The following is a 105,501-nucleotide window of genomic DNA, read 5'->3' as shown; positions in this document are numbered from 1 at the left end:
GAACCTAATTTACTAAAACTCAACTTTTTCCGTTTATACATGTTAAATACACCTTAATAAACAATCCCTAACACCATTTCGATAAAAAATATTATTATTTATCAATTTAATGCATTATTTAAAATCTGCCTCAATAGAACAATAAATTACCATAAATTTCTATTGCTGGCCTATCCCTTTGGCACGATTTTCTTTATTCTTTCAAAATATGTTTATTACATCATTACGAACTAGAAAACATGTCGCTTATGTTAGCCCACTCCTTTATAGTTGAGATAGGCCATTTTGATTGTAGCTGGTGTGACCTCGGTTCCATAAGAACCTAATTTACTAAAACTCAACTTTTTCCGTTTATACATGTTAGTTACACCTTAATAAACAATACCTAACACCATTTCGATAAAAAATATTATTATTTATCAATTTAATGCATTATTTAAAATCTGCCTCAATAGAACAATAAATTACCATAAATTTCTATTGCTGGCCTATCCCTTTGGCACGATTTTCTTTATTCTTTCAAAATATGTTTATTACATCATTACGAACTAGAAAACACGTCGCCTAGGTTAGCCCACTCCTTTATAGCTGAGATAGGCCATTTTGATTGTAGCTGGTGTGACCTCGGTTCCATAAGAACCTAATTTACTAAAACTCAACTTTTTCCGTTTATACATGTTAATTACACCTTAATAAACAATCCCTAACACTATTTCGAAAAAAAATATTATTATTTATCAATTTATTGCATTATTTAAAATCTGCCTCAATAGAACAATAAATTACCATAAATTTCTATTGCTGGCCTATCCCTTTGGCACGATTTTCTTTATTCTTTCAAAATATGTTTATTACATCATTACGAACTAGAAAACACGTCGCCTAGGTTAGCCCACTCCTTTATAGTTGAGATAGGCCATTTTGATTGTAGCTGGTGTGACCTCGGTTCCATAAGAACCTAATTTACTAAAACTCAACTTTTTCCGTTTATACATGTTAGTTACACCTTAATGAACAATACCTAACACCATTTCGATAAAAAATATTATTATTTATCAATTTAATGCATTATTTAAAATCTGCCTCAATAGAACAATAAATTACCATAAATTTCTATTGCTGGCCTATCCCTTTGGCACGATTTTCTTTATTCTTTCAAAATATGTTTATTACATCATTACGAACTAGAAAACACGTCGCTTATGTTAGCCCACTCCTTTATAGTTGAGATAGGCCATTTTGATTGTAGCTGGTGTGACCTCGGTTCCATAAGAACCTAATTTACTAAAACTCAACTTTTTCCGTTTATACATGTTAGTTACACCTTAATGAACAATATCTAACACCATTTCGATAAAAAATATTATTATTTATCAATTTAATGCATTATTTAAAATCTGCCTCAATAGAACAATAAATTACCATAAATTTCTATTGCTGGCCTATCCCTTTGGCACGATTTTCTTTATTCTTTCAAAATATGTTTATTACATCATTACGAACTAGAAAACACGTCGCTTATGTTAGCCCACTCCTTTATAGTTGAGATAGACCATTTTGATTGTAGCTGGTGTAGCCTGGAATTGACCTCATGTGACCTCGGTTGCACGACGACGCTATTACACAACTTAAATGTTTTATATGTCTTTTTACATTATTTAGCTGGTATTGAACAATAGTAGGCACCTTTTAGCTTATTGAAGAAGAAACTACCTCGATTTTAATCCAAAATTAAAAAATTACCTAAAACTACTAACTGGCTACCACAAAAACCTATTGCTGGCATCTCCTGTTAACTTTTTTTCTAATTTTTCTTTTGATATGTGTTAAACACATGGTTATGAACAAAAAATGACGTAGTATAGGTTAGCTCACTCTTTAGTAGTGTAGCCAAACAGCCTGGAATGGACCTCATTTGACCTCGGTTGCACGACGATGCTATTACTCAAATTCTTGTTTTATATGTCTATTTACATTATTTAGAGGGTAATGAACAATACTAAGCAGTTTTTAGCTAATTAAAGTGGTAACCACCCTGATTTTAACCTAAATTGAAAAATTAACTAAAATTACTAACTGATTACCATAAAAACCTATTGCTGGCATCTCCTCTTAAATTTTTTTCTTGTTTTTCTTTTGATATGTGTTAAACACATTGTTATGAACATAAAATGACGTGTTATAGGTTAGCCCACTTTTTAGTAGTGTTGCTATGCAGCCTGGAATGGACCTCATGTGACCTCGGTTGCACGACGACGCTATGACACAAATTAATGTTTTATATGTCTATTTTCATTATTTAGAGGGTAATGATTAATACTTAGCAGTTTTTAGCTAATTAAAGTAGTAACAACCTTGATTTTTACCTTAATTGAAAAATTGCTTAAAATACTAACTGACTACCATAAAAACCTATTGCTGGCATCTCCTCTTAAATTTTTTTCTCGTTTTTCTTTTGATATGTGTTAAACACATTGTTATGAACAAAAAATGACGTAGTATAGGTTAGCCCACTTTTTAGTAGTGTTGCTATGCAGCCTGGAATGGACCTCATGAGACCTCGGATGCACGACGACGCTATTACACAAATTAATGTTTTATATGTATATTATTTACATTATTTAGATGGTATTGATCAATACAAGGCACTTTTAAGGTTATTAAAGTAGAAACCACCTTGATTGTAATCCAAATGAAAAAATACCTAAAATTAATAACTTGCTGGCATTTCCCCTTAATTTTTTCTTCAGTTATTTTTATATGCGTTTAACACATGGTTATGAACAAAAAAATGCCTATTCTAGGGTAGCCCACTCTTTAATAGTGTAGCTATGTATCCTGGAAGAACCTCATGTGACCTTGTTAGTAAAATTACCTAAAATTACTAACTGACTACTATAAAAACCTATTGGGTACCGGTACCTAAAATCTAGTTAAACCAAACCAACTTTATTAACCAACTTTTATTAAGTAACTTTGGTGTGGTTTGAAACTAGTTGTTAAGTTACTTTGGTTTGGTTTTACATAGATTTTAAGTTACTTTGGTGTGGTTTGAGACTAGTTCTTAAGTTACTTTGGTTTGGTTTTACATAGATTTTAAGTTACTTTGGTGTGGTTTGAGACTAGTTGTTAAGTTAATTTGGTTTGGTTTTACATAGATTTTAAGTTACTTTGGTGTGGTTTGAGACTAGTTGTTAAGTTAATTTGGTTTGGTTTGAACTAGATTTTAAGTTACTTTGGTGTGGTTTGAAACTAGTTGTTAAGTTAATTTGGTTTAGTTTGAACTATAGATATTAAGATACTTTGGTGTGGTTTGAAACTAGTTGTTAAGTTACATACTTTGGTTGGTTTGGTTTAACTAGATTTTAGGTACCGGTACCCAATAGGTTTTTATAGTAGTCAGTTAGTAATTTTAGGTAATTTTACTAACAAGGTCACATGAGGTTCTTCCAGGATACATAGCTACACTATTAAAGAGTGGGCTACCCTAGAATAGGCATTTTTTTGTTCATAACCATGTGTTAAACGCATATAAAAATAACTGAAGAAAAAATTAAGGGGAAATGCCAGCAAGTTATTAATTTTAGGTATTTTTTCATTTGGATTACAATCAAGGTGGTTTCTACTTTAATAACCTTAAAAGTGCCTTGTATTGATCAATACCATCTAAATAATGTAAATAATATACATATAAAACATTAATTTGTGTAATAGCGTCGTCGTGCATCCGAGGTCTCATGAGGTCCATTCCAGGCTGCATAGCAACACTACTAAAAAGTGGGCTAACCTATACTACGTCATTTTTTGTTCATAACAATGTGTTTAACACATATCAAAAGAAAAACGAGAAAAAAATTTAAGAGGAGATGCCAGCAATAGGTTTTTATGGTAGTCAGTTAGTATTTTAAGCAATTTTTCAATTAAGGTAAAAATCAAGGTTGTTACTACTTTAATTAGCTAAAAACTGCTAAGTATTAATCATTACCCTCTAAATAATGAAAATAGACATATAAAACATTAATTTGTGTCATAGCGTCGTCGTGCATCCGAGGTCACATGAGGTCAATTCCAGGCTACACCAGCTACAATAAAAATGGTCTATCTCAACTATAAAGGAGTGGGCTAACATAAGCGACGTGTTTTCTAGTTCGTAATGATGTAATAAACATATTTTGAAAGAATAAAGAAAATCGTGCCAAAGGGATAGGCCAGCAATAGAAATTTATGGTAATTTATTGTTCTATTGAGACAGATTTTAAATAATGCATTAAATTGATAAATAATAATATTTTTTATCGAAATGGTGTTAGGTATTGTTTATTAAGGTGTAACTAACATGTATAAACGAAAAAAGTTGATTTTTAGTAAGTTAGGCTCATATGGAACCGAGGTCACACCAGTTTAATTCAAAGTTACCTATCTCAACTATAAATGAGTGTACGAACCTAGGCGACGTGTTTTCTAGTTCGTAATGATGTAATAAACATATTTTGAAAGAATAAAGAAAATCGTGCCAAAGGGATAGGCCAGCAATAGAAATTTATGGTAATTTATTGTTCTATTGAGGCAGATTTTAAAAAATGCATTAAATTGATAAATAATAATATTTTTTATCGAAATGGTGTTAGGGATTGTTTATTTAGGTGTAACTATCATGTATAAACGAAAAAGTTGGTTTTCAGTAAATTAGGTTCTTATGGAACCGAGGTCACACCAGCTACAATCAAAATGGCCTATCTCAACTATAAAGGAGTGGGCTAACCTAGGCGACGTGTTTTCTAGTTCGTAATGATGTAATAAACATATTTTGAAAGAATAAAGAAAATCGTGCCAAAGGGATAGGCCAGCAATAGAAATTTATGGTAATTTATTGTTCTATTGAGGCAGAATTTAAATAATGCATTAAATTGATAAATAATAATATTTTTTATCGAAATGGTGTTAGGGATTGTTTATTAAGGTGTAACTAACATGTATAAACGAAAAAGTTGATTTTTAGTAAATTAGATTCTTATGGAACCGAGGTCACACCAGTTTAATTCAAAGTTACCTATCTCAACTATAAAGGAGTGGGCTAACCTAGGCGACGTGTTTTCTAGTTCGTAATGATGTAATAAACATATTTTGAAAGAATAAAGAAAATCGTACCAAAGGGATAGGCCAGCAATAGAAATTTATGGTAATTTATTATTCTATTATGAGGTCCATTCCAGGCTGCATAGCTACACTACTAAAAAGTGGGCTAACCTATACTACGTCATTTTATGTTCATAACAATGTGTTTAACACATATCAAAAGAAAAACGAGAAAAAAATTTAAGAGGAGATGCCAGCAATAGGTTTTTTACTATATTTAGTTAGTAATTTTAGGTAGTTTATTAGTTTGTATTAATATCAAGGTGATTTCTACATTAATAAGCTTAAAAGTGCCCAGTATTGTTCAATACCAGATAAATAATGTAAATAGACATTTAGAACATACATTTTTGTAATAGCATCGGCGTGCAACCGAGGTCACACGAAGTGCATTCCAGGATACATAGCTACACTATTAAAGAGTGGGCTAACCTAGAAGAGGTAATTTTTTGTTCATAACCATGTGTTTAACGCGTATCAAAAGAAAAACTGAAGAAAAATTTAAGGGGAATTGCCAGCAATAGGTTTTTATGGTAGTCAAATAGTAATTTTAGATTTGGATTCAAATCGATGCGGTAACTACTTAATTAGCTAAAAAGTGCTTGGTGTTGTGCAATATGCTCTACATAATGTAAATAGACATATAAAACATGAATTTTAGTAATAGCGTCGTCGTGCAATCAAGGTCACATGAAGTGCATTCCAGGCTGAATAGCTACACTAGTAAAGAGTGGGCTAACCTTGAATACGTCATTTTTTGTTCATAACCATGTGTTTAACATATATCAAAAGAAAAACGAGAGAAAAACTTAAGGGGAGATGCCAGCAATAGGTTTTTATGGTAGTCAGCTAATAATTTTATCATTTGGAAAAAATTGGAGGTGGTTACTACTTAAAATAACCTCAAACGTCTTTAATATTGTTCTTTATTCTCTAAATAATGAAATAGTAGTTTAATTTCATTCAACGTATTGTACAGTTTTATACATATATATTACTTAACCTTCATAATCAACGCTGTGCGTGTACCGCCAAACGCCATCTTGGCCGTGTTTCGCAAAAAAAAAATTCCCGCCACTTGATATTTTGGAGGTTATGTCAGCTGCTTTGTGACGAATCCTACTGTGACGCCATCATTGTTGTGACGTTTTACTGTGACGTATATTCGTCGGAGGGGCGGTAGGAGAAGTGGAATGGGTTATTGCTGTCCTATTGCCAGTTTCACGCTGATCTACATTTATAGGTGATTCAATTTATTTTTGACAAGAAACATTACTTGAAATAAGTGAATAACTTAAACAGCCTTAAGATGGGTGATGACTCCCCTGCTCAAATCCTCATGAAAAAGGGAAGAAGGGGTGCTGCAGCACATGTACACGCTGATTGTGCAAATAATACGTCATCTGGTGTATTAGGTGAAATTTTAGATATTCTTTTAAACCCTTCAAAAAATATTGATGAGTGGGAGACACTTGATTGGATCAAATGGCTTATGGCTGGTGGGAGAACACCTGATGAATTTTCCTCTATAGGTAAGCTTAGACTCCTCAATCATTGCTAAGTCACTCTTTAATAACTTATGTAGGCTAACAGTCTATAACTTAGTACCGGGTAGGCCTAACTTTGGATAAGTTATCAATAAACTTAGGCCCACTTAAGTAAAGTCAATCATCAATGTTCACCACTGATGGTGAGGCTAGTTACACCGTCGGTATCAACCATTGATGTAACTCACTGATAACATTGTTGCAATAAGTCATAAGTCGTTTATTCAGCAAAATTAACATAAAATGCATTAGGCCTAGTTACGTCAACAAATCAAAATAAAATACAATATTTACATACCTAACAAAATCCTGTTCGGTCTTTAGGGAAGGAGGAAGGTTATTGAAAAGCTTGATGGCATTGTATTGAAAATTCTTTTGGAAGAATGACGTTGAGTGTTTAGGAATTGCAAGACCGGAAGAATACGAAATGGATTTCTATTGTTGAGCTGTGAACAAAAAGAAGATATTTCTGGTGAAGGATAATGTTTCAAAAATGTATATGGATGGAAAGGTTAAAATTCTGAATTTTTTTAAATGTCTTTAAGTAGGACTGACGTTTGGGTAGGGAAAATACAATGCGGATGGCTTTCAATTGTTGTCGGAAAAGAAACTTCGTCTTTTCACTTTCACTACCCCAGACAGGGACAGCATAGGATAAATATGGATATACAAGACCAATAAGCAGACAGGAGGACTTCTGAATTTACTGTTTGGCTAAGCATACGAAGCATGGAAATACCACAACTGATATTTTTGTTGTGACATGTTTGATATGTTTGTGGTACCGGTAGTTAAGATTTTCATCAAGGACCACACCAAGGAACTTAACCTCTTGACAGGGATGGATCTCATTTTCACCCAACAGTAAGCTAAATGTTCCTTGGTTTTTTTGTTTGATGATTTGAAATGCTAAATTGGAGAAGTTGGGTTTGTTTTGCATTTAGGACAAGATGATTATCCTCACACCATTGGAGCAGGCAATTAGATTCAAGAAAAAACGATTGTTCAAGTGTTTCTGTGGAATGACTGGATACAGTAAGAGATGTATCATCGGCAAACAGACAAATGTTTGCCTTGTTTGCGCAAGTGGGCAAGTTGATTATAAATAGAAGGAATAAGGATGGTCCGAGGACGGAACCCTGGGGCACACCTCTCGTGACTGAGGCGTCAGCAGAACAATGATACTTTAGAAGACCTGTTTCATCGATGGTAGGGATTGCTAAATAGGTACTGCTTTCTTCCTTCAGGGTATGATGCGAACCAATCAAGAGCAATGCCTCTAATGCCAGCATCATGCATTTTTCCTAGAAGTAGACCATGGTCAACTAAGTCAAAAGAACGACTCAAGTCAATGAAGGCCAGCCACAGACTGTCCCGAATCAATATATTTGACTACTTTATTTATGAGGCTGAGTATGGCCTTTGTTGTGGAACTGTTCTTTACAAAGCCGTACTGTTTTCCAACTAATATATTGTGTTTCTCTAGGAAATCGCACAGCCTACTAATTACTGCTTTCTCAAAAACCTTCGAGAACGTCGAAACTAGACTTACAGGCCTGTAGTTATGGCAAGAACTTCTATCTCCGCTCTTAAAGATTGGCCTTACCAAAGACAATTTTAGCTGGCTAGGAAACTTTCCCTCAGAAAACGAGCTATTTATTATAGGGGTTAGTTGTTTACCATTCGATACTAAAGAAACTAAACCACACATGACGACGTGAAAGAAAAATCTTAATTACAATAACTTATACAACAATTCGATTTTTAAAAGCAAACGTACTTTGATGCTGTTTAGAAAATACAGTAACTCAATTACGATACATAAACGATTAGCGTTTAACTTAATCACATCAACATTATAAGTTAGGCCTTATTAATAAAAAATGGTAATTATTCACATAAAATACAAGTTAGGCTAATAGAGGCTTTGCCACTGCCACTTCAATAATTACATGATCGTCCTCATTTCAACTCTCAACGTCTTCTTTGTTTGAAGTTCATTGTTGGTGATGGTGAGTTAATGTTGTTCAAAGGTTTATTGCGGACATTTTCCATCACGAATGTAAAAAAACAATACACAACGTTTCGGGATCTGGAATCTGATCCCGTCTTCACACTGTTGTCATGTACGGGATTATATGTATAATAAGGAAACCCCAATAATAAGAGATTCCATGCTTAGTAACAATATTTGTTTAGCTCTAAGGTTAAACGTCATTCCATTTTATGACAGAAAATACATGAGAGGAAGATAAGTCGGACTTTATGCGGTTCGTAACTGAATTAAGTCCTTTGAAGATAGGTTAGCTTAGGTAAGTTAAAGTTTAGGTTATAAGTTAATGAACCGACTCATTAATTTACGTTACCTCCAGACTGTGTTTGCACAATTGAAATAGTGGGTGAAACCCAATGAAATAACATAGCAAAAATGCTTGCAAAGTGCTTGAATCTATCCGACAAAAACTTGTTGCATTTATGGACTCAGCGTGAAAAAACTGATACATCAATGATTTAATTTAAGATGCAGACACCACTAGTAAATTAGACATCTTAAAATTACATCATATCCCAATGTAGACATACTAACTTAAATAATTGCCGTTACAGTAGCCTATTCATTCCCTTAATAGTTACGGTAGGCCTATCTCACTCTCGCTGGCTACCGGTACTATCGTTAAGACACGAGTAGGAGTAGAAAATTAGGTTAGTCCAGTTTATTTTTTTTTATTTGATTTCATCGGCCTTTCAATGGAATAGGCTAGATGCTAAAATTCAAGATTGGTTATTGTTCAACGTCAACCATCAGTTTATCATTAAGTTACGGTAGTTTAATAAGCTTTTACTCTCTAACCTGTTGAGTTGTATCTAAGTTTTAGCTGTTGTTAATAAACACATGACCGCTTCAAAATAAGATTATTTTGCAAACTGATTCAGATAACTTAGAACTAGTGGTTCCCAAACTTTGGGTTGCGACCCACAGAGCATTTTCGTTAGGTTGCGGGAAGGGATAAACATAAAACATTTTTTTTTATCCAGACTCATAATTTTTCACTAGGTACTCATACAGTCGGGTGAGTCGGAATAGTACCTAGCAGGTACCGTAGCTTAATACTTTAATACTTTTCGATGAAATGGCGACCATACAAAATAGGTACAGGCTATTTTAAGCCAAGTATGAATGGAGATGAGTGTAGGATGAGTGGCGCGATCTTGTAGTCTTGTTAGTGACTAAGGCCGACACAGCTGTTAATTAATAGCCCATACAGCTTGGGACGGGACAGCACATAAAAATGTTTTGAGTAGCCTACTATATTAACAATTCAGTGTGATTTAATGATTTTTATCTTTTAATTAGGGATGTCCAAATACCGAATGTTTGGGAAATCGTTTATGGTTTTTTTTCTGTGAATGTGAATAATGCTCTAATATCTTGATAGCGGCAAATGCACCCGCGCAAAGTTTTGTAACAAAAATGTATACGTAGACTATTAACGCAATTGGCAAGAAGTTTCTTTTTTCAAACGATAAACCCAGCCCATGTGTCAACCAATCAAAAACGATTACGCCCAACTAACTTACTACTTAAAAAATTACTTTGGTCCCTGAGGTCCCGGGTTCAAATCTTGCCAATCACCAATGATTTTATCGTATATAATGGCACAACCCCTAGGTCTAGCCTGAAGTAGGCTAATGTGAAAAACAGTTAACTGCACTAGAGCCTAGTGTAGAGTCGTTCTAAAACAAAGAAAACAAACATAAATAACTCATTCTTAATTCACGTCATAATAATTGTGTTGGTTTGTTTAAACAATAACCAATAATAACAGTTTAGGCCTACAAGGAAATGTAAATAATCTTTTCCTTTCTATGGAAGTAGTCTTCCTGTTTTTTTATATGTAGGTAAGTATGAAACATAAATCAATCATGGTAAAATATTTTCTTCTAAACATCTATATAAACAAACAGTATGATATCTAACTTATCAGCAAGCCAAACTTTCTCATAATTTATCCCATAACTTTGCAAAAAAACCCTTACAATGGATATGGGGAAGATATAACTTGAGAGAAATTTGTACGAAAATAATAGTTCAGATTTAAAAAAGATGAAATCACAAAAATGGCAATAACTTTTTAACCGTAATTTTTAAGCATTAGGGGTTATACTGTTTTATTTTTATTTTAAAGGACCTTAACATACTAAATTTTAATCAAAATTGATGGAGCTGTTTTTGTGAAAATCAAAAATCTAAATTTCCCCCCCCAAAAAAAACACCTGAATATACCATGAGTTAGTAGGCCAACCCACAATCCAAATTCACCGAAATTGTATCACAGGTGTGGTCTGTATCTCTGTACTCTTCAATCATAAAGACATACACAGACATATCGCTTAAAAATCACTTTTAGGAGGGACCAAAACAAACATTCGTTTTGATCACTTACACAGTAGGCTTTTGATCCTTAGCAATGATCTGATAAAAATAATTGGCTAAGTAATCTTGATAAGCCTATTAGACAAATTAGTAGGCCTAGTAAAAAATCTTCAAAGAGTGGAAGACTAATAATTATAAAAATGTATTCAGAGGTAAATGTTTGAAAATTTGAAAAATACGCAATGTGTTGGACTTAACTTATAGATATTTTAAATCTCCTTGAAGCACTATAGTATTTTTCTAATCTTCATAATACATTATTTTTGTTTAAAATCAAATCTTAATTGACATTGAGTGTAAAGTTAGATGTTGAAGTTTTTTCTTTATGTTGTTTGCTTTGAAATTATACAAGCAGACTCTCAAACCAGTCTAGGTGGCTGGTTAGCTGTCACTTTATGGCCAAATTAGTCGTTTGAGTTGGCAGTTTGGCCAAACAGTTGGCCACCCTGTCATGTTGGATTCACTCCATTTGGCTTCTCTTTTGAGTCAATAAGAACAATGCTCAAGCTTGAACTACACACTGCTTCCTCATATTTTTATAGTTTCCTTTTAAAATCTCTCTTCAATAAACATATTCAGTACCATGCTTTTTAAGACCTCAGATGTAACTGTACTGTTTCAACTGTGAATTGTTTTTTTTTGTACATTTTTTGACTGCTAGTTTTGTTAAATGACCTAAATAATTAACATTTTATTTTGCATCGTAAACTAGATATTACCAGAATGCTTGATATAATTACTGGAGTTAAACAACAAATGATAACTTAAATCATGTCATATTAGGACTAAACTTCACCTAACAAATCCATGAACTCTATTAATAAAATTCCCTTCTTTCACATCTAACTCAACCGTAATTTGATAAAAACCAAAATATTATTTGTTAACTATAATAAAATATAACTAAGTTAATAGATCTAGCATTTTAACTTTTAGTTTATCTTGCAAGTAAAGCCAGATGTATTTTTGCAGAAAGATTATATAATTGCATTTGAAATCCATCAAACATTCATAGAATAGGGTACAAACGCACTCTATTATTTTGAATAAGTAGGCATACAGTCAAAGAAAAAATGCTTTGTCGTAGCTTATGTCCTTTGTTTTATGTATTCTTCATTTTACAACCATTCATTCAATCTTCTAAGCGAAGACCCAAACTGCAATTTGCTTTATATCTAATGTCTACTTTTTGGTCAGCATAACTAGTCTACTTACACTAGTTATTGTATCCCAAAGACCAAAAACTACATCCCAATGCAAGTAAGCTTCTGTATTTTTTCCTAGGACGCTAAGCTAGGATTGTTTTTTTACATTACCTCAGGCAAGACTTAGGGGTTGCAGCATTTTAACTTAGATAAAATTGGTGATTTGAACCTGGGACCTCAGGGACCAAAGTCCCTTGCTCTACCACTAGACTAACTCACTCCCCAATGCAAGCTCTGTATTGGAAATTTGTAAGCAGCAGAAAATAAAAGCAATATTTTCCTATTGTGAACTTATTATTTGACCAAGTGTACCATCTCTGTTGCTCACAAGACTTTGTTGTACAGTGAGGAGGTACGACAACGCCACTACCTGTGGATTGGTATGGACAGCCAACTTTGTCGCCTACAGATGTCGCACGTGTGGAATCTCGCCTTGCATGTCACTCTGCGCGGAGTGTTTCCAGAAGGGTGATCATGACGGTCACGACTTCAACATGTTCCGCAGTCAGGCGGGCGGTGCTTGCGACTGCGGCGACACTTCTGTCATGAAGGAGACCGGGTGAGTTTTCATAAAAATCTTAATTAATTAGGCCCATTGAAATTTGCCACAGTGATAGAGAACAAGTTGTATTTTGCGGGTGTTACATCACTTTGACGTTTTGATAATTTGTCAGTGAATTAAACAAGGCGTTATTGCTTTTTTGCCTCTTTTGATCAATTACTCCTACCTTTGGACATATTCTGCCTTTATTGTGAGTTTAATTTTGTTTTGCAACTACCAATTTGTTACTGGTACTACTAGGGACTGATTAAGGACCTAGGCTGTCTTATAGCTGAAAGAAATTTTAAAAAAAAATTGTTTAATAGACTTGATACACACCTTTGCCTAAACTGGATGGCTAAAATGTTTCTAGGTACAAAAATTTATTTGTTCGATTTAGTAATTTTATAAAATAAAATGTTTTTGCCCTGTTCACCTAAATTTATTTACGTTTTCCGTTTTGGTAATTTCTAAAGGAACACTGAACACTAATCAAGTCAATCAAAAAGGTAGCCCATTATAAACATTTCTTATAAGAATTCTTATAGATTTGATTCTTGAAGAGATAAAAATTGACTGAAGGTTTTTAAACATACGTTAAAGCCCTGTTTTATTTTGTTAAGTTTTTAATTTATACATTTTTTATGAAGGGGCAATCTGGCACATTCAGTAGTATTCATCTGTTTTAACTATCCATTTCGATATCATGATTGTGAAATAAAACCTACAGCAGTGTGCTAGTCTATCAAAATTATTGTTGATAAGAGAAATCAATTAATAGCTCTCTATCCCTTCTAGTGATTACTAACCAAAACTAACTCAACAAGCAGTAAATACAGTTTTAAGAACATGAAAAATCAATGAATAATTTTAGGCCTACATATTAAAACTTCTTTTTGTTGATTTTGTTAATTTTTATTACAAACTAGCTGACCCGGCGAACTTCGTATCGCCTAAGTTGTAGGTTTCCCCTAAGACAGACCGATGGAAAGAAAGTACCGTTACGTTTAATTTTCAAGATGATCTCGTTCGCATCGCTCAATCACGTCCTGGTTGAAGTTCGTTCGCTACGCTCACTCACCTTTGGGTTGGAGCTCGTTCGCTACGCTCACTCACCTTTAGGTTGGAGCTCGTTCGCTGCGCTCACTTGCCTTCAGGTTAGCTCGTTCGCTACGCTAACTCGCCTCCAGGTTGAAGTTCGTTCGCTACGCTCACTCACCTTTTGGTTGCAAATTAGCTGTTGTCATAAATGTAAAAGAAATAATAGTGCTGCACCCTGTTGGTAATCCTTGTAACTTTAATGCTATTGAACATCATAGAACAGAACCAACTTGTTTAATTGAAACAGCTGTTAAGATTCATTAATTCCATTTCTCATAAGGTTAACATGGGAAACTCCAGAGCCACTGGGGCGGAGCCCTTTTAAGAATTTCGAAACGGGAAATAGTTTACGTCCGATTCGCATACCTACAGAATTTACACACCAAATTTCATAACGATCGGTGAAGTCGTTCCGGAGGAGTTTGCAGACAAACACTGTGACACGAGAATTTTATATATTAGATAGAACAAAGCTATCTTTTTGTAGCCAAAATAAACACTTTATTTTTTAGACATTGTTTTAAATTAATTTTTCCTTCACACTGTAGTACAGTAGAACCTCAATTACTCGAACCTCAATATCTCGAATTCCTCAATATCTCGATTTTTTTTAAATCCCCTTGAAATCCACATTAATCATAATGTTAAAAGTACCTTTATAAGTCGAAGTTTCTAAATATTTAACCTCAATAAGTCGAATTTTAACAACTTTTGAACAGTAACATTCTACCTCTATAACTCGAATTTTCCCGTCATCGAGCCTCAGTAACTCGAAGTTTACCTTTATAAGTCGAAGTTCGCATGAATGTGCCTCAATAATTCGAAGTTTTGCCATAACAGTGCAAGTCAGTTGTGATTCCTGTCGAGACGTGAAAATCAAACTTCCTGTGTTTGCTTCCCGTGTCTGTTTGGCTAGGCACTGTAGTCAGTGTAGTTTACCCGTTTTGCCAAAGTAGATTCAGTACTTAACTACATTACGATGCATTTTGTTTATTATTTTAATCACACTAGAATTTTCCCTTTAAATATTACTCTCTACAGTCTACATACTTTTTGTATGTACAGTATTGTACCTATTCAGTATTTTTGTTGTTACAGTACCTAGCTTGTTTTTACAGTACATATAAAGAGGTTAACTAACGTTTGCTTTAATCAAACATTATACACAGTAAATGTAGTTCCGTGTATGGATGATATATACTGTATTATTGTTTTGTACAGTATTTAAACTATTTTTTTTGTCATTTAACATGTTTTTTATGTACTTTATCAAACTTATTGCCAAATAATAAATACAGTACTTTATGTGCATTCAAATTGTTTTATTTTGCTTCCAAAGTTACTCTTCAGTAAGTTACGTATAAATACAGTTTGAGTTCGATTATTAAGGTTTAACATGTATAAGTCGAGTTATAAAGGCCATGACATAACATCACTGTCAGACCCCAACACCTCAGTATCTCGAACTTTTTCATATGGAACCTTCATAACTCGAACCTCACTAACTTGAAAAACTTGATAACTCAAATTTTTATCATAACCCCTTCAGATTCGAGATATTGAGGTCCTACTGTAATACATGGACTATTTTTAGCATTTGATGGGTTAACCGAAAAATCGGTTATCCGAAATGGCTCTCCCCCCTTTATTTCGGTTAATCGGGGTTCTACTGCACTCTAAAATATAAATGAAACTCCTGACACTGATATTTAAACATGAGTACCTATTAGATTTAAACACTTAATGACTAATATTTATTGGAGTTTAGGAAATACCTATGTAACTGTATTGTACATTGATCTAGCATTAGTGATACCTGAATTTCAGTTCAGAATATAAGTTTCATCAATGTTTGTGGTGATCCGTTTGCTTCATTGCGGTTAGCTTGTGTTTAAATTGTGTTATAAACAATAATAATGACGTCGAAAATCTCAGCAGTTCAAAATCAATTTGCCAAAACCTTTGAATCTCAAAACTAGCCGATTGAATCTCAAAACCGAAACTTTTGATAGCTTTGATGGTTTTGAGATTTGAGATTCGGTTTTGACACATCACTTTCTCTTCTTCTCTTCTTTCTCTTCTAAGAATGACAAATACAAACTCTATGGTTGTTGCAGATTCTGTGATAGACACGGGCCCCAGGCCCAAGTCAACAAGCCCTGTGTGCCATCCGACCTCATGTGCACTTCTGAAGCCATCATGCCTCGGCTGATTCTGCGACTGATACAGCATCTGCGCGAGAACAGGTTAGTGGCATTCAGTTGATAGGATTGATGTCTGTTTTCGGTTTCTCTGGATGATTTGTTGTATTTACTGTATTTGTTGTTTGTTCGTAATTTATGTAACTATCACACAAAAATACACACTTTCTTGATATTGAGCTTTTGACAAGGTGTTATTTCCAAAAAAAAATTTACAGTATATGAAACATATGAACGGTGTTTTTTACCATTATTGACAATCATCCTTTCAAATTGAGATTAGGCATGTTCCTTGATTGTCGGGGATTGATCCCTTCACCTCCCTTCCTTGCTGTGTGTAGGTGTGTTAGAATAACTTGCATCATCCAGTACTTAGCCTACACACAGCAAGAGATAGGAATTGGTCCAAAAACACCGTTAAATCAGGTTGAACGGGTATAAACAAAAGCTCTTTGGTTAGATTTTTTTGGACTGTGGATGTTAAAAGAGTTGTAATCCACTTGATTTTTAAGCATTTTAATTTATTTGGATTATTTTTTAGAAGTGGTATGTAATGTTATAAAATGTCTTTGGGAACAGAAAATTGCTCTTATTCACGTCAGTGAAAAGGATTTTTTGGAATATATGACTGATTTGGACCGTCCAAATTAGCTCTTACCTCTAATTTGGCGGTAAGAGTTTTAGCTTCTGTTTTTGAAGAAATTTAATATTGTAGACCTTCCCTGCTGGGATACATAACGAATGACTCCCTTGTTTTTTTCTTTTGTTCAATGTCAAGTTTTGAGTCTTGATATTACTTTAACTTATTTTTGGCAAACTTATTGCGTATTAAACATGATAAATGATACGAGGGTGCATTCCTCACAAAATTGAAGTCTTCAACTAAGGTTTTTGTGGTACTTGCAGTATTTAACTATTTCATTTACCTTAACTTTAAGGTAAATCTCTTTCTTTTCTACTCGTTTCTCTTTTTGAAAAATTTCAATTAAGGTCAGTTTTTAACATTTTGTTTTGATATAAGTATATTTATGATAAATCAGTTGCACATTTGTTGCGTTGCAGTAAGTCAGCTCTACATGATGCCCACATAGTAGCCATCATGGAGGCTGATAACTTCCTGACAATGCTGCACGAGTTCAGTGCGATGGGAGCTGCCATGAGGAGAGTTATGACGGCTGCTCTCACAAACCCTCAGGTAACAGAACACTGTGTTCTTCTACATCGGTAGTTTCGTTGGGAAGTAAGGTACAGAGAAAACTTGCTTATACAAACCCTCAGGTAACAGAACACTGTGTTCTTCTACATCGGTTAGTTTCGTTGAGAAGTAAGGTACAGAGAAAACTTGCATATGGGACAACCGTGCGATTGTTGGAAATATACTTGTGCCGCAGAAATACTTGTGTCTTTAAATATTCTATTTTAAAGACTGTTTTGACAAGTTCCTTGCCCAGTCACTTTTAAACGTTTGTGTCCCGTCAAAGTAGTTTACGCATCTCGTAAAGATAGTCATTACGACACAACCAGAAATTTAAGGCACAAGCTTTGGCCTTCTACGAGTGTTGTAAAGGGTTATTAAACAAGTTGCTTTCACTACTTTACTTAACACCATTCACAACTGTTGGTTAGAAAATCTTAGATCAAAAATTGAATTGGCCATTACCAAGTGATAAGTTAGTGTTCCAAGCATCACTATTTTACTTCTTTTCTCTCAATCCTTGAACTCCTCTGGTCTGTCGCTTTACCACACTAGTGTTGTCAAGTGAATCTTTTTGATTCTAAAAACTGAATTGAAAAGTTTAGTTTTAAAACGGTTGTAGGTAAAGGTGTTATCGTAACGAGAAGGCTGGACCAACCTTTTAAAAAGTTAGTTGCATATTGATGGTTTCAAACAAGACCCAGCTGTCCTTGGTCATTGGGCTTTTAGGAAATTACCTTGGTTATAAAAAAAGCTGATCTTGGTCAGTAATGTAGTTATCTATAGGCCTACACATGGATGGATGGATCCAATAGGAATGGATGGATTGATGAATGGACGTATTGAACACATGAATACATCCATTCACTTATTTTCACCTTGAAATGCGCACACTTTTACTTTAAAAAAATCTAATACTAATCTAATGGAATTGAATGTTTTTATTTGGGTAAAAATGTTAGATAAATAACCAGAAATAAATAGAAAAAATTGAATTCCCTCTCCGTATAGAAAACAGTGTTAGATTTTGAGTAGACCTAGAATTGTGTATTGAAATGACAAGTCACATTTTTCATCGATCGTGACCAAGCAACAAATCATGATAAACAAAATTAAGGCTATCGGGACATTAAATTTAGATTAGAGTCCAGTTTAATCCTTCCAACACAAAATCTCCAAACTACAGTTAAATAATTTTCCCAAGCACTGTTTGAATCCACACATTTTCTTTATATATATATTTTTATTTTTCTTCTTTCTTCCAAGTAATTGTCTACTAATAGCTCTACTGAACGATTTCTTTTTTAAATTTTTAATTTTTTTAATCCTCTGTCAATAGAATAGATTATTTGGTAATACAATTCCTATTCAAAGTAAATCTTTATCGAAAACTTTCTGAGGTATCAAAATACAAACAAGGAAAAATTGAATCTAATCAATACAAACATGTGTTTGAATCTTCTTATACAGCTATTGATTACAGCTGAGAGTTGACTGAATTGATTGGAACCGGGGTTGTTTTAGGTTATCTCGTTGTTTGGATAATCAACCAGCAAAATTATTTTTTCTTTTAATATCTACCTAGGAATACTTTCAAATGTCATAATTTCGTATGGAACATAAACACAATCAATTTTACCTTCTTAACCGTATTATCACAAGTAACAAATAAATAAAACAGGATGCCAATTTACTTTTTTTAGGGCAGTTTTAAAACAATAACAAGTAAGAAGATAGAATTATTTACATTTCTTCCAACTATAAAATTGTAAATGGACTACACTCTTTACTAATTTTTTTTATACTTTGGAAGTGTATTATTTTTGTTCAGTTGATGTTTTGTCAATTGTTGTCAGCAATATTTTAGTTACAAAGATTAAATACATACATGTACATTTGGTTTTCGTTTAAGCTAAATCTAACAATTAAAAATATAACACAATAATTCTTTAATGTCTATGTATTAAATTCATCCTTTGAAAAAAAGTATCAACACACTTTCCGCTAATATTAATTTTATTTGATTATAACAGTTTTAGCGATATATTACTAAAATTATTTTTACCATTAATCATGTTTTCTAAAATACCTATGGTGATAACATATATTGGTAACCAAATTCCCTCTTGTAATTAAAATATTGAATATTTTAAACAATTTTATTAAATATTAATACATTATATCGGAGATGCTAGTCCAGCTATTAGTTCATCAGGTGTTGGATAATCGATGCTGAAGGCCTGTCCATTGTTTAGATGTTAATGATAGCCTGTTTGGCTGAACGCTGGGTTTGGGCAAGTCCAAGGTCCAGGTCAATGACCCCTGGCTCACCTTGCATACTTTACCTTATACCTCATCTGTGGCTCTGGCTCTCTCGCTTCCTTGTTTATTAATTATTGCGCTTATCTCACCCACAGCTGTGTTTTGAACAACACTGTTGCTTATAATTTACCTGTCATACAAAATTAGTGGCAAATTAAATTGGCTTGATGGTTATTTAAATGGTAGAGTTTATCTTTTGGAGTAACAATTTGTTATATGAAGTTTTAGCTTGGAATAAGATATTTGAATTTTTCCCCGTTTTATTTTAATTAAAAATCCTCCTCTTGAAAAAATATTAGTTGGGATAGAATACGGAAAATTGAGATAGTTTCTTGTCGGAGTAAACAGTAAACATTCAAAGCTTAAACAAAATAAAATATTGTTACTATATAGATAAGAAATATTGATTTTCACAAATGTTTTTCACAAATAAATGCTTTATTGGATTTTATTAGGCTATACACTTAATACAGTATGAAAGTACATTTTGTGCCCAACCAGGTAAAATTCTATGTTTTACCCCATTGATGAATTAAATAGTTGCATTTAAGATTGTTGACGTGTTTCTGTGCTAAACTGAAGGTTGATGGGGTACAAAACTACATATCATTGAGGCATTGAAAAAGAATAGGCTACTGTAAATGTCATACCTACAAGAAAACTTCATCTAACCAAAATTAAGGAGCAAAGCCGTTTTGGATAACCTACTGTATCTTTAAAGTTATATAATGGTTGGAATATAAGGGTATTTCGGTACATCAGTGGTTTTTATGTTATTTCCGTTCCTGTCATCTTAAGATCTACAACTGTTCACAAAATATATTTCCTTAAATAATCAACAGATCAAATCATTAATAGATAACGGATGTAAATATTAAATTGGGTCAATAAATATTTACACCTGTTTCAAACGTTAGCATGACAATTAACTTATAGTGAAAGTTCTTGATACTTTGCTCTTAAAACAAAAGTCCAAAAGTTTATCAATCATATGTTTTGAAATTCCCACGCTTACACATACAGTTTTCATTAAAATTAACCTCTGGTGTTGCAGCTGTACAAACACCTCACCGAGTGTTGTGAGAACGCCTACATGACGGACAGTCAGCGGATATACAAGGACGCTCTCGACTCACTGCCCAATCCCGAACCTCATCCGCAATATCTGGGTAAATACATACTAGAGTTATAAGTCTATTTTGCCCCACTACACAGTAACCTGGTTACGGGTCTCTTTATATACCAGAAAGCTGTTGTTTACAGAAAGAATCTGAAAACTCAGCTGGAGACCGGTAAATTTACTGAGCACTTTCACTAACTGCACATAGTTGAGTCTTGGTAGTAACTCAACGAAGTTACCCATTAAAATTCTATTTAAATAAACAAAAAAATATTAAGTTTATGGATAGACCTACCGGTACATGTTGATCAAATTTTGCAAGTTAATTTATTTCGGGCTACTAAAGTTTATTGAACTACTAACATTTGGCAAAAAACCCTTTTTACTTTGCCAGTAGCAGCAAACCTAGGTGACCCGTTAAATCTAATGTTATTTAAATGGAGAGCGAGCTGGTCTAGTAGTAGGACTTTGGTCCCCGAGGGCCCAGGTTAAAAGTCCGCCAATCACCAATGGATTTTATGTGATAATGCCGCAACCCTCTAAGTCTAGTCTGAAGTAATGTGCAAGACATTTCCAGACTAGAACTAGCATCCTAGATTTAAATGGGCAATAATTATGACTTTTTATGGGAATCTATCTATCTATATATATAATACATGAAGCCGTTTTTTGTTAACGCAACTCCTCCCTTATTTGTGGACCAATTTCAACGTTTGAGGTGTCAAAAGATTCGTCTCAATATGTAATTTTGCAATAAGGTATTAGAATTCTAAAATTCCTGCCCTTAAGAGCAAGAGGCCCACTCAAAGGTCGGGTTTTCCCCATAAGAAATACATAGAACAAATTTAAAACAAAAACACAGCTGTTTATAAGAAGCTGTAGCTTTTTGGGAGTAAATATTGATGTTTGTAATTTAGTAGGTTAAGACCAAGTTAAACAGTTCAAATCAGTTTTGTTGGAAGATCAGAAAATGCCTCAAGTTCAAAGAAGAAATATTGAACACGGTAGTAGGACACAATTAATAATAAGATATTTTGTGCGTATGAGGAGAGTAGAAAAAGAGAGACCTGGTCTAACAGATACCCATCCAGATACTCATTCACTTTGTGAGATGAATAATATTTGCCAGTTCTGCTATGCAACTTACTTTGGAAGTGAAAAAATATACGAAGCTCAGAGTGTTGTCACGGTGGGAAAGTAAACTTGCCTAAATGTCAGATCAAATGAATGCATGCATATGTTTACTTCAGACACTGACAGATCGAGATATTTCAAAACATTTTGTTAAAATTACGTTAACCAACTTTCAATGGTGTTGCTGCTTTAGCCTATTCAAAGCAGGCTGTCCAGTTGGTAACCCCGAGTTTGTGGGTAAAAAATGGAGCACGTGAAATGGTTGACATCACCCCACTTTTCAGGTTACTCTACGGAGAAAATTTGTTTGATCGGGGGATGTCTCAAATCAAAGGAATAAAATGGCCCAACTTTAATTACTTAAGAAAGGTTATCAGTACAGTAACAGTTCTGTTCAATAATTCTCAATGCTGGAAAAACTTTGTTGCGACATATTAACTCGAATTGAGGCAGATCGTTTAGGATTCATTAGAAGTTATCAGTTAAAATCAAGAGCAGAAATGATGTAGGTGAACCTTGGTGACGCCATTAGAGATATTTAAAATTAGTTTCTATCAAGTTTTCAAATAACTCTAAGATGTAACTAAAGTTACTAGAATTTAAGCATAAGGTTTTTCTCGGCGTTATGTTTCATACTAGGCGGCTCATTAAGCCGCACGGGTTCCCTAGTATTTTATTAAAAATCCAATCATTCAAATTGAAATCTTAATAGTCAGCTGTTTGCTGTGGCAGAGATGTTAACAACTATCGCTAATTAGCTTTTGTTAATTTAGCCTATATGTTAAAAATCTTCAATTTTAAATCAGTGCACACTTTTATCCTTTAGTTTTGATTATACTCTTATTAATTTGCCTCGGTAATCTATGTAATAAACGAGTTATAAATTTGTCAATTTCTTGTTTTGTTTCAGATTGTCCTGCATTGTCCCAAACCTTGGTACATAAAACGTTTCTGGAGGAACTTGTGTTCTGGACTGTCAAGTTTGAGTTTCCTCAGAAAGTTGTGTGTCTTCTACTCAACATGTTGCCTGACCCTGACTACAAGGTGAGTTGATTCACACTGTCAAAAAATGAAAATATCTAATCGGAGTATTTCTGACGAGATTGGCTTGTAATTTAAAATCGCTGTCTGAAAAAGATAGCCTAATAAAAAATCCTATCAGTTTGGTGGGCTACTAAATTCAATTTTTACACAATCGAGTGATTCCTAGTTTCGTTGAGTATCAAATTGAGTTTTATTGACTATCAAAACAATTTCAATAAAAAAGTTATTTAAAAAAAAATGTTTTGTTTAAAGTTATAATAGAGAAGCCTTAAATGTTCATGTTTTGGTTCTTCTGGATAATACTTATGATGCAAAACATGTCTGGGTTGGTGTGAATGACGGGGTTAACTGCCCAAAACTTTGCTCTATAAATTTGCAAAATACTTACGCTACCTAAAAGTGAATTCACTGATAATTTACTTACATAATCCCTGTAGACAGATAACACTCATAACAAAGGATTCTTTATGATTAAGATTTAAAAAAAAACATGAAGAAATAATATTTTGAAATGGAGGAAGTTTCAAATACTGTTTGTACTGTAGTTTTCTTTAGGGGATTCTGGGCCAGTCCCCAGTCTTTTTTTATTTTGAAACTAGTCAGGTAAAACGTTTTTGCCGTTAGTCCAAAATCATGTTGTTTGGAAAGTATAGTAAAAAAAATATTTATTTTTGGTGTCTTCTGCGGTCCAAGCAAAATCAAGGACATCTTCTACAGACACAGTGAAATTGCGAACATCTTCCGTTGCAACTAATTCGATCGTGAAAATAAAAGCTCGCTGGTATTGACCGTACCCTAGCTTGATTAAAACATTTTTTCTGGCATTCAGACTTATTAACTTGTAAAATGACCAGCTATCACAAATATTTTAAGTAACTATCAGTAACAGGTGAACAGTGTTAGCATGTGCTTTTTCACAATTCCCGTGTGTCATGTCAACAGGAAGCGCTGACACAAGCGTTTGTGCTGCACTACAGTCGGATCTCAATGATGCTTGAGTGCTCGAGTGACCCGGATACGCTCAGTAATCGAGTGGTGCACGTGAGTGTGCAACTGTTCAGCAACGAGGCGCTTGCTCTGCGGATGGTGGACAAACTGAACTTGCTACATGTAATGGTGACCAGCCTCAAATACATGATGAGCAAGATCCTCATACCCAACACACTGCATTGTGAGTTATCAGAAATATTGTTTTTGTCTTGTTTTGCCCTAGGACGCTAGGCACGAGCCCGGGATTGTTTTCACATTACTTCAGGCTAGACTTAGGGGTTGCGGCAATATCCCTTATACATTGGTGATTTGGCGGGATTTGAACCCGGGACCGAAGTCCTGCTCCCCATATTGCAGTAGTGATGAAAGTGATATGTACCTCTCAACCTTGGTCTGCGTGTTTTAATTTCATTAGAATTGTAGGCTACAACATGATTTGTAATTTCAGCAAATTTCAGATTTGAAGGCAACCTGAGAATGTTGAGGTTGGAAAGTTAGTAGATAAACAAAAAGAAGAAATAATTTCAGGACATCTTGTACGCTTAAAAACACTATAGAATCCAAAGGCCAATAGATACACGATGAAATGTCAAATAACATTTAACACTGTTTCTGCATCCTAATATTGGATACCTAAATCAACAACTTGGTTTTCCTTTGAAATAGACTTATAAAAAGGTTACACAACATATAGATAATACATCTTAGCATAGGTTTTATTTAAAGAGAATTGATGAATTTAAATATTTGTTAATTGTCATTGTGGCCAACTGTAGTTACTATTAGTCCAGGAGCTGAGGGGGGTTGAGCATGCATGAAAGTAGTACGCAATGTTATTGCTGATTATTGTAATATGGACTGTGGTGATCAAAATTACGTATGTCGCCTATTTCAAAAGTGGTCGATAAGGTGGGGGGGAGGGGGCAAACATGGCAGTTTGCGCTATGCGTTAAAACGCTGATAGTTCGAAAACGGTAAAAGATAGAACATCGGTTAAAACGTCGTTGTAATCCTAAAAATGTGGACAACAATAATGGTTATTGGGTCCGAGGTGGTATCTCTATAAATAAACAAGTTATTGTATAAAATATGTAAAAATGGACTTTTCGTGTAGTTTTTTTACCGAAAGTAGAATTAATTTGTGAGTGTCGCAAAGAAGTAATATCAAATATCTTTGCTGATAGTTGTAATATGGACTGTGGTGATACAAAATACGCATGTCGCCTACTTTTCAGGTGGTCGAGAACTTGGGGGGAGGGGGGCAAAGATGGCGGAACGCGCTATACATCGAAATGACTGTAGCTCGAGAACGGTACGAGATAGGACATCGGTTAAAACGTAGTTTTAATCCAAAAAATATTACCAATAGAAAAGGTCATTGGGTAAAAAGTCGTATCTTAACTAATAAAAAAGTTATAACAATAATAAGTTTAACAAAATCTACATCGTACAGCTATTTTTTTCGAAAATCGTATGGGTTGTTGATAAATAATAGTGTAATTACTTAATTACTCGGCTAAATATTAACTAGATGCATTTTCTTATAAGAAAAAAATATATTATTACGAATACATATGGTTTAAAATGTAAAACACGGCCTCCAAACGCCTAGGGGTTCGTCCGTTAGGTTGCGTTATAATTGCTGCTGTTTTTAAAATAATGATTGCTTGTATTTTGTATTTCATTATACACTGAGTATATAAATGAAATAATGATAAATAAATAATCAAACAAATAAGATAATAATTAAATATGAAATATAATATATAGTAGTTTAATTCCATTGTAAATATAAACACAATAAACTTTAAATTTCTTGACCACTCTCATGCATTAATTATACAGGGTGACAAAAAAGTCTGGAAACGGTTTAATATCTTTTTAACTAAATTCGTTAGAAAATTCAAACCTTTCACCTCAACTTACATGTTTGAAAACTACTTTTTCCAAGCATTGTCATTTTTTTACCTCTACCAGGGGACGACCCATGAGGAGTAGGTACATAATCTTTAATGTAAGCGTAGGTTGATATGCACATCATTTTAAAGGTCTAGTCAAGTGGAGTTCATTGCCGGAAACCGCGTCAAAAAAGGTTCATCCGTTACCAAATGGCGGCAGTTCAAAGTACTTGTGGAATATACCTGCAGAGGCCTTAGTATTGGTAAATACTAATAGTCAACATTAGCAGGGAAATCTGAAACCCAGTTAAATTTGTTTTGAAGATTGAATACTAGTAGTCTATGAGCTAGTTGACTTTAAAATACAGTTTAAGCTCTCAAGCTAATGTTTAATACGAGTATTTGCCTATACTAAGGCCTGTGCAGGTATATTTTACAAGAACTTTGGACAGCTGCCATTTTGTAACGGATGAACTTTGTTGGACGCGGTTTCCGGCAATGAACTCCACTTGACTAACCCTTTAAAATGATGTGCATATCAACCTATGCTTACATTAAAGATTATGTACCTACTCCTCATGGGTCGTCCCCTGGTAGAGGTAAAAAAATGACAATGCTTGGAAAAAGTAGTTTTCATACGTGTAAGTTGATGTGAAAGGTTTGAATTTTCTAAAAGATTTAGTTAAAAAGATATTAAACCGTTTCCAGACTTTTTTGTCACCCTGTATATAGATGTATATACATTTGTATCAAAGAAAATATTTACAATTTTTTATTTGTATTACAGGTGCTAAGAGAAATTAAAAAGGTACCTAGCCTATTTAAATTCAACAAATAATATGAACAACCAGTGTAATTGTTATGGATAGAATGAAGAGATTTGCCGTATTTTTTATTATAAGGTATTTACTTTTGTAGTAATGTTTTTTATTTCATATAACTGTATTAAATAAGAATCTGTTACATAATCATATTGTAATAACCTACAACATTATAATAATTAAAATTGGATTTGTAGTGGTAGTCTGTATTATGCATTTGATTGCGGCGAAACCCCAAGTATTATATGTAGTTTGGAGGCCGTGTTTTACATTTTAAACCAAATGTATTCGTAATAATATATTTTTTTCTTATAAGAAAATGCATCTAGTTAATATTTAGCCGAGTAATTAAGTAATTACACTATTATTTATCAACAATCCATACGATTTTCGAAAAAAATAGCTGTACGATGTAGATTTTGTTAAACTTATTATTGTTATAACTTTTTTATTAGTTAAGATACGACTTTTTACCCAATGACCTTTTCTATTGGTAATATTTTTTGGATTAAAACTACGTTTTAACCGATGTCCTATCTCGTACCGTTCTCGAGCTACAGTCATTTCGATGTATAGCGCGTTCCGCCATCTTTGCCCCCCTCCCCCCAAGTTCTCGACCACCTGAGAAGTAGGCGACATGCGTATTTTGTATCTCCACAGTCCATATTACAACTATCAGCAAAGATATTTGATATTACTTCTTTGCGGCACTCACAAATTAATTCTACTTTCGGTAAAAAATCTACACGAAAAGTCCATTTTTACATATTTTATACAATAACTTGTTTATTTATATAGAGATACGACCTCGGACCCAATGACCATTATTGTTGTCCACATTTTTAGGATTACAACGACGTATTAAACGATGTTCTATCTTTTACCGTTTTCGAACTATCAGCGTTTTAACGCATAGCGCAAACCGCCATGTTTGCCCCCTCCCCCCCACCTTATCGACCACTTTTGAAATAGGCGACATACGTAATTTTGATCACCACAGTCCATATTACAATAATCAGCAATAACATTGCGTACTACTTTCATGCATGCTCAACCCCCCTCAGCTCCTGGACTATATTGTAATAGAAATAATGTCTTGAAACTAATCCTATTGAATCATGATTTTTTTTAATTACTGTATTTTCTTATCCAGGCCAAAAATTTAAACAAGTGGGAAGGTTTAGTTTTTACTAAAAATTATTGTTAGACAGATTTCTGGAGTCAGTTATGTCTTGGTAAAATGATTCTCAAATTCTCAATAGAGAAGTATAACATTTGGTCTTTAGAGATGGATTGGTGCCTTTTCAGAATAAGTCGACTTCTTATTTACTGTTCTGTTTTGATTTCCTCTTACTACAAAAAGAGATTGATTAGTGGAAGCGAGGTGACAAAGACAAATCAACGTCTAACTGTATTTTCAGCATGGATAGCTACGGTATTCTAGATTCAAATTAGGCTACCTTTTTCATGAAGTTTATGCTACCCAAAAAGTATTCGAAAGGCATCGAGATAGTTAAGAGAAAATAAAATCCAAATTTGACTGACCCGTTTTAACTTGTGTTTGAACAGGTCCAGAAAAGAACTTTCACCTGGTGGTGGACTGTGGCCTGCAGGTGATGAAGGAACATTGCTATTGGCCGCTGGTGTCAGATCTAAACAACGTACTGTCACACCGTCCTGTTGCCGTCAGGTTCATGAGTGACAACTCGCTGCTTGAGATGTGGTTTGACTTCCTCTCCATGTTTCAAGGTAAATAAATAAACTTGGATTGAAATAAATGGTCAAATGTTTGCTGCTAGGCCTACAGTTTTGCATTAACCCTTCAAGACGGTTTGACTAGCTTTCCTCGTTAGGTGTTAAAAACGTTGCTCGTCATCTGCCTGAACCCAATAGGTGGGGGCATTTGTCAAGGAATCTGTGAACTGTTTCAAATTAGGACTTAACACAGCACATTGTTTATTAGCTGCTCAATCCTTTACAGCGCGAGCTATTACCGATTGTAGTGAGTGTGGCTAAAGCAAATGTGTTGTTTTTAAACAGGAAAAGTATGAAAGGTTGATTGTACAAAGGAAGGTTACGGGCCCTTTAGAGAACCATTTAGTTGTGGAAGTGGTCCTAAAATTACACTTGATACCCCCAAGGTATTTATAAATATTAAATTTTAATGATTTAATGCAAGGGATGGTTTGGAACGATTTGGAAAAAAACTATTGCAGCAGGGTCCGCCCGGCATTAAAAAATCCTGTCTTGTTTTAGTTAAGTATGTAATCTTTAGGTACCTAGTAAGTAGTATAGTAGTTATTTTAAAACTGAAGTTCGCCTGAAAGTTCACTGACAATACTCATTAATGTTTGTCTAAGCCAATAATAACTCTTCAGTGACACATGTGAACGAGTGTCAATCTCAAGTTTATCCAAACATATTTCACATTGGCTTGACTTAAATATTCTGGTATTTTTTCAGGTATGAACGTCAACCAGCGAGAGCTAGTGCAGCACGTAGAGTTTGAGCCCAACACGTACTATGCTGCGTTTTCCGCTGAGCTGGAGGCGAGCGCGTACCCCATGTGGGCGTTGTTGAGTCATCTGCGCGACACGTCCACACTTGAACTCACCAAGAGGGTGCTGGCTAGTTGTCTGTCCGCACTGCGCGACTGGCTCGAGGCCATTAACATGACACAGCCCGATATTGTAAGTATAATTGATGGTTTGTAAGACAACTATAGATAACAATAGATTTTTGTAGGGATGGACGAGATTGGACTATACTTCGAGACGAGGCGAGATTTTTTATTTTTCACAAAATTTTGAGACGAGATCACATAACGGGAAATGCACGTTTGACATTTTTAGCTGATTTCGTAAAATTGTTAGATGGCTGTTTAAATACAAAAAATATAATAATAGGCAAGGATATTTAAAATATTTTATCAAAAAACATCAGTATAAAAAATGTATATGAATTACGCCTAACCTTTCCCATCTATATGGACCAACTGTAGCCATTTTTTTATTAAAAAAGAATGAAGTTGTGTGAGCCAGTCACAGAATGCTCTAGTGTCTAAAATTCTATTTTATACCTTATTTTTTGTTGCTGACCAGGTTGATGGGTCAACTCATCATAAGTCGTTCCCTAAGTTTGACTTGGGTAAAAAGATTGTGTATTCAGCAGAAGTTAGTAATTTAGATCAGCGCAATCTGTAGGTGGCTCACATCAACTACGACGATTTTTATAAAAAAGCTGGCCACAAATTTAACATGGCGATGGAATGTCTAGGCCTAATTTATTAAAAATAACGCTTACGCTTAGGAAACATGGTGATATCAGTTAGGATAGAGTTAAACTTATCCTAAAATAAAATAAACTATAAAATAAAAGAAGTATTAATTTGTTTAAAATACTTACTTGTTTTGGCTATGTTTACAGTATTAAAACATGCCGCACACTGCTTACACTTATGTAACAAAACTTCTCAAATGATAAAAACAATTAAAGTAATATTTACTTGTAAAGAATTAATTAAACAAGAACGCCTTCGCAAAGGAAACGCAACTACAACACGCTCATATATTGCGGGTATTGCAATGATTTTCTGCAGGCGTTTTTAATTTTTTTTTTCTCGTCAAGAAAAAATCTTGATGAAAAAATCTTTTCTGTCTTGTAGAACAAGATTTAAAATTTCCCAAAATTTTGAAACTTGTCTATTCATAGATTTTTCCACTTTTTACACACAGTTTCTCCTACTGTTATTAGTATTAAACACACCCAGAACTTTTACTCAATGTTAAACCCAGCTATAAAAAAGCAAATGAATGTGAAACATTTAACAGAATTTTGTATTAGTCAGCTTAAAAAAATTATTATACTACTATTTATTTAGGATGTTTTGTGGTGATAGCAGGCTTACCTAGATGGAAAAGTCTCCAAACTGGCACAAGAAACAGAAAACTTTACACTATACATAAAATATTAGAATATTTCAGTGTAATTGACAGCATTTTAAACCGAGGAAGAGAGGGGTTTTTTCAGGCCTTAGAGGAAAAGACAGTAAACAGACTAAAACAGTAGCTCTAAGACCATCAGTCAACAGCCCTAAGAGTCCACGAAACCTAGACGTTTTAACTCATAAAATAGTTTTAAAAACTACAAAGAAAATTTCTAATCCCACAGTGCTCTAGATAATTAAATTACAATCACTCTTGGTGTTTGAAACATATTTTTACATGGTAAATAACTCTTCAGCGGCTGTTTGAAATTAACGAAATTAACATTGCTCTTATGCCGAGCACACACGAGATGGCCATAAGCTTCCATGGACTAACCTTAGACTCCCTTGGAAAACAATTCAAAACTACAAAGACAATTAATATTCTCACAGTGTCACTTTGGTCGGTGTTTGAAAAACAATTTTTGGATGGTAAATAAATAACTCTTAGCAGCGGTTTGAAACGATCCAAGATTGCTGCTAGCCTCCAAGGACTCTTAATCCCAAATCCTCTGTCACCCTTTATAGTTTAAGTTTAGTCACTTCACTCTCTCTTGCTTTGTCTAATACACATTTTGGTGATTTTATTTTCTTAGGCTATTTCGGGTTTCAGTATTTTGGTTATTAGTGGTTTGGTTGATGGAATTTTTACCTTTGATTAATGATAGAACTAGTCATTCCAACAAAAAAAAAAGAAAGTTGTTGCCAGTTAAGTCAAAATGGACATAGTTAAAGTGAACCACTGACAGATTGTAAATTACTATATATTCTGACTTTTTTACCAAGCTAAATTGATGGCAAAATTTTTTTGGAAGTTATAGTATTGTTTATGTCACGTCAAATATCTCACTAACATAATAAGGTATAGTAAAAATATCATTTTAGACAAAAGCGAAAACTGTGACTGATTTGAACAGGATTATGTTATTGTTGACTCATTGAATAATAAATAGGCGACAGCTGGTCCTTATATACAGAACTCTACCTCAGTATCCTAAAGTGAGTGGTTCTACTGTACACCACAACACGACATGACCAGTATGCTGATGTACTGTTACTGTTTCAGCCGGACAGCAACCAGGTGTCGTTCCACCTACCTCTACACAGGTACCTGTCGGTGTTCATGTGTCAGGCCATCAATGTACAAGGGGTGAGTCTACAGGAGGTGCTGCCTCCCCAGGACATGCTGCAGCTGATCATGATGCATCCGCTGAGAGTACAGGTAGGCACTCGTCTATCTATTCATGTATGGATACGACTCATACCGCAAATAACCCACTGGTAACTTATTTAAAGCTTACTGACGTTTTTGACCCACCGGTTTGCCATTTTGCTTCTGGTAACTTATCCAAAGCCCACTGAGGCTTTTGACCCACCGGTTTGCCATTTTGCCTCTGCTAACTTATTCAAAGCCCACTGACGTTTTAGACCTGCCGGTTTACCATTTTGCCTCTGGTAACTCATTCAAAGCCCACTAACGTTTTTGACCCACCAGTTTGTCGTTGTCTCACTGGTAACTCATTCAAAGCCCACTGGCGTTTTGACTCACCGGTTTGCGAATGTGCCTCTAGAAAACGGCATCAAAGGTTTCATTCAAAGGTTACTGACTTACTTACTCATTTAAAACCCACTGACGTTTTTGACCCACCAGTTTGCCATTCTACCAATGGTAACTTATTCAGTCACTATGCGCACTGACGTTTGTAGCTTGTGGTTGTGACGAGGGTGGCTTGTCTAACCGCTATACAACTTAGGTTCCTGTAAATCAGCTTGGAGGAACTGTCGAGACCGAGCCCTCAGTTTGAATACCACTCATTTTTATGACCCACTGCAATAACAGGATTTTAAATTGTAGAATAAAGGAGGATATAGCAGCTAGCTTTAGAAGTACAGGTAGCCCATAGAATTCACAGAAAAATACTGTTTATTTGATGTATCTTATGGCCTACCCTACCTGTACTTCTTCCAAGGTAAGCTACTATCTACTATCCCCCTTTATTCTACAATTCAGAATCTGGCCTAGAGCCTTACCATAGACAAAACCACTGCAATAACAGTTTTTTTTGCTACAAGGATGAAATTAAGAACGTCTACTGTGATTGCGGAGAGATATCCTACACCTCCTGTGTTCATGGAAGTCTGTTGCAGATGTAGTATAATTGTGAATATCCTTTACCAAAAAAACATTGTACAAATGTTTATGGCCTCCTCCAAACGTCGCCCATTCCTTACACACATAACGCCTAAAAATTTATCTCCGTTCATGTTTGTCAACTGGTAATGGAATTCAATTGGTTTTTGCTTCCATGAGTTTTTAGGAGGGTCTCTGGCCTGAGACCAGAGAATCTAATCAAAGAACATAACTCATGCCAGGGGAGTGTTGATTATCCCTCAAATGGTTATCGTCTACTATGACAGGGCTTATCGTCTCGTAAGAGAGCGACTCAACTATAATAGTAGTGGATGAAGTAAAGAACACGGTGCTGGTTACGAACTTGAACTAGCTCATTTGGCCGGTTACGTGATCATGTCTGAGACTTTTACTATTACGAAAAAGCCGAACTTACGGACAACCCTCATACTAACAGGGCTGCTACAGTTATGATTTTTGCTGAGTCGTATCCGGCATGTGACCTATCAACTTATGCATGGCATGATTGTGTAAGATGTACTATAAGCATGTATGGTGATGTGGAAAACAAGCAATAGTTGTACAGTAGACTCCCTCTTATCCGGACTCCTTGGGACCGAGGCCCCTGCGGATAACGGATTTTCCGCTTAAACCGTCGTCCCCAAAATCTCGTTAAAACGGACCGTTTAAATGCATACTCTATAGAGTATTTGACTTCAATTTAGGAGAGCATTGTATTTAGACACGTAATTACTGCTGGTCTCAAATCTTTACCACGAGAACAGTTGTTTCAGTACCGCCCACTTCCTGCCAATCTAGTCAGGTTAAATCGATGTGCTGATAAAAAATATCCGGATAAAGAGATGTCACTTCTACTGAGTCAGAGTGTAGTCCGGTTAAACCGATGTCCAGTTAAAAGGTGTCCGGATAAGAGGGAGTCTACTGTATGTGGTTGAAAAACTTTCCAAATGCTTAAAGTGTAGAAAGGACGTTGTTTTTAAAATGTGGTGGATAAAACTACGATTAGGATGCTCTTCAAAACTTCTTTAGCTCAATTGGAGGAATCTGATGAGTTAATGAGTAGCAACGGTCAGTTATACCTATGATACTTCGCATTCAATCCACTCAACATACGTACAATGATCTGTCAATTGATCAGTATTTGTGAATGCAATTTAAAAAAACACTCAATAAATAATAAAAGTAACAACCGGCGCTTCTGCAATTCGTCTCTTACGCGTGTATTGGTAGCCGTCATTGTCAAAATGTCCCCGCAAATAGGCCCTGTCCGGTTGGTATTGAACTAGTTGTACTGTACTCACATTTTAACAATGACGAGCTGTTGGCCCGTTCTACATACGGGAATCGAGTAGTCTATTAAAACTGTATGTAGTGTGTTTATTACAAATTCAAGCATAGTTTAAAGCAGTTCAAAATTTATAGTAAAGGAAAAGCTGCCAAGAAGAATTAAAACATGTGATCATTGTTATTTTCCCAACCTTTCCTAAAAAAAAAAAAGTTTTTTTTTAAGGTTTGTGAGCTTTGATTCACTGCAAAAGTTATAGAATCTTACTTATTTCCTATAATCTTTGACTATCAATACTTCAATATCCAATAGGCAATGCTATAATCAATGAAAAAATCACAGAGTAAATAAACTAACGTCATAGTTCTATAGAACATTTTTTTATTCACCCAGCTGTTAGTTATATCAAATTATATTGCACTAAAACAAACTAAATATTTTAAAGACTGCTCAAAAAACTAAATTAGAACATCTAGTATTTTACTCTGAATATTTAAATAATCTCTCATCCTCTTACCAAATAAATGAACGTATAAATGATTATAGCATTACACAGTATAAATAAGTCAATTCTACGTATGTCATTTCATTTTCGTCCAAATGTTGAATTTGAGTCAAAACGCTTAATGTTTACAGCTGTTACGTTAAGCAAATGGTATTATACCAAAAGCTAGAGTAGAATGTTAGCGTCAGCTGCTAGACTTTTAAAAATTTTAAACTCAATTTCTAAAAAACTGAAACCCTAAACTAAAATTAGGGCTTCGACATTCCCTTGTTCTCAAAATTACCTTTCTTTTGGCACAAAAATCATGAAAATCCATCGAGTGGTTGATTCAGAATTGTGAAATAAAAAACCCCTGTCACGTTTTAATATATAAGATTGTTAGTACCAATACTTACCCTAAAAATCAATGGTGCCGAGAATTTTCTTTCGGTATCAACTCATTGCTATTTATTTACAATGTTCTTAAATGGTTGTGAGACATGTTTTCAAAAATTTTCTTCTGCTCTCGAGAGGGGGGGGGGGGCAAAATATATTGGTAACACTTTGTAAGCCTAATTAAATATTGAAAATATTAAATGGATTTTTTCATGTAACAAACACGTATTTTTTACTAGTTTTGATTGTCTCCTGCAATTGTACCTACATTCTTGTTATTATCTTGCATTCTATGCGTCATTACCGATTGTCTCTTGCTGTGAGGTACTGAGATTAGATTTTGATCAGTTACTGATGCTGACCTTAAGAATGTGATGGCTCATCGCTAACTATTAACTTATATCTACAATTAAATATTCAATGTCTGCAATATTCACCTTCAATCAATATTAAAAACTAGTTGTTCTACCCGTGCTTTGCTATGGGGTGAGAATGCAGAAAAGAATAATTCACTTTTTTAAATCTACTATAACCAGGATACATATAGGCAAAGCTCAATCATATTTATTGATTATTTAAATAAAGATCTCTTTATGTATCACCAACATTTTATTCAACCACAGAAAATATTATCCTATTGAATTCTGATATATCAGATTAACAACTAGTCCGTGGTCTAGGGTCGTAAGCAATAGGGGGGCCGCTGCGGTGTTGTACAAAAACGCTGTGATCACTGGTGACTATGATGACTTACCCTTGATGGTGGAGATTTTCACGATTTTTCCAATCTCTGGTTAATTTTGCCTAGGCCCATAAGTACCCTAAATCCATCACGTTTGGTAAAGTGGGGGTTAATTATCCTAAAGCCCTAAAATCCCAGACAATGCCCCCAGACAAAATACGTCTAATACACTAGAAATATATAGACTATGTTCGCCTATTGAGTTTAATGATAATTAATTTGTAAATAATCAAAATAGATATAACGACTTATACCATATTTCATTTATAAATCTATCGTCCTAAAAGTAAACAGTATATGTGTTTCAAGTATTATTTGCCGTATTTTTATTTATTTTCTGTAAGTAAAACTTCTCAAATTAATTAAAAAATAAACATAGGTTAATAGACGCCATTCCCAGGATTTCTAGGTATCAAAAACTGACCGGGGTTCGGGATCCCGGGATTGAGACTCCTAGTTACAGTTCCGTCACATCATTTTTTTTAAATAGAGCACTGTCTGTAGTAATAGTAAAACACTACTGGAACGCATATATCCTCTGAAGCAGTGAATGTTATCATCTCTTTCTACAAGGTTAATTATGAATTGTTTTCTTATCACCAGTGCACAGTAACTTATTAACTGATAACACCTACCAATTAATGTTTATAGTTCCCTGTAGTGAATGAATAAAAATACAACCAACAACGCAATGTTTATTTTAAAATTTAACCTTGGAGCTTTAACAACTGGTTGAAATGGTTGAATAAAAAGTTGAGCCGAATGAATGTGTTCTTTATTCATTTATTAATGCAAGTCTTTTTATTACAAATAATTAAATCTAGTTTACATTCAAGTAAGATGATTTTTAGTTGGCAATCACTAATCATCAAAATTTTAACACATAAATGCAAATCAATAATTTATACTGGTAATAAATCAATAAAGCAAACAAATACATCTCATATTTTGTACCACCATTATGGTAGTAAAATTATTGTCATTTTTAGTTTACCACAAAATAAACGTAAATTTGTTTGTATCACTGCCTTAGTGCCTTATAGACTAAAATGTAATTACAATACAAGATGAACTTATTTAAATACTTGGACACTTATTGATAGTATTGATCTGATAAAATGTGTTGTGGATGAAATGCAATGTTTACATAACAAGTAGTCAAGCAGCGCACCTAATCTTTTTACTGCATCCTCTTGTATATTTTACTTGTATAAATGGGTTTACCTATCAATATAAGCCCATTCCATAAAAAAACAAATTTGAGAAAATATAAAATAATATATCATAATAGTTTTGTCATTCTCAAATTTTGTCAAAACAAACACATATGTCCCTAATGCCAGTCTTTGAGTTAATTATTGTTAAACTAAATTTCAAACACAAGCAACTGTCTTTGGAAGATAAGTTAACTAATCATGTTAATAGGTTTTTGGTTGAAATGAAATTACGGTAATGATAAATGTGCAGTAGGCCTACACAAATTATAATTTATTCTTGTCCTTATACTTACAAAATGAATGGATACAAATTAATGCAGGACATGTCAATGAAACACATTTTACAAAAAATTACTTTATAAAAACTTACTAATTAAAAAACATATTACAAAATAATAAATTCTTTATTACACCCTCAATTGTGAGGGTTCAAGGTTATTTCTGACTTGATAACGGCTATTTGATACAACAGTTAAGACTTTGATACATGGGCTAGTTCACTGTGTCTATTCCGTTAAGGTCGGTAAAGCTGTCTTCGATGTGGTTTCCAAAGTCGTAGGTGAACACTTTGAGTCCGATGAATCCTCCGAACCACCTGACACCCTTGTGGTAGACTCCGATGCCTGACAGTGGGACGGGGGGCTGTGGCGACACCATCTGTGAGTCGATGAAGGGTACGGTGGTCTGGGCGGCGTCTAGGTCAATGTCCGAGTGGGTGAACAAGAGGTACTGGTCAGACTTGGAGTCTATTCTGGAGGGCGACAACGAGTGGAGCGGATTGTCTGCAGAGTCTAGGCTCACTTTGGTCCTGCAAACACAACAAACAAGTAGAAACTCGCAGAATAGCAGATTTGGTAGCTGAGTTCAAAAGGTCGCTGAAACTACGCTCAGGTGTTCTTGTTCATTAAGCTAATTAACAATGTTGGTTCAAGAATAGCTTCTTCGGCAACAAAGCTACAGGGAAGTCATTTTAACACGTAGAGTGCGGCCGTTCCCGATCGGGTACGGCGCTTGGCCCCCGTACGGTGCGTCCGTACCCCATCGGGAACGCTCGGTAATGCCTTTTGTATATCTTCGTTTTTGCTCTAGCGTCGGCCGAAAGCGGACCTATACGACGTTAGCGTGCAGTATGTGACTTGCATTTTGTTGTGGTGTAGGTTGGTAGTAAATTTCCCCGTAAAATTCCCGTCTGGCAATCTCAAAAGTCTTCTTTTTGTCCCGTCTTTTTCCCTCCATTTGGCAATACAATTCCAATGGGACCGGCTACGTTCCAAGCAGTGCTGCTATCTGTGGGTGTTTAGCGAACTACATCGACTCTCGTTGTAAAGCAGGACATCCCCTCACGTTATTTGCTATTCGTCAGACCAAAATTGAAAAGGCCAATCACACGCGGCAATCGGGTTTACTCGACGCTGAGGGCTGCGCCGCACTGGGGATACGCCCGCTATTTGACGTGCCGCAGCGAACGTGTTAATCTACTACGTTGCATTGACTTTAAACATAAAATATGCAATATCGTTGGTGTTTCAAAAGTAACAATGATTAGATGTGAAAGGTTGCCAAAAGCAAAATTTTCATTTACTTCCTTTTGCTAATGAGATGGTAATAATGATGCTATACAAACCTTAGAACACATTTGTGGGTTACAAGTTCTACCCGATAAATTACTTCCTTATTAATTACTTCAGAACTTCATGGTGTGTTAAAATGTCAAAAAATCTAAAAAATACCCATAGTTTTCCAATCACCTAATACAAAATAGAAACACTGGCTTTGGAACTAATTTTGACTACATTAATTGAAATGTTTCCTGTTAGTGTTGTTACCTCGGTTTAACTGGTGATCCGTCCGTATTATCATTGCTCAGCCATTGGTCTTTCCTGCCTGGGTCGAGAAGTTGGCCTGACGTGAAGTTGAACGGGGTAGCTCGAATTTCCAAATTCAAGTGGGACCCAACCATTCGGAATTTCACTCCTGCAAGAAAATCATTGATTGTTTTTTACTTTGTTAATTGATTAAGGAGATTTGATTAATTGTTAAGGATTAAGCTGTCCTTTGATTTGAATTCAAGATATCAGGGGAAAAATTTGTTTAACTGTTTTCACCTCACTCACCTGTAATAACGTGTTCCGGAGGTGCCAAAAGATCGTCCAAATCAATGGCTCTTTTGTAGTAAGACATTTTCATGTAGTCCTTGCCCTCAACGGTGTCTTTGGTCTTGAAGTTGTCGACTGACTGCCATGAAGTTCCGTTGATGTGTCCGTAACGACCCAACGAGCCTTCTTGGATCTGCATGTGGACGACTCCGTTCATCTTGATGAATCTGATCCCGGTGACGACTCTGGAAAATGTATTGTGTTAATTTCTGTTGGTGTGTGTCTTAAATTTATTATGGTGACTTGACATGCAGGAATTTATTCTAAGCAGACATAGGTAATTCCATAAATTGCCAAGAGGACAATTTGGAAGGATATACTCATAATTTTAAAGTCAACAATTGTTCCATTATAAAAGTTGTACTGCTTACTTAATTTAGAGAGTTTTAGAAGTTTTTTTAGTTAAATTAGTGTTAAAGCAAATGATGTTTTTATTCTCAGGGAAGGAATTTGTGCTGTTGTTAGATTGTTTATCACAATGCCAGGGACGGTTGTTTAAAGATTCTTACTTGTTGTTATCCGTGTCAGACAAGACGTTCCTCAGACTGAAGTACCTGTCGGAGTTTGTAGGGTCGTCGCACATGCAGAAACAGTAAGAGCAATGCCAGAAAAGCCATCTCCACCAGCTGTCCACCTGAAAACATTTTTCAAAGATTAACTTACACTCAATAAATTTGTACACCATAGTTAAAGTTAATCTTGTGTTAATTTACATCCATGTAAAATGTAAAAAAAATAGTCAATCAAATATTTTATCAACAATCTTTACCAATGTAAACGGGTAAAACAGTAACACCCCAAAAAAGGAATCTTGTTCATTAATTTTGATTTAATAATAGTTTAGTTTACTGAGTCCTACTCAAGAATACATTATTCAGTTTTTCCTAACAGACTATACCAATTACACATGATGACAAGTGCTTGAGAATCGTGTATATCAATTGATCTACACAAACATTTACCTTGCTCGTTCTATGGCAGGAACCCTTGTTGCCTAAGACTCTTCCATTTTCATATTCAATCCAGTCATAGCGACGTTTGGACACAGTAGGATCCTGTAGTAAAAGAAATAGTTTTGTAGTGGAGACAAAGTAAGTGAACTTAAGAATTACAGGCGTTCTACGGGCTAAAAGAAAATTAAACTTGTTGAAATTCAAAGTAATTGGAAAAATTATAAGCTTAAGTGTTTTTGACAATACAAAATTTTGGAAGTATTTGTTTACTAATTTGCTGCATAGGCAAGTTGTGAAATATAAAATAATATTCAGAGAATGTTTGTCCATGCAAAACCACTCATATGCAAAATTGTTAACATTTTATCAGATAAATCTCCACTTACAGCCTGACAAACCCACATGTCCGAGTCTATGAATTGACACTCGACAATATCTCCCTGGCAAGCCCTCTGTTTGGCGCAGAATTGGTTCTCATAACAACTATGCTGTTTGGTCATCTGGTAATAGCCGCAGTTCTCGGAACACGTCTGCTTTGGATTCATGTCTACTTCGTTCTGTATATAACCCTGGAAAACACACAAAAATGAAAAACTGATAGCTGACGGTTTTCTATTTCACGTTAAATTTGGGAATTAAGGATTTAGATTGATTTGTGATTATAATGTTGATATTTTGATTCAATTGTGATGTGTTCAACTACTTCTGCCATTTATACTTAGATTAATGTTGATTCAACAGTCAATTGAATAGCCTCAATTTCTGCGTTACTCTACCTGTAGAAGCCTAGTCAGCTGGATGTACGTTTCCCCCTCCACTTGGTGTTTTGGGTCACATTTCCAATACGCAGAGTCCGCTTCTTTCAGTGCCTCTTTGAGAGAAATCGCTTGCTCAGCCATCCTCTCCAGATAGCGCTCCCTCATGAGTCGTGATTCCGTTGTGAAATTTCCTGCAAAAGATTTCGGTACAAATTCAATGACAGTACTAGTCAAAACAAAACAGAAAGCACAATTCGCTATCGTACAACAGGAATCCATACTTTAAAATAATAGTTAGCAAATTATTCAGTTAGGCTACCTTTCTTATAAAGCCGCAGAAGCATCCAGGAGAACTGCATCATGGTGTAGCCTTTCAGTTGTGTCATTTGCAGAGAGTTGTACAGGTTGTAGATGATCTGGTGTGGTGATTGTTGAACGTGACATAGCGAGTTCTCCCCTTCCTGTAACATAGATGGATTTTTGATTTCACAAGTTTTACTTGAATATTTTCTATATAAGTTTTCACAATAAATGTTATGTTAATTCTCGCTACAATAGAAAATCTTCATTGGTAGGCTTTTTTTAGCCGAAGTAATTAGAATGCATAGTGGTTTTTGGCATCATCTGTGTTGTCAATTAAGAATTTTGTCAAACGTTTTGTCTTTGTTAGTCTCAGCCTAGCCATTGAAGATGCCTCTAGAAAATAAGGGTGAAACGTCTTACAGAAATCTACAACAGACAACATAGTCAACGCCAAGAAACCATTATGGATTCTAATAACAATTAAAGAAGTTTTTTTTTTCAACAGCAAAGAGCATTTGACAAATTTATTGCTTAAAATATTTCTGTTGTGTGATGGAAAATAATACTAATATGTATAATTGGAATTCAAAACTGAATTCAAGCTGAAAAATTAAACAGAATTACATATTTATTGAGCACTGGCATTTTATGGTCGTGTTTACCTCCCCCATGAGAGTGTAGAGGGAAGGTTCAGTGGTTCGCTCACTGCCAGTCACCAGGTAGTGTATAGCCTCCAGAGAGCTAGGTACGGAATGTAGAGTATCAGACTCGTGTAGGACGGATTCCGCGAGGTCCTCCCACGCTCGCTGGAACATCTTGTGTTTGTGCGCCGGCTCCAACTGGTACTTCCTGAAGTTGCCGTAAAGACCCTCCACTCCGACAAGCTCCACCTTGATTCTAGCGTAGTTCCAAATATCGTCGCAAACATCGGGAATCGAAGCGGGGACGAAACGGTCTATCCTATCGCAGATCACTTTGTACGCCTGTAGCATTGCGGAGTCCGTTCCGTGCGATTTTTGCGCATTGTAGATCCACTCGTAATTGTCTGTTATGTTTGACCACAATTCGTCGATGTACGTTATCGCTGAGTCTCTTATTATATCTGCTTCACTGAGTGGTTTGTGAGGTACCCTGCTTTCGACGGTGGTCGTGGCCACTAGGAGCACTATTGCTAACGTAATCTTTGGATTTAACATTTTGGGTTTATTTACATTTGCTGAGGAACCTGAAAAAATGTTGGAATATTTTTCATATTAGTGTAAAACATCCTAACGCTACAAGTATTTTTCTTAAAAAACTATGTGTTCATAAATAATGTCATAAATAAGTAATGTGAAGAAGTTTGGTAATGTTTTCGTTACAATTTTGAAGTTTTTTTTTATTTAAGTTCAATTATTTATCCATCACAAAACCAGCCCTGCGTCTATGCCTAATGTTGTTGTATAATGTTGCTAACAAAAACAAAACTACATTTTACTGGATAATAATTTCGATCCCATATTACTAAGATAAATTAAAATTGAACTTTTAAAACATCAAGCCAACTGAAAACTAAATTTGGATAATTATTTTAGCCTACTTGCAAACGTGATGACAAGGTATTATTGTGTGCCATGTGCTGATCAGAAGGATATTACACAGACTGTGTTGTTGTAACATTTGCACCTGCTGACTGTGTTTGTCCTTGAGACTTGCTCTTTGTTGTCCTGTGAACTGGGATTTGCACAGACTATTCATCGAGCTGTAATCGTTAATTGTTTTAAACAAGGGGTGTTATTTAACAAGTTTAGGATATTTCTCAAATGTCAAAAAACTTATATTTTGGTCCTTTAATTGTGTTATAATATTCTAATTATTATGTAGGGCCTATTGGACTACCCTGCAACATCTTTGGGCTTTATATTAGAATAAATAAATTTAGGAAAATGAATCCTGATAATATTGTTCAACTAAAGTGTGATTTTGTTTCTTATTATTCAGTTTATTTATTTATTTCTACGGCAAACAGCCGTTATACAATATTTACATCAAAGCAAATTGGTTTTCACAAGTATGAATAACAAGGAGTGTAATAAATAGGCCCAATTACTATCCTGAGTAACCATATCCCTTAAACCATAACTCAAGGCTGTTAAAAAAACATTTTGCTAAAAAATATATTTTGCCAGATCTGTGTAGGCTTGTTGCTTGTGTTCGTCACATTAATAATACTTTTGCTGATTGTTTTTAACTAACAAAATAAAGTCCTGTACTTGCATCTCATAACCCTACAGTTCAATAACCATAAAACTTGATCCCTAAATGTGCACAATGCACTATTTCGCATGGCTTCAATGCCACTTAGCTGCAATGGAATTTGATTGACAAGAAATGCAACGAGGGTGTGTAATATTTATTTGACCTTCGTCCAGCTAATTCAACAAGGCATAGAGATTGGTTGAAGATTGAATTAAAGAGGCTACATCAGTAATGTCATAACATCTTGTAAACACGCTACACTGCTATCAATGCCTTCCGCTTTAGTAATCTAACTTTATATCTTCCTGTATGAAGTTATATCCTTCCTTAAAGAGTTTTTGTAATTGATTGAGCATCCAAAAAATTCAATAGAAAAATAATTTTATATTAGTTGGTAAACATTCTGGTTTAGAATTTAAATAATTGAAACACTTTTTAAAAGTCATTATACCAAAACAACTACAGGAAACTCATACAGCCACTAATATGTATCCAATCGTCATAAAAATAAAGAAACATTTTTTCTTATTGGATTTGACACTACTTTAGGTAGGCCTTGGTAATTTAAAAAACACATTTTTAAAATTATCTGTTGCTCTCCATGAATAAAATAATCCAAATCTCTTTTTGCATTCTTGGCAAATCTACTTAGATCCATATAATTTTATAACCATAAAGGTGAAGTTAGTTTTCTGGCATTTAAATATTAGGAGTTTATTCTATAGGTTGCCTATAATTGATTTCTGACATCATGAAGCTTATCATCTGACCAATGTCAAGTTCATGTTATATGTTGGACCCAATTATGATTGTCAATAATCTGCAGCTCTATTAAAACTAGCTTAGATTTCAATGGAGTGATTCAAGTCTCTGTAAAAATTGCACCTATAAATTAGTTATCATCTAATTAAGTCATAACTCCTTATCAAAAGCTAATCAGAAACAATGATTTTACACCTGCAATTAAACCAAGGTTTATAGTCATGATAGAATTGTTTGTACCTGAATTAAGTGTTCAAAGCTACTCTCGTAAAGTGACATTTTTAGCCTATTATGTAATCTTTAATGGCCAAATAAACAATTTGAATTTTGAATTTGATCTTGGTTGAGATTTATAAATACTTGTTTCAAATCGATTTTTCATAAATAAATTTGTAAGTGAAATATTTCATATTGACAAGTGCATTTGAGAAGTAAGTTAGTACAATTTTGTAAAACATCAAGAAAGAGAACTAGTAACAAAGTTAAAATTTGATTTAGCAATTTTATTTTGTCTTGGCATATATTTTAAACAGTCTCTATTTGTTATCATTAGGTTGTTTAGTTGAGTTAATTATTCTGTCTGTAATACGATTGATATGGTCAACAATTATTTGTTAAAGTATTCATCAATTTATTCTGGAGGTTGTGAGGTGCAAATTTTGTTATTGTTAATTCAAGATGTTGCCATTTTTAATTGAAGGTAGACTATTAAACCTGCTTGATCAAACCTAATCTATGGATCTAGAATTGAAACCACTCAAACAACAGTTATTTATGAACGTTTGAAATCAATAATTGTATTAAATCATTACATTTGTGATAACACTGGGTGCATTTAAGTAGGTTGTGTAACAGTTAGGTCGCAAACCGTTATATTGACAAGGCCATGGATCAAATCACTGACACTATCACATGAGGACTTTCACACTGAAATCACATCCCTAATGATCCACTGTTCCTCACACTTAACCTACACACACTGACACTGACTGAAACCTGAAACTGAATGTCTCCGACTGACTGACTGACAGAAGTGACAAAAACTCACTGCGTCACAGTGTTGCCACTCTCCCCCTTCGCGGCGACAAATTTCCCCACCCAGGTGTGGAGGGGCTACTTCCTTCTCGTTTCGACTTCCTCTTTGATCTAATTAACTCTGTCCGCTCTGTCTCGTTATCAATCGTTGTGTTAATATACCTCGATGGTATCAATGGACAATCAAGCAATGTTTTTGTTAGTAGTTTAGGTAAAGTTTTAAAATTATCTGAATCACTTTAATTGTGATTTGTAGCAGATAATTTAGTAGTGATTGCTCATTATTTTATTCCAGAACATAATTTTTCAACGATTTTTTTCCAATTTTTACTTTATGATGAAACAAGGTGAAACAAGGATGAAACCTTAAAGTTCAGTTGCTGATTTATTGGTAAAACTTTAAAAGATACATTTGATTCGCTGTGGTTTAGAAAGTTGAATACTTTACATTTACGAAATTCGTTTCTATATCACATTAAATACATTTTTGGTATTGCTAATCTCAGTCGGATTTCCCAGAATAATCCCTCCACTTATCCAACATTGTCTAGTGACATTGGGACTACCCCATCCCCCCTCAAACAATCTCTTTCTCTCTCGCACCAACGCAAATGGCGTAACCTGTTCTCCCTCCCCAGTTGTGCTTCCTTTATCCTTATCACTGTCGACTTGTTTTGTTTTGTGGCATGAGTAAACAGCCGTGACGGAATTGGGGTTGTGTTGTTATGCGGGAGGGGGGGGGTGAAAACAAAACATTGGGGGAGAGGGCGTTGACATGTGCTACGTTTTTGGAATCCTCATAGCAGAATCGTCGTTTCTTATTGCTAAATATGTGAAGTTTAGTATTGGTGTGATTTACAAAGTTCCATTACCATGCATAGGAGGTTTAATTGTATTACTCGAGACTTCAAATTATAAGGAAATATTCGCGTTTTGTTTAGAACACGTATACGTCTTGTGGTTGTAATTGCATCGAAAAAGCTGTGGGCTGTGGAAAATACAGTCACCTACATGAACATGAGTTGTCTATTAATTCCCACTATACGTCTAAGACCTTAAAACGCTATGGTGCGTAGTTTTAGATGAAGAATGGGTGTTGGATGTATAAAAGCCCAGCATAGAGCAACTAGCTCCGAATTAGAAAAAACCTTCAAGTATTATTAATGTCTCTGGATCAAACTTCAACCGGACGATTTTCAGACTTAACTGACTCGATGTAGGCCTAGACTCTAGGAAAAGTTGTCGAATAGCGGTAAACGTTACGAAGAAGAGTTGCGGAGAGGTGAAAACGTAACAATAGTGTTCCAGGAAACAGCACGCCCGGGCCACCAAGTCCAGTGGTGCATAGTAATGAACATTCCCGGTATATGAATCACCACGTGCGAATGTCCTACACCTGTTTTGCTACTTTATCCAGCAACAGGACGAAATTATGCATACGAATATGCAGTATACTACATTTTGTTTACTTTCTCCTCCTACACATAGCATCGATATGCATAGTATATGGAGAAAGTATTGTTTTCGTCAAAATTTTCGAGTGTGAGTTTTAGGCGAAAATATATGTTTTGGGACTCTCTGGACCTAAAATGGTTTTTGAAGTGATGTCTGTTTGTGGATATGTAGGCATACAGAGCTACAGGCTATGACTGTGGCCTGATGATTTTGACTAAATGTGAAATGTGAGAACTTTCCAGTTTTTTTGTCTTCCCATAAACGAATTTGATTATTGATATAGTATGTTATGGGAGAGAGGGAGAGGGAGGGAGAGTTAACTTTATTACCAAGCATATACCGGTACTTATGAATCTTTTATAACCAAACACAATAGTACAATGTTATTAAAATTACAATCCAAAAGATATTGTTTTGTTGTGATTTACCCTTAAAATATCGTAGTACTCCCACAGCTTACCCATTGTTTGACAAGCTAATGGGAGGAAGTATGTCAGTTTGCTGATATCGTTTATTAAATTTCGCAGGCCAGATTGTTAACTATCCCGATCCCGTCTCAGGTGCCAAATTTACTTTTTGTTTATAAGCAAACGAGGGGGTTAAACAGTGTAAAGAGTTCATTTTTCAAGTGCTGTCATCGAATTTCACTCACGTATCTGAAAACCAGTCTACATTTCTATTGGACAACTAATAATGGACTGTCGCTCTCTAAATTAATTGATCACCTTTCTCCGTCTAACGGAATATACTGTGAATGTTGTGTTTGCTTAAACTACACATTATTGCATGTCGTGTGACGTCAAAGTGGAGCAATATTAGTAACGCTTGTCAATCATAAAATGTTACGGAACTGTTTGCTTGTAACAAATAAATCTAAGAACTCGCGGTGTAGTTCAATCAGTAGTTTGTTTTACCAACAGGATGTTTGATTCAGTAAACAATGTTTGAATTGGTTCATTGTTTAGAGATGAATTTAAGCGATTGAGTCACCATCTGTTTGTACTTTGATTTTGCTGCGTTGCCATTTTTTATCGTGATTCAGCAAACAGCTGTTTGCGAATGTCAGCAGTGCTCAAAACAGGACAGAGTTTTGACAGTTCAATTTGTTTTACCTGTTGAAATCAATAAGTATTTTTGCAATAACTTTAAATACGTCTTGTAAAAATGAAACCAAGCACCAGATCGACTGTAGGAAATCAAAGGTTAAGCTCTGTGTGGGGAGACGTTGCTGCAGAGTGCAGCTGCACTGGCCTCGATCACTTGACACAGCGATTATGAATGAACTTCCTGCACACGACCGTCAACTTACTAATATTTTAATAACGTCGGTATTGTGTGGGATTTAAGTAATTTAAAATTTTTCGTACAAGCAACGTAGGCCGTATTTATTTGCAGACTATTTTAGGTTAAGTAGAATTTGGAAAAATATTTTAGCATGTTATCTTTTAAGACTGTTTGTAAAAAAAATTAAAATAAACAATCACTTTGCAGTTTAGTTCTATGATAATATTTTCATAATAGTTAGTGATTATGCTGTAGCTTAAGTTTATTTTCGACGAATCGAAAACCGTAAATGTTTTTTCGAAACCCCGCATTTCGCTTTTGCAGTGCGTTATCCTATACCTGACTCCAAAAGATTACTAACATTAACATATTGGGTTTAAATATACAGGACACCTATCTTCTGCTGACTACAACCACTTGTGCGGCGATACAGGATTCCCGTATGATAAAACTACTCGGTGACTAAAGTTTCATTCCATTAACTTTTAATTTATTATCACTTTTTCTCGCACTGAGCCAATATAAGTTCAGAATAGAACTATATAATTAAATAAATTCCAGTCTCAAAAGGTTATATCAGCTCATTGTAGACAAAAACTAAGAGGGAACTCATAAATAAATTTCGTAAAATCTTACAATCGACATGAAATGTATGTTATAAATATCTTTCATCAAAATTATTATTATTTTACCGATCAATGAAAGAATTGATAAAACCGACATTACAGGAAATTACAAAATCACATAAGATTGTTCCAGTTTCTCAACATCGGCCAAACCTCACGCTCTTGCACTTGACAATTTGCTGACTAAACATTCTCTGCTTAAAAATGCCAACCAAACAACTTCATCGACTACAGCCACAATTATACGATTATACAAATTCCAATCCACATCTAAACTGCACCTAAGTAACTAAGGAAATCACATGAACACAATAGGCTAAGTTAATGAATCATACCGTGTGTTTTACGATAGTTTGAGTAAACAATTAACTTTAAAATCACAATTTAATTATCGACAATAGGGATTAGGCATTATCAGCTACGCTAGTGTCTTAGATAAGGGTTTTAGAAAGGTCAGAAGATTGACATAACGTCAATTATCGGAAAACGACACGCGTTGTGACTCATCTTATGACGTCACCGCACGCGTACGTATCATCGGTCAGTGTTTAGTTGTTTTATGTTTATTTGTGTACGTGGTTATTGTGTATACTGTATTTTAAATTGTTGTGACGGAAATGCCTATATTAGCTAGTTTACATCAGTTCTTTCTTCCCGTGACATACAGGGTGTATACAAACTTCCTGGAAAGATTTCTGTGCATTTATTACTTTGGTTAAAACAATAAAAATCATCATAAAAACGTGTGTCTAAAATGTATGGTTTTATAACAAACGATTCACACAAAAACCATTATGTTTTCGACGATGCAATTGTAAAATTCGGTTCATAAACAACTTAGATGATGTTTTAATGTGTCCCTATTATGAATTATCAATTCAATCAATTATCAATTATCTAAGATGGGGACGTCTGAGTAATGCACGGTCCCTCTAATTGATGAGCCGGATTTGTCATTATATTATAAAATAGTACATTAATTATGATTTGTAGCAAACCCACTAGTTTTTAAATATATTTCAGATGTCCATTTTTTAAATGGTCGCCATTTTGAATTGGTACGTAGAAATTTGTAGGAAATCAATAGCAAAAGGGGTTTCAAAAGTTATAGAGTAGATACAGTTCTTCTAGATAAAATTCACATATAGACAGACAGAAAACCAGTTTCCATAAATTAAAATGTATGTTTATTGTTTTGACCAAAGGAACAAATACTTGAAATCCTTTCTGAAAGTTTTTTTTACACCCTGTATATTATAATGCATCGGAATTATTGTAAGCAACTCTTATATATTAGTCTTCAATACCAGGCACGGATCACCCTACAGACCATGCAACAATGTAGTCCAAGTTCAAAGCCTTGGTTTTAACATAAACGAGTTAAACTGGTTTCCATTCGCGATTTGTTACCTATCGTGAATACACAGTGTTGATACCGACTTATTTTATTTGATCAGCTGGTAGTATCTTTGACGATTGATAACTTCCAACATATGACAGTGGGCCTACTGAAGTTAGCAGACAGGACGCGCTTATCAGTTTGCAGCTGTGCAAGGCTGGACTGGAGTTCCCAGAACCGAGGAGTCGGCACTGATAACGAGTCCCATGACTGATATCTTTGTTTCTGATTTTTAGTCTCTCACCCCCCTACCTCGGTCAATATCAGCATAAAAATCAGTCATTTACTCCTTTGAATGCAAGTTGGGTTTGTTATTTGTTAGTTTATTTTTAATATTTTTGAAATTAAATCCTGTATACTTTAAAAGATAACAAAACAAAAAGATGAGCTTTGCAAAGTGATCATGTTTTTCGCTAAGAACGATTCCTTCTGTGGAGGTTTTTTAAAAGAATTTGTAGTAAAAGTTTATAAAACAACAAATATTGTTCTCAAAACCAATTTATTGTTTTCAACTATCATTTTGCTTGTTGATTAATTTTATTTGGTGATGTACTGTATTAAATTAATGCAATTTACACTGAAATTTTTTAAATTGTGGTCTTATAGATGATATGACATATTTTATGGACAAAACTGTGTTATCATGTAGCCTAGTATATTTAAATCAGTCGTACATTTTGTTACATTTTTCAAAGAGTAATGAATTTTTAGTCAGGTCTCTCCAAATTGCATAGTAATTTATGTGATAAATCCTTAATACAAAACCCTTATTAATTGTATTATTAGCATCCACAATTTTGTCACAACAATTGAAATTTAGCATTTCTCATAAAGGCCTCTTTTCGATCATCAAATTAAATATGTACGTTTTATGAAAAATTTAATCAATTGATAATGTTTATGAAGAGTAATAGCAAAGAGATGGATGTAGAATATCCTTCAATATACTCTTCTTAAGCCAAAGCGTATCAATCAACTGCAATAAGAGCTTATATTTTTTATCCAGTAAGTCAATACTGATTTTCCTCTTATAACCTGTCAGGTCTCTCCAAATTGCATAGTAATTTATGTGATAAATCCATAGGTATTGTATTAAATGCAGTGGTTAAATAAAAGACATTTGATACTGTGTCTTGTTCGGCCGAATATACATGTACATTGTACAATTATATCAGCTTCACAAAATTCAAAAGCAACGATGATGACTGGAATCACTCCAGTCTATGTGAAATATCCCAAATAGGACTATATGGTTTAAGGTAGACTTCTGTCCTTGGTGGCGTGGGCTGGGGTTCAAATCCTGTCAATCATAAACAACAATTGACCTTGACGATTGCTATGGTTCAGAATCCACGTTAAGCTGTAGAACGACATTTTGAAGTAAAAACGGACAGGACACTTAAGCATGCAGAATTTCTTTATTATTAAACTTGAATACCGTGGTAGGAATGCAGTGTATTTTATTACCTATATTTGTGTCTCTCATGGGACTAGTAATACAAGTGGACTGGTTTTCATATTTTAACCAGTTACAATGGAATCGTTTTAGTTGGCTTATTCTCTACCTAATACAACATGAAAAACAACATTAAAAAGCTTTTATATGCTCCAAATATAGAGCCCAAACAAAATGCAACAAACACAATTGTTTATAAAAAACTGAGTAGGAGAAAAAGTTATACCCAATATGACAAATTAAACGGTACTTCAGTATTAAACGGAGGCCACATTTTGTCAGCGCGCTGCGGCGGTTATGTTAGGTTGGGTTATCGTAAATATTATGTGTGTAGGACTTTCCTCGCTTCGTTATGAATCGAACGATACTTTCTATTATGATAACCCAACCTAACATAACCGCCGCAGCGCGCTGACAAAATGTGGCCTCCGTTTAATACTGAAGTACCAATTAAACCGACATTCTTGTTCACAAATCAATATACAAACAATATAACAGGATGTTATGACCAACGCGTGTTCAAAGCATGATAAACACGTTGACAATTAATTCTTTAAACAAATTACATAAGTGATTTCGTGGGGAATGTGCTTTTCTGTATACAGTAGGCCTACCTACATAACAACATTCTGCTTGTCAACTTAAATGATTTATAATTAACTAACGATGAAAAAGAAAGCCTGTTAAAATCATTTTGTTAGGTGTCAAAACTCTGTCAAGAATCTACTTACTGTGTTAAAATATAGAATATCTTTTGTATTATTATCATTTCCTTTATTATAATCATTAGATCCCTTATCAAGTTAAATAAATGGGTACACCATTAGGCATGTTCATATTAGATTAAAAAATAAGTGTAAAATTAATAAAATTAATGAGAAATTTATACCGTACCTAATGTTATTTAAATAGATTTAATTGAAAATCAATTCAGACAAATGGAAATTTGCTTAGTCGACAGGTTTGCTGCAGCGGGGGTATTTTAGACATAGCTTTCCCTGAAAAATAAGTGATTAAAATATCAGCCATTTAGTTTTCAGGCTAGTGCTAATTGATCTTTGATGGTAAAATCATCGGTGATAAATTATTTTCCTATCTAGGAGTATGCATTATCTTGAAAACTATGTTGATGATTTTCCATTTAATTTATAACATAAGAGTCCCTCAATTCAACGCCTGGATTCATTACAACCAAAGTTTGGTGGAATTTTTCTTTGTGCTTTTTTAACCACCGATCAATTTTGGTTTCATCGTCTTGTGTCTCTGTCTCAGTAAGTTGCATAGTCGACATCCTAATAGTCGAGTGTGAATTAAGACCAGTGAAAAGCTGACTTAGACCTAGTTAGCACAAGGTGTCTGGTGAAACCACTGCTTTGCAAACTATACTCAGACTGAAAATTGAAACGTAATTATCAATCTCAAAATCTTCATCTTTCAAAAGCCACAGAAAGATTCAAGTAAACGTATGCCAATATTATCTCTAGATTAAATACATAAATATTTTGCTTTTAATAGCGAAATTATTTAGATATTAAGTGTGGTATAGTGTTTAATTTCAGTTTCAATATTCAATATTATACTCCATTATGTTATCATTGAAACTTAAACATTTTAATTCAATTAGTCTACATTAATATCATACAAATTACTATAAAATATTATTTGAATTTTTACAAGATCCTTCTATTATCTTTGATTAACATTGAGTTAATCGATTTTTAGTAAATTTATTAAAGTTCATGTTTTGAGTTTTAGGACAAAAACATAATAGGTACAAACAATAAACATACACAAGGGGTAAGCAGTGGTTTAGGAGGATGAATAAGTTATTTACACATGTATTTTGCAAGTATCAGGCTTTATTTTAATCCTGAAAAATCATTAACATTGCCATACTCACTACTACATCACTAAATTATTCAACACACATTGTATTTACTCTAAAGATATTATTTGTACTGCATTCTCACACATTTTATTGAAACTAGAAGACTGAAACCATAAAAAAATCAAGATAAACATCTCTAAGGTAACTTCAAACCATTCAAGTATCTCTGAATTGCGGCAAATAGATCCAAAATAAATTGGATCAAAAGCGTCAGTATATTGTAATCAAATTGGTTAAACTAGATTGTTGTACACTTACCTGCAGCACGTGACGGATCTGCTCTAATATTCCCGTGTGAAGGAAAGTTTGTCCCTGGTCCAGGTCTGGATGTATCATGGTGTGGAGCCTATCCAGGATTCCCAACACGGAGTTAGGGTTGTGGGAGACTACGAATGACGCAAAACTCTCCAGCGTGTGACGCTCTATCTTGAACTCTGTACTGTTGTCTATGTCTGCGTACTCTGTGTAAAAGACAAAAGGATAAGCATTGTATGAAGTATTGCAGATGTTTTGAAATAGGGGTAGTGCCAACTATATTGTTTTAGAGCGGAGTTTAAGTATTTGCACTGAATCTTTATCACTAGGCCATTTAAGTTCAAGTTCCATTTGGTGAATTATCAACAATTCCATGGAGAAGTCCCTTTCTACCCATTCTGTCGGCATTTGATTTTTTTATTTTGTCAGTATTTATTTGCTCAAATTAAACATGATTACAATATTTACAATTTTGTATCAAGAATTTAGGGTTTTATACCAGTTGACAAAATTACAATAGGAAGGTCAAATTACTCAAGCAAACCAACATAAACAAAAGCTAACTAAAACACCAATGCTAACTTGATAAGAGTTATCATACTAAAACAATGTTTCAAAGAGCTCAGTGAAGTATGTCTTCAGTTCTGTTTTATCTGCTTGTTGTTATTGGCAATGTGCCAAAGCGGTTTATTATCACAACAGCAAGTAAAACTGCTCTACTTGACTTTTGCAAAATATTTGTGTACGACTTCCATGAAAATGTGATATATATTTCCTTTGAGTAAACTTTGGCCTGAGAAAACTTACGCTTAAAATTGTGATCTGCGAAATTCATCATGGAGATGAGATCGAGCAATGTATCGATCCGAAGCTCAAGTCTTATTTGGGACGGAATGTCTTGTTTGAGATTCAACATCGAGGCAGAAGTTACGCTCTGCACCATTTTGTCCACTTGTTCAACTCTGGAACAAGAAAATCAGTTTGTTACTGTGGAGGAAATATTGAAATAATCTATAATGGCTGGATGGTGATAAAGCCTATCTGAATTGTGAGGAGAAATAAATTCTGAAAATAAAAAGGCGGGTCAACCCTTTAATCGATGGTAAAATGTATTGGCCGAAGCTTTTTGGTCGTGGTTAATCAAGTTCAGACAATCCAAAAGCATTCTCGAATACAATTTAAGTTTATAACTTAATTTTCTTGTACTGTGAAAGTAAGTAGGTTAGCCTATTGTATACTGTTGATTAAATCTCCTCAGAGTCAAGTATGATTCTTTATTAAATCTTAGTAAAAAGAAACAAAAAGTTAATTAAACGTGCAAAGTTAAATATTATTTTCAAATTAAAATCGTGTTTTGTCATGGTAGGTTTTATTCATTCTAAACTACTCACCACTCCTTTATTACCTACCTAAGTAAAAAACCAATTTTATCATCTGCAATTTTTCTTATTCAAGGGAAAAAATAAAATTTAACTTTAAATTTTGAAATTAATGAAATGGGTTTGGGACTTACTTGTCGGTTACCAGAGCAATCCTGGACAGGATTTGTTTCTCCTTGCTTTTGATTATCGGCAAATCTATGTGTTGAGGGCCCTCACCCTCCACAAAGGGCTTAACCAGCTTCCAGGCCTGAAGAACATCGATGACTACCTCGTGTGCGAACGATATAATATCACCTACATCTTCAAGACTAATCAAACAATTGGCTAAAGGAGATGCGACTAAAACTAGTAATATCACGCGTATCGTCATGTTAGTTTATGTTGAGGTTATGTTGCTGTTGCTGCGCGACCGTTACAACAGCTGTGCTAGTGTCGGGCCGCCATCTTGGTCTGGAATGTCTCCTCAAGGAGCCAACAGCTGATTGGTGCGCATGCGCAGACGGCTGTCAGATGACCTTGAACTAGGTTATCTCCCTTTCTTTTGTGCCCCAATGACTATTGACTAATGAATGAGCTACCAACTAAATCTAGGCTACTGAGTACTGGCTACTGCTTTTTAATAACCATTCTTTAACTTAGTGTAAAATGTAATTCAAATGTTACGTCACTGATTGAATGTAAATTTATATTGTGAATTCATTTCGAAATAGTTAAGAAATTGTCTTGGAATATCTGGAATTCCCATTCCTCTTGATGACGTCATTTTCCGAGTAATCGTTTGACATTCTCGCGCTGGCAGTCAAGCGGATGCTGTTAACTAATAACATCTTGGCTACTGTATCTTTTCTTTAAAAACTTATAGTACGTTACAAAAAATAATTTAAATTTGCCTTGTCTCGGTATATCAGCACATAGCCAAAATAGCCTAAGACACGTATTGTAATTTGTTAGTGAAACTTGTGTCTGTTTAGTTTCACTTTTTTTTAATTGGTCCTACACCTATGCAGGGTGTTTGTTAGCCGTTTTTTTAGTGAATTTAAATTTACTACTTTATAGAACGCAAAGACCAATGTAGGGGGAAATTTTATTTCTATATTAATTATGTTTGATTTCTAAATGGCAGTGACTTAACATTTTTTTATTACATAATACTTTAAAGTCAATGATAATACACATTAGGTAAACAAAACTGTTATATGAATGGCTCATTAAGACAAATTAATAAGGAAGTAAACTAATGATTACAGTATCAAACAATATAAGTTTCTGTGGTTAATGGTTGGCATCACTGGTAGTTACCTTAAACAATCAGCTGTTTTGATTGTTAAAGAAAACAGAATAGATTAAACTGAAGAATAGCTTACAAGAAAATCAGAATAATCCCATCCTTATTTTATATCATTAGTCAATAAATTTCCAAATCCTACGTGTTAAAAATAATTTTTAAAATCACATATTTACATAAAGCCAATAATATAAACAAAAGTTTGATATATTGAAGTTTGAAATTTCAGTAAATTCCAAAACTTTTCTAAAATATATCAATTTTGGGGTACACAATTTTCTTCAATCTAAGACCTTTAAATATAGTGGTAGACAGGATTGCAATCAGGGAAGACGAAAAGAGTTTCTGCAATGCAACAACTGACACCATCACATTAACCTGCACCTGAGGTCAAGTGGCCCAACCCTAATTTATTTGAGATAAGACTCATGATTTTTATGAGTATTGACATTAGTTAAAAAGCAGAGTGGTTGATTACAGGCAATAGAAATCCTGGAAATTTTACTGGTATACTATGAAACTCTGTTGAGAATTGTTTAATATATGAAATTTTGTACAGTAGTAGGTAACTATAATAATATGATACATACATCAAGCAAGCTGTATTAATTTAGCCTGATACTTGTCCAGACCAATATGTTGACTCTCGACTATACAAGTCTTCTTTACAGTTTTACATAAACAACTGACTAATCCCATAACTGAATATTTACAAAACAAATACTGTACTAACAGATAATTCTTGCACTACTCTACTACTCATTTTTTATAGGATGTCTAACCTTAATTTTTAAAATCAATTAAAAAAACAAAATATTTTATACATTGAAATATTGTTGTAAAATTAAGGGTTACAGAAAAATCCCCCAAAACTATACCGTACATTCAAAATTCCCCAGGTTTACTTACTTATTTATTTTAATTTTATTTTATTTCATTCCAATGCTTCAAAACAGGTGTAACCCAATTACATTGCAGCATTAATATATAACAAAATATTCCTTGACATTCATGATAAATAATGAAATATAGACTTATGGATGAATGTTGATCACATTTTTTACTTGATGATATTTTGACACATAAAGTACCTGCACATAAGAGCAGTGTTCAATCAAATAGATTTCTTCAATAAAAAAAAAACACTTTATTTTAATATATCCGATACTTTCTGCAATCTTCTGAGGTCTTGGACTTTGGTGAGTGCAATATCCACAAATATTTGAGAGAGTGAAATCCTTTCCCTAAAAGCCAATTGAGTAACTTTCATACAACATTTTGTAGACAAGAAAGTTTAATGAGTCGATTGCTCAGTCGTTAGCGCCTTGAACTTTGGGCTCAAGACAGCAATCGCTTCAGATCCTGGTACCTGAAGCAACTTTTTATCAGTACACTTCACCCGTGAACTGTGTACGCTCACTCCTTGCTTTTGCTGGAAACGTCCCACACACTGGTCTCTGTGACCCATGTGGACGTGCAAATGCAAGGAAAAGAGGCTGCCAACCTAAAAAAAGTATTAATCTAAATTTATATTTAAAAAAAATGCAGAAGGTTATATCAGTTGTCTTCTCTTTGTTACAGGCGGCTTTCTACGAAATACTGAATGGACTCTGGGTTCGGAACGGGCTGCAGATTAAAGGACAAGCTATGACCTACATCCAGTGTAACTTCTGCAACTCCATGGTCGACGCAGACATGTATCTTCTGCAGATCTGCGCAACACAGATCCCCGCAGACACGTACATACAGACTGTGATCGACAAGTAAGTGACATTGTGGGATTGAATCTTATATAGCTTGTAAAAGGTTCTAAAGAGTAGTTTGAATTAAAATTGTTGGTAAATACAGGGTAGAATGCTAATTGCAGGGTATAATTTTAGACAGAACACCGTGGAAAAGTGTTTAAATTTTAAATAGAGACCTGAAGAGAATACACTTAAAAAATGTTGACGTCTTTTTAGGAAATTTTTCTAAAATAGTTTTTTTTTAAGTGTGTTGTACTTAAAAATGTTGAAATTCATAAAATGTCATTAATTTCTTTATTGATTTTTTTATATTTCTGATAGGTACTTATATTTTTATTAATTGAGAAGCGGTTATAATATGACGAAAAGAATACAATTTTAAATGTTATGTTTTCTAAACATACGGATTTGTTATCAGTTTATCAGTTTTGCTTGTTAAGAACAAAGCAGTTGGTAAATGGTGATCTTCTATACATATAAGTTGTTTTCCAAACAATGTTTGTAGTTCTAGGATTAAATATTGAGCTACCAACTCATAAGTAAAGAATATAATGGGTAAAATTTAAGCTCAGAAAGTAACACTAATTTAGTGGTCTCTTATGTATTAAGTTTCCCAGTTGTATGTGTTACCATCACATATCCCTAAAGACTAAATAATGTAATTTTGAATATTTAAAAAATAATTATCTATTTGCAACGTACCCACTCAACCATTACCACCTACTGAGTATTTTGTCAATCACAAAAAACAGGTTTGGGGTTAAAATTTTAAAAATTCTGGATTTAAGGATTTAATAATTCTGCTTTTTGATTCCTCAAAACTTACCAGTGACATCAGGGAATCCTTACACTGCTCCATTTGTGAGCTACAATGCTGCCCTAATTGTGTCTGTACCCTGCTTAAGCCTCCAGATCCCAATCAACGCTTCAAACAATAAGTAAATTTGACTGTGAATCATTCTCAAGATCGTGTGGGACTCCGATATGTCTCGTAACTACCACATATACAAGTGGCTACATGTGATGATGTGTTGTAGGTTCCACATCAAGGAGTGGCTCAGTTTTGTGTCCAGTCCAATGAGCGACACCAACACAGCAGATTCTGAGTCAGAGACACCCATGTTGGAGAGCTGCCTTACGTTTCTGGCGTCACTCATCAGCCTAAGAACAAACCTAGGTAAGTTAAGTGTAAGAGCGAACCTAAGTTTTATCAAGACAATGAACAAGCCTAAGAAAGCTGTCAAGTGTAAGTGTTATTAAATTATCACCAATTAAAATGGGGACGCCACCTCTATAGGTGTGAATTTGATGTGAAGACAATGTTATGTACGGTAATTGTAAAGACTTGAAATCAAACAAAATTGAAGGATGAATGGAACTAGGTAATTGAAGGAAACTAACCTAGATAAGTCTAAGAAATTACCAAGGTAAATAATACGTATAAGAACCGACTTAGGCTGCTGGGTATGTTTGATAAAGTTTAAGAGCCAAAATGTATTTTTTAATGTGTTGTTTTCAGTTTTTAATGCAACTCTACTTGGTAAGCACTTTCCCCGCAACATCAATACAGATATGCCATTGGTAGTACATCTTTTGAACTACGGTCTTTAGTATTATGAAGTCACACATTTACCTTCAGTAAACTCCTAATTCTCTAATACAATGTCAATAACAACAATAGGAACAAAATCGTAGTTTGAGGCTAAGTTTGCGGTTTACTAAGGGTTGTTGCGGTTGTTGCAGGAGCCAAACCGTGCGCGTTGTCACAGCTGGAGATGGTGACACTGCTGTGTATGTGTGACAAAACTCATAGTCAGCTAATGGAGTTGATGCCAGAGAGATGTGGCACTGCACAGAGCCGTGACTTTGAATCTGTACTGCAGGAGGTTAGTGTAGCCCTTGTACATTCTTTCTTGTAGAATGTGCTGAATTTAAAATAAGCAACCATCCATACAAGTTGACAAATTAATAATTTTGTCATGCATTTATAATTTGAACCGTATAAAATATTTGTACATAATATAATATATTTGTACATAATATGTTTGAATAAAATTTTATCTGAATTTTGATAGGGTCTATCACTCTCCAGATTGAAGTTTCCAGAAGAGCTCACTATTGATTGATCAAGAACTTACACGATTACATTCAGAACAAATAACTTGTGTATTTTTTGTTTGTGAGCAATAAATTGGAGTTTTCAATCCCTTACACTTGTTTTTTATTGTTGTGCAGGTCGCAGACTACAAAGCGCCCAACCTGGAGGCCAGTGGTAACATGCAGCAAGGCATGTACGTACCCAAGGCCAAAGTGTGGGAGCAGCTGTATGATCCTATACATGTACTGTTGAGAGCTGTACACCGCCGGGATTTCCAGAACTCCATGGACAGATTCTCTGAGTAGTAAGTGCACCTTCTCTATTTTATTTAAACTTAATATTTGGATTTGTAACATAGGATTAGCAGTCTATTTGACTGTACTGGGTGAAATGGTAATTGTACATGGGTTTGTGTGACTAGGGAAGAGTGAGTTTTGTAGTGGGAAAATTTGGGATGGTTGTCAATAACTTATGGTATTTTGTTGGTAAATTGTGAATTGTTGGAAATTAACACCGATGGTGCTTCAATAGCAGGTGGTGATCTCGGATGTTGCCTCTAGTATAGTTTGAGATTTAGATTAAGCTTTTCAGAATTTTTTTCCAGATCAAGAATGCTTGTTATAACAACGATAATCAAAAAGCAATGATCAAATACGTAATAATCAACATACATAAATGTTTGTACACTTTTTCCCAAAAGTTCCAACTAATGAGTTGGGTTTTTTTAATATATTAATTTTTGACCTAGGAAATATTTTTTAGACTTCAAAATCCTGAAGAGCTTCTTAAATTTTAATATTATAGCTCTTTCTGGACACCCTCGACATAATAAACTCAACTGAGGTTTAACATGCAAGTAGTTTGCAGCTAAAGTTAAAGACCTATCTGATTTAAAATTTATCTAATTGTTGACTGAAATGTGAATAAACTTTACTCAAACACAATGTTTTTTGACAGTGCGCAGCAGATCGGACGCATCAGGCACGGCACAACTGCCTGGCCACCATTCCGCACGCCGTGGCCGGTACACCCGGCGTACCAGGACCCACGCAAGGTGTTGCGCACCAAGGTGTTCCACGCGCTGGTGTGGACGGTGCTGTACAAGGCTACAATGGAGCACACAGTCAGTGAACATGTCACTGCCATCCTGATATATCTGCTGGAGCAAGCCATCGCCATCGATGACCCTCAAGATCAGGTGACTGATACAAATTGTTGTGTGTTTATTTGTTTTTAATTTTCAAAGATGTACGTTTAATCACAAATTCAAAACTACTTGCAGTCAATGACTTACTAAATGACTCAGCCATGTTACCAGATATTTTCAAATTATATTTTACATAGTTGGAGATTATCTCTTGTGCCTTACCACAGATTAAACACATTCCCTTAGTAGATTTATAATCCTTATGGATCAGCTGAAGACAATTTTAAAGTTAGTTCTGTCCAATGTCCAAGGAATGTGTGTTTGTTTACAATTTGTTTTTTGATCTTTCAGTAATTTAAAGCATTGTTTAGCCAAATAAAACATTTGTCTTTAATAATAGCTTCTCTCCTGGCTATATAACCAAAAAAGTAAAACACATCATAAAACTAACCTAAAATATACGAACAAAATTTTGTCGACTCTAGTCCTCTGTGTCACCAACAGCTGGACATGAAAAACAAGCTTCGGATTGAGATTTTCCAATGAGATAAATCTACCTGTTGATGTCGATTAATCTATGACATTACTTACTACATTCCACATATTATATCTTTGTTTTGATATTCCTATCCTCCTCTCTAGCTTTTGTCAAATATATCTTTTAAATTTCTTAAGACAAGTAGTTCCATAACAAACAAACCATCCAGTGTCATGATGCTCAACCTGTGGTAGTTAGGATGTAAAATAGCTTGTGCTTTTCAACATTGTGTTAATTATTTTTTCAAACAAACTAAAACTGTATATTTGATAAATGTATCTAGTCCATCTTGCTTTGATATCTAGTTACAACGTGTATGTTTGCAGTTGTGCCCGACAACGGTGAGTTCGCCTCAGTCGAGACACGTCAGGGACACGGACCTCGGTAACTGGTTTGAGACGGACTGGCTCTCTTGCAACCTCCGTACTGTGATCCAGTCAATTACTCTGCCGGAGCCCATCTTTGTCTGTGACAGTGATAGTAAGTGTCTACGCGTTTATCATGTTTAGTTAGAGTTTTGTTGATGTCAAGGATTCTACATTCAATTCAGGTGTATTAATAATTGTGTTTAGTGTGTAGTTTTTTTTTTTTTTTTTTTTTTTTTTTTTTATGTAGACTGTGCCAGTACAAGTAATTGTTTGGTTGAGATATGTTTAGTAGTCTTGAATATCCGATCGTTAGTCATCTAAACTTTTGTTTTCCTGATCCACCCTGTGGACTATTGAGTTCCATGAACCACAAGTTACTTTGTTTAGTATGACTGTACAGCGTCGCGAGGGCATCAACCCATGAAAATTTTATACCAGTAAGAAGTATATTTATTTTACAATCTTTTACCTGTGGTCATGTAAAAATCATCTCCTGTGATCCTGGCAAAATCGTGGACGTCTACCATGGTCAAATCGACATGATTTCCAGGGTCTTGGAGTAAAGCATGAATTTTTTGATTTCACAATTTTTGCAAACGAGCCCTGCAGTTGTGATTGTAAAAGTCGGCTCGAGCTCAATTTTCTGATTTAGCGTTTGGCCTCTCGAGCTTGTAGGCGAGAATCGTATGACTTTAAAATTGAGCCTCAATAGATATGTATAGCTTTTAATAAGACCTAAGGTCGGATATCCCGAGGAGTCGGTTACGCCAATATCGGATAGGAGAGGTTCTACTGTTTGTAACAATGATCTCAAAACAAGTAAATGAGTGGTTTTAATGGAAGGAAAATTTAAAGCCTTTTTATATATTAATATTATTATTATATTTGACACACCTAAGTGTCTTAAATTTAAGATCAAGTATAACGTGCTGTGAAAGGAGGCAAGAAGGACATGCTGAAATAAGAAGTCGTATTATTCCAGTAAAAATCCAATATAATGAAATAAAATCTTAAAACTAACAAATGTTCAGTATGTTAAACCTTAGAAAATAAACAAAACTATCTACTTCACATAAACTAAAATAAACTTTACAACCATTACTAACCCCCCTCCCCTTTTAATTTTACCCTCCCCTTTCTTTGATCGATCAAACCTTACAAAAAAATTCCCCTAAAACTTCTTGTCCTCTCCAAAGTCCATACTTTCCTACTTTACAACTCATATATAGGCCTAATCATAAAATTTGAAAATATTGATGTGTAACATGGTGAAGGGTACTCATCACTTCACGAACGCTGTCTTCAATCTTTAGTGGAGCTTCAGTGAGATGATCTGAGCCGGAGACAGTCTACTGGTGGGAAGACGTCCATGGTTTGCAAACAGATAGTCCCCAGATGGTTGTTAGGCCCCCCAAGAAGGTGATACTGGTCCAGGCTCCTCCAGACAACAGATAGGCGATGGTGTACTCTCCGACGATGTTTAACTCTGGGACTTGAACCCTAGGACATGTTCCAAATTCGTACTATGGATCCCTTCTTTAATATCTTTATTTTAGTATAGTTACACATACTTTCACACATCTATCCAGCAAAGTTAATTTTCCCACAAATCGTTTCTAAAGTCTAGTTTCCCCAATAAATTTTAACATAGAATACTAATAATTCTCATTCTGTTCTCATTGACAAACATTTGAAATAACCCCTTTAAATAAAATCATTCGTAAGTACAAAACATAAAATATTTTAACATATTACCTTTTACTGAATTTACATAATAGTAAAATTGTAACGGGTCAAATGTGTAGGGGGTAAAAATATAACGATCTAGACCACGAACATTAAACAGCTAAACATAAGCTGTTGAGTAAGCCTAGTCGCGACACTAAACTGACGTCGTACCTAACCTCCAATTCCAAGACCGCAGACGACGTTGGTGTCAGTTTGGTTGTTTGGCTGTTCGACTGCATCTGAGGCCGGGCTACGGGAGAGAAGATGAGCAGCGAGGTCACCTTTGAGCGGTACGCGGCTGTAAGCCTGTTAAAGCTACCATGCGCCTGCCTTCGCTGCCAGTTTTTTTTTGTTTCGGTAACTCGTTGACCAATCAGGAATCGTTTTAACTTTCGTCTCGATTCTGAGACGAACGTGAAGTAAGAAGAAGTTTTTGTGAAGTTTTCGTCATTCGTATTCCCGGCTTTTCGCGAGTTCGTTCGTTCGTCTTGAATTCTAAGTGATTTCATTCAATTTCTTCGTCGTTTTTAAAGTTACGTTTCAGCAAGCTCTGAAAGCTTAAGTTCGAATAGTTTTGTAGTGAACTTGTGCAGGAACATAGTGGGTTATAATTTCGTCGACTGGTGAGTTTCGTAGTTAACTTCTCTGGTTTTCGTATATTACTTGACCAGCTTTCGTGTACGAAGCTTGGTTGAACTTGAAGACTAGGCCTGATACGCAGACCTAGTCACACGCCTTAACCAACTAATTTAGTAAAGTATTGCAGTTGGTGAAATATATTTTCGCTTAACGTTTCTTAATCCGTCTTGGGACTTTCTTTTTAAATTCTTAAACCCCCTTTATAAAGTTCCCGAACGCCCCGAAGTTGGCCCCAGCAGACAGGTTTCTGCTTGATAATTATTGCAGAAGTTTGCTTAAGTTGAACACGTGGGGAAGTTGAAGTTTTAGTTTTTCTTTTTTCGTATCAGCTCTTGAAGCAGTTTTATTTTTAGTTTCAGTTTTTCTCCCGTTTCGTGTCTCACTTGGACAACTTAAGCCAACTCGTTTTCTTGTCTAGTAAATTCAGACTCTGTGGGAGTTAGGCTAGGTTAGGCCTATCTTGTACTAACCTTGTTTGTTTCAGGTTAACGACGTAACTCCGTAGGTAAGCGGAGTGACTACTTAGCTTACTTGTTGATTTGTTAAGTTAGCTAGTAGTGTGTCATTTAGATATTTGCCCACAGAGTCAAGTCAAAATTATTTATTTCCCCACAAGCCCTAGGCTAGAGTGGTGATTTCGAGTAGGGTGTTTAGTAACCCGCAACGTTCGTCTCGAGCTCTGACAACCAGGGCTATCAAAGTTAGGCTATCCGAATCACTATCGACTCCTGGGAAACTCCCCGCGACCAGACTAGGGCGAATCCTGGGATCTCGTTTTCTTACCGGTGGCGTAATTTCCCACTTGTCGTCCGCCAGGAAAATTACGTCACATAAATGGCGCCCGAAGCAGTTGGACCAGTGATTGGATAGTCTGATAGTACTTGGTGAGCTCAAGCTAAGATCGCGGTAGCAGCTGACGTCGAGTTGTAAGATTTTAGCCTACGTTAACCGCTCTAGCCTATCAAGTGTTTGCCTAGGCCTACTGTTATTTTTTATTCTACGTTACCGTTCTAGCCTAGCATTTCTAGTTTAGTAGGTAGCTTAGGCCTACATATTTTCTAGTTTCGTCGTTGTAGCCTATTGCTAGCCTAAGCCTATTGGTGTTTAGCGTTAAATATTTTAGCCTATTTGTGTGATAGCCTATTTATTTTAGGTAAAACGTTTACTTTATAGTAGCCTATTGCATTTTAGCCTTTTTATTATTGGATTTTGGAGCAGTTTGGACTTGGTCCTATTTTAACAAATTTTCTGGGTTTTGAGTACCTAGTTGGGACTTAGGCTATAAAAAAAAAAAAAAATTTTTTTTTTTTTTAAAGTTGTCTTGTTTGGACTTATTTAGTGCTGTTTAACGTTAGGCCTGAATTTAAATAGGCCTATTGTGGATTTTCATAATTGTTAATCAATTTCAGCTTTTTAAACTATTTTTCCATTTTGTTTTTCTTGTTGTGCACTAATACTTTGCAGCTATGCCTAACTCACTCCCTGAAATTTTGACAACGACGCCAGGAGTTCTAACCATGGCTGGGGCCGTGGTGACTACGTCATCGGTTATCCCTACCTGCTCGTGTGCATCAACAGTTACTACTACGTCAACGGTGTACACACGACCGGTGACCTCGACCGGCTATACTGCTCCGCTCTACCCAACGGATGATCCACGTGTCGGCTGGATACATGAGCTGTCAAAGCAACAGTTGATGGTGGAGATGGCGCGACACCAATTGCCATCACGGGGTACACTGGCAGAAATGCGCAAACGTCTCTGCACGTACTGGCGAAGCAACGCTGGTGCACCGTCTTCTCCAACCTCCCAGGAGGAGGTGTTTACGACTGGCCAGGTGTTAGATAACCAGGCCCGGAGTTCGATGCAGGAGCCTACTCCACGCCCATCGCCTTTCGACTACCGAACGGGGTCAATGCCTCAGCCTACTGCGTGGAGGCCACCCGGTACCTATGGCCTCGTAGGCCTACCCCCTGCTACGTTCCAGCGTCAGAGCCCACCTGCTGCGGTCACCTCGGCATCACATGAACCCTCACTCGCAGGACTGGAGAACTTGACTGACGCTCGACATGCCTTCGACTTCGCTCCGAGGTCTTCGCTCCCGGAAAATTCTGATGCCGATCCGGTACGTCACACTTTGGACCGCATGCGGCAGATGCTCGGCCTATCGCCCAATGCTGACATGCGCAGCCTAGAGCACACGTTAGCCGAGGTGTTGAACCTCGAACAGCGGGGCTCACGACGTGAGGAGGACTACGCCGAGCTTCCAGTCCACGGGATCGACCCGCTAACCTCCCGATACACAGTCCCGTCTCGGCCAAGGGATGGATATGGAGGTGTCCGGTCTTCGTATGTCCTACGGAGTGATGACCGACCTGATGACGTTGCTAAAACGTCGTCCGCCCTCTGTGACAAGGTCCGGAAGTGGAACTTGCGCTTCGACGGCAGACGAGATGCGGTTTCGTTTCTGGAGCGTCTAGAGGAGCTGCGCGAGGCCTACTCTCTGTCGCCAGAGGACGTTTTGAAGGCTTTGCCTTCGCTTCTACATGGCCAAGCTCTCCTCTGGTACAGGAACAACAAAATGATGTGGCGTTCCTTCCTCGACTTTAGGCGGGCATTCGAGGTCCAGTTCTTCCCTGCTGGCTATCATCGCCACTTGGATGACGAGATACGGAAGCGCACTCAGGGTGAAACAGAGGCATTTAAAGATTTTGTGATTGCCCTGACAACCCTGATCCGACGGAGCGGCACTTTCTCTAACCAGGAAACTATCGACCTGGTGTACTTGAACATGAGGCCGGAATACAAGTTCATGATACGACGTCATGACTTTGTCACGCTACCCGACCTCATCGAGCGAGCCGACGAATACGAGGAGCTGCTACGGGAGCGTAAGCTGTTCCGCCCTCCCCCTCCGGTCGCTCAAGCATTGGTGCCTGAGACGGCCTACACGCCCAGGCGTCGAATGGACCGTTTCGTCGATGTTGCGGTGATGGACTATTCTGAGCCCGACCGTAAACCGCAACCTACCTCGCCCAAGACCGGCCGCACTGGTGATTACCCTGCAAGGAGTGGGGGTAACCAGCCAAAGCATACGACAGCCACCGTTCCTAATAATAGAAACCGGGGCCTACCGTCTACGAATCCATCCCGACCATCGAGTAACCGCAACCCTCCAGTCTGCTGGAATTGTGATGCACGCGGTCATGTCTTCCGAGATTGCGATCAGCCGAAGGTGTTGCGGTGTTACTACTGCAAACAAGTCGGAGTGGCCACTACGAGCTGCGGTTGTCGCGCGGGAAACGCCAGACGGACTCAGGCCGCAGGAGGTCGCCTGAGCCCACGTCCCGTGGCTGCACTACCTCCGAAGAATGGAGCTCATGGCTCCAGTACATAACGGCCTTCACTGAATCGGGTTCGGGCATAGTGAGGTCACGTGAGCCCGCAGCGCAGCCACCTACGACCTCTACCGAGCTCAATTACGTGAGCACCTCGTACGTGTCGGCTGGAAAATCATCTGAGTCAACCGACATCCGACCTTTTATCGACACCTTGCTCCTGGGAAAGAGATTCCAAGCTCTGTTGGATACCGGAGCAGTTGTAAACCTCGTCGGGGATGAGGTTGTTCGTCACTTCGACGAGTGTGGGGTAAAACCTGAGATATCTTCGGCGGACCTGAGGATGGCTGATGGTACACGTTGTCGGATTGAGACGAAGTACCACATCCCGGCCCAGATCTTAGGTGAAAACCTCATACTCGGAGCCTATTTTGTGCCTGGGCTCACCACGGACGTCGTATTGGGTATGAGGTGTATTCGAAACCTTAACCTCATACGAATAAACGTCAACCACGATGGCACTTTCGACACGACCACGACTCTTCCTTGTGCGACGGGCACACTGGAACCGCTGACGTCAACGGAAGAACGACATCTCCAGAATTTTCTCGAGAAAGAACTTCCTCTCTTCGATGCTGTTGTGGGACCCACGGCGTTGACTGAGCATGTCATCCGGCTCAAACCAAACGCTGTCCCGATCAAACAGCGCCACTACCCTCGTAACCCTGCAATGCAAGCGGTCATCAACGATGAAGTAGCTGCCATGCTGAAGGATGATGTAATCGAACCATCCGAGAGTCCATGGAGCTCTCCGATCGTGTTGATCCGGAAGTCGACTGGGAAATACCGCTTTTGCATCGACATGCGCAGGGTGAACGACTCCTCGATCAAGGACGCCTATCCTCTGCCTAGGATTAACGCCATCCTTGAGAAGCTCCGGCAGGCCAAGTTTATTAGTACCTTGGACCTGAAGCAAGGCTACTGGCAAGTGCCATTGGCCGTCGACAGTCGCCCCGTGACCGCCTTCACTGTGCCAGGCCTAGGCCTTTTTCAGTTCAAGGTTATGCCGTTCGGCCTACACTCTGCCGGTGCCACCTTCCAGCGCCTTCTGGATAGAGTCATCGGGCCTGAGCTGGAGCCGAAGGTCTTCGCGTACCTTGATGACCTTGTGGTAGTGTCGACGTCTTTCGAGGAGCATCTAGAACTTCTGGGGGTTGTTTTTCGCCGCCTACGCGAGGCGGGCCTTCGTTTAAACCCCGAGAAGTGTCACTTCGCCCGTAGGGAGCTGAAGTATCTGGGACACATCGTGAGCCAAGATGGAATCGCCACGGATCCTGAGAAGGTCCGCGCCATTCAGGATTTCCCCGCACCCACGAACGTCAAGGGACTTCGCAGTTTCCTAGGCCTTGCGTCGTGGTATCGGCGATTCGTCGAGAAGTTCGCTTCGGTAACCATACCACTTCGAGGTTTGCTGAAGAAGAACGCCAAGTGGCTCTGGGGACCCGAACAAACTAAGGCATTCGAAGCTCTGAAGCACGCCTTGGTGACGGCCCCGATTCTCGCCTGTCCCGACTTCAGCCAACCCTTCGTGCTCCAGGTCGACGCCTCGAATTATGGCCTGGGAGCAGCGTTAACTCAGAGTGTAAACGACCGAGAAGTGGTCGTTGCGTATGCCAGTAGGCTACTCTCTGAGGCCGAACAGAACTACACAACTACCGAGAAGGAGTGTCTCGCTCTCGTGTGGGCTGTTCGGAAATTCAAGGCTTATCTCGAAGGCTACCACTTCATTGCGATAACCGACCATGTCGCCCTAAAATGGCTGCTTAAGCTCAGTGAGCCTAGTGGGCGCCTGGCTCGGTGGGTTATGGAGTTGCAGCAATTCGACTTCGAGATAAGGTACCGCAAGGGGACAGCAAACAGAGTGGCCGACGCCCTGTCTCGTCAGCCGGTCCCTGAAGTGCCCAGCTCGTCTGGTGAACCCGATCAACCTACGTTTGAGGTCGGAGTTTTAACCAGACGCGGTGCTAGGGAACAGTTGCGGTTACGACGCCTAACCGATGCTGAAGGTGACGAACCTTCACTCGGCGATGATCCGGCGGGTGACGTTATCGATCACGAAGCTCCTGGTCCGACGCAGCAGGAGACTGACGACCCATCTTCCGACGTGGACAACGATGGTAACCCGCCGGGCAGCCACAGTGCTTGGTATGACCGCCTTTGCAATCTGGTCAGCGAACACCCTGGGCGATACTCGAGATACCAGCTTCGCGACGGTAAGCTGTACCGTGCAGTCTCGAGGAAGGATCGACCTACGACATGGAGGGTGTGTGTGCCAAGCAACCAAGTATCCGTGGTGCTGCACGAAAACCACGACACGGCTACGGCAGGACATCTTGGGGTGAAGAAAACGTTAGCCCGAGTTGGTGGGGAGTACTTTTGGCCTAACTGGCGTCGTGAGGTGAAGGCCTATGTACGGTCTTGCGCCCAATGCCAAGCCTATAAAGTACCCCAAACGAAACCAGCTGGGAAAATGTACTTCCGACAACCCCAAGGACCGTGGTACGCAGTGTCTGCTGACCTGGTAGGCCCATTGCCTAGATCACAACGGGGTCAGCGATTTCTGCTCGTGGTGCAGGATACCTTCAGCAAATGGACGGAACTCGCCTCCATTGCGTCTGCAACCGCAAAGAATGTGGTGACAAAGCTGAAGGCTATCCTACTTCGACATGGAGCTCCGGATGTGTTGATTACGGACAACGGCACGCAGTTCGTCGGTAAACTGGTTCGAGAACTGGCTGCTGAGTGGGGCATCACGCTACAGACAACGGCCCCCTACAGCCCGCAGTCGAACCCAGTCGAGAGGCAGAACCGGGTGGTGAAGACTATGATTGCGCAGTTCGTGAAAGGCAACCATAGGTCTTGGGACAACCACCTAGTGGAGTTTCAGTACGCCCTTAACACAGCTGTCCACGACTCTACTGGATTCACTCCCGCGATGCTGTGTTTCGGACGTGAACTGAAGCCTCCCTGTGCCGTCCGTGGCCTTTCGTTTGAGGTGTCCGAAACTCCCCAAGGTCCCTCGTTAAGTGAGACCCATCGCAAACGACTGGAGGACTTTCAGCGTCTGATCGCGCAGACACGCAATAACCTCAAGGCCGCCTACAAAAGGCAATCGACATATTATAACCTCCGTCGTAGGGAGGTGACTCACGAAGTTGGCGCGCAGGTGATGAGAAGACTCCACATCCTGTCTTCTGCTGCTGACGCCATCGTAGGGAAATTAGCACCAAAATATCATGGCCCCTGCATTGTGGTCGGTCGTCGAGGTACTAATCTCTACGAGGTACGTGATGAGGATACTGCTGCAGTGCACGTCGTTCACGTGAAAGACTTGAAACCTTTCTGTGCACGTGACTAGTCTGCAAGGATCCCGCAACCGCAGCGACGTCTGGTGATCCGTTGTTCGTCAGTCCTTTCGGCCACGTCAAGCTGCCGACAAGCAGCCATAGCTAACCCTCGTCTGGGGGTGACGTATCCTCGTGAGTAGCTCTTCGCCCCGCTTCCAAGACTCCGAGCCTGCCGTACTACCCTACCTTTGTAAACCCCACGCCTACTCTTCACCTTTGGTTACTCTTCGCCCCGATTCGTTTTCGTCCAGACCTCTGAGGCAACTCGGCCTCAGACAGTCTACATCATTCCTAATTTCGCCCACTTTTCGTCGTCAACACCCTGGAGCAGCCGGACCAATGGGGTCCGGCATCGGCTTCTGTCAACTTTTCCTGCCCACGACCCTACTGATGTGTCATCTGCAGGAAAGTTCAACAGCTTTTTTTCTTTTTCTCGTTTTTCTTTTTTTCGTTCCGAAGTGTGGAGGGGGTGTAACGGGTCAAATGTGTAGGGGGTAAAAATATAACGATCTAGACCACGAACATTAAACAGCTAAACATAAGCTGTTGAGTAAGCCTAGTCGCGACACTAAACTGACGTCGTACCTAACCTCCAATTCCAAGACCGCAGACGACGTTGGTGTCAGTTTGGTTGTTTGGCTGTTCGACTGCATCTGAGGCCGGGCTACGGGAGAGAAGATGAGCAGCGAGGTCACCTTTGAGCGGTACGCGGCTGTAAGCCTGTTAAAGCTACCATGCGCCTGCCTTCGCTGCCAGTTTTTTTTTGTTTCGGTAACTCGTTGACCAATCAGGAATCGTTTTAACTTTCGTCTCGATTCTGAGACGAACGTGAAGTAAGAAGAAGTTTTTGTGAAGTTTTCGTCATTCGTATTCCCGGCTTTTCGCGAGTTCGTTCGTTCGTCTTGAATTCTAAGTGATTTCATTCAATTTCTTCGTCGTTTTTAAAGTTACGTTTCAGCAAGCTCTGAAAGCTTAAGTTCGAATAGTTTTGTAGTGAACTTGTGCAGGAACATAGTGGGTTATAATTTCGTCGACTGGTGAGTTTCGTAGTTAACTTCTCTGGTTTTCGTATATTACTTGACCAGCTTTCGTGTACGAAGCTTGGTTGAACTTGAAGACTAGGCCTGATACGCAGACCTAGTCACACGCCTTAACCAACTAATTTAGTAAAGTATTGCAGTTGGTGAAATATATTTTCGCTTAACGTTTCTTAATCCGTCTTGGGACTTTCTTTTTAAATTCTTAAACCCCCTTTATAAAGTTCCCGAACGCCCCGAAGTTGGCCCCAGCAGACAGGTTTCTGCTTGATAATTATTGCAGAAGTTTGCTTAAGTTGAACACGTGGGGAAGTTGAAGTTTTAGTTTTTCTTTTTTCGTATCAGCTCTTGAAGCAGTTTTATTTTTAGTTTCAGTTTTTCTCCCGTTTCGTGTCTCACTTGGACAACTTAAGCCAACTCGTTTTCTTGTCTAGTAAATTCAGACTCTGTGGGAGTTAGGCTAGGTTAGGCCTATCTTGTACTAACCTTGTTTGTTTCAGGTTAACGACGTAACTCCGTAGGTAAGCGGAGTGACTACTTAGCTTACTTGTTGATTTGTTAAGTTAGCTAGTAGTGTGTCATTTAGATATTTGCCCACAGAGTCAAGTCAAAATTATTTATTTCCCCACAAGCCCTAGGCTAGAGTGGTGATTTCGAGTAGGGTGTTTAGTAACCCGCAACGTTCGTCTCGAGCTCTGACAACCAGGGCTATCAAAGTTAGGCTATCCGAATCACTATCGACTCCTGGGAAACTCCCCGCGACCAGACTAGGGCGAATCCTGGGATCTCGTTTTCTTACCGGTGGCGTAATTTCCCACTTGTCGTCCGCCAGGAAAATTACGTCACAAAATTGACCACAAAGTAATTTTTAATCAGCTGTCTCAAACATGTGTCTAATACATCTTGATTCTTTAACGAATTACTAAATCAGTTTACTGTGACATTTTAATTAAACACAAATAGCCTAAATTAAACATATCCTTCTTCCATATCGAAATAAATAACTGTTTAGACAAATCCTTAATAACTACCCCAAACTAAAACAATATTAAAATCCTGTCGGTTCAACTAGAACATGACTTTGAAACCAACCTAATTTTACCTTAAAAAATAAAATTTAATCGAAATATTCTCTCTGAACAGTTACTGATAGTTATAAAAATCATTTAGATTGACACAATGCTCTTTAAGTTTAATCCCTTTTAAGATACAAAGCTAAAACAATTTTTTAACACTCGTTAAAACCTGAGCCAAAAACACGTGGTGTTCAATCTTCATATCTATCAAAATTTAAGTAAAAAAAAAAATATTATTGGTTTACCAAAAATATGCTTAGTTATATATTTACAAATTGAAGTTGTACTGATTTTTCCTGGAATAACCTTAAAACATAAATTGGTTAATTATTTGCATTACATACCTCCAAATCGAGGGAACAAGTTGACTGTCGGCCACAACTACGCAAAATGAGATTGAAACAACGTGATTCTCCTCCAAATTATGAATCATCGCTACCCTAAACCTCGTCTCGAACACTTGCCACCAGACTGCGCGTTTGCAGTTATCAATGCTGGTATCGACTTGAACTAAGAAAACCGGTTTCTTCTAGTTTTTCCAGGATTTGTATTAACATTCAATTCTATTTCCTTATAACATATGAAAATAAAATATAATTTCTGTCACAATCGTGACAAATCTCCCCTTTCAAACAAAAAATATTGTTTTGCAAATCAAAATAAAACACATTTTTTTGTTCTCGCCTTTTTTTTTTTTCGGTGTCATAATCCACACCCTAAGCTCCTTAAACAACACGGTTCGACGACCTCAAACCACAGACATTGAAAAGTAAACAAACCTTTCCGCTTGCATTATCTCTTATCAAACATCTGACCCAATTATCAAGGTCGCGTCCTCCGCAGCGCGCTTATTTCAGGTTGCTTACATCTCCTCCCCTTTCATTACTCATCATTTTACTCAATTATTTGATACAATTGTCAAACTTCATTTTCAGTTCATTTAAAACTTCATGTTAGTAGCCTGGATTACATTGCTAATCTTACTATCTCATAACATGAATTGATGAAATACCAATATACGCATTACTTCCTTCTCATAGGTCTCAAAATTTCTTATTAACTAACACATGTTTATTTACAATATAATACAAGAAACATTACATTTGTTTAAAACACATCACTGCAAACACAACATTTTTAAATAGGCGCCTATTTTATATACATAGTTTAATATCTAACATCAACATGGCATAAGAAATGTTATAATTTTAATTACATACGCTTAATTCTACCCTTTTCTAATAATTTTCCAAATTTGCATAATTATAAATACTACACACACATATTGGTCTTCTTTACACTGTTATGAAGAAAGAAACCTGGCCAAGTAACTTCCTTCTTACAGACTGTGCGTGAAGAAGAGATAAGACCTTTGTTGCTTCATTCACTCGCGTCCGAGTGATAAGCAAAAATTCCAATCGTTTTGTAGTAAAATTCAATTCATTCATTTTACATTTTAAATGTATAAATTCTTTCACTTTTACTGATTGTTAAAGTTTACTATCGGATTTCAGTCTATTCTGCGTTCCTAACAATAATCTCGTCATGCTTCGCTCTAAAGTGTCAAGCTTCACGTTCCATATCAATTAATTATTTGTGTCATTAATTCAGGCTTCGCTGATAACCTTCCACTTAGGCGTTCAATACTACGTTATTATTCAGGCTTCACAACAAATATTCACAGAAATCTAATAAGTTACTATGTACATATAATCATTTCTTATCTCATGTCCTCATAATTGCCCTACTTAATTATACCATCTTTAATTGATCAAGGTGCGCTCTTTGAATGATTTTTAAATCTGATACCTTTTGCAATAATACGGTTACAGGTGTCAAGAAATGGATAATCCTAAACTTTTCGGACCATTTGTATGCAAGTTTTGCTTGGAACTTGGCTGCCTTGTTACTAATATGGTGAAGCCTTACATACACTTCGTCAAACAACTTAAATGGATGTTTACTTCCTTCTTTTACTAACCTCCGTTCCTTGGTTTTAGCGTGAGCAAGCCTTAGATTTCTTATCGCAGTACTAAACTTGGCCTTTATACCTCCCTTATCAGTTGCATCGCCGAGTAACTCCTTTACCTTCCACAATGTCGACAAACTACAATTTGGCTCAAAGTTGTACATAAGTTCAAATGCCGTGTGTTTGGTTACATCATTTACAGCAGTATTTATTGCTAACTGTACATAATGCAAATTACTATCCCAGCTGTCATGGCAATCGTGATGTAGAGCTACCATGCTACCTTTTACAGTTTTTATGTAGCGCTCGCTCTTATTCGACTTTGCATTATACGCCACAATCCTGTGTAATTTCACACCATATTTGAAACAGAAATTCTTAAACTCATTTCCTCTAAAGTAAGCAGCATTATCACAAACAATCATCTCAGGTGTTCCTACATGTTTAAAAACCTGTGTTTCCAATGCCTTAACAATATTGCGTGTTTTTGCATCTCTTAATGGAACTAACCAGACATACTTAGTGAAATCATCTACTACCACTAACAACATACTATTGCCTATCTTACTCCTCGGGAAACTACCTGCAATGTCAATATACAGTTTATTCATAGGTTTTGAAGCTTGGTAATCTACTATTTCTCCATGATACGTACGCTGACATTGTTTAGACCTAGAGCATTCCTCACACTTTCTTACATAATTTCTTATGTCATCTAACATCCTTTCCCAGAAAAATATATGCTTTATCTTATTCGCTGTTTTAGAAATACCTAAATGACACCCTGTGCTAACGCTGTTGTGAAAATAATGTAATACCATATCTTTCATTGCTTCCGGAACTACAATCCGACCTTTTACTTTATTCGGTGGTTTGAATAATAACACTCCCTGACTCATCGTGTATGGTGACACCTTATCACCATTCTGTATCTGGTCTATTATCTTTGAAAGGCTCTCATCTTTTCGTTGGTGCTCACGTATGTCAGTAAAGGCTGCTGGATAATCAGTTAAGTTATTAATTACATTTCTAAGGCTGACTTCCTTATTCATTACACAACTCAGGTTATTTACCAACTCATTTATCTGATCATCTGACATCTCACTTTCGACTTCAATATTGGGATATCCCTCAAACATCCTAGACAAGCAATCCGCAATCTTATTATCCTTACCTTTAATGTGCTTTACTTTGAAAGGTAACCCCAATATTAACTCTGTCCAGCGTCCCAATTTACCTAACTTATTGTGGTGTGATAAAACCCAAGATAAACTTTGATTGTCCGTCTCTAAATAGAATGGCATAACTTCCAGGTAACTCCTAAACTTTTGAATCGACAGTACAACTGCTAATGCTTCCTTTTCGTAAACAGTAAGGTTTAGTTCCTGCTTTGTAAACTTCTTAGAGTAATAATGTACTGGAAATCTAACACCATCGATCTCTTGCAATAACACTGACGCCAAACCTACTTGGCTCGCATCTGTTTGCAGTATAAAGGGCATGTCATAGTTTGGTAATCTTAACACGGGAGGGTTACTGATTAATTCCTTCAACTTTTGAAAATTAGCTTCACATTCATTTGTCCATATAAACTTAGCATTTTTCTTTCGTAACTCATTCAGCGGGGCACATAATATTGCATAATTTTCAATGAACCTCGAGTAAAAATTAATCATTCCAATAAACCTGCTTAGGTTTTTCACAGATGTCGGACTCTTATACTCCCTAATAGCGTTTGTCCTATCTGGGTCAACTTTCAGTGTGTTGTGGGAAACCCGGTGTCCTAGGAAACTTATTTCCTCCGCAGCAAACAGCACCTTACTTGGATTAACAGTCAAATTAGCTTCTGATAACCTATTTACAACTTCCGTTAAATGTTCCATATGTTCCTCTGGGTCTTTAGAGAAAACCACTATATCGTCAACAAACGATATTACAGACTTGAATTTTAAGTCTCCAAAGACTCTATCTAGATAACTTGACAATAACCCAGATCCAAGGTGTAGTCCATAGGGACAACGGCGGTATTGGTAAAGTGAGTAAGGAGTGGAGAACGCAGTTAGGTGCCTACTTTTAGGATCTAAGGGCACCTGATAATACGAATTGTTTAAATCTAGCACAGTGTAAATTGAAGCTCCACTAAGATAGTTAAATGAGCCTTGTAATTCTCCTATAGGGTGCACGATAGGCTCAATCTTTGAATTCAGTTCTTTATAATTTGTCACCAACCTATGACCTTTTCCCTCCCCTTTACTAACTAGGAAACTAGGTGATGAATAGTTTGACAAACTTGGTTCAATAATACCTTGCTTTAATAACGAATCTGTTATCTCTCGCATGATTTTCATGTTTGGCGGGGAAACAGGATAGGGTCTTATCTTTACAGGAGAAGTGTCCTTTAACTTTATTTCACATTCAAAATCTAAGGCCTTTCCTATTTCATTTGTAAAAACCTGTGGATTGCGTTCTACTAAACTTTCAATTCGGTCCTTGAGATTTAACCGCCCAATCTTTAACTCTAAACCACCACAACTGACAGCTTTCACCTTGTTACTTTCGTTTACATTCAAATTGAAAATATTGTCCATATCAAATGAAAAATAACCTTTATTTTCTCTTAGATTTAATACTAGTCCCGTTTTCTCCATGAACCTAACTCCTAATATTACATCCCAGGTTATTTTCTCGGCAATAAAAAACTGCACGGACCATGACTTATTTTGAATTATTACTTTCACAATGCATTTACCTAATAAGTTTACGGATTCACTTGTAGCGGTTACACAGTTAACCTTATCGTTAGACCTGCTTATCACTAGCCTTTTAGATTCCAGCTTATCATAAACATTCTTACTTATAATGTTTATAGAGCTCCCCGAATCTAACAATGCACACTGTACCATATTGTTACTAAAATGTACATTTACTACTGGCAAGTTATGAATACCTCTTTTAGTTTTGAACCAACGCCTATTCTTAATCTTTCTCTCTAATTTCTTTACCTGATTTTTCTCATTCTTAACATGTTTCTTAACATCTAAATTACATAAACTGTTATTGAATGTTTTCTTAAATTTCTTTTTATTAAAGTCCCCTGTTTTATGGAAGGCACTCTTCCCTCTCACTAGTTTCCCTGATTGTTGGTCCCTGTAGGCCTACTCCCAACGTCACCCCTGTTTGACCCGCCACTCGTGTGACCTCCCCTAGTGTAACCTCCCCTAATGTCCCTACCTCGTTTCCAACAATCCCTTATGAAATGACCGGGTTTAGAACAGTAGTGACATAATCGTGGTTCCATCTGATTACTCCCGCCTTCTCTTCCATTAGTTGTATTTACATTATTTACATAACCACGACCAGAATTATTACCGCCAAACTGATTCCTTCTCCCTCTTATCTGTTCCCTTTCCCAGTCATTATACTCAACATTCTTAACTACCATACACATTTTTTCCAAATCTTGTAAACTTTTAGGAAATTCCTGGAAAACTAATTTATTTCTGTCCCTCGGATTTATTCCTACGATAATTACGTCAATCAGTTCACGTTCTGAGTAATCACATTTTAACAACTCCGCGTTGTTCCTTACCTCACACACATACATGGCAAGAGGTTCGTCTGGACCCTGGGGTCTATGTACCAGATCACGTTTTAGCTTCTCATATAAACCCTGTGGAATGAAGTACCTTAGTAAGGCACTATGCACAGAGCTTACGTTTGACCCACATTGGATGTGCGTATTTATTCTACCCAACAATGGTTCGCTTACATGACTAGCTACAACCTCTAACACCTGTGAATCATTAAGTTTACCACACTTTTTCAACTTATTTACTACATTGAGTAAAGCTAATAACTTATTGTGGTCCAAGCCATTAACATTAGAAGGGATTTCACGTATGATTTTTTCAAGTGGATTTTTTAGTTTTGTAAACAACTCAGAAGTAGAAGATGTATGCAACCTCTTATCAATACCCAAATTGCTTATCTCTACATTAGACCCTGGAGCATCTCTTGCTGTTTGGTCCCTATCCAAATTACCCATCGCTTGCGCATTTTCTGGCTCAAAAACATCCTTACTATAATCTATACTATCCGACTCGATACCATTCTCCTCAACTTCATGTGTTTCACTTAACTTTCTCAAACTAGCTTCAACTACGGTCTGGTCTAACCTATCTAAACCTTTACACAGTGCCTTTTCCCACTGATTGGACTCATTGACCCATTCTGAAACCTGGCTTCGCGATTGATCTGGCAAACGAATATTCCCGTTTTCGAGCAAATTACCCAAACGTCGCCTCAAATGACTGACTCGCTCTTTCAACCTATGAATACCGACCGCCTCCTTAATCTCTTCAACACTCGCGAGTAATTCCCGAAATTCTTCAACCTTCTCTCGACAATTGTCTAGTTCTATTGTCACCCTTAACACAGTTAAATTTTCCCATTTCGTCGGTACATTATCCTTCAAAGCCTTCCTAAGTTGTTTTCTCAAGATAGTTACAGTATTATTTACAGTAACAGGGAAACCCCGCCATTGCAACTCGTACAACAGCTCATCTTTGTGGAGCAGATCAACATTGTAACCCATGATTTATTTACTTGACTCAAAACCTTTAAACTCTCTATTTCATCATGCCTCTCTCTCCACCTCTCACAAACACGAACTTGATTAGCAGAGTGGCGCATCTGACACACCTAAGTGTCTTAAATTTAAGATCAAGTATAACGTGCTGTGAAAGGAGGCAAGAAGGACATGCTGAAATAAGAAGTCGTATTATTCCAGTAAAAATCCAATATAATGAAATAAAATCTTAAAACTAACAAATGTTCAGTATGTTAAACCTTAGAAAATAAACAAAACTATCTACTTCACATAAACTAAAATAAACTTTACAACCATTACTAACCCCCCTCCCCTTTTAATTTTACCCTCCCCTTTCTTTGATCGATCAAACCTTACAAAAAAATTCCCCTAAAACTTCTTGTCCTCTCCAAAGTCCATACTTTCCTACTTTACAACTCATATATAGGCCTAATCATAAAATTTGAAAATATTGATGTGTAACATGGTGAAGGGTACTCATCACTTCACGAACGCTGTCTTCAATCTTTAGTGGAGCTTCAGTGAGATGATCTGAGCCGGAGACAGTCTACTGGTGGGAAGACGTCCATGGTTTGCAAACAGATAGTCCCCAGATGGTTGTTAGGCCCCCCAAGAAGGTGATACTGGTCCAGGCTCCTCCAGACAACAGATAGGCGATGGTGTACTCTCCGACGATGTTTAACTCTGGGACTTGAACCCTAGGACATGTTCCAAATTCGTACTATGGATCCCTTCTTTAATATCTTTATTTTAGTATAGTTACACATACTTTCACACATCTATCCAGCAAAGTTAATTTTCCCACAAATCGTTTCTAAAGTCTAGTTTCCCCAATAAATTTTAACATAGAATACTAATAATTCTCATTCTGTTCTCATTGACAAACATTTGAAATAACCCCTTTAAATAAAATCATTCGTAAGTACAAAACATAAAATATTTTAACATATTACCTTTTACTGAATTTACATAATAGTAAAATTGACCACAAAGTAATTTTTAATCAGCTGTCTCAAACATGTGTCTAATACATCTTGATTCTTTAACGAATTACTAAATCAGTTTACTGTGACATTTTAATTAAACACAAATAGCCTAAATTAAACATATCCTTCTTCCATATCGAAATAAATAACTGTTTAGACAAATCCTTAATAACTACCCCAAACTAAAACAATATTAAAATCCTGTCGGTTCAACTAGAACATGACTTTGAAACCAACCTAATTTTACCTTAAAAAATAAAATTTAATCGAAATATTCTCTCTGAACAGTTACTGATAGTTATAAAAATCATTTAGATTGACACAATGCTCTTTAAGTTTAATCCCTTTTAAGATACAAAGCTAAAACAATTTTTTAACACTCGTTAAAACCTGAGCCAAAAACACGTGGTGTTCAATCTTCATATCTATCAAAATTTAAGTAAAAAAAAAATATTATTGGTTTACCAAAAATATGCTTAGTTATATATTTACAAATTGAAGTTGTACTGATTTTTCCTGGAATAACCTTAAAACATAAATTGGTTAATTATTTGCATTACATACCTCCAAATCGAGGGAACAAGTTGACTGTCGGCCACAACTACGCAAAATGAGATTGAAACAACGTGATTCTCCTCCAAATTATGAATCATCGCTACCCTAAACCTCGTCTCGAACACTTGCCACCAGACTGCGCGTTTGCAGTTATCAATGCTGGTATCGACTTGAACTAAGAAAACCGGTTTCTTCTAGTTTTTCCAGGATTTGTATTAACATTCAATTCTATTTCCTTATAACATATGAAAATAAAATATAATTTCTGTCACAATCGTGACATATTTATTAGTTATAATATTTATTATTTATAATATTATTAAATATTATTTAAATATTAGACCTATATGTACAGTTTATGCAACAAAATTTTCAATGCTTCATAGGATGATATAGATTTAAGCATGATGTCATATTTGTGTCCTGACTTCTGACGTTTTCTATTGTAATTTTATGTTGCTGAATGACAATAAAGATCAGGCCTTTCTTCTTGACCGACCTTGCTTGTGTTGGTCTAGGTTGGATTATTGAGACTATAGTGTACGTGTAATATTGTAGGTGACAGCGAGTGGGTGCAGGTAAGAAGTGGTACTCCAACTGGTCTGCCTCAAGTGCCCAGCATGCCAGCCCTGCTGCCTGCCAACGATGACCCACAATCCCAGTCGATGGCTTTGGTGCCTCACACACACAGTCAGGCTGCTATTGGTAAGATTGTTGATGATTAGTGCAATTCAAAGGGTTATTCAAAACGATAAGAAGTTATTCGACAATGTTACTTGAAACTGGGGAGGTTATAGCTGTAATATTCCCATAGGAATGTTAGTATACCCTGTCTCAGGTTTGGTTGAGACCATTTTATAAATCAATTAGTTTTAAAATTATCTATTATCTTTTCACTTGCAAGTGCATTATCCTTAGAGATGTGACTGATGGGATATCCATTGAGGAATGACTTGCAGAGTCCTAGCCATTGTCTCTTTCCTCTTCTACACTTTGAGTCATGGCCCCCACAAGGGTGGGGCTGGTGCAACTCTGGTCACAGGGCCCGGGGCCTCAGGGGGCCCGGGCCTACCCATATTTTTTTATTTTTTTCCCCATTGAAGATCACTTTACAGCAGATCATAAATTGAAGATAAAAAATAATATATATATTTTACAAAAAACAAAGTTTAATAATTTAAAATGCATTAATTCTAGATTCTAAGGTAGTTTATATTTAAATACTATAGCTGCGTAGGAGCGTATGTTCTATACAACAGCAGAACAGCCAGCTCGGGCCCCAGTGGCCGGCTCCACAAACTCCCTCTACCCTTTCCTCCCGCCAGGCGCCTAGCCCCTCCTACCTCACTCTCCCCGTAATAAACAAAGTTTGGTTTTATAATTGAACTGATAGTTTCAAGAATGAATCCTTATAGTTATACGTTAAAATAAAATTTGTAAAGCATTGAAAAATTGACATGTACTATGTACCATAGCTAAGGTGACCAGACGTCCCGTTTTAGGGGGACTGGTCCGTCCCGACAAATCCTCTCGGGACGCGTATTTGTCCCGTTTTATCAACATTTGGTCCCGGTTGCACTTTTATGTATGGTATTCCATTTTCCATTTTTCAATTAATGATTGCAATCTAGGTTATTTGACACAAACTTAAAAATTCTTTACTTTTGGAGTTTTAAAAATATGAAAGATTGTAATAATTTTTACCTAAGTTTTCTTACTAATTCGCTCGGTATAATACTGTACTAAAGCATGGATTGGATAGCATCGGCATCGACAGCATCGGTCATTCTCGGCGTTACTCGTGCACATTCGTTTTTCTCCGTGACTACTCGCGCAAGTTCGGCAGCTCAGGCATCCACTCCCAAAAAAATGTATTATTGTTAAAATTCTTGATGAAAATTGTCACTGAATAAAATATGATTTCATTGGTGTAAGCTGTTAAACTCGATTTAGGTAAGTTTTTTCCTACTCCATATTACAAAGTACAATTATAGCAGTTAAGATAGCCAAACCCTTTTACAGGGAAATAAAAAAGACAAAATATTAATAGGCATGGAGCTTTTGTGTATTGATATAATAGTTTTAATTGCTGAATTCCTGTAATTTTAAGTCTTATAAAACTCATTGAAGAACTCTTTTCTTCCTTAAAAAAGGCTGCAAAAGTGCCATTTACCACTCACAAATTTAATACCTAGATTGCCTTAAAAACTCACTAAAATACATGACATTTTCAACATTTTCCCGGGGGAGAACCCCCGGACCCCCCGTCTAGGCTGGGGGGTATTCCATACCCCCCCGACCCCCCGGTTGGTAGGGGGGCCCGAGCCAGATCCTGGTAACAGGGCCCACAATTAAATGTGGGGGCCATGCTTTGAGTCAAATAGCGTGCGTGAACTTGGTAGCACAAGATGGATTGAAACAGTTCTAAAAATATGTAGTTTTTTTCATCTGAGGCATGGAGCCAACAAATGTTGTGGACGCCAAAGATAAGATTTCCTAAATTTTCCACTTTCTAGGTTTGTTAGAAAAAATGTAATACAAAATTTGTGGATTTCTTCTTGGATGACCCTGTATTTTTTTTCAAACATTAAATACTCAAGAAACTTACGTTTTATCATCTACAGAATGTTTTGTCCCGAGTTAAAATGTCGGTTAGTAGTATTTTCTCAACATCACCTGTGTAACCGTGGTGGTCTTTAACAGAAGGGTCTGAGCCAATGGAAGCACTGCCTCCGTCCACCCAGCCACTAGCAGTGACTGCTGGCAATGAGATGATCTCTGCTAGCAGCTTCCAACACCAGCCGTCCAGTAGCAGCGGTAGTAGCAACAGCCTCAGTCAGATGATCAACTTCCGTCGTCAACCTGGAAGTCAATGTTTACGAGCACTGCCGGGCCCGAGCTCCAGTGGTACCTCGTCCACTACGGTCGTTCAGCTCTCCAAGAGGTCACACAGCGATCGATCGGTTGGTGCTTTTTCCGCTCAAATTAGTTTTATGTTTCATTTAATCACTTCACTAAGTCAACTATGTATTTTGTGTAGTAATTTGAGCTGTGCAGAGTGAGTGTGGAATGGAGTGTATGAAGATTTTTACTGACTACGACATCACCTTTTTCTTTAGCCAAGGATCACGAACCTGGCATGATCTTGCAGACTCGTACTGCAATCGTAAAAGCTCAACTAAAGCACAATTTTCTACGTTGGCGTTTCATCTTTCGAGTTTGCAGCTAAGCTCAGCTCGGCTCAAAAAGCAAGCTACTCGCACAACTAATATTTACGTTATATTATCTCTCTTTTTATTCAAATTTTATTTTTATATTTTATAAATAATCTCATTTATGTTATAAAATACAATAATAAGCTATTATCCTGTTACTATTAGTTCTATTACGAGCCATTCTTTGACGTAACAGGTCTTGAGTGTTAAAGCAACAAGGTAGTGGTACTGGAAATAGCAGTATAATTATGCGAACTTAAAACTTAGCTGCTTCAACAACAATTACATATTCTTCCCTTTGTGTTGATGCGGCAGAAACAACCAGACTTCTCCGTAGAGCTGCCCAGTCCAGAGCGAAGTATAGAAGCCAATGAGAGCATCATCTCACTTCTACTGAAGCTCCACTCCCACCTCTCCGGTGCTCCGGACTCCTTCAATCCAGATGAGCTGGAGGTGGACCGGGACTCTCGGATAGGCGACGGTGCCTTCTTTGTAGGAAAAGTGCTCCGAAGAATTATGGAAATTGACTCATTTTGTCGGTAAGATTATGCCAGATGAAACTCTAATCCTACTACAGAGTCCCATTCTATTTTTAAATAAACTGTCTATCCTCGTTATTTTGTGCAATGTATCTACTAGCAAACTATGATATATGTTTATTAGCTGTAAACTGGAATTTGCATTACTAATGGATTCAGTACTATATGTATGCAGTTGTATCTAAAGTCTTTTGTCAGTTTGGAAAGCTGAGAAGTATGCCATTACTAACAAAATGTTAATGTTTTCAGAGATAATGTTGTGCAGACAAGAGAGAGGTTATGGCCTCGGCAGCCAGAAGAAGGGGAAGCAGAAAGGAGAGAAAGAGAGGAAAAAGAGAGAGCAGAACGAAGAAGAAAAGCGAAAGAAAGACAACAAAAACTTATGGAGGAATTTGCCTCCAAACAGAAGCAGTTTATGGAGAAAGCAATGGAAACAGGTAGGTTTTTGGCATCCTTGATTAAATTAAGACATGACTTTTCCATTCAATCGATAAAAATTGTGAAACAAATTTTCATCAAAAAACTGATGTATTTGATCAGTAAAATCAAGAATGCAACACTTCATTTTCAGTTGTTCAAGTTCAACATGTGTTTTTGGGCTGTTCCTATTTTTCCATTTAATTACATGTGTCGGGGATGATTACCATAAAATTCAGCCATATGTTTCAATGATACTGTTTCTGAGTGTTTGGTCTGACTGGTTCCAGAAGATGAAGCACTAGGCATGGACTGGGACGGAGCTGAGCAAGTGTTGACCACCAAGAAGGAGTATGACTGTGTTATCTGCAGCCAGACTTCTCCGAGCACTGATGAGAAGCCTATGGGATTGGCTGTGTTGGTGCAGGTCAGTAATGTGTTGTTTTTTTAGCTGTTAACTGTTTTATTTGGTATAGTAAATAGATGCTAACTTGCACCTTGCACAAGCAGCGTCAAGTAAAAGACTGTTTATAGTCAAAATTAAATTCAACAATCTAAAGGATACATTCTAAAAATGTCTCCTCAAGATCTAAATTGAAGGAAGCAAATGCCACTCTACGGTTCTTCATTTGTGTTGTGCTGACTGTCCAATTCTCCTGCAGTTAGACCTTAGATAGCGTTAGACAGCCTTAGACTATGTGATTTATAGTTTGAATTTAAACTTCCAATAATTACACATTCCTACGGAGAAACAATTAAGTAAAGTACACTGCTTGTAAAGTTCGTTCCACCTACTTGTGCAACAAGGACATGTATCAAGAAAACACTCCGACTTTGAAAATAATCTTAATCTCATGACAAAATCCAATCACCTACAGAAGCAAAAACGTCTTTCTTCACCTACTGTAGCATTGGGAAGTAATAAGGATAAATGTTTTAGTTTTTTTACACTGATTCTGTGAAATAAAAACTTTACTCTTAATTTCAATTCCATAGACTTTAAAAAAAACCAAGAACCTTACTGTTATCTGTTAAAAAACTTAAGAAATGTTATAGATCAAGTCGATCAAAACTTCAGTTCATTTTTCAACATGAACTTAAATATACATTATATTGATTTGAAAGTTAAAATGAATATATGGATTAATGGAGTTTTACTAATGACGTTTTCTTGGTAGGCTACAAGTGTGCTGGGACACAAGAGACGAAGCGCAGATCCTGCAATGCTACCAACATCAGACGAAGAGAGGCAGGCGTTCCAACAGACTGGCAAACTCAGTTTGGCTGCTGACTTCGACCGGAAGATTGAAGAGCTTGACCGCGAGTTTGACCAGGTACAGAATTTATTCAGTTTTATTAGGAGGAACAGGAAAATACAGATAGGGCTTTCTTTACTCTGGAGCTTAATAGCTTACTCTCCGATGTTGAATGCAATTGGATTCACAAGCTTGTTAATTCATTGGTACTCTCACCCTAATCCTAATGTCTTCCTGTTGACTTTTGTCAGTTGTCTGAGTGAGGTTATCAATGTGCTTGTGTGTTACAGCTGTCCTGGCTAGTGTCTGTCAATCTAGGCTGGGAGGGAGGCGTCCATGTACAGACTTGTGGACATCATTTACATCTCGACTGTCTCAAGGCTTATCTGCGCTCTCTGCGTAACCAACAGAGGCTCTCCTCTGAACGGTAACTGTCTAGTGAAAGTGATTCCAGTAGAGTTATGATTGTTCAATCTTTGGTTATCCGAATTTCCGTGTAAGTCATTACAAGGTATTTCCGCGTGACATGACTACCTGTACAATATAGAGAGTACATCAAGGGAAGATACGTTCCAGGCTTTAAACACCTGCATTGCCCATTACATCCTGTCATAGGTTTAAATACCACACTGTTTGTCAATTTTATATGTCTGCATACGTTTCTATTATCGTCTGGTTTCTGTGTGATCGGAGCCGTAGTTTAGTGGTTGGTTATAGCTAATACATGTATTTTACTGTTACAGCAGTAGTTTTTTTTTTTCTCTTAGGGGTTAAATTTTTAAAGTTACTTTTTTAAAGTTAATTTTTAAAGTTTTAGTTTTTTAATACAATATCTTACGAAAGTAGCAAAAGAAGCCAATTGTTAAAATACAGATCCTATAGGGTGATAGATAATTAAAATACCAGGTCTATTTGGAGGAAGTTTTTTTTCAATCAAACAAACTGCCTTTATTCTTGAGTGCTTCTCAGTACAAAGATTTTACAGATTTACAGTTTACAGATTTACTCACGTCAAACAAGAACTAAAACTAAAATCTACAACCAAGAAGAACATTAATACCTTGATGAATTGTTTTTAGTCGCTGTATGATTTAATCTAAAACGTGTAAGTCAATCAAGCATTTTTAAACTGTTTACAGAGGAGAGTACTCGTGTCCGCTGTGTCGAAGGCTAGCCAATTCAGTGCTACCACTACCGCCACAGCTGGGCGAGTGTGCAGCCGTCGTCCGCTCCAGGCCGGTCACGCTCACCGCAACCATCACTGAGCTGGTCAAGTTCCTCAAAGAGAATCCGCCCACTAACTCGGTATGTACACAACAGCTGTGAGTAGTAGATGTCACATTCCAGACGTTTTTGGTGCTTTTAGAATGAAAGTGGGCGTATTAAAATTAAACCACCAACAAAGCTGTTTTTATTTATTTAATTAGTTACTCATTTCTATCAAATACTATTATTTTTTAACTAAAACTTAAAAATGAAACAACTTATTGTGAACAAAAGCATGTTTAAGCCGTGTTTACACAAGGCCAGTAGGCAATGTTACTGAGCAGGTTACTTGCCTCTAATGTATTTCAAGTTTCCTGAGGCAGGTTGCCTACCTACTGGCTTCTTGTAAATGCTGCTTTAATGTCACATAAAACAATTCAACACCTTAACAAAACCTAAGGGAGGGGATTTTAATTTTAGCACGCTCTGGAGTGGCTCATTTACCTATATATTAGACAATTATATATAGTACCGGTAGACAAAAGTATATTGACATGTAAAATCGTATTCCCCTCTTAGATGGACTATAATATAGATTTACAAGTTATGATGAAAGCAGGATTTCCTTATAAACAATTCCCTTGTGCTCTATGCTACATCCTTAACTTAAAACTATTATCTTACAAAGTTTAACTGTTCTCGCTCTCACAGGTCGTATCCAACCTGATGGAAGCCATGCGCAAGTCCATGGAGGATATGACCAACTCGACATACCTCAAGTTCAAGCAGAAGAGCGGCACGCGGCTGCCGCAGACACTGTTTCTGTTTGTCACGTCCATCGCTCGGACCAACCTTGAGGTGGAGTTGGTGCAGCGAGAGGGGTCGTTGGTAACGCCAAAGAGCACCGACTGTATACCCAAGCGATCGTGTATCAGTGAGTAAAACTGATATGTTTAGTTAAGTCTTGGTGTACTATCGATTTTGTTTTCATTGAAAGGCAGAATGATTCAAATTTTGTATTATTTCATAAATTAGTTTTAGTTTTCTTTAGAAATAAGTAGAGTTCAGGTAGCTTATCTGAGAAAATTTATAGTATGGGGCTGATAGATACTCGAGAAAAGTCACAAACCATTATATTGGTATTTTCTCCAATTTAGCACTTATTCAGTGAGTCAAGTTAGCTGGATTCAATCCCTTTTTGAAAAAATGTTTAATCAGCTACTTGGCTTTCCTGTAAAATATTCCATTAAGTTGCTTATCATTTGGAAAGTGCCTATTTAAACATCAAAATGTTGTAAATGTACCACATTACACAGGACTAATTGAACAAAAAGTGACAGCATTTAAAACGTCCTTCAGCTAGATCCCTTTTATGCCTCATTAAACCATCCGAGACAGTAACATGAAACGTAGCACATAAACCTCTCCAAAGTCAATACTATGTGTTGTGTGTTGCAGTGCCTTTGCTACACGTGTTGGCTGTCCACGCCCGTATGCTGGCCCACTGGCCTACCTGGGAGACGTTTAGACAGTTGTCCGGGGCCACTGAGGAGCCCCAGCAGGACTCTGCCCCTGCACTGTCTGTGGCCGGACCTCCCGTGCCTCTGCTGCTGTGTGACCCTTGCGCTCTGCTCACACAGTTCATTCTACTGCTTCCGCTGCACCTCGACCAGAGTACGTTACACAGTTTTGTGTTGTGTGAGATAAAAACATCTTTATTGCCATTTGATTTAGGACAATCAATGACATTAAACGTTTATGAAACAGCTGTAACAGATCGTAATAATAATTTTTGATATGTAGAGGCGTGCAAACTGTTGCATTTTCTAACAATGGTGAGCAAATTTAAATTATTTTTTGCCTTATTCATCTCTGGGTGAAGGTCTACAATGTTTGAAGTTTTGTCACAGATGAGATAAGTACTATTTACGATAAAATTAAAATTAATTTTATGTAACAATTTTTAAATTCAGCCTAAAACCTACTAGAAGGAATACCATCCTTCTAATTAAACATCTACCATATGTCCTTCACTTTATCCACAATCCCACCTGTTCCAACTTATCTACCACTACATGATGTTGCAGCTTACTTCTCGTGTGTGGTGAAGCTGCTGTACAACCTGCTGTACGTGCAAGTGACGGTACAGCTGTCGTGCCTCATGTCAGAGTCACAGCGTAGTCAGTGGCGACGAAGCCCCCCGCCGGCCCCCGACACCACTGTCAGTACACTGGACGACGCGATGGCTCTAACTATACACCTGCTGGACCACACGTCACTGTATCTCAGCGACGAGGCGCGCGACTCGCAGGAACTGCCTACTGTCGACCGCGCAGCCGTCGAGAACCAGGTTTGTACATACTCGTATTGTAGGTTGACGAATTTTGTACATAGCAATACATCTTTCAGCTTTGAGGTGAATGTGTGTGTCATGCTGTTGTGTGGGGAACTTTCTAGTCATAGACGTATAATCTTTATTGTAATCTTTTTGGTAAGACGGTGGCTCTGTCGGTAACGATACGAACTTCGGGCCTAAGGCAGCGATGTCGTGGGTTCGGATCCTGTTACCTACAACTGCTTTTATTTGTACAGTTTACCCTTGTACTGTACTAGCTCACCCTTTGCTTTGCTGGATACGTTCCACGCACAGGCCACTGTGTCTCATGTGAACTAGCAAATGCAGAGTAAAAATGTCATTTAGAAATTCATTGGTTTTATATTCGAATATTTTTTTCAAGTTTGGAAATTTTAGAATGTCCTCTCTTAGAGTCATAGATGGGGTTCCTTCTTGCGTCTTCTGTGGTTTCCTTACGTGGTTTGAAGGTCGGTTGAACAGATTGCCTGTAAAGCATCTGGATTTCTTTTTTAGTTTGTGTAAAATGGTGGATCGATACTACTCGCCACACAAACCACATTGTTACAATTTAAGTTCTGTATACTCTGTATTATTCAAATGTGGCAATCAGTTATTGTGAGTAAAACATGTGTAACGAGTATACTATTATAGTTTCGTAAATTCCTTGTTTCAGATTCAACAGTTATGTCTTCCATTTCTTCGCATTGCAGCGCTGTTAAGACATCATCTGTACGAGCAAGAATTGCCTAAAATTCATACAGAATCCAGTGAATTTGTCATACTTGTTTACTATCTGGAGCTAGTTGAAGGTATGTTCACAATGTCCTTTAACTAATTAACATTTTTGTAAAAAAATCATAATCTTCTAATATTGATTGGAAAATTTATTTTCATAACAATTAGCAATGTGAGCAAAGTTGTAACGCTGTAATACAAAAAGATTTAGTGTGCCAGGCATTTATTAATGGTTTTTTTGTAAGGGAACGGCCGAAACCCTGGTCTTGTTACTATCTAATATTGACCTGTTGTTAAAAACTGCATTAATTGATGGCCCAATATCAAATTGCATCTGGGTTTGGTAATGCCCACCACTCTTAGAATCCGACCAGTGATTTTCAGGTTTGATGGGTTTTTCGTGTTATTTAAATCTCCCGACATACACCTCTATGAGCAATCATTAGCTGAACATTCTAACCTGATGATGTGGTCTGTTTCTGATAGCAAGAATCAGCTGTAGTCAATTATACAAGTTAATTACTCTACTTGATATTGTTGCAATCCACCTCAATCTACGGGTCCTCTATCTGTACAAAATATTTTTTCAGACTTACTAATAAAAATCCCCCTCTAAGCAAAACTAGATTTTAATCTCCCACCCTGTACAGGTGGCATGACTCTGGAGCTGTTCAATGCAGCGGTAGCGCTCAGCTGGCCGGAGCCGACGGGCTGTCACCTGCTCGCCTGGACACGTCAGCTGTCAGAGTTCATCAACCACAACCAGGTGACAGCGAGAAGTTTCCTGTCCGAGCAACACCTGGTGTGGCATCAGCCCAGGCTGCTGAGTCTGCCTGAGCTGTACGACAAGATATTCCAGGTGAGCTACTGGTTATATTGCAATCCTTGCTAGGTTGTATTCCCTTGTAATGTGCTATTGATAAACACATTAGGCTATGCCATAGCAAAGAAAACATGGCTAAAAATAAGACTGGCTATTCAATCAACTGAATTACTGGTGGGACGTGGAAGTAGTTTGGGTAGATTAACCCTCCGAGCGTCCATCGTCGAAAAATCGACGCGCTACACACTTTGTGTAGTGTCACGCGTCGATTTTTTGACGCACGAACATCGTTTACGGCGAAGGCTGTATGACTGATTGAATCGGATTGAACTGGATCGAGTTGGGTATCGTTCTTTCCGTTATATTCTAAGCTTTCTCCAGAGGTCTGTCTCAGCGCTGTATGTTCTCCGAGCCGATCGTAATTGTAGCAGACAGCTGACGTGTGTATTCGTAAACAGCTTGGTTATCCTCGGACCGATGACTGATGTGTTTTATTACGTTTATCATTGTTTTAGTGTTAAAAATCAAAAGTAGTGATATACGTGGTGCATTATAAGAAGATTTAAGTGATTTTGAAGGGCTGGTTGAAGGTAGTGATATTGATGTAAATTATCAGCCAGAATGCATTCTTAGCTAAACGCTATGTACTGAAATCCGTTTTTCACTCATAACTTATTTATTTGATAACTTACCTCACTATATGATTATATATTTGTAATCCTCATTAAATTTAGAACAAAGTGGCTATTTTCAAATATTTATAGGCCTATAATTTATACGATTTCATTGAGCGCAAACTTATTTTTTTTTCAATTTTTCCAAAATAATTTTTTTTTTACCTAAAAAAATTTTTTGAAACAAATATTCCTTATGTTTTATGTATGATATTGAAGCCCATGATTTTCCAAACAAAATGGTATATAGAACATTAGAATTAACATTGTTTTAAGCTTCTCAGATCCGTTTTAATAAAACCTTGCAAATGCGCCAAAAATAGGTGGACATTAAGGCCTAAACTATGGACACTTGGAGGGTTAATTTCAAGGTATCAAAATAACAAACACTTTTTTTCCAACAGAATGCGTTTTACGTGTTGCAATTTTTTACGCTAACGTTCAGATAGGTGGGTAGCAAGGGGCAATTATTCAAATATTCAGGATACCAGCCATTCAACTGATATGTTGAGGACCCAATTATCAGAAGGTAAATTTTCTTTTTTCTCAGGTAGGATTTGGATTATTTTAGTTTTTTTCTGAGCGGGAATCTTGCAATAATATTGTGAACATGTAAGATATCTTTATTCCATTCATTTATGCTTATTCTATATATTTGAAATGAATTGTATAGTTTGCACAGGCAAAAATTAAAAATCTTGCCACAACCTAAAAGCTAATCTAGTGCATTTGTTTCCTTGCATATCTTAACATCATGTAGATGATCATGATAGGAAAAGATCAAGAAGTTGGTGTAAATGCAGGAGGAATAGGCTATAATGACTACTTAAGATGCAAGTATTGATGTATGCTATGTGCCACAGTACTACCACCGACGGCAGTGCAGTCAGTGCCACAGCGTTCCCAGGGAGACGTCGGTGTGTCTGGTGTGTGGCGCACTGGTGTGTCTCAAGGAGAACTGCTGCAAACAGCTGAACGTGTGTGAAGCTGTGCAGCACAGTGTGGACTGCGGCGCAGGCACTGCGATGTACCTGGTGGTCACCAGCAGCTACGTCATCGTCATACGGGGAAAACGAGCCTGTCTGTGGGGCAGCGTCTACCTCGACAGCTTCGGCGAGGAGGATAGAGAGCTCAAGTATGTTTACCGAATAATAAAGTTCAACAAAAAAGTTGACAGCATAATTTGTTTTATATTTCACCCCTACGAGGGGTCTTGAGGAATTAGTAGTTAGTTCTATCTTCCTTAGGTAAATAAGGGTTTAGTTACCTCTTGTCTATCAATATGCTTTGTTCTAGTATAATTAACAGCTGTTTTGTGCTGAGAGAAGTGGAGCACATCATCAACTTGGAATGTGCAACTAATTTCCCTCAAGGTGGAGTTTGGCAGGAGATTGAAATTACATGAAAAACCACCATTAAATTACACCTCAATTAAATTAACACAAAACATGCTATACATCCTAACCTGATGTGATTAATTCCTAACAGCACGAAACAGCTGTAGATTATTTCCGATTTTACAGACAATAGGTAAAAACCTTTATTATTATTAGTGAGGATAGCAGGCTTACCTGAATGGGAATGAGTCCAAACTGACACAATAACACACAATTTTACACTATTTACACAACAAATTTGAATATTTCTCTGTTACTGATAGCATTTTCAACTAAGGAAGAGAGAGTTTTTCTGGCCAAAGACTATAACCTAGGCCCTTGTGCACTATGTTAAATCCTTAACCCTTTATTAGTTAAATCCAATTAGATCCAGATATGTTTTGGAGACAAAGGCACTTGGCTTAGGAATACATTGGAAGAAAGAGATACACAACTAACCTGTCTAAGATAACTGTTTTAGCTAGTTGAAAGCACAAAGTAATTTTATAACACAACAAACTTGATATTTTGTCCCTACAAAGAGCTCCAGAAGAAAGAAGTAGATTGGTAGTCACTGATTTTAATTAACTAAATCAGTCATGCCAACACATCACTTTCTCTACATAACGATTCATTGTATAATGTTGTACTTTTGTCTAAAATAAGTACATGTTACGCTGTTATAGGAGAGGTAAGCCGTTGTACCTGAGTCCAGGCAGGTATCAGCTGTTGCAACAACAATGGCTGGGACATCACTTCGACCACACGCCCAAGAAGTGGGTATGGCATCGCGACGCCCTGTAACCTACTCACTCCCTCACGATTTATACACTCGTAACCATTAAATTATCTGCGATTCACTTTCTAAAGTTCTGTTGGATTCGATCTTTATTTTCATCGTATTTTGTAACTATTTTGTACATTTGCGGGCTTCTCGCCCTTCGACTTGTTGAGTTGTTATTATCTTTACAGTTTATCTACTCTTAGGATATTTATTTTTCTGAACTGAGTTTTGTATGTTTTGTTGTTCTTTAACAGATTTTTTATTTATAATGCAAACAGATTTAATCGTTAAACCTTTTCCACCCAATTTTGTATAGGTTTCTGTGTGAATTGGCTTATCATTACAAAGATGAATTCCTCATAGAAAAAACAAAGAAACTAATGAAAAATTGTTTTTTTTTTATTACACCTTGGAAGTCTGTAAAATAGAAGGTAATCGGTCACGTTTTTCATCTTTCATGTTTTTTCGGAGGAATAGTTAATAAGAATGTTGATACCTTTTACTTCTCATTTCCAATTTTCCTCGTGTTCATTCTCCATGTATGTAATTTTAATTATTTATAATATTACTGTTTAAATATTTTCCTTATGCAGTGTAAGTAGAAAACTTATTCCTTTCAAACCTATATCACAATAATATACCTTCGCTATAACAACTTAATATTTAAGCTCATGTTATTGCTGAAATGCATATATTTTTATATCGGCACTAAACAGTTAATTATTGAACTCTTATACAATTTGCAAAAGGTAGTAAAGTTGTAGGTTTGTTGATTCTGTAGGAAAAGAAACTCCTAATGTCTGTGATAGTGGATACACAACTGAAGTTGGTATCCAATATGGAAAGACTATTGGTAAGCTTAACAATGAAAATGATTTGTTTAAAATATTAACTAATTATGTTTTAAGAATTAAACTTAAGTGATAGTTAAGAACCACATTAAAATTTTCACAATCATTTATATAGGATCTAAAAGAATCTTTGTAACAATTAATAATCAAATACATAGATTCGGCTTGGAGGCACTTTTACGGGGATATTTATTTCTATGTGATTTCTGATATAATGATCATTTATATTGTTGCTAAGCATGACTCTTTCAGAGTCAGCTGATGTAATATCATGTATATTATAAAGTATATAGTGGTTGGACTCGATGAGTTTATATCTTATTGTATTTAACAATTACGACTTGTAAATATATTGTACAAAGCTATTCAATCGCTTTAATAAACGATAACTTGTTGAAGCTTCGCCCAGACAAAGGCTTAATCTGCTAATTGAATGAATAAATGTTTGATATGAAATGCTTTTCTGTTTTATACAAACCCCTTAATCCCTTTTTATCCTTGTTAGACTGTGGCGTCTTCCTCTACCTAATCCAGCCACTAGGAGGTCACAAATTGTGGATATTTATAGGCATGCACTGCGGATACAAAACTCCCTGGTGTGGATTAAGGTCTGCACAAGCGAGTACTACGATGATCCACAATACTATCCTGATAATTAGACCAATTTGTTAATTACAAGGCAAAAATGTGACTCGGATTCCACTATAAACTGTAGGTCCCTTAGTTGCCATTGGCTGTATGGGCTATTAAGTAACAGCTGTGTCTAAGGATTATGTCGGCCTAAGTCACTAACGAGACTAAGAGATTGCGCTACTCATCTCCATTCATACTTGGCTTAAAATACCTGTATACCTATGGTGGCCATTTTATAATAGAATATTTAATTTAAATATCATTAAAAGGTTTCTATAAACAACATTTAATGACTGAGCCGATATAATCAGACTATGAACATTGAATGAAGGCAGATCATCCTCTAAGGGTAGCATGTCACACATTAGGAGTGTTATTGGCTCAAATACCCCAATGAACCATATTCTCTGAACAAATAATATAAAAAGTGACTCATTTAAATAGAAATACCACAAAGTGGCTTGCAGGAAATTGTTCAAAATCAGACTTGAAACAAAACAACATTTATTAACATTAACACAGTGTATAAGATAACAGTACAGTATAATGTAACAACAATTTGAGATTTTCACGAATTTGCTTTTTGGAACTCTTTCATAAAGTCCGCTAAGGTTTGTGCCTCTTCGACAGTAACTGCATTGTAAAGCGACGCCCGGATCCCTCCAACCAGCCTGAAACAATGTTTGTATGTATAAATCACTCTGTAACACAACATTGTAAACATGAAATATTGCTATTTGTTTGCTTTTCAAGCGCCTACAAAATATGTTAATTAACCAAGTATTTGAATTATTTGATGCTTCACCAAGTGCACATTGTGTGAAACAAATATCAATTTTTATTTTGTAACACAACCAAAATTATCATTTTTCCTCAAAGGTTTAATTGCCTGAGAATTGATGATAAAAAGGAAAGGATAAGCAGGCTTACCTTAAAAATTTTAGGCATCCTACTTCACTAATGTAACACAAAAAACACAAAGGAAACACTGAATATTTTGAGGACACTAGCCCCTTTTTTTAAAAATAAGTATTTTAAAACTCATTCAATGAATTGTGATTTGTTTATCCTCTGCCTAGCTCTAGACAATTTTATCAATGAACAATGTATGGGTTAGTTTTGGCTTGGAACAGGCATTGTATTTATTGGCTTAAAACTCCTCATGGCAAAAATAAAAGAACCTGTCATACCTATGGCCTTTCAGCTGTATCATGTTCCTTTTTTTGGCCTCACTCAAAAACTTAGCCTCGAGCTCTGCTCCGGCAGCGATGCGGAATGGAATGTTGACTCTGGACCTGGCGCGAGGCTTGACAGGACACAGGTAGAAACCTGCGGACTGTTGGATGGCGTTGTAGATCAGAGAGCTCTTCTTGGCCGACCGAGCAGCCATTTCTTGTACTCCTCCTTGTCTCTTGATCCACTCAAACACTCTCAGCATCACAAACACCCTGAATGTTGAAAGTAATCAGATACAGACAATAACGTAATTCTTAGGCGTGGTTTGGTGAGTGTGGAGAAGCGATTTTCTGCTTATCCAATGGCGGTCCATTCTGCCTCTAGGAAAACAGTACCATTGAATTACCTAAGACAAGAGGAGAGCAGACTCCGCACTTATGAAAACCCAGCTTAAGTGATTATTCGTTGGAGCCTATCAAGAACAGCTTAACCCAAATGTAAAAAAATGTTTCCACTAATTTAGCTATTGTAAACTTAGTGAGACTACCGAATACAAGCCAGCGTTACCCTATTGCTAGTATCATACATCTTTATATTTTAATGCAAATGAGTGCTGGCAATCTTTGGAAACGCCCTTTCCTTGTCCCCAATGTGCAATGAATCATAGTTACCAATTACTCATATGAGCAATTACCAGGTGTGGTGTAGCTTGACCCTACAATTCATATATGAAGCAGCACTAACATGAATTAGAGAACTAGATTTGGCTTGATTGAAAGAACCAATGTTTCTTCTAATCAATATTAAATTTAATTCACACAGAGTCAATTCAAGCCACTTGGCAAGGATATTTTTGAATTGCATTATAGTGTGTGGCTAGTTCTTCTATCCTCTTAACATAATTGGTGATCATTACTTGGGTCTTAAAATCGTTGAAGGTTGTAATGTAATTTGAAAACTTTTTTGCAAACTCCTTAAGTGGGGAATAAGCGATTGTAAGTGGTATGTCACATTGTAAGACTTGGATCCGGGACCAATTTACTTTTTTGTTTTGATGTCTACAGAGGCCAACAATACCATCCATTCAAATTCATGTTTGGGTATGGCTTTTCCACTCTGTTTTTTTTTTTTCAATAATCCTAAATATTAATCCTATGTTAGTCAGTTCTCAGATGATGGAGAGTGTTCCCACACTGAGAAATGTTAGGACTGCTTACCCGAAGGTGGGAGGAGTATTGTGTAGGGAGTTGTCCTTAGTCATGACTGAGAAGTCCCACACGAGCGGAGTGACGGGGAGTGGGCTGCCGAGAAGATCTCGTCTAACTATCACCAGAACTGTGCCTGACGGACCAATGTTCTTCTGAGCCCCAGCAAACACCACACCAAACTAGGAACAAACTTTCTGGTCACATATTCACCTTCATCCAGAATGTATTAAGGTAAATTAAAGAAACAAATTAAAATACTCTTGTAGTGGAAAACCCCGTCTTATCCTTGACGATTGTAAAAAATAAAAATATTCTTAAGAATAAGTGGGTGACAAAAAAATATACTGTAGATGGATAGAAGACTCACAGAGAGCAATGTTCAACAACAAATATTTTGGTAATGTATAATTTCTTTCTAATTTTTCAGGAAATAAAAACACATATCTATGTATTTATCAAACTTTTAACCTAAATGAATCTCCTTTTCAATACCTTCAAAGGTATCAGGTTGATTGCCACAGTTTGGTCATTATTTATTTTTATAGTTATCCTGCTAAAAATTGAGCTGAATAGGTAAAAAAATATTCATAGCCTTTTTAACTTTAGATCCACATTTTGTTTATGTAGCCGATACTTACCCATAATCAACGGATGAGTACCTCGGATAGTTTTTAGATATTATCTTAGATATTTATTGTTCGGTATTCAGTTTTGAAAGTTTACCTTGGTGATGTCAAAAGGCCTTGTGAGTATGTTAGATGACATGTCTGCCACGAGAGGTACTCCCTTGGTGTCTGGGATATCAGGAAACTCCAAGCCTGTTGAAAATAATGAATACGTTAAAAATATTAATGTTAAGGCTAATTTAATTAATCATAATGGCAATACTGAAGAATCCGAAGCCTAAGCAGTAGTAGTTTCAAGCTTTCCTCCTAGGTTGCAAAAAGTGGCATGTATAGCTTTTAGCAATTTTTGTAGAGTTATGCTTACATACATGATAGTAAGTGAATGGTTTTGTATGTGAATGTTTGATTGTTAGTCCAGCTAGTAGGCTACTACATAGTGATCATCATAATCTCATTCCTATAACATTTTCAATGTGTTTTAATGCCTAATGTTAAAACTAAGAATCATGCGACACAAAACTATTCTAACCCAACTTATCTTACCATGAACAGTTTCGTTGTCGCAATAGTAGACATATGAAGCCTCTGGGTCTAAGTTCCATGATGACTGAGGAGGAACGTCAACGTAGGAGTCAGTCTTGGGTAAGACGAGGTTGACCGAGCCATACTTCGCAGCTTCTTTGGCAGCCTTGGCAGACCACGAACCTGGTAATTAGGATCCATCAAAACAATCAGTTTGGTTTAAATAACTTATCTAAATGTACAATAGAAGAATCACACTTATTTTATCTTAAAAAACATTACCTTTTTCTAAATTTCAAATTTTTATTTGTTGACACGTAATCCACAAGTTTTCTACATGACGAATCAGTTTTCACTTCATTTTGAAGTTGAAAGACATAAATTCTATGACTAACAATAGATTAGAGGATTTAACAAAATTTGGATTTTGGAGGTCATCTTTTGAGTCTTTAAAAACACGTTTCTGATAGTCACACACAAACAAAAATTCAATTGACACTGTAGACGTATTCAACCCGATTGTCATATAGACAGCTTGTGGACTACCCCTTATTATAATATTACACCTCGTTTAAAAATCACCTGTAACGATGTAGTCAGCCTTTCCGCTACGTGACATAAGGTTCATTGCCACTGCACAGAACAACCCAGTACCTCCTCCTTGCATGAACATTACACTGTATGTGTCGGGGATGTCTCTGTAACCCATAGGAAATCAGATTTTATATCATAGTATACCAAATTTTGTTTAAAAATTACATAAAAAAATCATAACACTCTGTTGTTATTATTAGATCACGCTGGTTTGCGAACTCATTCAAGTTTATCCAGCCCTACACATTTCATCAAAATCAGACCAAAACTATTTGAGTTATCGACATAGGACATAACAATAGCTTATTCGCTATAGGGGAAATTTGCTAGCTTGGAGATACGGTGTCAGGGCCGCGTTAAGAGTCAGTGGAGCCCTGGACAAACCCAAATGCAGTGCCCCTATTTTTCCTAGTGCGAGGCAGGCTGTGGTTGAGGGGTCCCGGTGGGCGCCCCCAAACCTTCGGCGCCCCTGGGCATATGCCCAGTCTGCCCGTTTATAAAAGTGGGCCTGTACGGAGTCCCAAATGGCATATTGGACCACTAAAGTTTGGCCTCAAGCACAGAGGAAGTAAAAAGTAATACAAAAATATAAGAAGCTAGACACATTAAAGATGAGTTATCAATTAATTGTTGAATACATATTTGTGTTCTTTTATCATAATACTAGTTTTAACCAAATAATACAAATCAAAATAAAAAACAAACGTGATTGCTTTGAGGGAAAATTACTTTAAGGTCACAGTTGTATAACAGACTATATATACAAAGGAATAATTCATTGAAGCTTGAAATCTTTGTGATGATAATTTTGGTCATGAATGAACCATAACAGAGTCAAAGTTCATTTTGTAATCAGTTAAATGAGCTTACTACTCTCTAGTTTTAGTGGACTATGTACGTACATTCAGATCTGAAAACACCGCCTACACTAATAACATTATGTTGTAAGCTTCCAAGAAACTTAATTAAATATTCTTTCATTTAGGGTTTAACAAACAACATTAGATTCTTGATTACACCTCATGTTCACATATTCAACCTTATGCGACTCTCCCTTTGGATAATCAAGTACCAAAAGCAGCATACTATTTCTGTGCGGCATAACTATACATCTTAGCAGATATTTTGATGTATACTCATCTTTTGCTGCTTCTGCCTGTTCTCAGAAGATCTAATGTGCTTTTGGCTTTAGCCATTGCATTCGAACGTACTGTCTTATAGCGTGATGTGTACCACAGAGTTTATCGACTTTTTCATACATACCTCTATGCTACCCCTCTGTCTTAGCTCTCTTACCAAACCAGTGACTGATTGAACAAGTCTCACTTTCACATCTTCAGTAGAATTAGGCGTTTTAACTTTTGATGGTTAAGTATTTTTTATATTTGTGATGATAGTTTCAAAACGGGGGGAAAATTGTGTTTTTGCTGGAACTAATCAGGATTGAAGAGGTTTTACAACTTTAAGAAGTTACGAAGAATTTACAGAACTTTTATTTTCGTTTGTAACCAATGTTATTTATTACTCACAGCAGTTCTCGTATAAGTCTCTGAGCAGAGTTGTTGATGGCTTCGTATTCCTGGGATCGATGACTCATCTCAACCACGCTAATTCCTGAGTCGCCATACTCCACAAACTCTCTCTGGACCTCCAACATTACCTGTTTACAAATAAAGCTCATTATGGTTACCTTTTATTTTGTTGGTTGCCCTGTGTTCTTGAAGACCAATTGATCCAATTTAATTTATGCACATTTTGCAACAGGGTGTGACATCTTCAAAGTTACTTTAAAATACAAAACTTCTTGCTATTTTCAAGTGTTTGTGAGTTACTGTTGTTTTTTCACATCACTAGCACACACGGCAACGCGGTGGCACGAGGGGGGCTCACGGTGGTGGCGTAAGCCGCAAGCGTGGGTTGAGAGCTCCGTCACAAAAGCAACGAGTTTGATGGAAGTTAACCTCATATAATAATCCCCAGAACTCAACCCCATTACATATTATTGAAAAAAAGCATAGTAAATAAGAATATTAGTTTTAAGGTAAATACGAGGCAACCCATGCGCAAATTGCATAGTTTAGGGTCAAAACTTGTTTCCAAGGTAAAATGAAGCCAGTGCAAAATGCCCATTTACCTTTTCAAGATTATGTTTGATTAGAACAGTTATTAGGTGTGAATATAACTACTAAATAAAAATAAATTTGTTGATTTTATATCTGAAACTATAAAGAGTGAAATCTGAAAGCCCTAAAGGAAATAACATTTTTAACTACCATTCACAGGTGCGCTAGATCGTAAGCGTTAAAATTACACTTCAATTATAAAAATCTGTTAAGTTGGAAGGCTGCAAAAGGGAAAACCTCTTTGTGTTATGTATATTGTAGAAGATAATTATGTAAAGCTATTTACATAATGAACGATTATTTCTGAATTATAACATTCTTTTGTTTGTGCAGCATCAAAATTGTTAGTTGGGTAAATTTAATTAGGTGTAGTCGCATTTATTTTAATTTGTTGTTTTGCCAAAATAGCAAGTCACTACTAAGAAGTCGTTAAATGCAACTAATTCATATAAACTTGACATCATAAAACTAATTAGACCCAAGATATGTCTTGTTGTTGGATGGTCAGTTGTTGAGATAAGCTATCACCAATCTGAGCTGACATAATGTGTTTTTCAAGGGCTGTGACTGATACTACCCAAATTTAAGATTGTTTGTTCAGTATAAAGTTTTACTAATTAATGTCATTAAATTATACAATCTCAATATTATTTGTAGGTTCAGTGGAAATCATCCTTATAAAAATCTTAACATACAAATTTACACTAACTTTTAATAAATCATCAAATTACATAATTTTACAGATCAATAAAAGAATTCTGCTAAAATAAATATTTCAATAAAATTGAGTTTACATGTTGTACCATGACATATTTAATTTTGTATTTCTATTTCTTGGTATGGAAAATATACAACACATGTCTTACAAAAGTTGAATTTATTTAACAAACAATTAAAGGCATTTCGACACAATCCTTTGACCAACACATCAAAAGTACAATTATTTAGGAAGTACAAGTATAATTAGGAAATCTTAAGTATATTTGGAGAGAGAAGTACCTTTCAAAATTTTAATATATAAAACAAAAACCAGAGCACACATCGCTTTAAATTTAATTTAATAGAAAAGCTAATACAGTAGAACCTCTTTAATCCGAACTAATTGGGACCAGGGGTAGTTCGGACTATTGAATAGTTCGGATTACAGAACATATTGTTGTTTTTACATAACAATAGCTAAAACATGGCTAAAATTGATCAACATTATTTTGGGAATAGTGAAAAAAGGTTTTATAAAGTAAAATACAATGTTTATTTAATACAGTAGTTAACATAGTGAATAAACACTACTGTAAATTAAATACAGTATACAATAAAGAACTGCTGTACTGTGTATAGAGTATAGCAATGAGGGGTTCGGATTAGTGGACGTTCGGATTACGGGGGTTCGGATTAAAGAGGTTCTACTGTAAAATTGTTTTTTAGGGAATTTTGCCCATGATAACGTCAACCCTCTGATTTGAGGGTGATGTGAAGACAGATGAGACTTGTTCCAGCTTTGAACTAAGAATGAAGAAATTTCCTACTGCACATGGGGCTGTGAGGAGGGGATGTTCCCACCAAAACTATTAGCCAATCAAAACGCTTGGATTGCCCTAGACTCATCCCAGCAAAACTTAACATGATTTTTAAATTTGCTTGTTCTGACAAAGATCTGGTTTTTTCCTGTAGTTTGCTCAACTGTCTTATGTAACTAATTTATATATTAAATTCTGTATGAATTTTTAAAATTAACTTGAAAAAATACTAAATATGGTACAATGTCTATCTATATTGGTTTCTTTATTTAATTTACATGAAAAATAAAGGCTTAAAATTACACTACCCTTTATTATTAAGGTAATTATTATAGCTTGTTTGTGTGTAGCTATTTCCACTAAATGTGTTAAATTAAATAAAAATGTTAATTTAATTTAAATTGCAAAATGTGGTATAAAATGAAATATAACAAAGCAAGGTAAATAAATAGTGCAGATTGCTATGTCATTATTGGATTACAATTGATAATTTATACATTTACCCTATTTATAATTCATATTTTTTTTAATATACTTGGTGTACAATTTGTTTAGGGGTTTATTTTCTTCATTACACATTTTTACTGTTTTTAACTGAGGCTTGGACATTATTGATGGGTCATGATTATTTCAAATTTAATAATACAGAAGTATAAAAAGTACACAGAGCTTCAAAAAAGTTGAGTTATAGTAAAAAATAATTTACTATTAAAGTCGGTAAAAACAACAAAAAGTGTTTACCATCCTTTCCCTAACAGGAAAAAATGTTAATCTGCATCCCAAGTATATGTGGGTACAATTTAAAACAATGAACAATACTTACTTCTTCAGGTAGTTTTCCTGGTCCAGCTCCGAAATTTATAACTTTCTTGGACGACATGGCCAATGTGATAGTCGTCGTCTGGTCTGCAGTCGACTTAGATTGTCTCCCGTCTCCCAAATCAAGTTGAGGCCCGGTCTTGGTCACTTTTCACTTCCACTTCCCTCACAGCCCGAGTCAAGGTCAGCTGATCATGAAAGCCGAAAGCGTCTGCCTGTTTGCGGTTCAAGCAGTGGATAACGATTTGATCCGGTTTGAGTTTCACTTTCCATTATATACAGTGTACTTTGCTCTACATGCTAATCAACCGCCGGTCTATCATTATTAATCCTGTCTCAATCTTTTTATCTGTTGTATTCTTTGCAGGCAGAGTATACATATTTTTAATCGTGAGAACAATATGGGCTTGTCCTAAAAGATTGAATGATTTTTAATGTAAAATGTCAATTAAAAGTTTTAGATTTTCTTTTTTTTATATTTCCATTCATTGTAAAAAAGATTTATAAATAATATTGTGCTATAGGTAAAAATATCAATGTGCATAAAAAATTTCACTTAAATTTATTTACATATAAGAGGAAAATATACCTAGAGGGAATTATTTGAAGGTAATTTCATCATAT

At 36.5% G+C, this 105,501-nt stretch overlaps 3 protein-coding genes across 7 annotated transcripts; 1 reads left to right on the top strand and 2 right to left on the bottom strand.

Moving 5' to 3' along the window:
* Window positions 1–6,372: 6,372 nt before the first annotated feature.
* On the top strand, window positions 6,373–96,115 carry LOC129002909 (E3 ubiquitin-protein ligase Ubr3-like). Of its 2 annotated transcripts, none has more exons than XM_054431026.1 (31): window positions 6,373–6,668; window positions 12,669–12,882; window positions 16,083–16,211; window positions 17,229–17,361; window positions 20,738–20,852; window positions 22,848–22,981; window positions 23,924–24,152; window positions 28,260–28,439; window positions 29,154–29,380; window positions 31,742–31,897; window positions 57,768–57,949; window positions 58,969–59,108; window positions 59,675–59,817; window positions 60,167–60,333; window positions 60,987–61,227; window positions 62,041–62,194; window positions 81,986–82,132; window positions 84,131–84,390; window positions 84,958–85,181; window positions 85,431–85,618; window positions 85,892–86,025; window positions 86,777–86,932; window positions 87,145–87,281; window positions 87,994–88,159; window positions 88,772–88,994; window positions 89,519–89,734; window positions 90,148–90,410; window positions 91,090–91,225; window positions 91,802–92,010; window positions 93,512–93,783; window positions 94,711–96,115. In XM_054431026.1, the coding sequence occupies exons 1-31, from the start codon at window positions 6,446–6,448 to the stop codon at window positions 94,826–94,828; spliced, it is 5,616 nt and encodes a 1,871-aa protein (XP_054287001.1). In that variant the 5' UTR covers window positions 6,373–6,445; the 3' UTR covers window positions 94,829–96,115. The 2 variants fall into 2 exon arrangements, with proteins under 2 accessions (XP_054287001.1, XP_054287000.1); XM_054431025.1 differs by having other exon boundaries at window positions 85,889–86,025.
* Window positions 36,511–55,357, bottom strand: LOC129002910 (uncharacterized). 4 transcript variants are annotated; one of them, XM_054431027.1, is made up of 11 exons: window positions 55,033–55,357; window positions 54,327–54,481; window positions 53,523–53,725; window positions 41,138–41,279; window positions 40,837–41,009; window positions 40,447–40,629; window positions 40,070–40,162; window positions 39,617–39,741; window positions 39,066–39,292; window positions 38,778–38,925; window positions 36,511–37,759 (listed from the first exon to the last, which is right to left on the bottom strand). In XM_054431027.1, exons 1-11 carry the CDS (start codon window positions 55,269–55,271, stop codon window positions 37,444–37,446), a joined length of 2,004 nt encoding a protein of 667 aa, XP_054287002.1. In that variant the 5' UTR covers window positions 55,272–55,357; the 3' UTR covers window positions 36,511–37,443. The 4 variants fall into 4 exon arrangements, with proteins under 4 accessions (XP_054287002.1, XP_054287003.1, XP_054287004.1 ...); XM_054431028.1 differs by lacking the exons at window positions 53,523–53,725; window positions 54,327–54,481; window positions 55,033–55,357 and adding exons at window positions 41,784–42,346; window positions 44,934–45,133; XM_054431029.1 differs by lacking the exons at window positions 53,523–53,725; window positions 54,327–54,481; window positions 55,033–55,357 and adding exons at window positions 41,784–42,346; window positions 44,990–45,125.
* A 664-nt stretch (window positions 96,116–96,779) lies between the features above and the next one.
* LOC129002865 (probable phosphoserine aminotransferase) lies at window positions 96,780–105,085 on the bottom strand. The gene is made up of 8 exons (XM_054430965.1): window positions 104,882–105,085; window positions 101,948–102,078; window positions 100,407–100,522; window positions 99,846–100,007; window positions 99,400–99,494; window positions 98,686–98,855; window positions 97,483–97,740; window positions 96,780–96,963 (listed from the first exon to the last, which is right to left on the bottom strand). The coding sequence occupies exons 1-8, from the start codon at window positions 104,936–104,938 to the stop codon at window positions 96,861–96,863; spliced, it is 1,092 nt and encodes a 363-aa protein (XP_054286940.1). The 5' UTR covers window positions 104,939–105,085; the 3' UTR covers window positions 96,780–96,860.
* Window positions 105,086–105,501: the final 416 nt, after the last annotated feature.

The sequence above is a fragment of the Macrosteles quadrilineatus genome, unplaced genomic scaffold (assembly GCF_028750875.1).
Source record: "Macrosteles quadrilineatus isolate MER2022 unplaced genomic scaffold, UCM_ALF_1.0 Scaffold_9__3_contigs__length_116548681, whole genome shotgun sequence".
Classification (NCBI taxonomy): Eukaryota; Metazoa; Arthropoda; class Insecta; order Hemiptera; family Cicadellidae; genus Macrosteles; species Macrosteles quadrilineatus.
This window is presented reverse-complemented; position numbering and strand designations above follow the sequence as displayed.

What these genes read in the sequence shown, in the direction of transcription:
- LOC129002909 (XM_054431025.1), top strand. Translation starts at nt 6,446, where the DNA reads ATGGGTGATGACTCCCCTGCTCAAATCCTCATGAAAAAGGGAAGAAGG. An exon ending in TTGAATCTGTACTGCAGGAG is followed by an intron (nt 59,818 to 60,166) that starts GTTAGTGTAGCC and finishes ATTGTTGTGCAG; the next exon opens with GTCGCAGACTACAAAGCGCC. An exon ending in GGAGAAAGCAATGGAAACAG is followed by an intron (nt 85,619 to 85,888) that starts GTAGGTTTTTGG and finishes GACTGGTTCCAG; the next exon opens with AAGATGAAGCACTAGGCATG.
- LOC129002910 (XM_054431027.1), bottom strand. Translation starts at nt 55,271, where the DNA reads ATGACGATACGCGTGATATTACTAGTTTTAGTCGCATCTCCTTTAGCC. An exon ending in AGCTGACTAGGCTTCTACAG is followed by an intron (nt 40,630 to 40,836) that starts GTAGAGTAACGC and finishes TGTGTTTTCCAG; the next exon opens with GGTTATATACAGAACGAAGT. An exon ending in TCTGACACGGATAACAACAA is followed by an intron (nt 39,293 to 39,616) that starts GTAAGAATCTTT and finishes TACATTTTCCAG; the next exon opens with AGTCGTCACCGGGATCAGAT.
- LOC129002865 (XM_054430965.1), bottom strand. Translation starts at nt 104,938, where the DNA reads ATGTCGTCCAAGAAAGTTATAAATTTCGGAGCTGGACCAGGAAAACTA. An exon ending in CGACAACGAAACTGTTCATG is followed by an intron (nt 99,495 to 99,845) that starts GTAAGATAAGTT and finishes TATTTTCAACAG; the next exon opens with GCTTGGAGTTTCCTGATATC. An exon ending in ATACAGCTGAAAGGCCATAG is followed by an intron (nt 96,964 to 97,482) that starts GTATGACAGGTT and finishes ACATTGTTTCAG; the next exon opens with GCTGGTTGGAGGGATCCGGG.